The sequence below is a fragment of the Nicotiana tabacum genome, chromosome 4 (genome assembly GCF_000715075.1).
Source record: "Nicotiana tabacum cultivar K326 chromosome 4, ASM71507v2, whole genome shotgun sequence".
NCBI classification, from domain to species: Eukaryota; Viridiplantae; Streptophyta; class Magnoliopsida; order Solanales; family Solanaceae; genus Nicotiana; species Nicotiana tabacum.
The window spans coordinates 25,840,614-25,984,792 of NC_134083.1; the positions used below are offsets into that span (position 1 = coordinate 25,840,614).

At 40.2% G+C, this 144,179-nt stretch overlaps 1 protein-coding gene across 1 annotated transcript; it reads right to left on the reverse strand.

The window, feature by feature from the left end:
- Positions 1-2,956: 2,956 nt before the first annotated feature.
- Positions 2,957-6,866, reverse strand: LOC107792646 (uncharacterized). The gene is made up of 3 exons (XM_016614879.2): positions 6,191-6,866; positions 5,060-5,204; positions 2,957-4,782 (listed from the first exon to the last, which is right to left on the reverse strand). Exons 2-3 carry the CDS (start codon positions 5,196-5,198, stop codon positions 3,353-3,355), a joined length of 1,569 nt encoding a protein of 522 aa, XP_016470365.2. The 5' UTR covers positions 5,199-5,204; positions 6,191-6,866; the 3' UTR covers positions 2,957-3,352.
- Between the last annotated feature and the right edge of the window lie 137,313 nt (positions 6,867-144,179).

Here is a 144,179-nt window from a genome sequence, read left to right on the forward strand (position 1 = left end):
ATTTAATCAAGTTCACCATTCAACCTTCTTGTAGTATGGGTGCCAACAGTTAATATTATACCAATTTTAAAAAATATGTATATAAAATATCTAATTTTGAGGAGAGACTATGGGTTCACGTGCCCCATAATCTCCTCTCTCTATATATCTTCCCTTGCTCCTATGGACTCTTTGGCAACATAACCAGTATTTATATTACCAGTATTTTGGGGAGGATAGTGAATACGCATACCTTACCCCTACCTTATAAAAGTAGAAAGGCTTTTTTCAATAGTACCTATTTAAAATTACGAAGTAAAATTAAAGGCCAAAATGTAAGGCAATTAACTCTTTTGGAATTTCCTAATTGGGTATTGTAATTAATTCTTTCTTTTTCTTCCATGAAGAAATAAATTACATAATTATTTTTTGTTAAATTCTAGCAGAGACAAACAATATTAGGTACTTTCCTTCCCCACCTATGTAAAATTTGGCGAACAGAGCTACATGATATTTGTGCTGATGTAAAATAATAAATATCGGACGAATAATTATAACGTGCATTCAAGCTGATTCGAACATCATAATTTATAATTAAAAAAATAAAAAATTGTCCATCTCGTGATACATCCCTTTTACCTCAAGTCAAAGCAAGAGCTACCTAGCCTTGTCGGTCACAGATGGAGGAGACTTGTTGAGGAGCTTCACTTCCTCGCAAGCAAAAAACAAAGTTAATGTGATATATATAACTTAAGAGTGATTCACTAGTACCAGTAAAGTAAAGCTAATCTTTAGCTTAATTGGTCCACTATATTATGTGAATATGAGATCTGGCTATAGCTAGGTGACACCAGTCCATGATTAATAAAGAATTGGATTATAAGTAAAGTTCATTAATGAGAAGCACGTCAATCCTTTAACAAATATAAAACATATTAACAACTAGCTACTAGTATTTTCTTTGGTGGTTAGGCTTTTGAGATTTCACGCTTGTATCTCTTAGTTTACAGAAGTTAGATAACGTGTTATTTCAGTAGAAATTCTAAAAACACTCAAAAAAGAAAAACTACCTTTATAAATTAAAAGGAAAAAACGGCCCATATAAATTGAAAGAAATAAAGAGCATGACTAAGCGGTTAATGAGGTGAGTAAAACTTATTGAAGTCCATGGTTCAAATTTCAATATATATATATATATATATATATATGTGAGAGATAGCAGATACTCAATAAAATAATCAAGTAACGGCGTAGACTATATATCTGTCTTACATAAGCATATATGTTCGTAGAGAAATGAAAAACGACGGAAAGGGAATGAGAAAATTGCAGAATATTATTTAACTATACGCTGCATATAAACATACGACCTACTTTAAAAAAGAAAAAAACAATTTCCTAATAATAGGTCGCGCTGCTTTAAAAGAGGAAATTTGCACCTTTTTAACTGTGGCCTGCTTTTGCCTCTCTTAGTTTAACAACGGAAAATAAGTACGCAAGTAGAGTAGATACATAAAGATACATATTTTATTTTTTACTTCTTTTCTCTTTTTGTGGTTATAAAAGGGTAATAATCATAAAGGTGCATGTGTTACTTTATACAGATAATAATTGCTCATGTGTTCATAGCAAGTTCTCACCAGCAATGCTTAGGAAATACTCATATATGAAATTAAAAAGAAAATTGAAAATCCCAACTGAAGTTATTACGTGGGACCTTTCCTTACCTGTTCCTTTGGATGGATCATGCAAAACTAAAATTGGTTAGGGTAGAGCACTCTTCCACTACTTCTTTGACTTGATAGATTATTGAAGATTTTTTCTCTTATATATAACCAAGTAAAGAACACCCCCGACTACTTGCTACTTCCCCTTTGGGTGCCAGAATTAAAAATAGTTTCTTTGTACTAGTATAACATATGTTGATGGCTTTTCCTTCATTTCTACCTAGCATGATGGAATTTGTTTAGTAATGAAATATAAAGTTAAATTAACTTAGTACTGTATTAAGAGAATGTCATATACATTACTACTATAACAACGGATCGGAATGTATCGGAAAGTGCAACTTTTCCTTTTTATAAAACAAAATACACTGGACGAAAGCTTGAGATAGCAGAGTCAAAGAGGCCTTGTATTCTAATGCATAACCACTAAAAAGCATACACAGATATCTGCTGCAATTAGCACTGCCCCCGGCTGCATCTAAGGGCTGCTGATGTACATGTTGACACTGAGCGTCATAGCCCACAGTTGCATCCGTGAGTCAGTGAGTGTGTGCGCATCGTCATAACAGGTGTACGTGTCTGCTTACTCATATTATATACTACTCCTATACGCATTATTGAATTTTTTTTAAAAGTATAGATAAGAGTAAATCCACTATCTCATAATAAAAGTATCTACTATATGGTATACCTAAGTGGTCAATGAAATGGGTGTGAACTTTGAATATAAGGGTTTGAAGAGAAAGTTCAAATTCCAAAGGTGACAAAAATAATACTAATAGATGATTTATTTCTACAAGTTTAAGTCTTATTACATGACATGCTCTTTTCTTCTTTTCAATAGAGTATCAGTATTTAATGCCGTCAAGTCAATCAAGTAGTTTATACTTCACTCTCAACACAACCAACTCCTCTAAGTTTAATGATACACTCGAAAGCTTGGTAGGCGCATGCCACAAGGTGTAGAGGTTAAAAACCATCCTTCCATGAAAGAATGCATTTTGATGGTCTTAGTACTCGGCCAGAAGCAAAAACAGCATGTTGGTTAATCAGTCAGAGCTTTAAAAGGCTAAGAGCTTATATCCTTAAAACTTCTGGTACGAGTACCTTCACGAAACAAGATTATCCAGTGAAGCTTTGTACAATGTTGGCTAATTTCTTATTACCCATATCAAAGGTCTTCCTTTGTAGAGCTGAGAAATAGACAAAGGAGAGGACAAGGGAACATAAAAAGAGAGGAAATCCGCGACTGTACAAAACAACTAAATTTACGTATATAAGAATTTTTAAAAGGATCTTCATCCCCCTTTTTTGGAAATATGGCTCAATTGGCCATAGTTTAACTTTACAAATAAATTCTAAGAACCTACTGTCAGTCAAAACAGCTTCCCAGGAAACTGGTGTTAAGCAAATCAAATAATGGCTACTGTACAGTTCCAAAAGCATAGCATCCATCAGCTCCTGTAACACCCTTGTAATGTCATTTCTTGAAGAGAGTAAAAATTATCTTCCACCAGCATTATGAATATACAAGGAAAACCGGAACCTGCAAATGAAGCATCACCAGATTGATTCAACCACACAAAACCTGCCTCTGTCTACAGCATGAATGTAAATGTCAAAACATAGCTTAACCCTTAACCATCTCAACTCTTGTATATCCAGGCTCCATCCCCAAAGACTTCTTCAATCATAGTGCAGGTTGGTAACAAATCAACTTCATTTCTGGCACAACAGCTCAAGTACCCAACATCCCATTCTTTGCCACCACATGGCCCCAACACACGATCATGCTCAATGCCACTGCCCATACCAGTAATATCATTTGCCCAACGTTTACCATTGTTGGTCTGCCCTAGTGATGATTCTGAAGTAACCCCGGCTGCAACAGTGGTACAGGAGCCATCTTGGACTTCTTGCTTAACCACTTTATTTGATAGGCCTTGGTCTTGAGGCTGTAAACTAAGTTTATAACTGCTGTTACTATCAAACAGCTCACCAGGACATGATTCCGGCACATCAGTGAAGACCTTCGTGCTACAAACATTTACAGCCTTATAATCTTCCCAGGTAGCATCACCGACATCCTCATGATGTTTATCGAGCTCCTCATGGATCCCATTGCCACTGAGATCATTATGATATGCTGGGGATTCAACCACAGACTCCTCATCTTCATCCGTCATATTAGCTTCCTGATCAGCATCACCAACAATCTCCAGCCACTCATCATTATCACTGTCTATGTTCAGTGGATCAAATCTGTTCTGCTCAGCACGTTTTCGCAAAATAAAAACATTAAAATAATAGCTAACAAGTTCCTTCCTGCTCCGTGAAGGAAACTCAATAGCAAGATGGTTCCAGAAATTCTTGCCCAGTGATGCAGGATTGGACAATACAACCTCATGAAATAATTCCTCTTCCTCTTCACTCCATTTTTCTGCCACTACCTCTCCCATGTCACAAAAACCCAACCTAACAAATGTCTCCTCGCCAAGGTCTAGCTTTAGTTTTTCCCTTGTTTCCATGATGTGCAGCCGAACACATCTTATGGAACCTATATCTTCACATGGACATTCGCCTCCTCTCTCTACAATATTCTCCCCATGATCTGCACATAGCTCCATTGCAGGCATTGTAATGATACTCGTACCAGCAAGTTTATTTTCATCAGCTTGCGATGAAGGACACAGAGTTTCATGTATGCCCTCCACGTACAGTTTATCCTGATTACCAAATGCAACCCATTCGGGTAATTCTGCTTGAAAATCAGGTCCAATAGGGACCATCTTTTGAGGAGGATCACACAATAGAGAAGAATGCATCTCCCCATGATGAGCAGCGGCCCTGAACGGATTATCAAAATAGTAATATTCAGGAGACATCAATATGTGAAAACGCGCCTCAGGCCTGATGTCTTCCTCACTGGTGCAACTGGTGGGCCAGGAAGAGTTAGAAGCAGAGCCATAAATGCCCATCTCAGTTTCTTTCTCAGAAGAAAAAAGAGCTTCAGCCACATTGTGACTATCAGGTTTGCTGTCAGCATTGGTTCTTGAAGAGTTTTCCTCATCACCACCTACCAAAGATATAGAGATACAGATCAATACATCGGAACCCACACTATAAAGAGTATGGAGCTAAAAGATTCACTTAACATCCAAAATCTGCTCCTAAAAAGAGCAAGCCTGTAAAGAGAGATTTGGAGAAAACTGCTCCAACCTTAAAAAAATACTTGGCAAGTCTTACAGGGTACTGTACTACACCAGTGACTGAAAACATTTTAAAATATGGTACGCAAAGCAGCAAAAGCAGTGCAAAGAATATCTCAAACTAACAAAATAATCTCTTGTTACCTGAAGCATAAGCCTTCACAGCCACTGATTCACGAGAAAGTTCCAAAACTGAAACTATCTGACAGCTAGGTTCATGTCTTGGTTGCTTAGATGAAACCTCATACAACTCCTCTTCACCATACGACCTTTTTTGCACCATAATTAGCTACACAAGGAACTAAAAAATATGAGATATTTAAACGTAAACTGGAAGAAGGTCAAAGATTAGCAGAGAGGGGAAATTCCTTCAAGTTCCATGTGTTTAAAAATATGTAACAATACATATGATTTCATAATCACAAAAGACATCCACAAAATAACTTCAAGAAAATAAAGGGATAATAACTATACTTCAGAGACCACAGAATTGCACTAGAACACCACTAAATTCAACAGAAAACCTGAACAATGAGCATTCCAACCCAGTTCTATACAGCACACAAGGGCATTCTAATTAAATATATAGCTGTATTGTCTAGCTGAAAAGAAGATACTAAAGGTAAACACCACATCAACTCTCAATAAACAGAAAAACCGACATGATGTTGTTAGTCAGAGCATTTGGATATACAGTCACAACTTTGTCAAAAATAAAGAACTGAGCTATGTCAGGCTAAGCCATTCATGATAAAAATAATCCAATCTCATAAGTGACACTGATTAATAGTAATAGTAAGTCGAGCATAGTCAGAGCACCCATCTACTATGAAAGGTTACAAGCACTAAAAGATACTGACCGGAACAGAATAAGAACATCAATTTTTCTTTTAGGACCAGAAATTAGCAGACAAGAAACAGCTTACAGGAAACAGTGACACAAATGTTTGAGCAAGTAGCAAATACAGACAAGACTACACACTGTCACACTGATAACTGATAAGCGCGATAACATATACAACAGCTCATTCTGTTTTCGAGCAAAGAAGGCTGAACAGAATAATACGTAGCTAACTAAGTTTTAAATTAGTGACACGTGGCAGGGGAATAAAACAGTGACGCCCCTTAAATCAGTTTTATCATAGTATGGCCCTAAAGAACGAAAAGCTGGAAAAGAGAGCCATAAGTTTGTCTAATTACATGGAGTAACAAAAATTACTTTTGCACCTTAACGACTGCAAAATAAATAGGGGGAAAGATGGACGGTTCGGGTACCTTGAACGGGAAGCTGGTCTTCGTCAAAACTGAGCTAGCCAATTTTTCAATTTGAGGACAGCAATATAAATACGGGTAAAATTGTAAGTTTCTTTTTTTTTTGGGGGGGGAAAATCGAGAGGTAAAAGTATGAATTGCAATTTTTTATGAAAACCCTAACTCTAGATCCCCAAGTTCAGATACAACTCTTCAATTAAAAATTAAATTAATTAAATCAATCAAAAATTGGTTCAAAGAATTTAAAATTGAACAAGAAATTCCAAATCCGCAGATTATTTATATCGGAAGAAGATCAACCCTATTTTTCTTTAAAAAACCCAGAGAAATCAATGGAGAAAAAACGAAATTAAGATATAATAACAATTAATTTTACAAAAAGAACTCGGAATTGAACAGATCTATAGAAAAAATAGAGGAGATCTGAAACCCTAAAATCGAAATTTGATTTTCAAAACTGCTATAGCCGAAAAAAGTATAGATGGATAGAGAAGAGAACGAATTAGACAAATGAAAGATTGATTTGAAAGTCGAGAAGAAAAATCGAGGTCGATTTGAGGGGAAGAATAGTAAGGATTGGAATTGGGGGGAATTCGTTGACAATAAAAAGCTGGTAGCGAAATCTGTTATTGGCGCGTCCGGAAATAGTAAAGCGGGTGGTCTAAAAATATTTGCGCCAAATAACCGAGCTAGTTTGGTAACAAGAAAAAAATAACCGAGGCTAGTTTGCATAATAATTAATGGCTGCATTCCCCTGTGATTTTGTTGCCTAATCCTTTTTCCAATATTCATTAGCCTAATTTCTTTAGAAATTAATTAGTCACTCGCGTGGTGCTAAGGGTTAAGAAATTACAACTGTAATTTCACTTGTTCGAACTCCAGTGACTTTATGATTATTTCATTATATTTGTGCAGAAAAAGATATACTCTAGTTCAGTGAATAAAATTTTGTTTGGAAAACATATTGTATACGGTTAAAATCGGACCCATCCGATTTTACTATTTGATCGAGACCGGGAGATTGCATCGAAGGACGGCCTCATAACGGAACAGACTAAATCACGAGGACTAGATACCGAGTTCAGAACCGAGGGAAATAGGAACCTCAGATTAGAGTAACCCTGACTTGAGGGAAATAGGAACCTCAGATTATTTGCTATGTGAAATTCATGTGAGCGGCGTATATGTGAGGTGACGAGTACTTATGCGCCGCCAATTTACCTGTTTTTCCTGTTTCTCCCGTTTTTCTTATATTGTCTCTTTCTTATGCCTAATTGCTACATGTTTAGTCTAATGTCGTTAAATTAATCGTTCTTATCATGCTTACGGATCTTCTGGTGATAATTGAGTATTTATTTTGAAGTCGAGATTGATATTGTGGAATCTAATGTTGAAGTAAAGCTTGTACTTGTTATTCTATCTCCATGTTGTTATTTATTCATTGCATTATGGTAAGGGAGAATGTTAATGCACGAAGGGTGATGCCGTGCCATATTGTGAGTGTTAATGCACGAAGGGTGATGCCGTGCCATATTGTGAGTGTTAATGCACGAAGGGTGATGCCGTGCCATATTGTGAGTGTTAATGCACGAAGGGTGATGTCGTGCCATGATATGAGAGTTAATGCATGAAGGGTGATGTCGTGCCGTTTCTATTGATTTTAAGGTGAGGTTGAGAGTAAAAGCACGAAGGGTGATGCCGTGCAATTTGTTTTCCTTTACTGTATTCGTTGTTCCTATTGATTCATAGTACATTGGTTGTTTCAGTCATTATTCTGTTGTAGTTCTTTATCTCGTATTTTCCTCAGCATGTTCCCCCTCCCGATATTACCTGTCTAGCTTTTCATTGCTGTTACTTGTATATACACTGTTAAATTGTACAGGTTGATTTGTAGGTGCCTTGTCTTAGCCTCGTCACTATTTTGTCGAGGTTAGGCTCGACACTTACCAGTACATGGGGTCGGTTATATTGATACTGCACTCTGCACTTTCTGTGTATATTTTGGTACCGGCTCGGATTGATCAAGATTTTAGCTGTTGGACCCACTATCCGGAGACTCAAGGTAGATCTGTCGGCGTTCACAGACCTTGAAGTCCCCGCCTATCTTTTCTGTTTTACTATTTCTTCCATCCAAACAGTTGTATTTCTTTCAGACTATTACTTGTAGTGAATTCTAGAATACCCGTGAATTGTGACTCCAGATCCGGGTGGTAGTAGTTAATAAAATTTTTATATTATTCCGCACTCACTATATTTCATCTTAGCTAATTGTTGTTATTTTCTGAATGGAATAAGGATTGGTTTAATGATTCTCTAACGTTGGCTTGCCTAGCAAGTGAAATGTTAGGCGCCATCACGGTCCCGACGGTAGGAATTCCGGGTCGTGATACATCATTAGCATCTTCCTTAGCAGAAAACAATGGAGACATGGAAGATCCACAAGGGATAGCCCAAGCCTACCATGCCTATTTAGAGGAAGAATAGCACCTTGCCCCTTTACAAAAGGACAAATGACTCTTCTTCAACCGACAAAGACAAAACAACTTTTCAAAAAAGCAAACGACTCTTCGGAAAAGAAAGAGTTACTTGATAATGACAAGCACAAAAGGACAAGAATAGTACATGCTCCTTCAACAAAGTAGAAGACGACCCTTTCTCTCCCCTTTAACTTAACAACTTTTCGAAGTCTATAAAAGGCTTTCAAATTGTAATCAATAGACATCAGAAAATTTTCCAAGATTTTCTTTCTATCCTTTCTCTCCCCTCTCTATAAAATGTTTGCCTATGTTTGAATAAAACTCTTATCTTGTAAGTATTTCTGACTTATGCTTTAAATTCCGCATTTATTTTATAATCTTGATTATCAAATCTATGATCCTTTATAAAGCTCTTATCTTGTAAGTGTTTCTAACTTATGCTTTAAATTCCACGTTTATTTTATAATCTTGATTATAAAACCTATGACCCTTTGAATTGGTACCCTTCATCAGAAGCGTCCGTTTCGACTATCATGAATGCCTCCGGATTAGGAATACCTAGACATGAAAGTTTTTGAACAACTGACTTGACCCTTTTAACGGTGCCTGTTTGTTCTATACTCCATGGAATTGGGGTTTTCCTAAGACGCTTATATAGTGGTTCGCAAATTTTTCTAATGTTAGGGATGAAGTCTGCAACGTAGTTAAGGCTTCCTAAGAACCTTTGTAATTGGGTTTTGTCTGTTATTTCATCGGGGAACTTGGATAAGAACTCAATGTCTCTACAGATTGGTTTGTAGGTTCCTTGGTCTAGGTCGTGTCCTAAGAATCCGATGGTTGTCTGAAACAACTTAATCTTCTTAGCACTTACTACTAAACCACTATGTTTTATAATCTTAAAGAATGTATTTAAGTATTTTAAAATGAGAATCTATGTCCTATGAGAATATTAGAACATCTTCAATATAAACTATCAACATATTACTATATGCGTTGAATATATTATTCATAATGTTTTGAAATTCTGATGGGGCATTCTTTAACCCGAAAGACATAACATTCCACTCATATTGTCCAAAGAGGACATTGAAAGCAGTTTTATATTTATCCTTTTCGCTAATTTGAATTTGCCAGAAACCTGACTTCATGTCAAATTTGTTGTAGATATTAGCTTTGTAAGTTCTTTTTAACAAATCTCTTTTATTAGGTATCGGGTACCTAATCCATTGTAGAACTTTATTTAATGGCTTATAATTAATGACAAGTCTATGAGCTCATCTTTCCTTTTCTGCGCTATTATTAACGTAGAAAGCTGCACAGTTCCAAGGTGATTTTGATGGTCTTATAATCTTCTTTTTAAGGAGATCATTGGTTTCGTTTTTGCAAATTTTCATAAGTTCATGATTCATTTGAATAGGCCTAGCCTTAGTGGGTATGGCCTGTTCTGTGAATTCATTTATATAAGGTAGTTCAACTACATGTCTTTTCCTTTCCCAGAAGGTATTGGGTAATTATGAACAAACTTCAAGTTCCAGTTTTTCTTGAAAATGTTTAATCTTTTCCTTCATTCCGGGGTTTTTTAAAGTTTGTTCAATTTTATGAATTTTTATATCGTTTTTTAAATAATTTTCCTGATTTGAAAGCAGATTTATTTTAAAAATGGTTTTTGATTTGAGGAAGTCACTTTCCTCTTTGCAGATAGAATTAAGATAAGGAAATTTTATTTCTTTTCCTAATATTGTGGTGTAAATTGCATCCAGGTTGTTATGATATGGTTTAATCTGGGTTATAAATGGTATTCCTAGGATAATTTCTTTATTTATATCCCTAGTTATTACAAAATCATTTATAAAACAGATTCTATCATTACAGATGTGTGCTTTTGATAACTTATAATTTATCTTTAATTTTTCTCTTGTGGCGGAATATAATTTTGTAGTACTTGTTTCAAGGTACTTGGTTGGTATTATTCCTTCCATTATGCAGTTTCTATCTGCACTTGAGTTTAGTAGTGCTAATTTATTTAGCGTGATATCTTTTACCTTTAAGATGATGGGAATATAGTAGCTTTGGGCTTTTACTCTTGTAATTTTGGCCACAGCTGTACCACTTCCTGTTTCATATTGATTGATGATTGAGTCGTCATCATTTTTGAAATTATCATCTTCTGTGAAATATTCACCAATTGTTTATTTCTTATTGGCTGCTTGTAGTATTTATTTTGTGAGATTTTCCATTTCTATTTTGTCAAGTCTAAGCTTAACCGATTTTATTTCCTCTTTCAGATATTTTAATTCAATATGTAGATGCTGAATAGTAGAAAATCTACTCATATCCTCTTTCATATTAAAGGGTTCTATGTTATGATGATTTCCTTTTTGATTAATGATGATATTTTTTAGTTCCGTCAAATACTTTCTTTTAATATCTTCATCATCAATGTAATTAATAATATCAAATAAGACTTCTTTGGAGTCATTAGTAATTACTTTAATAGAATTTTGACCGCACACACATATTGTACCAGTGCAGCTACAATTGTCTTCTTTAGAGCTACTGCTGTTGTCTGAGCTGTAAGCCATATTGATTAATTCATTGTCACTGTCAAAATAACTTTCATCTGATGATGATGATGATGTGCTGTTATCATTTTGTTCAAGAATAGCGAACAACTTTTCTTTAGTATTTTCATCAATTTCTAAGGTGTTAACCTTTTTCTTTTTCTTGTTGGTGACTGGGCATTCATTAGCTCTATGCCTTGTCTTTCCACATGACCAACATTTGTCACCGTGTTCTTTTTTGGAATGCCTTTTGAACCTTTTCTTTTTAGGGGTTCCTTCCTTCTTTTCGTTATGTTTATGACGTCTTTTGGATTTTTCAGAAGATTTTTGTTGTTTTGCTCTTTTAGATGGAGCATCTATTGTTTTAAAACCAAAGTCTTGGCAGAAACTTCCTAACTCCGTTTTGGATTGAAGTCTGTCCTTTTTAATAAGACTTTTAAGTTTTAGGTCTGTAGATAAGTCAAGACATGTTACATTAATAAAACTGATTAAATCTTCATATGTAAGATTATCATAAGGGATTTGTCCGTTAAATCTATCTTTGATTTTTGTTCTTACTTTTTTGGTAAATAATCTTTGTAGACCGCTGTTAAATCTTTCTTTCCAGAAAGCACTACTGCAGTCTTCTCTAATCATTACCTTTTCTACGAACATATTTTTATACCACCTAAAATCTGTTAATTTTGGGCAGTTAAGAAGTTCTAAACTCCTGTCTTGGAAAAATTTTGGTTCTCCAATAAAATGTTTAGCAATACAATAGATTAAATTTGCGGAAGCATCTTCTCTAGCTTCTTGATTTGCAACTTGCATTCCTAATTCGGTTTTTACTACAGTTGCGACTGTAGTGGCTCCTAGGATTTGATTTTTATTTTCTTCGGAGAGATAATTGTCCCACCAATTTTTTTAATACACCAGTAAATCCTGAAATTATTAATGTTGCATCATATTTGTCTGATGCATTTTTAATTTTATAAGTGGTAACTGCAATTCCTATTTCATGGAGCTTTTTATAAATTTGGCTTTCTGCCAATCCATCTATGTTCCATTATGTGATTCTAGTTTCATTATTACTGGTGCTAGTTAAATAGATATCTTCTTCGAATTGAACATCTGGGAATGCTGCTCTACCATAGCAATTCTTTTTGTTAGAGTGTCTTGGGTCATTAGTAATTCTATTGATTTCGGAGTCAATAGTTTTGATTGTAGAGATCGTCTTATTTTATTAATTGCTTCGAAAATTTCTCTAGAAGTTTTTATTAAATTTTCTAGTCTTTTCTTTTTATCAGGGAAATCTTTTATTTTTAGAGCAGTATATTCTTTTTCAATAGAACTTAATTTATTTTGTAAATTATGAAGTTCTATGGTTTTATCATTTTTACTAGTGCTAGCTTGGTCGAAAGATGTATCTTTTTTAGAGATTGTTAATTTTGTTTTAAGCTGATCTTCAATTTTTTTCCACAAGCTTATCAGTAAAGTCGAATTTTTCTTTTAATTGAGGAAACTTTTCTTTAGAATATTCTGGAAGTTTTATTATTGGATGTGTTTTAATTTTAGGGGTTGTTATTGTCACGACCCAAAATCTGACTAGTCGTGATGGCACCTAACCCAACCCGCTAGGAAAGCCAATTATCAACTATCCAATTCCAATGAATTTAATAAGGCAATTACAACAACAACAAAAACCCAGTAAAATCCCATTAATGGGGTCTGGGGAGGGTAGTGTGTACGCAGACATTACCCCTACCCCGAAGGAGTAGAGAGGTTGTTTCCGAAAGACCCTCGGCTCAAAAAAATAAAAAGACAAAAGGACAAAAAGGAGACAATATTAGCATCACAACAACAATTATAGGATAAATAGGAACACCATGAAATCCAGAAGAAAGATGCAAAGCAAAGGGAGACAATATTAGTAAATATTAGTATCACCACAACAATCATAAGAAAAATAGGAATACCATGAAATCTAGAAGAAAGATGCAAAGCAAAAGCGATAGCTAGTAAATAGGACATGCACTGAAAAGCGAAATAGTAAGTCACAACATTGCCACTAGCTATCTTAGACAAAACCCTACATGGCTAGTCCCACAATAGTACGAAGTAAGGCACGACTCGACTACCTCCTAACCTACAACCCTAATACTCGACCTCCACATCTTCCTATCAAGTGTCATGTCCTCGAAAATCTGGAGCCTTGCCATATCCTGCCTGATCACCTCTCCCCAGTACTTCTTAGGCCGCCCTCTACCTCTTCTCGTGCCCTCCACAACCAGCTGCTCACACCTCCGTACTGGAGCATCTGAGCTTCTCCTCTGAATATGTCCGAATCATCTAAGCCTCGCTTCCTGCATCTTGTCATCAATGGCAGCCACAGGCACTTTCTCCCGAATATTATCATTCCTAATCTTATCTATCCTAGTGTGCCCACACATCCACCGCAACATCCTCATTTTTGCTACTTTCATCTTCTGGATATGTGAGTTCTTAACGGGTTAACACTCAGCCCCATACATCATGGCCGGTCTAACCACCGCTTTATAGAACTTACCTTTGAGTATCGATGGCACTCTCTTGTCACACAGGACTCCAGATGCTAACTTCCACTTCATCCATCCTACCCTAATACAGTTTGTGACATCCTCGTCGATCTCCCATCTCCCCTGAATAACCGTACCAAGGTACTTGAAGCTGCCTCTACTAGGGATGACCTGCGAATCAAGACTTACATCCACACCCACTTCCCCTGGCTCAGAGCTGAACTTACACTCCAGGCATTCCATCTTCGTCCTGCTCAGCTTGAAACCCTTAGACTCAAGAGCTTGTCTCCAAATATCCAGCCTCTCGTTAACACAGGCTTGCGACTCATCAATCAGAACTATGTCATCGGTGAATAGCATGCACCATGGCACATCCCCTTGAATATGGTGTGTTAACGCGTCTATCACCAGGGCGAATATGAACGGACCGAGCACAGAACCTTGGTGTAACTCCATTACAACCGAAAAATGCTCAGAGTCGCCTCTTACTGTCCTAAAACGAGTCTTAGCCCCATCATACATGTCCTTAATCACCATAATGTAGGGAACCGACACACATTTTGCCTCCAGGCATCTCCAGAGAACTTCTCTAGGAACCTTGTCATACGCTTTCTCTAGGTCAATAAACACCATGTGCAGATCCTTCTTCCTCTCTCTGTACAGTTCCACCAACCTTCTAACATGGTGTATAGCTTCTGTAGTCGAATGACCCGGCATGAACCGGAACTGGTTGTCGGATACAGACACTATCATCCTCACCCTCGCTTCAACCACCCTCTCCCACACTTTCATGGTATAACTCGGTAATTTGTTACCCCTATAATTGTTACAACTCTGGATATCGCCTTTATTCTTATACAATGGAACCACCGTACTCCACCTCCACTCATCCGACATCCTCTTTGCCTTAAAAATAACATTAAACAACTTTGTCAACCAATCCAAACCTGCTCTCCCCACACACTTCCAAAATTCCACCGGAATCTTGTCTGGCCCGATCGCTTTGCCCTTACTCATCTTACGCATAGCTACCACGACCTCCTCAGCCTCGATACGCCTGCAGTATCCAAAGTCACGGTGACTCTCGGAATGCTCTAATTCGCCTAGCACAATATCCTGATCCCCTTCTTTATTTAGAAGTTTATGAAAGTAAGTCTGCCATCTCTTCTTAATCTGGGCATCTTTCATCAGTACTCTACCATCTTCGTCCTTGATGCATCTCACTTAGTCCAAATCCCGAGCCTTCCTCTCTCTCAACTTGGCTAGCCGGAATAACTTCTTCTCCCCACCTTTTTCCCCAATTCCTCGTACATATGACCATAAGCCGCAGTCTTAGCCTCTGTGACCGCCAGTTTAGGCTCCTTCCTAGCTGCCTTATACCTTTCCATGCACACTCGCCTCTCCTCCTCACCTATGCTCCCCACTAACTTCAGGTACGCCGCCTTCTTTGCTTCCACTTTACCTTGGACCACTTCATTCCATCACCGGTCTTCTTTGTGCTCACCAGAGATGCCTGTTGAGACCCTTAACACCTCTCTCGCAGCCTCCCTAATACAGTTTGCGTCGCTGACCACATAGTGCTCGCGTCACCACTGCTCCTCCAAGCTCCCATAGCCGACAACTGCCCCTCTAATGCTTGGGCTTTATCCTTAGTTAAGGCTCCCTACTTGATTCTCGATCTTCCTCGAGTAGACCTTTTCTTACTCTTTAACATAATACCAACGTCCATCACCAAGAGCCTATGCTGCGTCGCGAGTATCTCACCCGAAATCACCTTGCAATCCTTGCACAACCCTCTGTCACACCTCCTGGGGAGGAGATAGTCAATCTGAGTCTTCGCCACCACATTTTGAAAAGTAACCAAATGCCCCTCCCTCTTCCGAAAGCTATAGTTTGCAATCACCAACCCAAAAGCCTTAGCGAAGTCCAACAACGATGTACCTCCTCCGTTCCTCTCCCCAAAATCGAAGCCTCCGTGCATCTCGCTATAACCACCTGCGGTCGACCCAATATGCCTATTGAAATCCCATCGTATGAATAACTTCTCAGCAGGCGGAACCTGGCGCACAATCTCATCTAACCCTTCCCAAAAACGCCGTTTAACATCCTTATATAGGCCCACATGCGGCGTATAGGCGCTAACGACGTTTAGGGTGCACTCTCCAACCACCAACTTAATAATCATCAATCTGTCATTCATTCGTCTAACCTCAACAACAGACTCTCTAAGTTCCCTATCCACCAAGATGCCCACTCTATTCTTACCTTTCTAGACTCCTGAGTACCAAAGTTTATACCCGTCTGCGTCCCTCGCCCTCGACCCTACCCACCTTGTCTCCTAGATATTGACCCTCCTCTTCTGGAGGATCGTCTCCAACTCTATAGATTTACCCGTCAATGTACCTACATTCCACGACCCAATTCTCAACCTACAGATACCCTTGTTACCTTTATCTCTCTTGCCTCCCACCCACCCCCTAAACCCTACCCTACCTCCCGCCCCACCCCCGTTCCCCCCGAGGACATGACCTCACTCGACCATCCCAGACCACAGCCACCTTACTTACGGCAGAGTAAGGGGAATCACTATCACACACAAGGCAACAGACCAAACCAGAAGAAGACAAGTTGCAACAACAGGCACACTAATACGGTGAATAAACTAGTACGAAATAAGATGACAACAATTTAACTCACATACGACAAAGGGAAATTGGAAAAAGGGAGGAATCAACTCTCGCGAGTAGAATAGTAAATTCGAAGTAAGAACTATAGAACCTGAAGTCACCACGAGTGCCGAGAAAGGTGTTGTCCACAACAACTATATTTTGGAAGTTCCCGCCCGCTTCGCCCGAGGCTCGCCGGAAAATTATCTCAGCCGCCACCGCCACCGCCGCTAGGCTAGATCAGTGGGCCAGAAAATAGGGGGACAAGGGGTGGAAGAGACAAGGTATAGGGAAGAGAAAGAAAGGAAAACAAGAAAAGGGAAATATAAAAAAAAGGGCAGATCTGGAAACAAAAAAAAGGGGAGGGGGGAGTAATAGGGAAGAAGAAGAAAGCAGGAGAGAGGGAGAGAGAGGAAAAGAAGACAGGGGTGGGGTGGGTGGTGGTGGGGTGGGGTGGGGTGGGGGTCTTACCTGGTCCGGTGGTCACCGGAGGTCCGGTGAATGGTATCAGAGAGAGACGTTAGAGCTTCTCGTTGAAAAGAATGCTTCTCACTCGCTCATTGGCCACTTTACCATTCTGAAGACTGAGGATTTTTAAAAGAAAATATATGAAACTAATACGTTTCTCCAAGAACTGATAGTACAAATCACGAGCTTCTAAGAATAGAGTTTACAAAGCTGGTATGAAATAAATACATCATCTGTTTGAAAATTACATAAACAGATTTTTATGAATCTAAGGCTACCATGAACAAGAGGCAGCTACAACCGGAACGCAGGTACAACTTCAGATCCAGCTCCCGACGAACACAGCAATATCAGCAGCCAACATCTGCACGCAAGGTGCAGAAGTGTAGTATGAGTACAACCGACCCCATGTACTCAATAAGTGACAAACCTAACCTTAGGTTGAAAGTAGTGACGAGCTTGTACCAAGGTCAAAGTCCAACTCCAATAACCAACAACAGTTCATAACCACATAAAGCAAGTAATGAAAGAAGTAACCCAAGGAATAAATGCTCAGCTAAATCATGATTTTCTAAAATAGTTCTGCCTTTCAAGTGTATCCGTGAAAGTCTCAAGCCATTTACCGAAGTTGCCAAGAATAGGAATAAGTTTGAAAACAATAATGTTTCCCAAAAATCCTTTCAATAATGATAAGATGTTTTATTTCCTTTCCAGATAGCCAGTGGAAAAATGCATCACTATGCCCGTAGGCCAATATGTGTAAAAAGTCATGAATGACGTGATACTGTACAGCGTGAGAAAAATACATCTCTATGTCTGTATGTCATGGGTGCATGTCAATGCAATGTATCTCAGCGATAAAACCATATGCATACTTCTCAGAGTATCAATTCACTCAGTCCTCCCTATCACTCAGTCCTCACAGTCACTCAGTCCTCACAGACACTTCATCCTCCCAATCACTCGGCACTCGACACTCGCACTTAGTAGGTACCTGCACTCATTGGGAGTATGTACAGACTCCGGAGGGGCTCCTTCAGCCCAAGCGCTATAATCTGAACGGACAACTCACGTGCGGCACGGACAACTCACGTGCTATAGTATCAATATTTGGATCTGCACGGACAACTTACGTGCTATAATAAGCCAATCTGGCATGTTGCGGCATGTAACCTGATCCCATAATAATAAAGTATATAAAGCCAATATGGCATGCTGCGACGTGCAACCCGATCCTATAATTATCCTCACAATCAGACCCTCGGCCTCAGTTACTCATCAATCTCTCCAGTCTCTCGGGCTCACAATGTCATGAAACTAGCCCAAAATGATGATATGATGAATCAATAAATAACAATAGAGAATGAGAGATGATATGAAATGAATGAACATGAATGAGTGTAAAATTTCATTTTAAACAAATAATTCAACAACAATATGACCTCAACCCGATCCCATAATAATAAAGTATATAAAGCCAATATGGCATGCTGCGACGTGCAGCCCGATCCCATAATTATCCTCATAATCAGGCCCTCGGCCTCAGTCAGTCATCAATCTCTCCAGTCTCTCGGGCTCACAATGTCATAAAACTAGCCCAAAATGATGATATGATGAATCAATAAATAGCAACAGAGACTAAGAGATGATATGAAATGCATGAACATGACTGAGTATGAAATTTCATTTTAAACAAATAATTCAACAGCAATATGACCTTTGTGGGTCTCAATAATACTGGCACATAGCCTCAGCATGATTTTTAATATGATTCTCAGCTCAATTTCTTTAACACATAAAACTACATAGGAAGTGTCAAGATTATTTGACAACAAAATTTCACGGAACCAATTACGTCATAATTTCTATAGTGCACGCCCACATGCCCGTCACCTAGCATGTGCGTCACCTCCAAACAATTCACATAATATGTATATTCAGGATTCATACCCTCAGCTCCAAGATTAGAAGAGTTACTTACCTCAAGTCGTGTAATTCTTTATTCTGCAATGTCTTTTCCTTGTGAATTGGCCTCCTAACACCTCGAATCTAGCCATAAATAATTTAATTTAGTCAATAAAATTTATTGGAATTAATTCCATAAGAAAATACTAATTTTTCAACAAAATCCGAAATTTAGCTCAAAAATTGCCTGTGGGGCCCACGTCTCGGAACCCGATAAAAGTTACAAAACCTGAAAGCCCATTCACTCACGAGTCTAACCATACTAATTTTACTCAAATCTGATAACAAAATCCCATTCAAAACCTCAAAATTATAGTCCAAGAACTCTTTCTCATTTCCCCCAAATTTCCATCTCAAAACACTAATTAAATGATGAAAACAATGATATATTCCTGTATATTGACCAAATCTGAGTTAAAATCACTTACCCCGATATTTTTCCTTGAGAATCTCTCAAAAATCGCCTCTCCCTAAGCTCCAATTTGTCAAAAATAGAAAAAAATGGGACGAAATCCCCGTTTTGTAACTTATAGTTTCTGCCCAGACCTGGCCTCGATTTTCATAACCTCGATTTTCATGACCTCGATTTTTTATGACCTCGATTTTTTATGACATCGATTTTCATAACCTCGATATTTCTAGTAGCAGAAATTTCCAGCATTTGTTTAAGTCCAAATTTTGATCCGTTAACCATCCGAAACTCACCCGAAACCTCCTGGACACAAACCATATATGAATTTCAATCATAAAACATGCTACGGACCTGCTCGCGCATTCCAAATACTGAAAATAGGTCGTCTTGACCCGATATTGACCATGGTCAAACTCCTAAATTTCTTAACTTTACTAGTCTCTCAACCAATGATCCAAAAATACACCCAAGCCCCTCGGGACCCGTCAAATCATACCAACAAGTGCTAAAACATCATACGAACTTAGTCAAAACTTCAAATCACGTGAAACAATGCTAGAACCACGAATCATACATCAATTCAACCTTAAGGAACTTAATAATTTCCAACTTCTACATTCGATGCCGAAAATCTATCAAATCAATTCCGATTGACCTCAAATTTTGCACACAAGTAATAAATGACATAAGAGAGCTATAAAAAATTTTAGAACTAGATTCCGACCCCGATATCAAAAAGTCAACTCCCCGGTCAAACTTCCAAACTTAAATTTCTATTTTAGCCATTTCAAGCCTAATTTAGCTACGAGCTTCCAAATAATTTTCCGGACATGCTCCTAAGTCCAAAATTACCATACGGAACTATTAGAATCATAAAATCTCTATTCCGAGGTCGTTTACACATAATTCGCCATCTGATCAAATATTTCAACTTAAGCCTTAATTCTTGGAACTAAGTGTTCCAATTCATTCTGAAACCTCCCCGATAAGTTTCATAATTATACTTGAACATATAATAAGCAGTAAATGGGAAAACGGGGTTGTAATACTCAAAATGACCGACCGGGAAACATACGCTCGTCCTCGAACGTACCAAGAGTTGTTTCCAAGCCATCACACCACTATTCCATCTACCACACACATACCCGGGGGACCCGGGGGTGATCCCACGCCACCCTATTCCATGGACCTGACAACACAACACAATTGAAGATCATTATGTTAACCTTAGTCCGTAAATTTAGAACCCAATTTCCAATATCCAGAATTTCTTACAAGACCCAAGTCTCACATCTACACATTGTATAAGTTTGAACAAGCTGTATCAAGCCATAACCATAACCCCGAATATAATCACATAACATACTACACAACTCGCATACTTGCAGCACTATTCCTGATCACCGTAACTACTCAAAACCAACCCAGTACTGATATTAAACCCCATATCAAAGAAAACCTCATTCCAAAACCTTCGTACACTGCTGATAATGAAAGAAACACGCGGAAATCTCATGACCCCTTATCAGATCAACAATTCATGGAGCTCTCTCGCCCCAACTATAACCATAATCACTTCCTAAGCCGACTTTCAATATTATACTCCCGAATATACTGTAATCAAACCTGATAGTACCCATTCTAGGTCCAATGACCTTATATTATTAAACACAACTATTCCACAGACACGCCACATCAATATAACTCCAGCCACCACTGCGCAATCCGTGTACCCAAATATGGGAGATGTCTCAAGGAAGAGAGCCATATTGCAAGTTCAACAAGCACCACCACAACCATAATGTTACAACCAACTCCTCAAATTTTGTGAAGAGGATAACCATAGGTGCATGTGCACAATTGTAGAGGAAGGAAATTAATGAATCAAATAAATTATCATAGAAATCAAATTCACACACATATGCCAGCATATCATACATGAACAGTTAAACAAGTACACTTGTGTATGATAATGAAATAAGATTCTCATGCTCCTGGACTAGTATAAATAACACATCATAGTGTAAGCATGTGCAAAGCCTACTATCACACTTCAAATCGGCAATTTAACGCAGAAATAGTAACTACCCCGTTTATTCAGGGAATTAGCCTCTTTGTGTCACGACCCAAAATCCAACTAGTCGTGATGGCACCTAACCCAACCCGCTAGGTAAGCCAATTACTAACTATCCAATTTCAATGAAATTAATAAGGCAATTAATTAAAAGAAAATATATAAAACTAATACATTTCCCCAAGAACTGATAGTACAAATCATAAGCTTATAAGAATATAGTATACAAAGTTGGTATGAAGTAATACATTATCTATTCTAAAAGTACATAAACAGAGTTTTATTAATCTAAGGCTACCATGAACAAGAGGCAGCTACAACCGGAGCGCAGGTACATCTTCAGATCCAGCTCCCAATGAACACAGCAACATCATCAGCCAACATCTGTACGCAAGGTGCAACAGTGTAATATGAGTACAACCGACCCCATGTACTAAATAAGTAACAAACCTAACCTTAGGTTGAAAGTAGTGACGACTTTGTACCAAGGTCAGAGTCCAACTTCCATAACCAACAATAGTTCATAACAATATGAAACAAGTAATACCAAAAGTAACGCAACAACAGAAATGCTCAACAAAAGCATGATTTCTGAAAATAGTTTTGCCTTTCAAGTACATCAGTGAAAACCCAAATCGTTTACCGGAGTTGCCAAAAATATGAATAAGTTTGAAAATAATAATTTTCCCAAAACCCTTTCAATAATAAATAAAATATTTCATTTTCTTTCCAGATAACCCGTGTAAAACAAATGCATCACTATGCCCATCTGTCAACATGTGTGAGAAATCATGAATGATGTGATACCGTACAAAATAAGGAAAATACATCTCTATGCCTGTATGTCATGTGTGCATGTTAATGCAATGTATCTCAGAGATGAACTCATGTACTCACACTCTCAGAGTACTCAATCGCACTTTCTCACATATTCCACTCATCATGCCCAATCACTCCGTACTGTATATGGCCAATCCGGCCTCGGGAAGATCCATCCCGGAATATACGCATCAACTGATCATTAGTCACTCAGTACCGAGTAGGGCCAATCCAGCCCGTGGAGAAGATCCATCTCCAGGTATATAATCCTTCGGACAAGATCCATGTCCAGGGAAGATCCATCCCTCAATAATATAAACCGCGTTCACTAGGGGTGTGTTGCAAACCCCGGAGGGGCTTCTTCAGCCCAAGCGCTCTATAAAGCCTATAAGGCCTACTACAGGCGGGCAACCCCGATCCACATAATAATAATAATAATATATACATAAAGCCAATATGGCCTGCTGCAGGCGGGCAACCCCGATCCACATAATAATATCCTCACAGTCAGGCTCTCGGGCTCCCTTAGTCATCAATCTCTCATGTCTCTCTCTCATGGGCTCACAATGTCATGAAAATAGCCCAAATATAATGATATGATGTATCAATAAATAACAGAGATTGAGATATGATATGCCATGAAATGAATATGACTGAGTATGAAATTTCAATTAAACAAATAATTCACAGTAATATGACCTCTGTGGGTCTCAATAATACTGGAACATAGCCTCACATGATTTTTAATATGTTTCTCAGCTTAATTTTTTTAACACATAAAACTGCATGGAAAATGCCAAGATTATTTGACTACAAAATTCCACGGAATAATTACGTCACAATTTCTATGGTGCACGCCCACACGCCCGTCACCTAGCATGTGCGTCACCTCCAAACAATTCACATAATACATATATTCAGGGTTCATACCCTCAGATCCAAGATTAGAAGAGTTACTTACCTCGAACAAGACGAATCCGATGCCGAGCAAGCTAAACAATGCTTCAGAACTCCCATTCTGCGCGTATCAACTCCTGAACGGCTCGAATATAGTCACAATTAATTTGATTTAGTCCACACAATTATAGGAATTAATTACATATCAAAATACTAATGTTTTCCCATAAAATCCGAAATTACACTCCAAATATTGCCTGTGGGGCCCACATCTTGATATCCGACGAAACTTACAAAATCCGACAACCCATCTAATTACGAGTTCAACCATACTAATTTCATCCAAATCCGACTCCGAATGGGTGTTCAAATCTCGAAAATTCATTTTATGAAATTGTAGAAAATTCCTCCGTTTTTTCTTGAAAAATCAATAATCTAATGCCGCAAACGAAGATTAATTCAAGAAATATAATCACAAGGGAGTCAAGAACACTTACCCCAAGTTGTATGGAAACATTTCTCTCCAAAATCACCCAAATCGAGCTCCAAAATCCAAAAATGAAGAAAGAAACCAAAACCCATGATTTAAAGCTTCTGCCCAGTGTCTTTCGCATCTGCGGACAAGAGGTCGCATCTGCTACCCTTGCTTCTACGGACGAAGCTCGCATCTGCGAGCGTGGGTGCTTCTGCACACGTTGGGCCACTTCTGTGCACTTCGCTCCTGCGACTTCTCTATCTCTTCTGCGACCATCGCACCTGCGCAAATTCAACTGCAGGTGCGGTCACACCAGAACCAACAACAACTAGCAATAACAACATGAGGAAAAATGATTCGAAGTCAATTCGAAACACGTCCAAACCCCTCGGGACTTCAACCAAATACACTAACAAGTCCTAAAACATCATACGTACTTAGTCGAAACCTCAAATCACATCAAACAATGCTAAAATCACGAATCATACCCGAATTCAAGCCTAATGAACTTTGAAATTTTCAAATTCAATATCTTGTGCCGAAACACATCAAATCAATCCGGAATGACTTCAAATTTTGCACACAAGTCATAAATGACATAACGAAGCTATTTCAATTTCTAGAATTGGATTCTGACCCCGATATAAAAAAGTCAACCCCCTGGTCAAACTTCCCAAAAGTTCAACTTTCGCTATTTCAAATCTAATTCCACTACGGACCTCCAAATAATTTTCCAGACATGTTCTAAGTCCAAAATCACCATACAAAGCTATTGGAATCATCAAAACTCTATTCCGGGGTCGTTTACACATAAGTTGACATCCGGTCAACTATTTCAACTTAAGCTTTCATCTTGGACACTAAGTGTCTCAATTCTTTTCAAAACCTCATCGGACCTCAACCAATTACCCCGTCAAGTCACATAACAGTTGTAAAGTACAAATTGAGATGTAAATGGCAGAACAAGGCTGTAATACTCAAAACGACTGGCCAGGTCGTTAGATTCTCCCCCTCTTAAACATATGTTCGTACTCGAATGTGCCAAGAGTTGTTTCCAAGCCATCAAATTACTATTACATCTTACCAGGCACGTAACCGGGGGTGATCCCATGTAACCCTATTCTATATAGGCCTGACAAGACAATACAACTGAAAATCATTAATTCAACCTTAGCCCATAACCTTGGAATTTAATTTCTTACATTCAGAATTTAGCTTTCAAGACCCGAATCGCATATCTACACACTGTATAAGTCTGAACAAACTGTATCAAGCCATATCCATAACTCCATATAATCACATAACAAATTACACAACTCGCATACTTGCAGCACCATTTCCGATCACAGTAACCACTCCAAAACCAACCAAATACTAGTATTAAACCCATATCGAACCAAACCTCATCCCAAAACCTTTGTACACTATTGATAATAAAAGAAACACGTGAAATTTTATGACCACTTACCAGATCAACAAGTCACGGAGCTCTCTCGCCCCAATCACTTTCTGAGCCGACTTTCAATATTATCCTTCCAAATATACCCTAATCAAACCTGATAGTACCCATTCTAGGTCTAATGACCTTATATTATTAAACAAAACTATCCCACCGACATGCCGCACCAATATAACTCAGAGTCACAAACCGTGCCATCCGTGCGCCAATACACAACCGATCATGCAATACCCAAATACTCATCTCGCTCAAATTCTGCCATAAGGCCCCCAATAGGACCGCGCCGTGTGTACATATAACCAATGAATCACAACTCCTCGTAGCATAGAAGAGTAACTCATAGATCATTTCAAAATACGAAAAAAAGCTCAACATCAACCGAATGGCACATCCATCAACAATAGCAGTATGGAGCTAACCAATCCGACTCGGTGTAGAATACACATCCTAATTGGGCCTACCAATGGACCCTCCAAATCAGTTCTGGTTACCCACAAATAGATAAATAACCCTCCAAAAATCCACAATAACTGAAATCATAATACATACTATCATCTGGCTGGCTTCGGACACTACTTCACAGTCTACAACCATGAAACAATATGCTCCTGAAAACTCCCAGTCTCCAAATCCCTAGATCACACGAATCACCATTTCTGATCCAATCTCCAAGAAACTCTCCACTCACATTATAAGGAACACACCTATGTAGATTACTCCGCAGGGGATGACCCACATGCTTAGCCTCAAATTGGTATCTTGTTATACCCTTTCGAAGTCACAAGTACTATGCAATCACTTAGTCTATCTGAGTCCAAACTCATTAACCAGACATGAGAATTTAATTTGTCCCAAAATTTAACAACATGAAAGATCCTTCAAAACATTCATACTCGAGACTGTACGTCACATCAAAACGGAAATCAAGCACCCAATGGCCTTTCCTTTACATTTCAAGGAAACACTTCTCATCACATTCAAAACGTCTTAACACATCCCGCAGTTACATCATACTCATCATAAAGCCATTCCACCACTCATCGAGCCACAAATTCCACTCGTAGGGACATTACTAGACATATGAGTCCAAATGTACAAGTTACAACTGAAGCTACCGAGCTTAAGCTACGGTCTAACCATGGCCTCAAGTCTTCCAGACTGGCCCATCACCAAAACACAGAATACACATCTCGAACCTCATTCATGGGATCACAAGCCGGCGATGCACAGCTGATACCGAGCGCTCATGCGTGCATACGAATGCGTGGAAGGAATTCAAAGAGTTATGTCTCAAGCTGAATAAATTCCACATGATAAGTAAAGAAAGATGGGAAGTATATATCCTAAATGCACTGTAGCCTCTCGAAGATAGGTATGGACGTCATCATACCAATCCGCAAGACTCTACTAGACACTTGCTCATGACTTGTAGAACCTATGAACCTAGAGCTCTGATACCACCTTGTCACGACCCAAAATCCAACTAGTCATGATGGAACCTAACCCAACCCACTAGGTAAGCCAGTTAACCACTAACCAATTCCAATAACAATCAATAAAGCAATTAAGTAAAGAAATTATCTGAATCTGATACATTCCCCAAGAACTGGTAGTACAAATCATGAGCTTCTAAGAATAGAATTTACAAAGTTGAAATGAAATAAATACTTAGTCTGTTTGAAAAGTATATAAATAGAAGTTTTATGAATCTAAGGATACCATAAATACGTGGCAGCTATAACCAGAGCGCAGGTACATCTTCAGATCCAACTCCCAATGAACACAGCAACATCAGCAGCCAACATCTACACACAGGGTGCAGAAGTGTAGTATGAGTACAACCGACCCCATGAACTCAATAAGTAACAAACCTAACCTTAGGTTGAAAGTAGTGACGAGCTTGTACCTAGGTCAGAGTCCAACTTCCATAACCAACAATAGTTCATAACAATATGAAACAAGTAATACCAGAAGTAACTCAACAGCAGAAATGCTCAACAAAAACATGATTTCTGAAAATAGGTTTGCCTTTCAAGTACATCAATGAAAACCCAAATCGTTTACCGGAGTTGCCAAAAATATGAATAAGTTTGAAAACAATAATTTTCCCAAAATCCTTTCAATAATAAATAAAATGTTTCATTTTCTTTCCAGATAACCTGTGTAAAACAAATGCATCACTATGCCCATCTGTCAACATGTGTGAGAAATCATGAATGATGTGATACCGTACATCGTGAGGAAAATACATCTTTATGCCTATATGTTATGTGTGCATGTCAATGCAATGTATCTCAGAGATGAACTCATGTACTTACACTCTCAGAGTACTCAATCTCACTTCCTCACACATTTCACTCATCATGCCCAATCCCTCGGTACTGTATATGGTTAATTCGGCCCAGGGAAAATCCATCCTGGAATATACGCATCAACTGATCATCAGTCACTCAGTACCGAGTAGGGCCAATCCAGCCCGTGAAGAAGATCCATCTCCAGGTATATAATACTTCGTACAAGATCCATGTTCAGGGAATATCCATCCCTCAATAATATCAATCACGCTCACTGGGGGTATGTGCAGATTCCAGAGGGGCTCCTTCAGCCCAAGCGTTCTATAAATCCTGTAAGGCCTGCTGTAGGCAGGCAACCCCGATCCATAAATAATATCCTCACAGTGAGGCTCTCGGCCTCCCTCCGTCATTAATCTTTCCTGTCTCTCTCATGGGCTCACAATGTCATGAAAATAACCCGAAAAAGATGATATGATGTATCAATAAATAACAGAGATTGAGATATGATATGCAATGAAATGAATATGACTGAGTATGAAATTTCAATTAAACAAATAATTCACAGCAATATGACCTCTGTAGGTCACAATAATACTGGCACATAGCCTCACATGATTTTTAATATGATTCTCAGCTCAATTTCTTTAACACATAAAACTGAATGGAAAATGCCAAGATTATTTAACTACAAAATTCCACGGAACAATTACGTCACAATTTCTATGGTGCACACCCACACGCCCATCACCTAGCATGTGCGTCACCTACAAACAATTCACATAATACGTATATTCAGGGTTTATACCCTCAGCTCCAAGATTAGAAGAGTTACTTACCTCGAACAAGACGAATCCAATGCCGAGCAAGCTAAACAATGCTCCAGAAATTTCATTTTGCACGTATCAACTCTTGAACAACTCGAATCTAGTCACAATTAATTTGATTCAGTCCACACAATTATAGGAATTAATTACATATCAAAATACTAATGTTTTCCCACAAAATCCGAAATTACACTCCAAATATTGCCCATGGGGCCCACGTCTCGAAATCTGGCAAAACTCATAAAATCCGATAACCCATCTAATTATGAGTTCAACCATACTAATTTCATCCAAATCCGACTCCGGATTAGTGTTCAAATCTCAAAAATTCATTTTATGAAATTGTAGAAAATTCCTCCGATTTCTCTTGAAAAATCAATAATCTAATGCCGAAAACGAAGATTAATTCATGAAATATAATCACAAGGGAGTCAAGAAAACTTACCCTAAGTTGTGTGGAAACATTCCTCTCCAAAATCGCCCAAATCGAGCTCCAAAATCCAAAAATGAACAAAGAAACCAAAACCCACGATTTAAAGCTTTTGCCCAGCGTCTTCCGCATCTGCGGACAAGAGGTCGCATCTGCTCCCCTCGCTTCTACGGACGAAGCTCGCATCTGCGAGTGTGGGCACTTCTGCGCGTGTTAGGCCACTTCTACGCACTTCGCTCCTGCGACTTCTCTGTCTCTTATGTGACCATCGCACCTGCGCAAATTCAACCGCAGATGCGGTCACACCAGAACCAGCAACAACTAGCAATAACAACATGAAAAAAAATGATTCGAAGTCCATCCGAAACACGCCCGAGCCCCTCGGGACCTCTACCAAATACACCAACATGTCCTAAAACATCATACAAACTTAGTCGAAACCTCAAATCACATCAAAAAACGCTAAAAGCATGAATCATACCCCAATTCAAGCCTAATGAACTTTGATATTTTCAAATTCTATATCTTGTGCCGAAATATATCAAATCAATCCGGAATAACTTCAAATTTTGTACACAAGTCATAAATGACATAATGAAGCTCTTCCAATTTCCAGAATCGAATTCTGACCCTGATATCAAAAAGTCAACCCCCGGTCAAACTTCCCAAAAATTTGACTTTCGCCATTTCAAGCCTAATTCCACTATGGACCTCCAAATAATTTTTTGGACATGCTCCTAAGTCCAAAATCACCATACAGCGCTATTGGAATCATCAAAACTTTATTCCAGGGTCGTTTACATATAAGTCGACATCCGGTCAACTATTTCAACTTAAGCTTTCATCTTGGAGACTAAGTGTTTCAATTCTTTTCAAAACCTCACCGGACCCGAACCAATTACCCGAGCAAGTCACAAAACTATTGTAAAGTAAATATTGAGCTGTAAATAGGGGAACAGGGTTGTAATACTCAAAACGACCGGCCGGGTCGTTACACTTTGTAACCTCAAGTGTAGCCCAGATAGTTCTCAACAAAGGTAAGAACACGAGAATCATTATAACTTTACGCTTAACAATCAACTCTAGGCATATCATAGCCTAAGCATTCTTTCGAGTATAAACACCTGCCCCAATGCCCGCACATTGGCTCAAACCTCACATATATGCACACTTATAGCGCGTAGCTATCATAAATAATTAACGCAATTAGTGCTTCCACTGAGTTAAAATAAAATACTCACCTCAAATAGGCTGCAACCCAAAATAATATACTTCTGAGAACTCCAGTCTCCAAATTCATCGAACACATGAACCACCGGAACTGATCCCAACTCCAGCACTAAAATGACTAACACATCTTCCATTCACGATAATCCCATGAGGAATAATTTCATAATTCTTGCGTGCCGCATAACAATAATTTCATCCCACTGAATCATTCTATGGACAAAAGTGTTACTATGTTCTTGATTTGCTTCCATGAGCATAGTAACTCCTTTATTACTTTCGATTTTAGCTTTTGGGGCTAAGGTTGTTTTCATTAGTCTATAATACACTCTATATATTACAACTATTTCTCTTGTATTAATTTTGCTATTCATATTTTTTATTTTTATATTAAGATTTAATGTATCCAAAATGTTCTGGTCATTTAAACTGATAACTGTCATTTTTTATGATGAGGGTTTATTTGTGGTGGGTACTCTCGGAGGGGTAACCATTATATGTGAAGGTGGTCTCACGGGTAGGGACGGAAATTCTGTAAGTGCAGAATATCTATTTCCCTGATTCCTATTAGGTGAGGCCCTAAAGGGACCCGTCTGGTTTGGTCTCATTCTTTCCCTGTAGGAATTCTCTGGTTAGAAAGTCGTGTAAAATATTTTCTTCACCTTTAATAATTCAATCTGAAAATCAAAACTAGATAATAATGCTTGCCATCTAGCAAAAATCTGTTTTGAAATGAGGTTTTTAACATCCTTTTGTAAAATCTCTTTAACTGATTTACAATCAACTCTTAACAAGAATTTTGTACTTATTAAATCATCTTGAAGCTTTGTAATACATAGTACTATAGAAAAATTTCCTTTTGACTGTGCTATAATTTTTCTGAGCCGAATTCCAGATTTCGAAAGTGAAACGAACTAATTGTTCTGGGGATTTTGAAGAGACCCCAATTTAAGGATATAGGTTTTATAATCAAGATTATAAAATAAATACGGAATGTAAGCATAAGTCAGAAACACTTACAAGATAAGAGATTTATTCAAACATAGGCAAACATTTTACAGAGAGGGGAGAGATAGGATAAAAAGAAAATCTTGGAAAATTTTCTGATGTCTGACGATTACAATTTGAAAGTCTTTTATAGACTTTGAAAAGTTTGTTGATTTGATCTCAACCTTACAAATGGATGACCTAGATTGACGTCTTCTACTTTGTTAAAGGGGCAAGTACTATTTTTGTCCTTTTGTGCTTGTTATTGTCAAGTAACTCTTTCTTTTCCGAAGAGTCGTTTGTCTTTTTGAAAAGCTCTTTTATCTTTTTCGGAATAGTCATTTGTCCTTTTGTAAAGAGGCAAGATGCTATTCTTCGTCTGCATAGGCATGGTAGGCTTGGGCTATCCCTTATGGGTCTTCCATGTCTCCATTGTTTTCTGCTGAGGAAAATGCTGATGCTGCTTCTAGCATGGCTTGTACTTCCGTTGGGCTTGCTGTATAAATATTTGCCAAGACTTCTAGGAGTCTCTTTTTTAATTCCATTTGGGAACTGGATGATCCCGTTTTTCTTGATGCTCTGGACTTAGACTGGATTGCTTTTACTTCAGGCACCCATCCTTTAATCCTTGGAATTTTAACTAAGTATTTAATTCGGTCAGTCTCTTCAACGACGAATGACCAGCTGATTATGTAGGAAATCCATTTTGCAAAGTAGTATTTGCATAACTTAATGTGATCAGGTAGCATGGAAATTTCATGCTTTTTCTGGAATCTTTCATAGTGTACTTGGAAACTCCTGGGCATTGTTTGCTTAGTTCCTCCAAATTTCTTCCACCAGTCATAAAACCATCTTGGTATGACTGATTTCATCATTTGTTCGATGTATTTTACGAACCAAGTGTGGGTATTTGGGCATAGGTATAAAAAGTTATACCATGCTTCTGTATAATCAAAAAGATTATAGGTTTGAGGCCTATGTTATTTAGATAGAACAATTGGGGTGTGCAAATGATCTATACCCCATTCAAATGGGCTAATAATCTTATTAATGGTGAACCTCGAGTACTTAATACTATTGGGGTCCATATTATCCTTTAACTCATGTTCTATAGATATAGATCCTGTGTCTATCAGGATAAATTCATAATACTTCCTTGTCTTGAGAGGGTCACTGAATTGTACGTAATTTCTGTTGGTATAACAAGGATTAACCATATCTCCTATTTCGAGATTTTTGTATCCTTTATCTAATGCTAAAATCATGATTGGTGCTTTGGGTATGAGTTCAAAATTTTCCTTCTCTTTGAGAGATGGATTTTTTACATTCTCCCTTGGAGGGAGTGTTTGGGTTTACTGCCTGTGCGAAGGACTCTGGGGTCTTCATTTCGTAGTTTGAGCTGGTTAACAGTTTACCTGTCATTGAACTTGTTGAGGCCTTTGATGAAGCCTGTTGAAATGGTCCTTTAACTCTTGGTATTGAACCGATAACTGTCATCTTTGATGATGAGGGTTTATTTGTGGTGGGTACTCTCGGAGGGGCAACCATTATATGTGAAGGTGGTCTCACGGGTAGGGATGGAAATTCTGCGAGTGCAGGATATCTATTTCCTTGATTCCTATTAGGTGAGGCCCTAAAGGGACCCGTCTGGTTTGGTCTCATTCTTTCCCTGTAGGAATTCTCTTCTTAGAAAATCGGGTAAAGAGTTTTCTTCACCTTTAATAAATTTAATTTGAAAATCAAAACTAGATAATAATGCTTGCCATCTGGCAAAAATCTATTTTGAAATGAGGTTTTTAACATCCTTTTGTAAAATCTCTTTAGCTGATTTGCAATCAACTCTTAACAAGAATTCTTTATTTATTAAATCATCTTGAAACTTTGTAATACATAGTACTGTAGACAAAATTTCTTTTTTGACTGTACTATAATTTTTCTGAGTCGAATTCCAGATTCCGGAAGTGAAACGAGCTAATTGTATTGGGGATTTTGAAGGGACTCTTTATTTAAGAATACCACCGTACCCTTCATCAGAAGCGTCGGTTTCGACTATCATGAATGCCTCAGGATTAGGAATACCTAGACATGGAAGTTTTTGAACAATTGACTTGACCTTTTTAACAGTGTCTGTTTGTGTCACGACCTAATTTCACCTATAGGCCGTGATGGCGCCCAACACTATAGCTAGGCAAGCCAACTAGTAATTTAAACCCATATTCAATTTTTTTAAAATTAACCGAGTAATTAAACTCTTCTTAATTTCAGGAACTTAAAACAATATGAAAATATTCTAGCAAATTAAAAATAATCAAGTCAAAAAAAAAATTCTACTAGTGTGTGTGCTAAGACCTGGTGTCACAAGTGTATGAGCATCTAGTAGATTATACAAAAAGAAAATTATAAATACTGTCTGGAATGAAATAGACAGAATAAAAATTCAGGAAGAGAAACTAGTTGCTGCAGAATGGCTCAGAAGGGCAGCTCATCACTAAGCTTATGGATATCGAGGGTGCGCGCCGATAGGTCCAACAATAGCATCTGTCTCAGGTCCTGCACAAAAGTGCAGCAAGTTACGTAAATAACATGTACCCAGTAAGTATCAAGCCGAATCTCGAAGAGGTAGAGACGTGATGGCCAACTTTGACACTCACTAAGGGTCAATAACAATAATGAAAGTAAAACTAGAATATCTAAATCAACATGACTCACAGAGTCAGAAATAATTTTATTTAACCAGCAGAAATAATTAAATTCATTAAAATGCAACAATTTCCAATCTATTAATTACATTCACAAACTGCAATTAAAATAAAAGGTATTGTATAATTATTATTATTATTAGACACGATTTCTGCCGAGGTCGTACGGCCCGATCTAGAGTGTCGTGTACACTACCGAGGGAAGTGCAGCGCGATCCATAGATGCATCTATACTGCTGAGGCGTTCGACCCACTCCACAAGAAAGGATGACATTTTTTTATGTATCTCCGGAAGGAGAGTATATTTATTATAGATTAATTCGAGAGGATGAACAATTTCTTTTAACAAATAAATTAATTTAAGCAGAAAATTAAGTATATAAGATTTCCATCTTTTACTATCTTTCCCTAACAATTCACAATATATATAAATTAATTAATTAAATAAAGGATACAATTTACACACATAGTTCATGCTTTGAATCCTAAACTACCCGGACTTTAGCATAATAGTAGCTACGTTCGGACTCTCGTCACTTCGTGCGTACGTAGCCTCCATAATTAATAACAATTATCAATTTAATCACATATGGGGTAAATTCCCCCTCACAAGATTAGACAAGGGACTTACTTTGTCTCAAAGTCCACTTTCCGATCAAAATGTCGCGCAAAAGTTTCAATTCGGTGCCAAAAAATCTGAAACTATCCAAAAGTTATATAAAATAATTAATACATGTTCAATAATATGAAATTCATCTACTAAATAAATTACCCTATCCAAAATGATAAAATTCCTAAAATTCACCCCGGGCCCACGTGCTTGGATTCCAAAAATGTTCAGATGAAAACGTTACCCATAATCTCAAGAACTCAAATATATAATTTCTATTCAATTCCATAACCATTTTCGTGGTTAAAATCTCATTTTTATACAAATCTAGGTTTTTCATCTAAACCCTTGATTTCTAAGATTTAGAGGTTATAATCTACCCATAATCTATGTATTTAACTCAAGGTGTGTAGAATTAACTTACCTCCAAGTTGTTAGTTGAAATCCCCTCTCAAAAAGCTCTGAAATCGCCTAAACATGGAAGAAAAACGGAAAAATGGACTGAGCTTCGTCCGTATTAAGGTTCTATCCAAGCAGGTTTTTTGCACCTGCGAAGGAGTGACCGCACCTGCGGCTTCACACCTGCGGAGGTTCCTCGCAGGTGTGAGTTTCACTCGCCTGGACCAGCTTCGCATCTGCGCACCCTGCCATGCACCTGCGCGTTCGCAGGTGCGCCCAAAGTTCCGCACCTGCGGTGGCAGACATGCTCCTCCTTTTCGCACCTGCGGCTGGTGGCTCGCACCTGTGGCTTCCCATGCGCAGGTGGGATCATACCAGAAACTGGAAGCTTCACCTCTTCTTCAAAATTCCAAAATTGGTCCGAGCCTCGTCCGGTTAACACTCGGGCCCTCGGGGCCCCGCCAAAATATACCAACAGGTTTGAAATCATAAAACGGACTCGCTCGAACTCTCAGAACGTGTAAAACAACATTAAATCTAAGAATCTTACCCCAAACCAAACTGATTCAACTTAGAAATTTCAAATTCTTCAAACTTACTCCGAACGCGCCAAAATATAATTATACTACTCGGAATGACACAAAATTTTGCGTGCAAGTCGTAAATCACCATACGGAACTATTCCCAAACTCGAAATTTCAAACGAACCTCGATTACTCCAAAACCTATTTGAAACCAAATTTAAAGAACTTTCAACCTTCAAATAGTTGATTTTCACTATTAAGTGCTAAAACGCTTCCGGGTTATCTAAAACCCGATTCGAACATACGCCCAAGTCTGAAATCATCATACAAACCTATTGAAACTGTCAAATCCTGATTCCGGGGTCGTTTTCTAAAAATGTTGACCGAAGTCAAACTTGGCCTTTTAAAGCCAAACTAAAGAACCATTTATTCCGATTTCAACCCGATCATTTCCAAATTTCTGAACCAACCACCCCGCAAGTCATAAATTAATAAGAGCACATACGGGGAGTTTTATTTAGGGAAACGGGGTTCGAAAAGTCAAAATGACCGGTTGGGTCATTACATTCTCCACCTCTTAAACAAACGTTCGTCCTCGAACGGGTTTAGAATTGTACCTGAAGTGCTGAATAAATGTGGATATCTGCTCTGCATGTTTTCCTCGGCCTCCCAAGTTGCTTCCCCGACTGGTTGGCCCCTCCACTGGACTTTTACTGCTGAAATCCTCTTGGACCTCAACTGGCGAACCTGTTTATCAACAATGGCAACTGGCTCTTCTTCATATCCCAAACTCTTATCTAGCTGAATTGTGCTGAAGTCTAACACATGTGACATGTGGGCATGATACTTCTGGAGCATAGATATATGGAAAACCGGATGAACTCCTGATAGATTGGGAGGCAAGGCAAGCTCGTAAGCAACCTCCCCAACTCATCTCAACACCTCGAATGGGCCTATAAACCTTGGGCTCAATTTCCCCCTTTTACCAAATCTCATGATTCCCTTCATCGTGAAACTTTCATGAGAACTTTTTCACCCACCATAAATGATAAATCATGTGCTTTCTGATCTATGTAACTCTTCTGTCTAGACCGCGTTGTACGTAGTCACTCCTGAATCAACTTTACCTTTTCCAAGGCATCCTTCAGCAAATCAGTATCATATAACTTAGCCTCACCGGGCTCAAACCATCTGATGGGCGAACGACATCGCCGACCATACAAAGCCTCAAATGGAGCCATCTCGATGCTGGATTGGTAACTATTGTTATAAGAAAACTCGGCCAAAGGCAAGAAATGATCCCACTGGCTTCCAAAGTCAATCACACATGCCATGAGCATATCCTCCAAAATATGAATTGTCCGCTCTGACTGCCCATCGATATGTGTATGAAAGGCTGTGCTGAGCTCTACACGGGTCCCCAATTCACTCTATACCGCTCTCTAGAAATGTGAAGTAAACTGAGGGCCATTATCTGATATGATAGAAATTGGCACATAGTGCAACCGAACTATCTCTTGAATATAAATCTAGGCCAACCTCTCTGAAGTATACGTAGTCACAACCGGAATAAAGTGTGCCGACTTGGTCAACCTGTAAACAATCACCCAAACTGCATCAAACTTCCGCAAGGTCCGCGGGAACCTGTAACACCACGAAAAATTTCAAAGTGTTTTTAGACCATTAAGAAGGTTGGTGGGTGCTAATTATATTAATTCAGGAATGAACATGACTGATAATTTGAATGATATCAATTGATCATGATAATATATGTATGAGGTGCATTAAGAATGGTTTATGGTCTAAGAAAAGCCCTAAGGCTAAGTCAAGTTGAAAATTATATGATGGGATAAAGTTTCAAGTGAATTCGCACAAGACCTAACTTCAAACAAGAATAACTATCAAGATATGAAGAGTAATATGGTGTATAGCCTATAAAATCAAATCCTTTTGAATCTGGTTTCCAACTCATCAAACCGTTTGTCATTTGGATATGTATACAGAACGTTATGGCAATTTTACTGGACCTGTGTTATATGCGTGCCCAGATGCATGGCCGTGAATATTTGAGAGTTTCTACCTCAGGTGCGTGGCCAGATGCGCGTCCACTTGCTCAAGTACGCAGACGCGCACGTAGGAAACCATTAAATAACCCCAAGGTCAGGTAGAGAGAGGGGTTAAGTCATTTTTAAGGTAAAACTTGATATTTTAGAGAGAAGTAAGAGCATTTTAGAGAGAGAAGGAGTAAACATAACATTCTAATCATCCAATCTTGCACCAATCTTCAAAATCAAGGAAGCTAATCACAAGATCTTCATCAAAGAGGTAAGGTTCCATACCCTAGTTTTTAATTTCGGGATTTGGATTAAAAGTAGGCCATAAGAAGTATGATTCTTGGGTGTGAGAGTATTATGTGTACATGTATGGATTTATTATGGAAATATGAGTATGAATCAAGTATTGGAACTTATGGTATAGTGATTGGAACCCATAAATTCTCAATTTAAATATATAACCATTGTAGAGATTGAAAGGTGATTATTTGATGGAATTTTGTTGGTTGGGTGAGAATGGTTGGTCACACATGTGATGTTAGGATTATAAGTTGTTAAAGAATGATGGTGGGATGAATTATTGGTAAATGATGGTAGTTGGAAGAACTAATTCTATGGTTAAGAAATGTATAAATGTATGCCCACTAGGTGTTTGGTAAATTGTCTAAATGGCCTAAACTATGAAATTGGTTACTAATGTTGATCCCACTGGATGTTGATATTGTAGATTGCAGTTGCTTAGTATAGTAGATCATTGTAGTATCATTAAGGGGTGAATTTAAGTTTCGGATCATTGGCATTAAATTGAGGAGACAAGAAAGCATTCATAGGTGGATACATGTGGAATGGAATTTCCTGAGTATTGATTAGCTTGCTCGATGTTGGGTTCGTCTTATTGAGGTAAGTAACAGTTCTAAATTTGGTCCTGGGGGTATGAAACCCCGGATTATGTGTTATGTGATTAGTTTCAAAGTGACACACATGCTAGGTGACGAGCGTGTGGGCGTGCACCGTAGGAATTGTGACTTGGTCAAATTCCATGGAACTGTGAAGTTGAATAATATGTTGATATTTGTACATTCTCTACGTGTTAGAGAAAATTGAGCTGAGACTCGTATTAAAAATCATGCTTAGACATATGTTATTATTATTGGTACCAATTGGGGTCATTTCTGTGGTTGTATTATATGTTCAAATTGAAATTTTACACTCAGTCATGTTCATTCATTTTATATCATATCTCAGTCTCTGTTGCAATTTATTGATAGATCATATAATCATTTTGGGCCAATTTTCATGATTACTGAGAGCCCGAGAGATTGGAGAGAGTTATGACTGAGTGAGGCCGATGGCCTGATTGTGAGATATTGATACTATAGCAAGCGAGTTGTCTATGCAGCACGTGAGTTATCCGTGCGGATCCAGATATTGATATTATATGGATATTACAGCACGTGAGTTGTCCGTGCAGGATATTATAGCACGTGAGTTGTCCGTGCGGATTATAGTGCTTGGGCTGTAGGAGCCCCTCCGGAGTCTGTACACCCCCAGTGAGCGCGGGTACCCATTGAGTGTGAGTGCTGAGAGCCGAGTGGTTGAGCTGTTGTGACAAGTTGAGCAACTGTTTCCCTAAGATGCTGTACTTGCTTTTCATTTATTGTTGCACTTAGTTGCTATCCGTCATTGTTGTGAAATTCTCTGAAAGTTTTTATAGCCGGATTACATGAACTTGAACTATATAAAACTGATTTGACTTAAACTGCTAGAATTGAAAGTATGTCTACTCTTTGCTGGAATTACTAAAAATGAACTGTAACTGTGTAGCTCGTCACTATCTTTAGTTCCTTATTTATTATTGTTACTTGCTGAGTTAGTTGTACTCATACTACACCCTGCACTTCGTGTGCAGATCCAGGTGTTCCCGGATATTGTAGGTGTTGATTCTTTCGCATAGTTGATTTTTCGGAGATTCAGAGGTAGCTGCCGTGTTTCGCAGACCTTGTCTCTCCTTCCCTATCTCCTTGTTTACTGTATTTGGTCTCAGACTATTATAGACCGTATTTTCCAGACTTGTATTCATATTAGATGCTCATGTACTCAGTGACACCGGGTTTTGGGAGTGTTTATATTTGCACTTGTGAGATTTCTTCCACTGAATTTAATCATTATGTTTTCAAATTTAAAAGATATATGGTTTATTAAGATTGTCGGCTTGCCTTGTATTGAGATAGGCGCCATCACGACGGGTGAGATTTTGGGTAGTGACAAGTTGGTATCAGAGCTCTATGTAACATAGGTCTCACGAGTTATGAGCAGGTTTAATAGAGTCTTGCGGATTGGTACGGAGACTTCTGTACTTATCTTTGAGAGGCTGCCGAACCCTTAGGAAAATTTCAGTTTCTTGTATTCAATCGTGCAGAATTCATTCAGCTTGAAACATAACTCTTTGAATTCCTTCCACGCATTTCGTATGTGCATATGAGCGCTCAGTATCAGCTGTGCATCACCGGCTTGTGATCCTATGAACGAGGTTCAAGATGTGTATTCTGTGTTTTGGTGATTGTCCAGTCTGGAAGACTTGAGGCCAGGTTTAGACCGCAGCTTAGGCTCGGTAGCTTCAGTTGTAACATGTACATTTGGACTCATATGTCCAGTAATGTCCCTACGAGTGGAATTTGTGGCTCTATGAGCAGTGGAATGGCTTTGTGATGAGTATGATGTAACTGTGGGATGTGTTATGACGATTTGAATGTGACGAGAAGTGTTTCCTTGAAATGTAAAGGAAGGCCATTGGGTGCTTTATTTTCGTTTTGATGTGACGTACAATCTTGAGTGTGAATGCTTTGAAATTGTTAAATTTTGGGGTATATTAAATTCTCGTATCTGGTTAATGAGTTTGGACTCAGAAAGATTAAGTGATTTCAGAGTAATCGTGGCTGCGAAAGGGTATAACAAGATGCCAATTTGAGGCTAAGCATGTGGGTTATCTCTTGCAGAGTAATCTATGTAGGTGTGTTCCTTATAATGTTGAGTGGAGAGTTTCTTTTCTACCAGATGGGTGTATGTTTTGAGATTTGAATTTGAATCCGGTTGAAAAAGTTGACTTGACTGTCACGAGAATAAATGCAAACTTAGCGGATGATTGAGGTAATTTATGGTGGGTGTTGCATAAGCTTGAGAAGAATTTTTGTTGAACTGACTGCAGTATTATGGCAGTAATAAAGTATGGGTATTGTGAGTTATTGAGTGTTTTGTTGTATGGCTTTGAGCCAAGTGGGGGAGCCTGCTATTGATAGTTCAATTTCATTGATATATGTTAAATTTTAGTTTTGGTCTAAGGCATACTGGTGGATTAGTTATGACTTGCAGAAGTGGAGATCGAGGATGACTCGGGTAAGGAAATTCCTGGATACGGGTTACATTGCACTTTATGAAACTATGAAAATTATGTAATGATTAAGTTGTTATTTTGAAGGATTTAGTGTGCACGAAGTATGAATTTGATTGGTCGTGTTAAGGCAAGGTTACTTCTTTGAGTGTCTTTCGGCCCGTTTGGGTGGAGCAAATTAGATTTGAGCAGAGTGGATGACTCTCAAGAGGGTTTTAATGGATTCAAAATGTAAATGTGGCAATTGAATTTTTTTTTCTTCAAATTTGTATATCACTAGAATCGATTACTTACATTGGATGGTATCGGGACGTGCAGTAATTCTGTTTGACTATGGATTCTATATTTCAGTATAAGAAAGGAAAGAGGAACAATTTTAAATTCTCATAGGGTATTTTCAGAGTGAGTGTTACAGTTGTGGCATTTATGGAGGTGCTTAAGAGGAATACAATGGCTTATGGGCCTTAGGGCGGTGTGGTTTTATGTTAGGATGTCTTGTAGTGAGCTTTGGTAAGGATAGTAGTGTTCTGACAAGGAGAAATTGCAACTTGAGGAAGAAACTAGGAGAAAATAGGACAAATGGGTAGCATGCTGGATCAATATGGTAATGGTATGCTCGGTTCTTTTTAGGGTAATTATGTTGTGGTGAGACTTTATGGGTATTTTGTGGCAATACTCTCGGATTTGGCAACCTGTGTGGCTTGGTCGAGTTAGAGGAATTCAGTTCTGATAGCTTGATTATGTGCAAATGGATTTCAAAATGTTCTTGATGGTTTCCACAATGGTTGAACTGGATATTTTATACCGGTGTGGGGAATGTGTCGTGTGTTATGATTTCCTCCTGGAAAGAAGCAAGAGAAAGATTTCTAACTAATATGGTATGTAATTTGCTGGTGACTCAAAGTTGATAATGAGATTCTTCTGCTTGTCACATGATGGCATGATAGATGTGGTGTGTTGCGTGGGATTAAGATTTACACGTACAAGGTGGCAGTTCATTCTTGAAGGGAAGGTCACGAATTCTAGACAAAATGGCCAGTGTTATATATTTAGATGAATGTTATAACTGCTCGGTAATCCCTGAGAAGGGTGGGCATTTCAAAAGGCGCATTGTGTTTTGATTTACGGATGTTATTAGTACTGCAGTACCCACCTGGTTGATAGACTATTGATATTCAAATTATTGTTATATGAAACAGAAGAATTTTGGAAGTATTCCTAGTGGGAGGATCGTGCATGAAAGATGTGTTAGTTATTCGAGTGCTGGAGTTGGGATCAGTTACGGTGATTCATGTGTCTTTTGGATTTGGAGACTGGGAGTTCTCAGAAGCATATTATTTCAGGGTTGCGACCTGTTTGAGGCGAGTATTTTATTTAAACTCAGTGGAGGTACTAGTTGCGTTAATTATTTGTGATAGCTATGCGCTATGAGTGCACATATATGTGAGGTTTGATCCCATGTGTGGGTATCGGGGCAAGTAATCCTACTCGAAAAAACTGCTTAGGCTATGATATGCCTAGAGTTGATTGTTAAGATTAAAGTTATAATGTTTCTTGTATTCGTACCTTTGTTGAGAACTATCTGGACTATACTTGAGGTTACAAAGAGGCTAATTCCATAATTAGATTGGGTAGTTACTAATTGTGCGTTAACTTGCCGATTTGAGCTATGATAGCACAACTGCTCACGCCTACACTATAGCATGCTATTTATACCAGTCCAAGCGCATGGGAATCTTGTTTCATTTAGCTTATACATATATACCTGTGTAAATGCTCCCATATGATATGTTTGGACTGGAGGTCTGGGACTATATCGGGCTGATTATGTTATGGCACTTGAGTTGTCCATACTGTTGATGTTAGTGTAAGCTCTAGGAGAGCTAGATACCGTTATTAGATTCATGTGCCTTGGTTCTATTATGTATGATGAGCTTATAGCATTGCAGTTATGGTGGTGCTTGTTGAACTTGCAATACGGTTCTCTACTTTGAGACATCTTCCATTTTGGGTACAAGGTTGCGTAGTTGTGGATTGAGTTGTATTGGTGTGGCATGTCACTGGGATATTTATGTTTAATAATATATGGTCATTGGACCTAGAATGGGTAGTATCAGATTTTATTATGGTATATTGGGAAGATAATATTGAAAGTCATCTTAGAAGGTGATTATGATTTTGGTTGGGGCAAGAAAGCTCCATGACTTGTTGATTTGAGAAGGGGTTATGAGATTCCATGTGTTTCTATCATTATCAGCAATGTGCGAAGGTTTTAGAACGAGGTTTTGTTTGATATGGGGTTCAATACCAATATCGGGTTGGTTTTGAGTAGTTACCGTGATCGAGAATGGTGATGCGAGTATGTGAGTTATGTGCAATTATATCTTGAGTTATGGCTATGGCTTGGTACAGTTTGTTCAGACTTATACAGTGTATAGATGTGAGATTCGGGTCTTGAAAAGAAGTTTTTGGATGTTGGAAATTGGATTCCAAGGTTTATGGGTTAAGGCTAAATTGGTAATTTTCAATATGTGGTGTTATCAGGCCTATATAAGATAAGGTGATGTGGGATCACCTCGGGTATGCATGCGTGATAAGGAAATAGTGATTTGAAGGCTCAAACATGTCAAAGAAGAAGCATTACCCCGTGATCAAATATATATTGGGTAGAAAATTTTATGGTCATTCTTCATACTAGAACATCTTAGATTAATTGTTGAAGGTCGCCAAAGATTTAGTTCGGGTGTTCGACGTAGAGATTTAGAGTTAAATAAAGTGAACGGGTTATTCTCAAGATTTTCTCTATGAATATATTAGGTGAATTGTTAAGAAAGGTAAAGTATGTGTAGTCACAATAGGCCTTATGAAATCTTGAAGGAAATAGGCCAAACTATGAGTAGGATGTTTCCTTATTATTGTCCTCCATGTATTCAGTGTTTCATGTGTCTGTGTTGAAGAAAGTAGTTGGAGACCCGACACTCATTGTTCGAGTTGAGACTATTGAGGTTAATGAGAAATTGACTTATGAAGGGATTCCAGTTTCTAATATTGATCGGCAAGTCCGAAAGTTGAAAAATAAAAAAATTGCCTCCGTGAAAGTGTTATGGCGAAACCAGTAGGTTGAAGATTCCACTTGGGAAGCTGAGGAAGAAATGAAGAAGAACTACCCTCATTTGTTTGAATAGCCATGTATTTATAAAATTGTGTTCTATGAAAATGCTAAGAATTACCTTCTATGAATTATATATCAACTGTATAGTTGATGTTAAAGGTGTTCATTTTTGGTAGTATACTGCTTGTGAGGCCACGATTGACATTGTTTTAAGGTTACGTTGTGTCGTTGGTTCATGTATATGTTGTTAGGACTCGTTTTGGTGATTCTCTGGCAGGTGGTTAGGCCCAATTGCAGAGGACACTCTGCCGAAATGTTGGAAGAATATCTAAGATCTATATGAAGTCAAGAACGATTAAAGATGATGGTTAAGGTAAAAGAAGGATAATACTGTGCCTAATAATGACTTGTAAAACATTCGAGGACGAATGTTCTTAAGTGGGGGAGAATGTAACACCCCGGAAAATTTTGAAGTGTTTTAAGTCCATTAAGAAGATTGGCGGGGTGCTAATTATATTAATTCGGGTATGAATAAGATTGATAATTTGAATGATATTAATTGATCATGATAATATATGTAATAGGTGCATTAAGAATGGTTTATGGTCTAAAAAGAGCCCTAAGGCTAAGTCAAGTTGAAAATTATATGATGGGATGAAGGTTCAAGTGAGTTCGCACAAGACCTAACTTCAAACGAGCATAACTATCGAGATATGAAGATTTATATGGTGTATAACTATCAAATCAACGCCCTTTGAGTCTAGTTTCCAACAAATCAAACTGTTTGTTATTTGGATATGTATTCAGAGAGTTATGGCCATTGTACTGGACGTGTGTCATATACACGCCCAGATGCGCGGCCGCGCATATTTGAGAGTTTCTGCCTCAGGTGCGCGGTCATTTGCCCAGGTGCGCGGCCGTGCACGTAGGAACCCATTAAATAACCCCAAGGCCAGGTAGAAAGAGGGGTTAAGTCATTTTTGAGGTAAAACCTGGTATTTTAGAGAGAAGTAAGAGCATTTAAGAGAGAGAGGGAGTAAACTTAACATTCTGATCATCCAATCTTGCACCAATCTTCAAGAATCAAGGAAGCTAATCACAAGATCTTCATCAAAGAGGTAAGGTTCCATACTCTAGTTTTTAATTTCGGGATTTGGATTAAAAGTAGGCCATAAGAAGTATGATTCTTGGGTGTGAGAGTATTATGTGTACATGTATGGATTTATTATGGAAATATGAGTATGAATCAAGTATTGGAACTTATGGTATAGTTATTGGAAGCCATAAATTCTCAATTTAAATACATAACCATTGTAGAGATTGAAAAGTGATTATTTGATAGAATTTTGTTGGTTGGGTGAGAATGGTTGGTCACAAACATGATGTTAGGATTATAAGTTGTTAAAGAATGATGGTGGGATGAATTGTTGGTAAATGATGGTAGTTGGAAGAACTAATTCTATGGTTAAGAAATGTATAAATGTATGCCCACTAGGTGTTTGGTAAATTGTCTAAATGGCCTCAACTATGGAATTGGTTACTAATGTTGGTCCCATTGGATGTTGATATTGTAGATTGCAGTTGCTTAGTATAGTAGATCGTTGTAGTATCATTAAGGGGTGAATTTTAGTTTCGGATCATTGGCATTGAATTGAGGAGACAAGAAGGCATTCAAAGGTAGATACACGTGGAATGGAATTTCCTGAGTATTGATTAGCTTGCTCGATGCTGGGTTCATCTTGTCGAGGTAAGTAACAGTTTTAAATTTGGTCTTTAGGGTATGAAACCCCGGATTGTGTGTTATGTGATTGGTTTCAAGGTGACGCACATGCTAGGTGACGGGCGTGTGGGTGTGCACCGTAGGAATTGTGACTTGGTCAAATTCCATGGAACTGTGAAGTTGAATAATATGTTGATATTTGTACATTCTCTACGTGTTAGAGAAAATTGAGGTGAGACTCGTATTAAAAATCATGCTTAGACATATGTTATTATTATTATTGATACCAACTGGGGTCATTTCTGTGGTTGAATTATATGTTCAAATTGAAATTTCACACTCAGTCATGTTCATTCATTTTATATCATATCTCAGTCTCTGTTGCAATTTATTGATAGATCATATCATCATTTTAGGCCAATTTTCATGATTACTGAGAGCCCGATAAACCAGAGAGATTTATGACTGAGTGAGGCCGAGGGCCTGATTGTGAGATATTGATACCATAGCACACGAGTTGTCCGTGCAGCACGTGAGTTGTCCGTACAGATCCAGGTATTGATATTATAGCACATGAGTTGTCCGTACAGTACGTGAGTTGTCCGTGCGGATCCAGATATTTATACTATAGCACGTGAGTTGTCCGTGCAGATTATAACGCTTGGGCTGTAGGAGCCCCTTCAGAGTCTGTACACCCCCAGTAAGCACAGGTACATATTGAGTATGAGTGCTAAGGTTTGAGAGCCGAGTGGTTGAGCTGTTGTGATGAGTTGAGCAACTGTTGCCCTGAGAGGCTGTACTTGCTTTTCATTTGTTGTTGCACTTAGTTGCTATCTGTCATTGTTGTGAAATTCTCTGAAAGAATTTATATCCGAATTACATGAACTTGAACTGTATAAAACTGATTTGACTTAAACTGCTGGAATTGAAAGTATATCTACTCTCTGCTGGAATTACTGAAAATGAACTGTAACTGTGTAGCTCGTCACTGTCTTTCGTTCCTTATTTATTTTTTTACTTGCTGAGTTGGTTGTACTCATACTACACCCTGCACTTCGTGTGCAGATCCATGTATTCCCGGACATAGTGGGTGTTGATTCTTTCGCACAGTTGATTTTCTGGAGATTCAGAGGTGGCTGCCATGTTTCGCAGACCTTGTCTCTCATTCCCTATCTCCTTGTTTACTGTATTTGGTCTCAGACTATTATAGACCGTATTTTCCAGACTTGTATTCATATTAGATGCTCATGTACTCAGTGACACCGGGTTTTGGGAGTGTTTATATTTGCACTTGTGAGATTTCTTCCGCTGAATTTAATTATTATGTTTTCAAATTTAAAAGATATGTGGTTTATTGAGATTGTCGGCTTGCCTAGTATTGAGATAGGTGCCATCACGACGGGTGAGATTTTGGGTCGTGACACAACCCAACTACAAAGTCCATAGTAATGCGTTCCCATTTCCACTCCGGTATAGTCATATGCTGAAGTAGGCCACCTGGCCTCTGGTGCTCATATTTAACTTGCTGGCAATTTAGACACTTAGCTACGTACTCAACTATGTCCTTTTTTATTCGTCGCCACCAATAATGCTGCCTCAGGTCACGATACATCTTCGTAGCACCTGGATGAATAGAATACCGAGAACTGTGTGCTTTCTCTAGGATATTTTTCCTTAGTCCATCCACATTAGGAACATATAGACAATCTTGGAGTCGCATAACACCATCCGTGCCAATAGTAACTTTCTTGGCACCACCCCGTTGTACCGTTTCTCGAAGAACCATTAAGTGTGGATCATCACACTGGCGAGCCTTGATCTATTCAAATAGTGAAGACTGAGCTATAACACATGCAAGAACACGGTTGGGTTCTGAAATATCCAGCCGCACAAGTCTGTTGGCCAAGGACTGAATATCCAAAGCTAATGGCCTCTCCTCTGCTGAAATGGAAGCCAAACTACCCATACTCTCCGCCTTTCTACTCAAGGCGTCTGCAACCACATTTGCTTTGCCCGGATGATATAGGATAGTAATATCATAATATTTCAGTAACTCCAGCAATCTGCACTGCCTCAAATTTAGGTCCCTCTGATTGAACAAATGCTGCAAACTACGATGGTCAGTGTAAACCTCACAAGACACCCCATAAAGATAATGCCTCCAAATCTTTAGAGCGTGAACAATCGCAGCTAACTCCAAATCATGTACCGGATAATTTTTCTTGTGGGGCTTTAACTGACGTGAAGCATATGCAATAACTCGCCCTTCTTGCATTAATACACAACCCAAGACAATGTGTGAAGCATCACAATACACTGTATACATCCCCGAGCTGGAAGGCAACACTAACACTGGTGCTGTAGTCAATGCTTTCTTAAGCTTCTAAAAGCTCGCCTCACAATCATCGAACCATCAGAACGGAGCACCCTTCTGGGTTAATTTGGTCAAAGGTGCTGTAATAGATGAAAAACCTTCCATGAACCGACGATAATAACCTGCTAAACCCAGAAAACTCCTGATCTTAGTCGCCGAAGTGGGACGATGCCAATTCTGAACTACCTCAATCTTTTTGAGATCAACTTTAATGCTCTCACCCGATACAATATGCCCCAAGAATTCTACAGACTATAGCCAGAATTCACATTTGGATAACTTAGCATATAGCTTTTGTTCCCGCAACGTCTGAAGCACCACTCTCATATGCTGCTCGTGCTCTTCCTTGTTGCTCGAGTAAATCAAAATATCATCAATGAAGACAATGACAAACGAATCAATATATGGTCTAAATACCCTGCTCATCAAATCCATAAACGCTGCTGGTGTGTTAGTTAAACCGAAGGACATCACCAGAAACTCATAATGACCATATCTAGTCCGAAAAATAGTCTTTGGAACATCTGAATCCCGAATCTTCAACTGATGGTACCCCGACCACAAGTCGATCTTAGAGAACACCCTAGCACCCTGCAACTGGTCAAATAGATCATCAATATGTGGCAACGAGTACTTGTTATTAATAGTGACTTTGTTCAATTGACGATAATCAATGCACATTCGCATCGTTCCATACTTATTCTTCACAAATAATACCGGTGCACCCCAAGGCGATACACTCGGTTTGACGAACCCTTTGGCTAGTAATTTTTCAAGTTGTTCTTTTAATTCTTTCAAATTTTTCGGAGCCATGCGATATGGTGGGATAGATATAGGCTGGGTATCTGAAGCCAAGTCAATACAGAAATTAATATCATGATCAGGTGGCATACCTAGAAGATCTGAGGGAAATACATGGGAGAACTCCCGAACTACAAGCACTGGATTGATAGTCGGAGTCTCTACAGTAGTATCCCGAACATAGGCTAGGTAAGCTAAACAATCCTTCTCAACCATGTGTTGAGCCTTCATAAAAGAAATAACCCGATTAAATGCACTAATAGATGAATTCTTCCACTCTAGCCTAGGCAATGCTGGAATAGCCAAGGTAACAGTCTTGGCATGACAATCTAGAATAGCATGATATGAAGATAACCAGTCCATGCCCAGAATAATTTCAAAGTCGGTCATCTCAAGCAGTAGAAGATCTGCTCTAGTTTCATAACCACAGAATATAATAACACAGGATCTGATATTCGATTCACAACAACAAAATCGCCCACAGGAGTGGGCACATAAATATAAGTACTCAAGGACTCATGAGAAACACCCAGGAAATGAGCAAATAGAGATGACACATATGAATATGTAGATCCTGGATCAAATAATACTGAAGCATCCTTGCCGCAAACAAAAATAATACCTGTAATCACGGCATCTGAGGCCTCTGCATTTGGTCTGGCCGGAAAAGCATAGAACCGAGCTGGAGCGTCAACTAGCTGGCCTCCGCCTGGCTGACCTCCACCTCTAGGACGACCCCTACCGACCTGTCCTCCACCTTTTGGTGGTCAGACGACTGGTGGAGCAACTGGTTCAGTAATCTTAGGTTGCTGACCCTGCTGCACTGGTCTACCCTGAAGCCTGGGGCAAAATCTCCGTATGTGACTGGGATCCCCGCACTCGTAATAACTCTTCGGTACAATGGGCTGCTGACTACGAATCTGGCCCCGGTGACCTGAATACCCACTGGAATAACCCTGAATAGTTGGTGGGCGATAAGAACTCTCTGGGATAGCACTGAAATAAGGTCGTACTGGAGCATCCCGAGGAGGCGGTGGTGCTGGATATGGGGGCCTGCTGGACTGACCTCTACTCCCAGACAGAGCACCTCTAAACTCTCCGGAATATCTAAACCGCTTATCTCTCATAACCTTCTCTCGGCTCCGCTGACGCACACCCTCAATCCTCTGGGCTATCTCCATGACTAGCTCATAAGAAGTACCCATCTCAACCTCTCGAGCCATAGTGGCCTTGTAACGACCCGACCGGTCATTTCGAGAGTTATAGCACAGTTTCCCCCATTTCTATTTCCTTTATGCTCTTAAGCTATATGATGATATACCGGGTTAGTTGGTTCGGGCCCGGAGTGGTTTTGGAGTGGAATGAGACACTTCGTCTTTAAAGTAGAAGCTTAAGTTGGAAAAAGTCAATTGGATGTTGACCTATGTGTAAACGATCTCGGATTTAAATTCTTATGGTTCTGTTAGCTCCGTTAGGTTATTTTGGACTTAGGAGTGCATCCGAAATGTGATTTGGAGGTCCGGAGTGGAATTAGGCTTGAAATCGCAAAAGTTGAAAATTTGGCAATTTTGGTCGACAATGGAAAATTTGATATCGGGGTCGGAATGGAATTTCGGAAGTTGTAGTAGGTTCATAGTGTCATTTTTGACATGTTTTCAAAATTTGAGGTCATTCGGAAGTGGTTTGGTTGGTTTCGGCATCGGTTGTCGAATTTGGAAATTTAGAAGTTCTAAGGTTTTAATTCGAGGGTAATTTGGTGTTTGGTTGTTGTTTTGAGTGATTCGAAGGTTTGACTAAGTTTGTATGTTGATATATGACTTGTTGGTATTATTGGTAGAGGTTTCGAGGGCCTTGGGGTGATTCCGGGTGGTTAACAGATTTGTCGAAGTTGGAAAATGCAGCTGAAGCTGCTGCTTCTGCTATTTCCGCACCTGCGGGAGAAAGAGTCGCAGCTGTGAGGCCGCTGGTGCGCATTGGAAGTCCGCAGGAGCGTGCAATCCTGGGCTAGGTAGGATGCGCAGGTGCGAGTTGGAGGTCGCATCTGCGAGCCCGCAGGTGCAAAACCTAGGGCGCAGATGCGGAAAGGGTGACGCTGGGCAGGCTTCACAGAAGCGGAGGAAACGCGCAGGTGCGCCTTCGCAGGCGCGGGATTTTGGGTCGCAGATATGGAACCTGGGCTCCTAAGTGAGTTTCGCACCTGTGATGGATTTTCCGCAGGTGAGGTGGCGTAGAAGCTTGAAATTTTTCTGCAGGTGCGAAAAACCTGGGCAAAAACCATAAATAGAACCCTTCGTGAATTTGGTTCATTTCCACCATTTTCAAGTTGGTTTTTGGAGCTTTTGGAGTGATTTTGAAGGATGATTCAAGGGCTATCAGTGAGGTAAGTTGCTTGAGCCCTAATACTCGTATGTATGGTGATTTCCCGTTGTTTAATTATGTAATTAGTGAAAATGAGGGGGATATGGCTTGGGATTTTGGAGAGTTTAATTTAAGGAATTGAGGGGCCAAACGATGTCAGATTTTGTTAAATTTCATATGTATGGACTCGTGAGTGGATGAGCTTCCTAGTTTTGCAAATTTTGTTGGATTCTGAGACGTGGGCCCGCGGGCCAGGTTGAGCCAATTTCGGGTTTTGGGCTAATTTGATAGTTTTTCTTGTGGAATTCATTCCATTAGTGTATATTGATGGTATTGTACTGATTATGAATAGATTCAGAGCATTTGGAGGCCGAGTCAAGAGGAAAGAGCATTGAGGGTTAGAGATTTGACCGGTTTGAGGTAAGTAATGATTGTAAATCTAGTTCCGAGGGTATGAAACCCCGGATTTCGTATCATTTTACTATTTTGAAGTGACGCACATGCTAGGTGACGAGCGTGTGGGCGTGCACAGTTGGGGATTGTGACTTGGTCCGTCCCATAGCAACAGTGAAGTTGCATATTTTGTTGAAACTATATGATACTTATATGTTTTAGAAAGAGTTTCTGTAAATTGGGCTGAATGCCATGTTTTGGGCCTTGTGCCAATGCTGTTTGGACCCTTAGGGGCCTTTTCTTACTATCCTCTCACTGTTTTCGATTGAAAATATATACTCAGTCATGGTTATACTTGTTTACTGCATAACTCAGTTTTATGACTCTATTTTGATGCATATAAATGTTGTTTTCGGCCGAATGTCCTGTTTTTACTGAAATGCCCAAGTGGCTCGAGAGATTTATGACTGAGTGAGGCCGAGGGTCTGTTTTGTGAGGATATTTATGGGATCTAGCTGCACGCTTCAGTATGTTCGATATAGGCTGAGGGCCTGAGTAATTTATGCCATGATTTGGCTTGATATAGTGCTTGGGCTGAAGGAGCCCCTCCGAAGTCTGTACACACCCCAGTGAGCACAGATACCTATTGAGTGCGAGTGCCGAGTGCCGAGTGCTAAGTGACTGAGAGGCATGAGTGATTGTGAGGTATGCCCGAGTGGCAAAAGTGATTGTGAGGTATGCCCGTGTGGCAAGAGTGATTGTGAGGTATGCCCGAGAGGCATGGGTGACTGTGAGGTTTGCCCGATGGGCTGTATATGAGTGATGTTTTGCCCGAGGGGCTGTTTATGATTTTATCATTTTTGCTCACCTTTGCATTGAGCCTATGTTTGAAAAACTGTTGAAAAATATCTTTAAATGATTTTTACTAGAACCGGGTTTAAATGAGATGATTTGATTCAAACATTGATTTTTAAAGCATGCTGTACTTTACTGAATTTTTGTGATATGAACTTGATATGCTTTATTGCTCGTCACTACTGCTCAATCTTTATTTATTGTTGTTACTTACTGAGTTGGCGTATTAACGTTACTCCTTGCACCTTGTGTGCAGATCCAGGTGTAGCTGGGCACGGTAGCGGTTATTGATAATTCTGGTTGTAGATTTTCTCGGGGATAGAAAGGTAGCTGCTTGGCGATCGCAACCCCTGCTCTTCTCCCTCTTATCTTTCTTTAGTTGTATTTATCTATTTTCCAGACTACGTAGTAGATGCTCATGACTAGTGACACCCCGATGTCGGGCTTTTTTTTCTACACTTTTGTTTTGATTTGAACTCCTTTACGAAGGTTTTTACGCTAAATAGCATTGAAATTATCTTTGAAATGAAAATATCGGTTTGTTTTGGAAATGAGCTGGCTTGCCTAGTTCCACGATAGGCGCCATCAAGATAGGGGTTAGTTTGGGTCGTGGCAAATTGGTATCAAAGCCTAGGTTACGTAGGTCTCACGAGTCATGAGCGGGTTTAGTAGAGTCTTGCGGATCGGTACGGAGACGTATGTACTTATCTTCGAGTGGCTGCAGAACCTTTAGGAAAATTCCACATTCTTGAATTCTTGTCATGCGAATCTGTTGATTCTAGTAACTAAACATCTGTTGTTTCATTCTCTCATAGATGGTGAGGACTCATACTACCGGACAGGAGGGCCAGCCACTAGTACCACTACCCAAGGCCGCGAGAGGCCGAGGCTGTGGTAGAGGCCGTGGTAGGGGCAGAGGTGCAGCCCGTATAGCAGCTGGGGCAGTACCTGCAGATCCACCAGTTGTCCCAGGTCAGGACCAGGTTCCAGTTGTTGATGCACCAGCTCAGGCATCACCTGTGCCTATTATGATTCCAGGCCTTCAGGAGGCCCTAGCTCAGATTCTGACAGCGTGTACCGACCTTGCTCAGGCAGTCTCTATCTTGACGGCCGCAACCACTTCTCAAGCCAGGGGAGGCACTCAGACTCCCGTCGCTCGTACACCCGAACAGGTTGTTCAGGGACTTCAGACACCAGAGGCACCACTAGGCCAGCCGGTTGCAGCTGCACAGGATTATGTGGTTCCTGTTATGCCTGAAGATGACCAGCGTAGGTTGGAGAGGTATGGGAGACTCCAGCCACCACCTTTCAGTGGCACAGAGAGAGAGGATGCTCAGTGTTTCTTGGACAAGTGTCAGAGGATACTCCGTACTGCTGGTATTCTAAAGACTTGTGGGGTCTCATTCACTACTTTTCAGTTCTCCGGGGCTGCACTCAGATGGTGGGAGACTTATGAGAGGTGTAGGCCTGTTGGCGCAACACCCCTTACTTAGCAGCAGTTCTCCGTGGTCATTTTAGAGAAGTTCGTGCCTCGATCCCGTAGAGAGGAGCTGTGCAGGCAGTTTGAGCGGCTTCGCCAGGGTGATATGTCTGTGACACAGTATGAGATGCGGTTCTCCGAGTTGGCCCATCATGCGATATGGTTGGTTCCCGCGGACATGGAGAGGATCATGAGGTTTATTGATGGTCTCACTTTTCGGCTACAATTGCTTATGAACAGAAAGAGGGTGTCTAGTTCTACCTTTAATGAGGTTGTCGACATTGCTCGGCAGATTGAGATGGTTCGCGGTCAGGAGAGGGTTGAGAGGGAGGCCAAGAGGCCTCGTGGACAGGGTGGATTTAGTGGTACTCCTTCTGGGGGTCAGTTCCATCACGGTAGAGGTCGTCCATTCAGACATGCTCAGACGGCTTGCCTAGTTCACCATGGTGCATCATCTGGACATGGATCTCACAGTTATCAGCATGGTCGTTCATCTCTTGGTGCCCTTCCAACACAGAGTTCTTCTCGTGCTCCATCGGGTTCAGGGCTTCTCTATGCCAGGTTCTTCTACTGGTTATCCCGGTACTCGGGGCTCCCTTCAGTTCCCGCCACCAGCACCAGGGAGTTGTTTTGAGTGTGGGGAGTTTGGGCATATATGGAGGCAGTGTCCTTGTCGTCTTAGAGGTCTATCTCAGCAGAGGAGTCAGCCTTCGACTTCAGCACTAGTTACTTCACTACCCGCCCAGCCAGTTTGGGGTGGAGGTCCGTCAACTAGGGGTCGCCCTAGAGGGAGATACAGATCAGGGGGTAGCCACGCCTGTTTCTATGCCCTCCCTGGTAGACCAGATGCTATTGCTTCAGATGCTGTGATTACAGGTATTGTCTCAGTTTGTCACAAAGATGCCTCAGTATTATTCGACCCTAGTTCTACGTATTCATATGTTTTCTCGTATTTTGCCCATTTTTTGGATATGCCTCGTGAGTCTTTAGTTTCATCTGTTCATGTATCTACTCCTGTGGGCGATACTATTGTTATGGACCGCGTATATCGGTCATGTGTGGTAACTATTGGGGGTCTGGAGACCCAAGTGGACCTTTTGCTGCTCAGTATGGTTGACTTTGATGTGATATTGGGTATGGATTGGTTATCTCCATGTCATGCTATTCTAGATTGTCATGCTAAGAAGGTGACGTTGGCTATGCCGGGATATCCGAGGGTTGAGTGGAGCGGTTCTGTAGATTATGTACCAAGTAGGGTGATTTCATATTTGAAGGCTCATCGTATGGTTGAGAAGGGTTGCCTATTTTATTTGGCTTTTGTGAGGGATGTTAGTGCAGAGACTCCTGTCATTGATTATGTTCCGGTGGTACATGATTTTCCGGATGTGTTTCTTGCAGACCTGCGGGGCATGTCGCCTGACAGAGATATTGACTTCGGTATTGACTTGGTGTCAGGCACTCAACCTATTTCTATTCCACCGTATCATATGGCACCAGCGGAGTTGAAGGAATTGAAAGAACAGCTTCAGGAACTCCTTGATAAGGGGTTTATTCGGCCTAGTGTGTCCCCTTGGGATGCACCGGTTCTATTTGTGAAGAAGAAGGATGATTCCATGAGGATGTGCATTGATTACATGTAGTTGAACAAGGTCACAGTCAAGAACAAGTATCATTTGCCTCGTATTGATGATTTATTTGACCAGCTTCAGGGAGCGAGGGTGTTCTCTAAGATTGATTTGAAGTCCGGTTATCACCAGCTGAAGATTCGGGATTCAAATATTTCTAAGACCTCTTTCAGGACCCGATATGGCCATTATGAGTTCTTAGTGATGTCTTTTGGGCTGACCAATGCCCCAACAACATTCATACATTTGATGAACAGTGTATTCCAGCCCTATTTGGACTCATTCGTTGTTGTATTCATTGATGACATCCTGGTGTACTCTCATAGCCAGGAGGAGCACGCTCAGCATTTGAGGATTGTATTACAGATATTGAGGGAGGAGAAGCTTTATGCAAAGTTCTCCAAATGTGTTTTTTGGCTCAGTTCAGTAGCATTCTTGGGACACGTGGTGTCCAGTGAGGGTATTCAGGTGGATCCAAAGAAGATAAAGGCGGTGCAGAGTTGGCCTAGACCATCCTCAGCCACGGAGATTAGGAGCTTCCTTGGTTTGGCGGGTTATTACCGTCGCTTTATGGAGGGATTTTCATCTATTGCATCGCCCTTGACCAAATTGACCCAAAAAGGTGCTCTATTCAGGTGGTCAGATGAATGTGAGGAGAGCTTTCAGAAGTTCAAGACTGGTTTGACCACAACTCCAGTGTTAGTTATGCCATCAACTTCGGGTTTTTACACCGTGTATTGTTATGCCTCAGGATAGGCATTGGTTGTGTTTTGATGCAGGAGGGTAAGGTGATTGCCTATGCCTCACGCTAGTTGAAGACCCATGAGAAGAATTATCCTGTCCATGATATTGAGTTAGCAGCCATTGTTCACGCCTTGAAGATTTGGCATCATTATTCGTTTGGGGTTCATTGTGAGATCTATACTGATCACCGGAGTCTGCAGTATCTGTTAAAGCAGAAGGATCTTAATTTGCGTCAGTGGAGATGGTTGGAGCTTCTTAAGGACTATGATATCACTATTTTGTACCATCCGGGGAAGGCCAATGTGGTGGCCGATGCTTTGAGTCGCCAGACGGAGAGTTTGGGGAGTTTAGCATATCTTCCGGCAACAGAGAGACCTTTGGCATTGGATGTTCAGGCCTTAGTGGGCCATCTTGTGAGATTGGATATTTCGGAGCCGAGTCAGGTGTTGGCTTGCGTGGTCTCCAGGTCTTCTCTTTTTGACCATATCAGGGAGCGTCAATATGATGACCCCCACTTGCTCGTTCTTCAGGACATGGTTCAGAGAGGTGATGCTAGGGATGTGACTACTGGTGATGACGACGTGTTGAGGATGCAGGGCTGGATATGTGTGCCTAATATAGATGGGCTTCGAGAGTTGATTCTTGAGGAGGCCCACAACTCGCGGTATTCGATCCATCCGGGTGCCGCGAAGATGTACCAGGATTTGAGGCAGCACTATTGGTGGAGGCAGATGAAGAAGGATATAGTTGGGTTTGTGGCTCGGTGTCTCAATTGTCAGCAAGTTAAGTATGAACATCAGAGACCGAGTAGTTTACTTCAGAGATTAGAAATCCCAGAGTGGAAGTGGGAGAGGATCACCATGGACTTCGAAGTTAGGCTCCCACGGACTTCGAGGAAGTTCAATTCTATTTGGGTGATTGTGGATCGGCTGACCAAGTCCGTGCACTTCATTCCAGTTGGTACAACTTACGATTCAGAGCGGTTGGCTGAGATTTACATCCAAGAGATTGTTCGCCTGCATGGTGTCCCAGTTTTCATCATTTCTGATAGGGGCACTCAGTTTACATCGCAGTTTTGGAGGGCAGTTCAGCGAGAGTTAGGTACTCAGGTTGAGTTGAGCACAACTTTTCACCCTCAGACAGACGGGCATTCCGAGCGCACTATTCAGATATTGGAGGACATGTTGCGTGCTTGTGTCATTGACATTGGGGGTTCATGGGACCAGTTTCTGCCACTCATGGAGTTTGCATATAAAAATAGTTATCAGTCGAGTATTCAGATGGCTCCGTACGAGGATTTATATGGGAGGAGGTGTAGATCTCCAGTTGGATGGTTTAAGCCGGGTGAGGCTAGGCTCTTGGGTACAGACTTGGTCCATGATGCATTAGATAAGGTTAAATTTACTCAGGAGCGGCTTCGCATGACGCAGTTTAGGCAGAACAGTTATGCGAATAGGAAGGTCCATGATGTATCTTTCATGGTTAGGGAGAAGGTTTTGCTGAAGGTATCACCCATGAAGGGTGTTATGAGGTTTGGGAAGAGGGGCAAGTTGAGCCCCCGGTTTATTGGGCCTTTTGAGGTGCTTCAGAGGATAAGGGAGGTGGCTTATAATCTTGCCTTGCCACCCAACTTTTCGAGTGTGCACCCAGTGTTTCATGTTTCCATGCTCCGGAAGTATATTGGAGATCCATCCCATGTTTTGGATTTCAACACGGTTCAGTTGGAGGGTGATATGACTTATGATGTGGAGCTGGTGGCTATTTTGGATCGGCAGGTTCGAAGGTTGAGGTCAAAGGATATAGCTTCAGTGAAGGTGCAGTAGAGAGGTCAGCCTATAGAGGAGTCCACCTGGGAGACCGAGCGGGAGATGCGGAGCAGATATCCACGCCTATTCGAGATTCCAGGTATGTTTCTTAATCCGATCGAGGATGAACGGTTATTTAAGAGGGGGAGAATGTAACGACCCGGCCAGTCGTTTCAGGAGTTATAGCCCCATTTCTGTTTCCTTTATGCTCTTAAGCTATATTATGATATACCGGGTAAGTTGGTTCGGGTCCGGAGTGGTTTCGAAGTGGAATGAGACACTTAGTCTCTAAAGTAGAAGCTTAAGTTGGAAAAAGTCAACTGGATATTTACCTATGTGTAAACGATCTCGGATTTGAATTATGATGGTTTCGGTAGCTTTGTTAGGTGATTTTGGACTCAGGAACGTGTCCGGAATGTGATTTGGAGGTCCGGAGTGGAATTAGGCTTGAATTGGCAAAAGTTTAAAATTTGGCGATTTCGGTCGCCATTGGAAAATTTGATATCTGGGTCGGAATGGAATTTTGGAAGTTGGAGTAGGTTCGTAGTGTCATTTGTGACGTGTGTGCAAAATTTGAGGTCATTCGGATGTGGTTTGGTTGGTTTCGGCATCGGTTGCCGAATTTAGAAATTTAGAAGTTCTTAGGCTTGAATCCGAGGGTAATTTGGTGTTTGGATGTTGTTTTGAGTGATTCGAAGGTTCGACTAAGTTTGTATGTTGATATATGACTTGTTGGTATTTTTGGTTGAGGTCCCGAGGGCCTCGGGGTGATTCCGTGTGGTTAACGGATTTGTCGAAGTTGGAAAATGCAGCTGAAGCTGCTGCTTCTGCTATTTCCGAACCTGCGGGAGGAAGAGTCGCAGCTGCGAGGCCGTTGGTGCGCCTGGGAAGTCCGCAGGAGCGGGTAGTGCTGGGCTAGGCAGGATGCGCAGGTGCGAGTTGGAGGTCGCATCTGCGAGCCTGCAGGTGCGAAGCCTAGGGCGCAGATGCGAAAAGGGGGACACTGGGCAGGCTTCGCAGAAGCGGAGGAAACGCGCAGGTGCGGGATTTTGGGCCGCAGATGTGGAACCTGGGCTCCTAAGTGAGTTCTGCACCTGCGATGGATTTTCCGCAGGTGCGGTTGCGCAGAAGCATGAAATTTGTCCGCAGGGGCGAAAAACCTAGGCAGAAACCATAAATAGAACCCTTCGCGAATTTGGTTTATTTCCACCATTTTCAAGTCGGGTTTTGGAGCTTTTGGAGTGATTTTGAAGGGTGATTCAAGGGCTATCAGGGAGGTAAGTTGCTTGAGCCCTAATACTTGTATATATGGTGATTTCCCGTTGTTTAATCATGTAATTTGTGAAAATGAGGGGATTATGGCTTGGGATTTTGGAGAGTTTAATTTAAGGAATTGAGGGGCCCAATGGCGTCAGATTTTGTTAAATTTCATATGTATGGACTCGTGAGTGGATGAGCTTCCTAGTTTTGCAAATTTTGTTGGATTTTGAGACATGGGCTCGGGGGCCGGGTTGAGCCAATTTTGGATTTTGGGCTAATTTGATAGTTTTTCTTGTGGAATTCATTCCATTAGCGTATATTGATGGTATTGTACTGATTGTGAATAGATTCAGAGCATTTGGAGGCCGAGTCGAGAGGCAAGATCATTGCAGGGTAGAGATTTGACCAGTTTGAGGTAAGTAACGATTGTAAATCTAGTCCTGAGGGTATGAAACCCCGGATTTCGTATCATTTTATGATTTTGAAGTGACACACATGCTAAATGACGGGCATGTGGGCGTGCACTGCCGTAGCAACAGTGAAGTTGCATATTTTGTTGAAACTATATGATACTTATTTGTTTTAGAAAGAGTTTCTGTAAATTGGGCTGAATGCCATGTTTTGGGCCTTGTGCCAGTGCTGTTTGGACCCTTATGGGCCTTTTCATACTATCCTCTAACTGTTTTCGATTGAAAATCTATACTCAGTCATGGTTATACTTGTTTACTGCATAACCCAGTTTTATGACTCTATTTTGATGCATATAAATGTTGTTTTGGGCTGAATGCCCTATTTTTACTGAAATGCCCGAGTGGCTTGAGAGGTTTATGACTGAGTGAGGCCGAGGGCATGATTTGTGAGGATATTTATGGGATCGGGCTGCATGCCACAACATGTTCGATATAGGCCGAGGGCCTGAGTGATTTATGCCATGATTTGGCTTGATATAGCGCTTGGGCTGAAGGAGCCACTCCGGAGTCTGTACACACCCCTAGTGAGCGCAGCTACCTATTGAGTGCGAGTGCCGAGTGCCGAGTGCTGAGTGACTGAGAGGCATGAGTGATTGTGAGGTATGCCCGAGTGGCAAGAGTGATTGTGAGGTATGCCCGAGTGGCAGGAGTGATTGTGAGGTATGCCCGATGGGCTGTATATGAGTGATATTTTGCCCGAGGGGCTGTTTATGATTTCATCATTTTTTCTTACCTTTGCATTGAGCCTATGTTTGAAAAACTGTTGAAAAATATCTTTACATGATTTTTACTGGAACCAGGTTTAAACGAGATGATTTGATTCACACACTGATTTTTAAAGCATGCTGTACTTTACTGAATTTTTTGTGATTTGAACTTGATATGCTTTATTGCTTATCACTACTGCTCAGTCTTTATTTATTATTTTTACTTACTGAGTTGGCGTACTCACGTAACTCCCTGTACCTTGTGTGCAGATCCAGGTGTAGCTAGGCACGGTAGAGGTTGTTGATTATTCTAGTTGTAGATTTTCTCGGGGATAGCAAGGTAGCTGCTTGGCGATCGCAGCCCCTGCTCTTCTCCCTCTTATCTTCCTTTAGTTGTATTTAGCTATTTTCCAGACTATGTTAGTCTTGATATTGTCAGACAAATGGTAGTAGATGCTCATGACTAGTGACACCCCGATGTCGGGCTTTTCTTTTCCGCACTTTTGTTTTGAATTGAAACTCCTTTACGAAGGTTTTTATGTTAAATAACATTGAAATTATCTTTGAAATGAAAATATCGGTTTGTTTTGGAAATGAGTCGGCTTGCCTAGTTCCACGATAGGCGCCATCACGACAGGGGTTAGTTTGGGTCGTGACACTCCTAGTCCTAAGCATACTGCCAATGGTCCATCAAATGTCCTTCTGTATAATGTTTCATCTTCAGCCAATGTGAATCGAGCAGCTCTGGTTCGCAATCGATCACTGACATCTGACCCTGCTGGAGCTGCTCAAACTGAAACTGCAACTCTTCCCTCTAGGAGGGTGGAATATACCTGTCCAGGAAAATACAGGTGAACCTGTCCCAAGTCATGGGAGGAGAATCTGCTGGTCTGCCAAGAAGATAAGACTTCCACCATCTACGGGTTCTGCCTTCTAGTTGAAAAGTAGCAAAGTCAACCCCATGAGACTCCAATATCCTCATGTTGTACAGTCTATCCTTGCACCGATCAATGAAATCCTGGGGATCCTCATGTCGCTCACCCCCAAAGACAGGAGTCTAGTCCATCTGTCCAATAGTTTCTGCGGATAAACGACTGCAGTTGGCCTGGGCTCAGGTGTAGCTGCTGCCACTGACTGGGCTCCACCCATGGGTAGTGCACCCTGGGTTTGATATACAACAGTTGCCTGTCCAGGAGCCTGTGCGGTCGGAGTCTGTGCTCTCGCGCCTGCCTGAGATGTGGCTGGGTCTGCCGGAAATAAACCGGCCTTAGTCATAGTGTCCATGAATTGCAGCATACGACCCATGACATCCTGAAATCCCGGTGCAGATGTGAAATCCACCGTAGCTGGCTTTGCCACAGGCACCTCACCCTGTTCCTCAATAGTGGGATTCTCTGCTGGACCCACTAGCGGCATAACTGGAACAATCCTGGGATGTCCTCGTCCCCTACCATGGGTTGGAGCCCTCCCTCGGCCTCTGGCAACTGGGGGAGTAGCTCTTCCCTGGTTTGGAACCTCATTAGAGCGCGTTCTCACCATCTGTGAGAGAATAAGAGAAAGATATTTAGTACTACATCAATTGCATGATGGAAGATAAAGAAAGGTAGTTTCCTAACACCCTATAGCCTCTCGAAGATAAGTACAGACGTCTCCGTACCGATCTGCAAGACTCTATTAGGTTTGCTCATAACTTGTGAGACCTACGTGAACCTAGTGCTCTGATACCATGTTGTCACGACCCAATTTCACCTATAGGTCGTTGTTGTCTGGAATTAAATAGACAGAATAAAAATTCAGGAAGAGGCACTAGTTGCTGCACAATGGCTCAGAAGGGCAGCTCACTACTAAGCCTCTGGATATCGAGGGTGCGCGCCGATAGGTCCAACAATAGCACTTCTCTCAGGTCCTGCACAAAAGTGCAGCAAGTGTAGCATGAGTACGTAAACAACGTGTACCCAATAAGTATCAAGCCTAATCTCGAAGAGGTAGAGACAATATGGCCGACTTTGACACTCACTAAGGGTCAATAATAATAATGAAAGTAAAACTAGAATATCTAAATCAACATGATTCACAGAGTCAACAATAATTTTATTTAACCAGCAGAAATAATTAAATTCCTTCAAATACAACAATTTCCAATCTATTAATTAAATTCACAAACTGCAATTAAAATAAAAGGTATCGTATAATAATACTAATTATTATTAGGCACGATTTCTTCCGAGGTCACACGGCCCGATCCAGAGTGTCGTGTACACTGCCGAGGGACATACGGCGCGATCCATAGATGCATTTATACTGCCGAGGCATTCGGCCTGCTCCACAAGAAAGGAAGACATTTTCTTATGTACCTCCGAAAGGAGAGTATATTTATTATAGATTAATTCGAGAGGATGAATAATTTCTTTTAACAAATAAATTAATTTAAGCAGAAAATTAAGTATATAAGATTTTCATCTTTTGCTATCTTTCCCTAACAATTCACAATATATATCAATTAATTAATTAAATAAAGGATATAATTTACACATATAGTTCATGCTTTGAATCCTAAACTACCCGGACTTTAGCATAGATAGTAGCTACGTACGGACTCTCGTCACCTCGTGCGTACGTAGCTACCACAATTAACAACAATTATCAATTTAATCACCTATGGGGTAAATTTTACCTTACAAGATTAGACAATGGACTTATCTTGTCTCAAAGTCCACTTTCCGATCAAAATGTCGCGTAAAAACTTCAATTCGGTGCCGAAAATTCCGAAACTATCAAAAGTTATATAAAATAATTAATACATGTTCAATAATTCAAAATTCATCTATTAAATAAATTATCCTATCCAAAATGATAAAATTCCTAAAATTTACACCGCGCCCACGTGCCCGGATTCCAAAAATTTTCGGATGAAAACGTTACCTATAATCTCAAGAACTCAAATATATAATTTCTATTCTATTCCATAACCATTTTCGTGGTTAAAATCTCATTTTTATATGAATCTAGGTTTTTCATCTAAACCCTTGATTTCTAAGATTTACCGGTTATAATCTACCCATAATCTATGTATTTAACTCAAGGTGCGATCATACTAGAAGCTGGAAGCTTCAGCTCTTCTTTAAAATTCCAAAATTGGTTCGAGCCTCATCCGGTTAACACTCGGGTCCCCCGGAGCCCCGCCCGAATATACCAACAGGTTTAAAATCATAAAACAGACTCGCTCGAACTCTCGGAATGTGTAAAACAACATCAAACCTAAGAATCATACCCCAAACCAAATTGATTCAACTTAAAAATTTCAAATTCTTCAAACTTACTCTGAGCGCGCCAAAATATACTTATACTACTCGGAATGATACCAAATTTTGCGTGCAAGTCTTAAATCACTATACGGAACTATTCCCAAACTCGGAATTTCAAACGGACCTCGATTACTCCAAAACCTATTCCAAACCAAATTTAAAGAACTTTAAACTTTAAAATAGTTGATTTTCACTATTAAGTGCTAAATCGCTCCCGAGTTATCTAAAACCCGATTTGAACATACGCCCAAGTCCGAAATCATCATATGAACCTATTGGAACCGTCAAATCTTGATTTCGGGGTCGTTTTCTAAAAATATTGACCGAAGTCAAACTTGGCCTTTTAAAGCCAAACTAAGGAACCAATTGTTCCGATTTCAACCCGATTACTTCCAAAATTCTGAACCAACTACCCCCGCAAGTCATAAATTAATAAGAGTATATACGGGGAATTCTATTTAGGGGAACGGGGTTCTAAAAGTCAAAATGACCGATTGGGTCATTACATTTTGTTCTATACTCCATGGAACTGGGTTTTTCCTAAGACACTTATATAGTGGTTCGCAGATTTTCCTAATGTTAGGGATGAAGTCTGCAACGTAGTTAAGTCTTCCTAAGAACCTTTGTAATTGGGTTTTGTCTGTTATTTCATCGGGGAACTTGGATTAGATCTCAGTGGCTCTATAGATTGGTTTGTAGGTTCCTTGGTATAGGTCGTATCCTAAGAATCTGATAGTTGTCTGGAACAACTTAATTTTCTTAGAACTTACTACTAAACCATTATGTTTTACAATCTTAAAGAATGTATTTAAGTGTTTAAAATGAGAATCTATATCCTCTGAGAATATTAGAACATCATCAATATAAACTATCGACATATTACTATACGGGTTGAATATATTATTCATAATATTTTGGAATTCTGATGGGGCATTCTTTAACCCGAAAGGCATAATATTTCACTCATATTGTCCAAAGGGGACATTGAAAGCAGTTTTGTATTTATCTTTTTTGCTAATTTGAATTTGCTAGAAACCCGACTTCATGTCAAATTTGCTATAGATATTAGCTTTGTAAGTTCTTTTTAACAAATCTCTTTTATTAGGTATTGGGTACCTAATCCATTGTAGGACTTTGTTTAATGGTTTATAATTAATAACAAGTCTAGGAGCTCCTCTTTCTTTTTCTGCGCTATTGTTAACGTAGAAAGCTGCACAACTCCATGGTGATTTTGACGGTCTTATAATCTTCTTTTTAAGGAGATCATTAATTAATTTTTTTTGAAACTTTCATAAGTTCATGATTCATTTGAATAGGCCTAGCCTTAGTGGGTATGTCATGTTCTGTAAATTCATTTATTTAAGGAAGTTCAACTACATGCTTTTTCCTTTCTCAGAAGGCATTGGGTAATTCTGAACAAACTTCAAGTTCGAGTTTTTCTTGAAATTTTTTAATCTTTTCCTCCATTCCCGCGGTTTTTAAAGTTTATTCAATTTTGTGAACTTTTATATAATTTTTAAATAATTTACCTGATTTGAAAGCAGGTTTAATTTAAAAATAGTTTTTGATTTAAGGAAGTCACTTTCCTCTTTGGAGATGGAATTTAGATAAGGGGATTTTATTTTCTTTCCTAATATTGTGGTGCAAATTGCATCCAAGTTATAATGATATGATTTAATTTGGGTTATAAATAGTATTCCTAGGATAATTTCTTCTTTTATATCCCTGGTTACCACAAAATCGTTTATAAAGCAGATTCCATCATTACATATGTGGGCTTTTGATAACTTATTATTTATCTTTAATTTTTCTCCTGTGGCGAAATATAATTTTGTAGTACTCTTTTCAAGGTACTTGGTTGGTATTATTCCTTCCATTATGCAATTTCTATCTCCACTTGCTTTGGGCTTTTGCTTTTGTAATTTTGGCCACAGCTGTACCACTAACTGAATCGTCATCATTTTTTGAATTATCAACTTCTATGAAATATTTACCAATTGTTTCTTTCTTATTGGCTACTTGTAATATTTTTTTTGTAAGATTTTGAATTTCTATTTTGTCAAGCCTAAGCTTAACCGCTTTTATTTCATCTTTTACAAATTTTAATTCTATCTGTAGATGTTGAATAGTGGGTTGATCATCTTTGACCGGAAATCTATTCATAAACTCTTTCATATTAAAAGGTTCTATTTTATGATGATTTCCTTTCTGATTAATGATGATATTTTTAATTTTGTTAAATATTTTCTTTTAGTATCTTCATCATCTATATGATTAATGATATCAAATAAGACTTCTTTGGAGTCGTTAGTAAGGACTTTAATTGAATTTGGCCGCACACACATATTACACCAGTGCAACTATAGTTGTCTTCTTTAGAGCTACTGCTACTGTCTAAGCTATATGCCATATTGATTAATTCATCGTCACTGTCAGAATAGCTTTCATCTGATGATGACGACGATGTGCTGTTATCATTTTGTTCAAGAATAACGAATAACTTTTCTTTAGTATTTTCATCAATTTGTAAGGTGTTAACCTTTTTCTTTTTCTTGTTGGTGACTCGACATTCATTAGCTATATGCCATATCTTTCCACATGACCAACATTTATCACCGTGTTCTTTTTTAGAACGCCTTTTGAACCTTCTCTTTTTAGGGGTTCCTTCTTTCTTTTCTTAACGCTTATTCTGTCTTTTGGATTTTTCAGAAGTTTTTTTTATGTTGTTTTGCTCTTTTAGATGGAGCAGAAATTGTTTTAAATCCAAAGTCTTGGCAGAAATTGCCTAACTCTGTTTTGGATTGAAGTATGTCTTTTTTAATAAGACTTTTAAGTTTTAGGTCTGTACATAAGTCAAGGCATGTTACATTAATAAAACTGATTAAATCCCCATATGTAATTCCAATTTTATGAAGGTTTTTTTTTTATAGATTTGACTTTCTGCCAAACTATCTATGTTCTATTCTGTAATTCCATTTCCGTTATGTCTGGCGCTAGTTAAATAGATATCTTCTTCGAATTGAACATCTGGGAATGATGCTCTACCATAGTAATTCTTTTTGTTAGAATGTCTTGGGTCATTAGTAATTCTATTGAGTTCGGAGTCAATAGTTTTGATTGTAGAGATCGTTTTTATTTTATTAATTGCTTCGGAAATTTCTTTAGAAGTTTTTATTAAATTTTCTAATCTTTTCCTTTTATCAGGGAAGTCTTCTTTTGCCTTTAAAGCATTATATTCGTTTTCAATAGAACTTAATTTATTTTGTAAATTATGAAGTTCTATGGTTTTTTTATTTTTATTAGTGCTAGCATGGTTGAAAGATGTATCTTCTTTACATATTGTTAATTTTGTTTTAAGCTGTTCTTCAATTCTTTCCAGAAGCTTATCTGTAAAGTTAAATTTTTCTTTTAATTCAGAAAACTTCTCTTTAGAATATTCTGGAAGTTTTATTATTGGATGTGTTTTCATTTTATGGGTTGTTATGGACCTTGTGGGAACCCCTAGTTTATTGGTATCATTTAGTTGATTTGATACCACATGTAATAGGTTATTTGTGTAATTATTTTGCAAAATAATTTTATTAATATCTTTGTTAGTTGGTCCACTTTCAGTGTGAACGCTTTATCTTTTGAAAGGGGAAGCTGTGATTACTTCACTTTGAACTGGTATTAGAATTTCTTCTAAGGTTGGAGTAGTGGATTCTATTATACCCTTATTTTTGGTATACCATTTATTAACTAACATTTTAAGGGATTCCTTTTGATTTGGAATCGGTCCTGTTATTTCAAACCATTTAAAGAATTCAATATCACATTTGATTCTTTTTAAATATTTAATTCATTTGTCTTTAAAAGATAATCTTTGTTTTAAGGAATACGTATCTATGTACCATTTTCTATTAATAATATTGTTGGGGTGTAACCACTGGGCATCCAGACTTTTCCAATCTATTTCAAAATCATCGGCTCAGATTACTGTTAATTGATCAATTATCTCTGTAGCTGGGCTTCTTGGGGTAGCTACAAAGGGTCTATTTTGATAAATAACTTGTGGAACAGTTTTGTTAAATCTACCCCCTTGAGTTTTGTGTTAATTTCTTCAATTAATTCTACATTACTTTTGTTACTTCCATTATCTTCCGGGGGTTTGGAAGAAGAAGGTCTGGTAAAGGACATTCTTCTACTGGAAAAAGTTTTACTAGCTGAGCCTGATCTTAAAAACTTTAAGTCAATGGCTCCTGTTGGATATTGAATTACTTGTTCGATGAAAGAACTTTCAGGTTCATATTTTGGTTGGGTGATGTCATGACCCAAAATCCACCTTGCAGAGATGGCACCTAACCCTACCCGCTAGGTAAGCCAATTATTAACTATCCAATTCCAATAATAATTATTAAAGCAATTTAAGTAAAGAAAAATCTTAATCTTATTGTTACATCTCGCGTTTTTCGTACGTTAAAATTTCGTCTTTAGTTAATTGACGTAGATTCGGGGATGAGATTTTCTTGAGATTATAAGCATTATGCTATTTCAAACACGTGATGAGTAAATTCGTGAAGGAGAGAAGGAAAGCAAATAGAAGAAAATGAGTTTCGTCAAAGTTTGGCAATTTGGGATAAAATACGGTCCAAGCTATAATACCCTGTATTTATGGACTAGTGCCATACAAGGTACCATATGACCATGATAGAATGGTGTATAAAGTGTATTAAAAATGAGTAGTACTTTAAGTAATTTGAGATAATTCTTAATTATGTGAGTAATTTGTTAATTATCGGGTAACGGAATATTACCTAATTAACTAATGAATTATGGGATAAGATTAAAAAAATTCCACCCCCACGTGACAGCAAGCCACTACTTAAAATATATGACTCTTAGTCATATTGGGTTAATGGATTGTCAAACAAAATGAAGACAGGCTCGTTCAATGCCAACACTTGTGATCCTGCATGCAATCCATTTCCACTGTCAACAATCAGTATTACAAACAAATAGTAGTCAATGTCCATATGAGCCTTCTTTTCCATTTCCACTTCCCTAAGCAAGAAAGATACAACTAAAATGAAGAAACCTTCAAAAGATTGAGGCGTCTAATATCTCACTTTGTTGAAAATACAATAAAACCACTCTAAATGAGATGCACATTTCGTGTGTCGCTACAAACCTTTGATATACATTCAAGAAAATAATTCGGGAAATAGTACGGATCTGAAGCTAACGTGGAAGGGTACGGATCTTCAATCATTCAAACAGAGATTTTATAGTATCTTAAGCAACGTGAGATTTTGCAATTTTAAGGGAGTACGGTATAATCCTTCTCAAGAATATCACACGGATTTTTTTTACTCCAGGTATGTTAAGGATAAGCCCTTCCTTCATTTTGGCATGATCTCGTAATTATATATGTTTGATAACGAGGCATAAAGAAAAATTCATACTCCTGAATTTATGTATATTTTCCTAGTCTCGTAAGTTACAATATTCTTCTTATCGTGACTTCATATTTAATTGAGTATTGTCTTGTTCTAGTCAAGAGAGCAGAGAGCATATATATGCAGTATTACAGTATTTTTCATTACCATCGAGCTATAATCGATGGACAGGCCCCTATTGGGCAACCTCTGATCAGATGGTAAGTTATATACCGAGCATACTGTGTCCGAGCGCCTATGAGCGAGCCCAGTTGGCTGAGATATAAAGCCTAGTATGACCGAGCACCTATGAGCGAGCCTACGGCGACATAGCAGTTATATATATATATCGAGCCTTATAGGGCCGGACAACTATTTTACTTACTATATTGAGAGAGTTGAGTCAATATCAGCAGGTGAGCATATCTTTAGATTATCTTTGACTTCCAGTTACTTTCAGCTATTATTATTATCAGTTCAGTTTCAGCTTTCAGTTATATTATTGCCTTGCATACTCGGTACAATATTTCATACTGACGTCCCTTTCTCTGGGGATGCTCCATTTCATGCGTGCAGGTTCAGATAGACAGACGGTAGACCTCCTTAATAGGTGTTGCCCGAGTTTAGCTTTATCGGTAAGCTCCACGTCCTCCGAAGTTGCCGGGTTTAGAAGTTTTGTGTACATCTTGTGTATATATGTATATAGGCTATGGATAGGTCGGGGCCCTATTCCGATCTCAGTACATCTATCCGTAGAGGCTTGTAGACATTTCCTGTCAGTTAGTGCAGTATGTTGGGCTTGTAGGCCTTGTATGTATAATATGTTGGTTTGTCAGCTGTAGTAGCTATGACGGCCTTATCGGCCCCGCCTTATATTGATGTTTAGCCCGTAGTAGTTTTTGTTCAGTTTTATATTTTGCTTCACAAATTGTCTCGCAATATATGGCCCCATGGCCAAAGAATGACATTATATGTTCAGAGTCCCTTAGTCGCAAGTTGATATGCAAGGATAGATGAGGCACCGGTTGCCGGTCTCGCCCCTCGGGTTCGGGGCGTGACAAAAGTGGTATCAGAGCATTTCTATCATAGAGAGTCTACAAGCCGTGTCTAGTAGGGCCTTGTTTATAGATGTGTTGTGCACCACATTATGTAAGCAGGGGACTACAAGGAATTTAGGAGTTAGTTACCTTTCTTTTAAACCTAAATCGTGCTATAGAACTGAGTTATAGGAAATTTGAGTTAAACTTACGCGTTGGCATTTGCATGCACAAGTGACGGTGACTAGGAAGACTACGGCTAACCAGAGAAGAGATACAACAGTAGGTGAGAGGACTAACAGGGTACCCCCAGTAGATGGGGCCCAATCGGAGGCCTAGGGAGAGACCCCTACTCAGCCATTACCGGCTCCTCCACCACCTGAGGAGATTCCTAGGGAGACCGCACATCCTGTTCCCCTTTCGCTTCCATCCGATCAGTACTTGAGGAGTTCGGTGCATTAGTTGACATAGTTGGTAGCTACCCAGATTGATTGAATGTGATGAGAAGAGTTTGCTTGAGATGTAAAAAGGACTATTGGGTGCTTGATTTCTGTCTTGACGTGACGTATAGTCTCGAGTTATGAGTGTGTTGAAAGATTTTTTTTATGTTGTTTAATTGTGGAACGAAGTAGATTTTCATGTCTTGTTGTGAGTTCAGACTCGGGAAGATTAAGTGATGGCGTAGTAGTTGTGGTTGTGAAAGGTTATAGAAAGTTGTCAGTTTGAAGCTAAGCAGGTGGGTTATCACCTGCGGGGTAATTTACAGATGTGTAATCCTTATGATGTTGTGTGGAGGCTTTCTTTTCTACTAGTGGATTATATTTGTGTGATTTGAGTTTGGATCGGTTGTAAAAAGAAAAATGGGAAGTATATATTCTAAATGCCCTATAGCCTCTCGAAGATAAGTATGGACGTCATCATACCGATCCGCAAGACTCTACTAGACACTTGCTCATGACTTGTAGAACCTATGAACCTAGAGCTCTGATACCACCTTGGCACGACCCAAAATCCCACTAGTCGTGATGGCACCTAACCCAACCCGTTAGGTAAGCCAATTTCCAACTATCCAATTCTAATGAAATTAATTAAAAGAAAATATCTAAAACCGATACATCTCCCCAATAACTGGTAGTACAAATCATGAACTTCTAAGAATAGAGTATACAAAGCGGAAATAAAATAAATACTTAGTCTGTTTGAATAATACATAAACAGAGCATTTATAAATCTAAGGCTACCCTGAACAAGAGGCAGCTACAACAACAACGCAGGTACCTCTTCACATCCCACAACCATCGAGCACAGCAACAACAACAGCCAATATCAGTACAACCGACCCCATGTACTGAGTAAGTAACAAACCTAGTCGTAGGTTGAAAGTAGTGACGAGCTTTCACCAAGGTCGGGTCCAAAACCAATAGTCCATAACAATCGATAATAACATAAAGCAAATAATACCATAAGTAACTCAGGGATAAAATACTCAGCCAAGTAATGATTTCAAAAAAAAAAAATTTAGTTCTTTCTTTCAAATACATCAGTGAAAACCCAAATCGTTTGCCGAAGTTGCCAATAATATGAATAGTTTGAAAACAATAAATTTCTCCAAAAATCTTCTCAATAATAAATAATATGTTTCATTTTCCTTCCGGATAACCCGTAAAAAACAAATACATCACTATGCCCATCTGTCAAAAATGTGTGAGAAATCATGAATGATGTGATGTTGTACAGCATGAGGAAAAATACATCTCTATGCATGTATGTCATGTGTGCATGCCAATGCGATGCAATTCTGTGATAAAATCATAAACAGCCCCTCGGGCAGAACATCACTCATATACAGCTCCTCGGGCAAACCTCACAGCCACTCGTGCCACTCGGGCCTACCTCACAATCACTCTTGCCACTCTGGCATACCTCACAATCACTCATGCCTCCTAGTCACTCAGTACTCGTCACTCGGCACTCGCACTTAGTAGCTACCTGCACTCACTGGGGGTGTGTACTGACTCCGAAGGGGCTCCTTCAGCCGAAGCGCTATAATCTGCACGGACAACTCACGTTCTGCACGGACAACTCACGTGGTATAATAATAAAGTATGATGCAGGCGGGGCCTCACTCAGTCATAAACCTCTCAAGCCACTTGGGCATTTCAGTAAAACAGGGCAATCGGCTCAAAATATTTATATGCATCAAAATAGAGTCATAAAACTGAGTTATGATATGCAATGAAATGAATATTACTGAGTATGAATTTTCAATTTAAAATAAATAATTCACAGCAATATGACCTCTGTGGGTCCCAATAGTACTGGCACATAGCCTCAATCATGATTTTTAATATGCTTTTCAGCTTAATTTCTCTAACTCATAAAACCGCATGGAAAATGCCAAGATTATTTAACTACAAAATTCCACAGAAACAATTATGTCACAATTTCTATAGTGCACGCCCACACGCCCATCACCTAACATGTGCGTCACCTCCCAACAATTCATATAATACATATATTCAGCATTCTACTGTGAATTATTTGTTTTAAATTGAAAATTCATACTCAGTCATATTCATTTTATTACATATCATATCTCAGTCTCTGTTGCTATTTGTTGATTCATCATATCATCATTTTGGGCTAGTTTCATGACATTGTGAGCCCGAGAGACTGGAGAGAATGATGACTACGTGAGGCCGATGGCCTGATTGTGAGGATAATTATGGGATCGGGCTGCACGTCGCAGCATGCCATATTGGCTTTATATACTTTATTATTATGTGGATCGGGGCTGCCCGCCTGCAGCATGCCTAATAGGCTTTATTATAGCACGTGAGTTGTCCGTACGGATACAAATATTGATACTATAGCACGTGAGTTATCTGTGCAGCACATGAGTTGTCCGTGCAACACGTGAGTTGTCCGTGCAGATTATAGCGCTTGGGCTGAAGGAGCCCCTCCGAAGTCTGTACACACCCCCAGTGAGCGCAGGTACCTACTGAGTGCGAGTGCCGAGTGCTGAGTGACTGGGAGGAATGAGTGATTGTGAGGTATGCCCGAGTTGATACTCTAAGAGTATGCATATGATTTTATCACTGAGTTGTATCGCATTGACATGCACATTTGATATACAGGCATAGAGATGCAATTTCATCATGTTGTACAGTATCACGTGATTCATGACTTCTCATACATATTGGCATATGGGCATAGCCATGCATTTTCCACTGGTTATCTAGAAAGAAAATAAAACATCTTATCATTGTTGAAAGGTTTTTCGAGAAACATTACTATTTTCAAACTTACTTATATTTTTGGTAAATAATTTGGATTTTTACTAACACACTGGAAAGGCAGAATTATTTTCAGAAATCATGATTAAGATGAGCATTTTTTCTCTGAGTTACTTCTTTATTACTTGCTTTATATTGTTATGAACTGCTGTTGGTTATTGGTGGTGGACCCGACCTTGGCACAAGCTCGTCACTACTTGCAACCTAAGGTTAGGTTTGTTACTTATTGAGTACATGGGGCCGGTTGTACTCATACTACACTTCTGCACCTTGCGTGCAGATGTTGGTTGTTGATGTTGCTGCGTTCATCGGGAGCTGGATCTGAAGGTGTACCTGCGTTCCGGTTGTATCTGCCTCTTGTTCATGGTAGCCTTAGATACATAAAACTCTGTTTATGTACTTTCAAACAGATGATGTATTTATTTCATACCAGCTTTGTAAACTCTATTCTTAAAAGTTCATGATTTGTACTACCAGATCTTGGGGAATGAATAAGTGTTACGCCCCGAACCCGGGGGGCGAGACCGGCACCCGGTGCCTCATCTATCCTTGCGTATCAACTTGCAACTAAGGGACTCTGAACATATAATGTCATTCTTTGGCCATGGGGCCACATATTGCGAGACGATTTGCGAAGCAAAATATAAAACTGAACGAAAACTACTACTGGCTAAACATCAATATAAGGCTGGGCCGACAAGGCCGTCATAGCTACTACAGCTGACAAACCAACATATTATACATACAAGGCCTACAAGCCCAACATACTGCACTAACTAACAGGAAATGTCTACAAACCTCTACGGATGGATGTACTGAGATCGGAACAGGGCCCCGACCTATCCATAGCCTATATAAAAATATACACAAGATGTACACAAAACTTCTAAACCCGGCAACTCTGGAGGACGTGGAGCTTACCGATAAAGCTGAACTCAGGCAACACCTACTGAGGATGTCTACCCGTCTGTCTATCTGAACCTACACGCATGAAATGCAGCATCCCTAGAGAAAGGGTGTAACGACCTGGTCGATTGTTTTGAGTATTCTAACCTCGGTTCCCTATTTTCTTCTCAAACTATACTTTATAGTTGTTGTGTGACTTGTCGGGGCAATTGGTTCGGGTCCGGTGAGGTTTTGGAATGAATTGGAACACTTAGTTCCAAGGTTTAAAACTTAAGTTGAAATAGTTGACCGGATATTGACTTATGTGTAAACGACCTCAGAATTTAATTCTGATGATTCCAATAGCTCCGTATGGTGATTTTGGACTTAGGAGCGTATCCGGAAAATTATTTGGAGGTCCGCAGTGGAATTAGGCTTGAAATGCCGAAAGTTGAATTTTGGGAAGTTTGACCGGGGGGTTGACTTTTTGATATCGAGGTCGGAATCCTATTCTGGAAATTGGAATAGCTTCTTTATGTCATTTATGACTTGTGTGCAAAATTTGAAGTCATTCCGGATTGATTTGATATATTTCGGCACAAGATATAGAATTTGAAAGTTCAAAGTTCATTAGGCTTGAATTGATGTGTAATTCATGGTTTTAGCATTATTTGAGGTGATTTGAGGGTTTTACTAAGTTTGTATGATGTTTAAGGACTTGTTGGTATATTTGGTTGAGGTCCTGAGGGGCTCGGGTGAGTTTTGGATGGTTAACGGATCATTTTTGGCCTTGGTGAGATTGCTGATATCTGCTGCTACATTTTTCTGATTTTCTCTTTCGCGTTCGCGAGTGGGCCCTCGCATTCGTGCTGAGTGTTTCCTGAGTGTTAGGTTTTTTTCTTCCCGTCCGCGAAGGGGAGTACGCGAACGCGAAGGTATGGTCTGTGTGTGCATTGCGAACGCGTGAGAGGTGTCACGTTCGCGAAGAGGAGTGAGGCTATTGGGGACCCCCGGGTCCTTGTTCTAGGCGTTCGCGAGGTGGCGGTCGCGTTCGTGAAGGTCTGAGCTGGTAAAGCTTTGCGTTCATGAAGCCGTGGTCGCATTCGCGAAGGGTAAGATTTGCAAAGCTTCGCGTTCGTGAAGCCACGGTCGCGTTCGCGAAGGGTTAAATTTGTGGGCAGTCGAGTTGTGCTTCGCGAACGCGAGGGACCTGTCGTGTTCGCGAAGAAAAGAGGTCTGGACAGAGAGTTTAAGTTCTAAAAATGGGACTTTGTCCCATTTTCAGTTTTTGACGGATTTGAGCTCGGGAAGAGGCGATTTTTAGGAGTTTTTCAAGGAAAACAATGGAGCAAGTGATTCTAATTCGATTTTTGTTAAATTACACGAATCTATTATTGTTTTTATCAACAAATTAGTGTTTTGGGTTGAAAATAGTAGAAAATTTTATAGACTTTAATTGAGGATTTGAAGGCCGAGTTGTGGTTGGATTTGAGTAATTTTGGTATGGTTGGACTCGTGGTTAGATGAAGGTTCGGATTTTGTGAGTTTTATCGGATTCTGAACCATGGGCCCTACGGGTGATTTTTGGGGCGTAATTTCGGATTTTTGAAAAGTATTAGTATTTTGATATGGAATTAATTCCTATAATTTTTGTGAGCTGAATCAAATTAATTGTGACTAGATTCGAGCCGTTTGGAAGTTGATACGCGCAGAATGGAATTTCTGGAGTATTGCTTAGCTTGCTCGACATTGGATTTGACTTGTTCGAGGTAAGTAAATCTTCTAATCTTGGAATTGAGGGTATGAACCCTGAATATATGTATTTTGTAAAATGTTGGGAGGTTACGCACATGCTAGGTGACGGGCGTGTGGGCATGCACTATAGAAATTGTGACATAATTGGTTCCGTGAAATTTTGTAGTCAAATAATCTTGGCATTTTCTATGTAGTTTTATGTGTTAAATAAATTGAGCTGAGAATCATATTAAAAATCATGCTGAGGCTATGTGCCAATATTCTCGAGACCACATAGGTCATATCGCTGTTGAATTATTTGTTTAAAATTGAAAATTCATACTCAATCATATTCATTTCATTGCATATCATATCTCAGTCTCTATTGTTATTTATTGATATATCATATCATCATTTTGGGCTATTCTCATGACATTATGAGCCCATGAGAGAGAGACTGGAGAGATTGATGACTGAGGGAGGCCGAGGGCCTGATTGTGAAGATAGTTTTGGGATCGGGCTGCATACCGCAGCAGGCCATGTTGGCTTTATATATATTATACTATTGCACGTGAGTTGGTCGTGCAGCACGTGAGTTGGTCGTGCGGATCCATATATTATACTATTGCACGTGAGTTGGCTGTGCGGATCCATATATTATACTATTGCACATGAGTTGGTCGTGCGGATCCAGATATTATTATAGCACGTGAGTTGTCCGTGCAGCACGTGAGTTGTCCGTGCAACACGTGAGTTGTCCGTGCAACACGTGAGTTGTCCGTGCGTATCCAGATATGATATTATAGCATGTAAGTTGTCTGTGCTTATAACGCTTGGGTTGTAGGAGCCCCTCATGAGTCTATACACACCCCCAGTGAGCGCAGTCGACTATAAATAGGGATCGGGCTGCACGCCGCAGCAGATATTGTATAGCGCTGAGTGATTGAGTGTGTTGAGCATAGTGAGAGAGAGAATACGAGACAGTGAGATTGGGTACTCTGAGAGTGTGAGTACATGAGTACAATCTCTTAGATACATTGCACTGACATGCACACATGACATATATGCATACAGATGTGTTTTCCTCATGCTGTACGGTATCACATTATTCATGATTTCTCTAACATGTTGATAGATGGGCATAGTGATGCATTTGTTTTACACGGGTTATCTGGAAAGAAAATGTAACATATCATTTATTATTGAAAGGATTTTGGAAAAATTATTGCTTTCAATCTTATTCATATTTTTGGAAATTTCGGTAAACTATTTGGATTTTTCACTGATGTACTTGAAAGAAAGAATTATTATTTTTGAAAACATGATTTGGCTGAGCATTTTATCTCTGAGTTACTTCTGATTTTATTTGCTTTATGTTGTTATGGACTATTGTGGACTAGTGGTTTTGGACCCGACCTTGGTAGAAGCTCATCACTACTTTCAACCTAAGGCTAGGTTTGTTACTTACTCAGTACATGGGGTCGGTTGTACTGATACTACACTTCTGCACATTGCGTGCAGATGTTGGCTGTTGTTGTTGATGTGCTTGATGGTTGGGGGATTTGAAGATGTACAGGCATTCCTGTTGTAGCTGCCTCTTGTTCATGGTAGCCTTAGATTTATAAAAGCTCTATTTATGTATTATTCAAACAGACTATGTAATTATTTCATTTCCGCTTTGTATACTTTATTATTAGAAGCTCATGATTTGTACTACTAGTTCTTGGGGGATGTATAAGATTAAGATTTTTATTCACTTAAATTGCTTTAATGATTATTATTGGAATTGGATAATTGAAAGTTGGCTTACCTAGTAGGTTGAGTTAGGTGCCATCACGACTAGTTGGATTTTGGGTCGTGACAAAGAGACGTCAGTACGAAATAACATACCAAGTATGTAAGGCAATAATATAACTGAAAGCTGAAACTGAACTAATAATAATAATAGCTGAAAGTAACTGGGAGTCAAAGATAATCTGAAGATATGCTCACCTGCTAATACTGACTCAACTCTCTCAATATAGTAAGTAAAATAGTTGTCCGACCCTATAAGGCTCGGTATATATATGCAACTGCTTTGTTGTCGTAGGCTCGCTCATAGGCGCTTGGCCATACTAGGCTCTGTATCTCGGCCAACTGGACTCGCTCATAGGCGCTCGGCCACAGTAGGCTCGGTATATAACTTACCTTCTTATCAGAGGTTGCCCAATAGGGGCCTGCCCATCGATTATAGCTCGATGGTAATGAAAATATTGTAATACTGCATATATATGCTCTCTGCTCTCTTGACTAGAACAAGACAATACTCAATTAAATATGAAGTCTCGATAAGGAGAATATTGTTACTTAAGAAACTAGAAAAATATACATAAATTCGGGAGTATGAACTTCTCTTTATACCTCGTTATCAAACATATGTAATTACGAGATCATGCCAAAATGAAGGAAGGTCTTAGCCTTAACATGCCTGGAGTAAGGAAAAATTCGTGTGATATTCTTGAGAAGGATTACACCGTACTCCCTTAAAATTGCAAAATCTAACGTTGCTTAAGATACTATAAAATCTCTGTTTGAATTATTGAAGATCCATACCCTTCTACGTTAGCTTCATATTTCCTTTTACATTAGCTTCAGATCCGTACTATTTCCCGAATGATTTTCTTGAACGCATATCAAAGGTTTGTAGCGACACACGAAATGTGCATCTCATTTAGAGTGGTTTTATTGTATTTTCAACAAAGTGAGATATTATACGCCTCAATCTTTTGAAGGTTTCTTCATTTTAGTTGTATCTTTCTTGCTTAGGGAAGTGGAAATGGGAAAGAAGGCTCATATGGACATTGACTACTATTTGTTTGTAATACTGATTGTTGATAGTGGAAATGGATTGCATGCAGGATCACAAGTGTTGGCATTGAACGAGCTTGTATTCATTTTGTTTGACAATCCATTAACCCAATATGACTAACAGTCATATGTTTTAGTAGTGGCTTGCTGCCACGTGGGGGTGGGGTTAATCTTATTCCATAATTTATTAATTAATTAGGTAATATTCCGTTACCCGATAATTAACTAATTACTCACATAATTAAGAATTATCTCAAATTACTTAAAGTACTACTCATTTTTAATGCACTTTATACATCATTCTATCATGGTCATATGGTACCTTGTATAGCACTAGTCCATAAATATGGGGTATTATAGCTTGGACCGTATTTTATCCCAAATTTTCAAACTTCGACGAAACTTATTTTCTTCTACTTGCTTACCTTCTCTCCTTCACGAATTTACTCATCACGTGTTTGAAATAGCATAATGATTATAATCTCAAGAAAATCTCATTCCTGAGTCTATGTCAATTAACTGAAGACGAAATTTTAACGTACGAAAAATGCGAGATGTAACATCCTTCCCCCGTAGAAACATTCGTCCTCGAATATTTACTCTTAGATACTTTTGGAAAGTTTTGCCAGAGTCTCCTCTGTACACTAGACTAAAACCAACATGCACGCAGCCAGAAAACATACTATACATGCCACACATGGCCAATGTCTATAAATAACAACACTTGGCCTCACACAGCTGTCTATTATAAATTCTGAAAGTCAAAAATAAGAGCTTACCTGATGACCTACTGGCCTGAATAGAGATGTGCTGAGGTATCCCACCTCAAGCCATATCTTCAGTTTGAAATATGTGGGGGTATTTAGACTTCATTTCTTCCTCCGCTTCCCACGTCATCTCTTCCACATTCTTGCTTCTCCATAAAACCTTCACTGAGGCTACCTCCTTACTCCGTAGCTTGCGGGTTTGTTTGTCTAGGATGGCAACCGAAATTTCCCCGTAAGACAAGTCCTCCGTAATCTGTACATCATCCGTGGGCACCACCCGGGTAGGATCACCAATGCACTTCCATAACATAGATACATGAAAAATCAGATGGACAGACTCCAATTCTGACGGCAATTCTAACTCATAAGCTACTTGGCCCACTCTCTGAATGATTCTATAAGGCCCAATATACCGTGGGCTAAGTTTGCCTTTCTTGTCAAACCTCATCATGCCCTTCATAGGCGACTCCTTTAAGAATACCCAGTCATTAACCCCGAACTCTAAGTCTCGTCGCCGCACATCAGAATATAACTTCTGACGACTCTGGGCTGTCAACAGTCGCTCCCGGATAAGCTTTACTTTCTTTATGGCCTGCTAAACCAAGTCTGGCCCATGTAACCCGGATTCTCCAACATCAAACCACCCTATAGGAGATCTGCACTTACGCCCATACAAAGCCTCGTATGGAGCCATCTGGATACTGGAGTGGTAACTGTTATTATATGCAAACTCGATAAGAGGTAAATGTTTATCCCAACTTCTTTTAAAATCCAACACACATGCTCGTAACATATCTTCGAGCGTCTGAATTGTGCGCTTGGCTTGTCCATCAGTCTATGGATGAAAAGTTGTGATGAGATTCACCTAAGTCCCTAGACCTCTCTGAAATGACCTCCAAAAATGTGCTGTAAACTAGGCCTCACGGCCAGATATAATAGATGTTGGTACTCCGTGTAGCCGCACTATCTCCTTAATATATAACCTTGCATAGTCTTCTGCCGTATATGTAGATCTGAACGGTATGAAATAAGCTGATTTTGTGAGACTATCGACTATCACCCATATGGGATCGAACTTACGATGAGAACGAGGTAAACCTATGACAAAGTCCATGTTTATCGCCTCCCATTTCCACGTCGAGTTCTCTATAGTCTGCATTAGCCCTCCGGGCTTCTGGTGTTCTACCTTCACCTGCTGGCAACTAGGACACTGAGCGACAAACTCAGCAATGTTCTTCTTCATATCGTTCTACCAGTACACATCCTTAATGTCACGGTACATATTCGTCAACCCCGGATGAATGGAGTACCACGAATAATGTACCTCTAACATAATCCTGTCTCATAGCCCTGCCATATCTGGAACACACAAACGATCTATGTATCTAAGAACCCCATCTCCCTTGAGCTCTAACTGTCATGACCCAAAATTTCCCACCGACGGGACCGTGATGGCGCCTAACATTTCACTTGCCAGGCAAGCCAACGTTAGAAAATCATTAAACCAATTCCTTATTTCCATTCAGTAAATAACAATAATTAACTAAAATGAAATATAATAAGTACAGAATATCATAAAACTTTATTAATTACTACCACCCGGATCTGGATTCATAATTCACGAGCATTCTAGAATTTACTACAAGTAATAGTCTGAAAGAAATACAACTGTCTGAATGAAAGAAAACAGTAGGATATAAAAAGATAGACGGGGACTTCAAGGTCTGTGAACGCCGACAGATCTACCTTGAATCTCCGGACAACGGACCAATAGCAAATCTTGATCAACCTGAGCCGGTATCAAAATCTGCACAGAAAGTGCAGAGTGCAGCATCAGTACAACCGACCCCAAGTACTGGTAAGTGTCGAGTATATGCAAATAACAGGAATGAAGAACTAAACAGGAAATGTCGGGAGGGGAGATATACTGAGGGGAATACAAGATAAAAAACTACAACAAAATGATCACCGGAGCAGTCAATATACCATGAATCAACAGGAATAGTGAATACAGTAAAGAAAAATGCAAGGCATCACCCTTCGTGCTTTTACTCTCAATCTCACCATAAAATTAATAGAAACGGCACGACATCACCCTTCGTGCTTTTATACTCATATCATGGCACGACATCACCCTTCGTGCATTAACACTCACAATATGGCACGGCATCACCCTTCGTGCATTAACACTCACAATATGGCTCGGCATCACCCTTCGTGCATTAATACTCACAATATGGCACGGCATCACCCTTCATGCATTAACACTCACAATATGGCACGGCATCACCCTTCGTGCATTAATAGTCACAATATGGCACGGCATCACCCTTCGTGCATTAACACTCTCCCTTACCATAATACAATGCATAAATAACTACATGGAGATAGAATAACAAGTACAAACCTTACTTCAACATTTGGTTCCATAATATCAATCTCAACTTGAAATAAAAACTCAATTATCACCAGAAAATTTCCGTAAACATGATAAGAACGATAATTTGAACAACACTAGTATAACACGTAGCAATTTGGCATAGGAATGAGACAATATCAGAAAAACAGAGAAACATGGAAAAATAGGTAAAATGGCGGCGCATAGGTACTCGTCACCTCACATATACTCCCCTCACATGAATTTCACTTAGAAAAATAATCTAAGGTTGCTAATTCCCTCAAGTCAGGGTTAGACACAACACTTACCTCGCTCCGAATGCCACTTAATTATCAATCACAATTTTTCCTTTGGAATTCACCTCCAAACCACTCGTATCTATTCAAAAATGACTCAATAATATTAAATATTGCTAAAGGAATCAATTATATTGCATAAATCAAATTTCCAAGATTTTTCTCCAAAAAGTTAAAAAACGACCCCGGGCCCGCTTTGTCAAAACCCGAGGTTTGAACCAAAATCCTTTTACCCATTCACCTCCGAGCCCGAATATATAATTAGTTTTGGAATCCGACCTCAAATTGAGGTCTAAATCCCCAAATTACCGAAATCCCTATTTTCTACCCTAATCCCAAATTCTACCATGAAAACTCTAGATTTTAGGTTGAAAATTCAAGAAATGTAATGGGTAATTGAAAGAAGATGGTTTAGAATCACTTACCAATAATTTGGGAAAGGAATGACTTTTGAAAAATCGCCCCTCACCATTTGGTTTTTGAGAAAAATTAGTTTTTTGGCAAAAATCCCGTTTTGGGTTGTGTTAAGTGCTGGGCAACAATGTTCATCGCGTTCGCGAGAGCACTGTCGCGTTCGCGAAGGGTAGTGGCTGCCAAGCCTTCGCGTTCGCGAGACCCAGCTCGCATTCGCGATGATCATTCCCTATGGCCTTCGCGTTCGCGAGGAATGGCTCGCGTTCGCGCTGAAGGAACGACCAACCCCCCCCCCCCAGGTCCCCACATGCTTCGCGTTCGCGTTCATCCGGTCGCGTTCACTAAGGGTAAATCCCCCATCACTTCACGTTCGTGACCAGGCCTTTGCGTTCGCGAAGAAGAAGTCTCAGCCTCATCAGATTACTCTTCACGTTCGCGAGAGGACCTTCGCGAACACGAAGAAGGATATGACAGACACCAGAATCTGCAGAAACTAGATTTTTCCCAAGTCCAAAACATCCCGTGGCTTATCCGAAACTCACCCGAGCCTCGGGGCTCCAAACCAAATATGCACACAAGTCCAAAAACATCATACGAACTTGCTCGCGTGATCAAATCGCCAAAATAACACCTAGAACTCTAAATTTAGCACCAAATCAAATGAAATTCTCAAGAACACTTTAAAACTTCTAATTTCTCAACTGGACATCCGAATCACGTCAAATCAACTCCATGTCTCACCAAATTTCACAGACATGTCTTAAATCTCATAATGAACCTATACCGGGCTCCGAAACCAAATTACGGACCCGATACTAACAATGCCACATATCAATCAATTCTTAAAAACAAATAATTTCCAAACTTTTAATTTTCACCAAAAATTCATAACTCAAACTAGAGACCTCCAAATTTGATTCCGGGCATATGCCCAGGTCCCATAATTCGATACGGACCTACCGGGATTGTCAAAGCACGGATCTGGGCCTTTTTACCAAAAATATTGACTGAAGTCAACTAAAATCAACTTTTAAGGCAAAAATACTTATTTTCATTAGTTTTCAACATAAAAGCTTTCCGGAAACCTGCCTGGACTGTGCACGCAAATCGAGGAGGGTAAAATGAGATTTTTAAGGCTTAAAAGAGCAGATTTGAGTTCTAAAACATAAGATGACCTTTTGGGTCATCACATTTTCCACCTCTAAAACAACCGTTCATCCTCGAACGGACATAGAAAAATACCTAGGCTAGTGAAAGGGTGGGGATATCTACTCTGCATATCGGACTCGGACTCCCAAGTAGCTGCCTCAATAGGCTGACCTCTCCACTGCACTCGATCTGAAGGGCAACTCTTTGACCTCAACTGACGAACATGCCGGTCTAGAATGGCCACCGGCTCCTCCTCATGAGTCAAATCCTTATCCAACTGGACAGAGCTAAAATCTAACACGTGGGACGGGTCACCATGATATTTCCGGAGCATAGACACATGGAATACCGGATGAACTGAGGATAACCCTGGAGGAAATGCAAGTCGATAAGCTACCTCCCCCACTCTCTCGAGGATCTCAAATGGCCCGATAAACCTAGGGCTCAACTTGCCCTTCTTCCCAAATCTCATAACACCCTTCATGGGCGATACCCGAAGCAATATTCTTTCTCCAACCATGAATGCAATATCACAAACTTTACGGTCAGCATAACTCTTTTTCCTGGACCGAGCTGTACGAAGTCGATCCTATATAATCTTGACCTTGAGCAAGGCCTCCTGAACTAAATCTGTACCCAATAACCGAGCCTCCCCTGGCTCGAACCACCCAACTGGCGACCTATACTATCTACCATACAATGCCTCATAGGGAGCCATCTGAATACTCGACTGGTAGCTGTTATTGTAGGCAAACTCCGCTAACAGCAAAAACTGATCCCAAGAACCTCCAAAGTCAATAACACAAGCGCGAAGCATATCCTCCAAGATCTGAATAGTATGCTTGGACTGCCTGTCCGTCTGAAGATGAAATGTTATGCTCAACTTAACCTGCGTACCCAACTCACGCTGAACTGCCCTCCAAAAGTGCGAGGTAAACTACGTACCTCGATCAGAAATGATAGACACGGGCACACCGTGAAGACGGACGATCTCATGAATATAAATCTCTGCCAACCGCTCCGAGGAATAGGTAACTTCCACAGGAATAAAATGCACTGACTTAGTCAGCCTGTCCACAATGACCCAAACTACATCAAACTTCCTCTGAGTCCGTGGGAGTCCAACAACAAAGTCCATAATGATACGCTCCCACTTCCACTCAAGAATATCTAACCTCTGGAGTAAACCACCAGGTCTCTGATGCTCACACTTTACCTACTGGAAATTTAGGCACCGAGCTACTTAGGCAACTATGTCCTTCTTCATTCGCCTCCACCAATAATGCTACCTCAAGTCCTGATACATCTTGGCAGCGCCCAGATGAATAAAATACCGGGAACTGTGGGACTCCTCAAGGATCAACTCACGAAGTCCATCCACATTAGGCACACAAATACGACCCTGCATCCTCAAAACTCCGTCATCTCCAATAGTAACCTGCTTGGCACCACCGTGCCGCACTGTGTCTCTAAGGACAAGTAAATGCGGATTGTCATCCTGCCAATCTCTGATATGCTCAAACAAGGAAGACCGAGCGACTGTACAAGCTAGAACACGGCTGGGCTCAGAAACATCTAACCTCATGACCTGGTTGGCCAAGGCCTGAACATCCAATGCAAGCGGTCTCTCACCAACTGGAATATATGCAAGGCTACCCATACTGACTGACTTTCTACTCAAAGCATCAACCACCACATTGGCCTTCCCAGGATGATACAATATGGTGATATCATAGTCTTTCAATAGCTCCAGCCACCTCCTCTGCCTCAAATTAAGTTCCTTCTGCTTGAACAAATACTGCAAACCCCGATGATCAGTGAATACCTCACATGGCATGCCATAAAGATAGTGCCTCCAAATCTTTAGCATGTGAACAATGGCTGCCAGCTCTAGATCATGAACAAGGTAATAATTCTCGTGAACCTTCAGCTGCCGTGAAGCATATACAATAACCTTGCCACCCTGCATCAATACCGTACCCAGACTAATACGAGATGCGTCACAATATACTGTATAAGATCCTGAACCTGTGGGTAACACCAATACCGGTGCCGTAGTCAAAGCTGTCTTGAGCTTCTGAAAGCTCGCTTCACACTCGTCTGACCACCTGAACGGGGCACCCTTTTGGGTCAAATTGGTCAATGGGGCTGTTATGGATGAAAACCCCTCCACAAATCGATGGTAATAGCCCGTCAAACCCAGGAAACTACAAATCTCTGTAGCTGATGTGGGTCTAGGCCAATTCTGGACTGCCTCAATCTTCTTAGGATCCACCTGAATACCTTCTGCTGATACAATGTGACCCAAGAAAGCAATTGAATTCAATCAAAACAAGCATTTTGAGAACATAGCATATAACTGGCTGTCTTTCAGAGTCTGAAGAATGATCCGAAGGTGTTGCTCATGCTCCTCTCGGTTGTGGGAGTAGATCAAGATATCATCAATAAACACAACCACAAAGGAATCCAGGTAGGGTTTAAACACCCGGTTCATCAAATCCATGAATGCTGCTGGGGTATTTGTCAGCCCAAATGACATCACTAGAAACTCATAATGCCCATACCGAGTCCGAAAAGCTGTCTTAGGAACATCGGATGCCCTAATCCTCAACTGATGGTAGCCAGATCTCAAATTAATCTTTGAAAACACCTTGGCACCCTGAAGCTGATCAAATAAATCATCAATCCTCGGCAATGGATATTTGTTCTTGATGGTGACTTTGTTCAATTGCGATAATCTATACACATCCTCATCGATCCATCTTTCTTCTTCACAAACAACACAGGTGCACCCCAGGGTGAGACACTAGGTCTGATGAAGCCCTTATCAAGCAAATCTTGCAACTGCTCCTTCAATTCTTTCAACTCTGGCAGGGCCATGCGATATGGCGGAATGGAAATAGGCTGAGTGCCCGAAGCCAAATCAATGCAGAAATCAATATCCCTATCGGGTGGCATCCCCGGCAGGTCTGTAGGAAACACCTCTGGAAACTCACGAACAACCGGCACCGAATCTATAGAAGGAACCCCCGCACTAGAATCGCGGACATAAGCCAAATAAGCTAGACACCCCTTCTCGACCATATGCCGAGCCTTCACATAAGAGATAACCCTGTTGGCAGAATGGCCAAGATTCCCTCTCCACTCTAATCGAGGCAACCCCTGTAAGGCTAAGGTCATCGTCTTGGCATGACAATATAATATAGCATGATAAGGTGACAGCCAATCCATACCCAGTATGACATCAAAATCAACCATGTCGAGAAGTAGAAGATCTACACGAGTCTCAAGACTCCCAATGGTGACCACACACGAACAATAAATATAATCTACGACAATAGCATCTCCCACTGGTGTGGACACATACACAGGAGCACTCAAAGAATCATGGGGCACAACTAAATAGGAAGAAAAATAGGATGACACATAGGAGTTAGTAGATCCTGGATCAAATAGAACTGAAGCATCTCTACTGCAAACTGAAATAGTACCTGTGACAACAGCGTCAAATGACTCAGCCTCAGGCCTAGCTGGGAAAGCATAACACCGGGGCTGGGCCCCACCAACCTGAACTACGTCCCTGGGATGACCTCTAGCTGGCTGGTCTCCACCTTTAACGGCCTGACCTCCACCTCTAACTGTCTGGCCCTACCTCTGGCTGCCTGACCCCTGCCTCTGGCTGGCTGAGCAGGTGGTGTAGCAACTGGTGCCGGAACCATGGCACGAGAACTCTGATGCTGTGAGCTGCCCGTTGCCCGAGGGAAAAATCTAGCAATGTGCCTTGGATCACCACAAGTATAACATAACCTCAGTTGATGTGACTGCTGACCCTGAAACTGACCCTGTCGACCTGAATAACCACCCTGATAACTCTGGAGTGGAGGTGCACTAATAGGAGCTGGTGGTGCACTGTAGGCTAGCTGGTTGGAATAATGCATCTGAGGGCCACGACCACCTGAGGCACCATGGGATGCCTGGAGCGCTGAATGAAACGGCCTGGGAGGATGGACTCTACCAAAAGTACTCCTGCCTTTAGATGAGGCACCACTGAACTCACCGGAATGACGAGGCCTCTTGTCAGACCCCTGACCTCCCTGAGTAAGAACCATGTCGACTCGTCTGGCGATATTAGCAGCTGCCAGAAAATCTCACTCCCAATCTCCTTAGCCATCTGCAATCTGATAGGCTGAGCAAGTCCATCAATAAACCTCCTCACCCTCTCTCTCTCTCGGTGGGAAGCAGAAGAATAGCATGATGGGCCAAATCCACAAAATGGGTCTCATACTGAGTAACCGTCATACTGCCCTGCTGAAGACGCTCAAACTGACGGCGACGCTCCTCTCTCAATGTGATAGGCAGAAACTTCTCTATGAAGAGATGAGAGAACTAGTCCCAAGTAAGAGCAGGCGACCCAGCTAGTCTGGTCAACAAGTAATCTCTCCACCATTTCTTGGCGGACTAGTCATCTAAAATGCAGCAAAATCGACCCCATTGATCTCCACTATACCCATGTTCCGTAAACCTGTCCAATCTCCATAAAGCCTCAGAAGACATAGCTGGCCCATCTCTGACCTGTGCCGCAATAACCGGCTGAACTAATCCGATTGGCTGAGCTGCTACAGCCTGATACTGGGGAGCTATCTGCTCTGGAGCGGGAGTGGTAGGAGTCTGGGCTCCTCCTCCAGCCTGAGAGACTGCTGGTGCCATGGGAAATGTGTCAGTCTGGGCCACACTCTCCATAAGGCCCACCAAACGGACCAAAGAGTCCTGAAGTACTGGGGTAGCAATGAACCCCTCCGAAACCTGAGCTGGTCCGACAGGAATAGTCTGGGCTGGAACCTCCTCGTCAATCTCTATCTAAGGCTCTACTGCTGGGGCTACTTCTCGGGCCCTAGGCTGAGCCTTGCCCTTGCCTCGGCCTCTGGCACGGCCTCGGCCTTGACCTCTGCCCCGCGTAGGAGCTATCACTGGAGGCTCTGGCTGCTGCTCAGCTGAGGAAATGGTACGTGTTCTCGCCATCTACGAGAGAATAAGAGTAGAAGAGTTCAATCAGTGTTGAGAAAGCAAAATCGCACGACAAAGAAGAATAGAAGTGAAACTTGTTCCTAAACTTCACAGCCTCTGGAAAACAAGCACAGACGTCTCTGTACCGATCCTCCAGACTCTACTAAGCTTGCTCGTGAATCGTGAGACCTATGTAACCTAGTGCTCTGATACCAACTATCACGACCCAAAATTTCCCACCGACGGGACCGTGATGGCGCCTAACATTTCACTTGCCAGGCAAGCCAATGTTAGAAAATCATTAAACCAATTCCTTATTTCCATTCAGTAAATAACAATAATTAACTAAAATGAAATATAATAAGTGCGGAATATCATAAAACTGTATTAATTACTACCACCCGGATCTGGAGTCACAATTCAAGAGCATTCTAGAATTTACTACAAGTAATAGTCTGAAAGAAATACGACTATCTAAATGAAAGAAAACAGTAGGACATAAAAAGACAGACGGGGACTTCAAGGTCTGTGAATGCCGACAGATCTACCTTGAATCTCCGGACAATGGACCAATAGCAAATCTTGATCAACCTGAGCCGGTATCAAAATCTGCACAGAAAGTGCAGAGTGCAGCATCAGTACAACCGACCCCAAGTACTGGTAAGTGTCGAGTATACGCAAATAACAGGAATGAAGAACTAAACAGGAAATGTCGGGAGGGGAGACATACTGAGGGGAATACAAGATAAAGAACTACAACAGAATGATCACCGGAGCAGTCAATATACCATGAATCAACAGGAATAGTGAATATAGTAAAGAAAAATGCACGACATCACCCTTCGTGCTTTTACTCTCAATCTCACCATAAAATTAATATAAATGGCACGACATCACCCTTCGTGCTTTTATACTCATATCATGGCACGACATCACCCTTCGTGCATTAACACTCACAATATGGCACGGCATCACCCTTCGTGCATTAACACTCACAATATGGCTCGGCATCACCCTTCGTGCATTAATACTCACAATATGGCACGGCATCACCCTTCGTGCATTAACACTCACAATATGGCACGGCATCACCCTTCGTGCATTAATACTCACAATATGGCACGGCATCACCCTTCATGCATTAACACTCTCCCTTACCATAATGCAATGCATAAATAACTACAAGGAGATAGAATAACAAGTACAAACCTTACTTCAACATTTGGTTCCATAATATCAATCTCAACTTGAAATAAAAACTCAATGATCACCAGAAAATTTCCGTAAACATGATAAGAACGATAATTTGAACAACACTAGTATAACATGTAGCAATTTGGCATAGGAATGAGACAATATCAGAAAAATAGAGAAACATGGAAAACAGGTAAATTGGCAGAGCATAGGTACTCGTCACCTCACATATACGCCGCTCACATGAATTTCACTTAGAAAATAATCTAAGGTTCCTAATTCCCTCAAGTCAGGGTTAGACACAACACTTACCTCGCTCTGAATGCCACTTAATTCTCAATCACAACTTTTTCTTTGGAATTCACCTCCAAACCACTCGTATCTATTCAAAAATGACTCAATAATATCAAATATTGCTAAAGGAATCAATTAAATTGCATAAATCAAATTTTCCAAATTTTCCTCCAAAAAGTCAAAAAATCGACCCCGGGCCCGCTTGGTCAAAACCCGAGGTTCGGACCAAAATCCTTTTACCCATTCACCCCCGAGCCCGAATATGTAATTAGTTTTGGAATCCGACCTCAAATTGAGGTCTAAGTCCCCAAATTCCCGAAATCCCTATTTTCTACCCTAACCCCTAATTCTACCATGAAAACTCTAGATTTTAGGTTGAAAATTCAAGAAATGTAATGGGTAATTGAAAGAAGATGGTTTAGAATCACTTACCAACAATTTGGGGAAGGAATGACTCTTGAAAAATCGCCCCTCACCGTTTGGTTTTTGAGAAAAATTAGTTTTTTGGCAAAAATCCTGTTTTGGGTTCTGTTAAGTGCTGGGCGACAGTGTTCATCGCGTTCGCGAGATCATTGTCGCGTTCGCGAAGGGTAGTGGCTGCCAAGCCTTCGCGTTCGTGAGACCCAGCTCGTGTTCACGATGATCACTCCCCTATGGCCTTCACGTTCGCGAGGAATGGCTCGCGTTCACGCTGAAGGAACGACCAACCCCCCCAAGTCCCCACATGCTTCGCGTTCGCGTTGATCCGGTCGCGTTCGCGAAGGGTAAATCCCCCATCAATTTGCGTTCGTGACCAGGCCTTCACATTCACGAAGAAGAAGTCTCAGCCTCATCAGATTACTCTTTGCGTGCGCGTTGATCCGGTCGCGTTCGCGAAGGGTAAATCCCCCATCAATTCGTGTTCGTGACCAGGCCTTCACGTTCGCGAAGAAGAAGTCTCAGCCTCATCAGATTACTCTTCGTGTTCGCAAGAGGACCTTCGCGAACGCGAAGAAGGATATGACAAACACCAGAATCTGCAGAAACTAGATTTTTCCCAAGTCCAAAACATCCTGTGGCATATCTGAAACTCACCCGAGCCTTAGGGCTCCAAACCAAACATGCACATAAGTCCAAAAATATCATACGAACTTGCTCGCGCGATCAAATCGCCAAAATAACACCTAGAACTCTAAATTTAGCACCAAATCAAATGAAATTCTCAAGAACACTTTAAAACTTCTAATTTCTCAACTGGACGTCCGAATCACGTCAAATCAACTCCATTTGTCACCAAATTTCACAATCATGTCTTAAATATCATAATGAACCTGTACCGGGCTCCGAAACCAAAATACGGACTCGATACTAACAATGCCAAATATCAATCAATTCTTAAAAACAAATAATTTTCAAACTTTTAATTTTTACCAAAAATTCATAACTCAAGCTAGGGACCTCCAAATTCGATTCCGGGCATACGCCCAGGTCCCATAATTCAATACGGACCTATCGGGACCGTCAAAGCATGGATCCGGGCCCGTTTACCAAAAATGTTGAGCGAAGTCAACTAAAATCAACTTTTAAGGTAAAAATTCTTATTTTCATTAGTTTTCAACATAAAAGCTTTCAGAAAACCTACCCGGACTGCACACGCAAATCGAGGAGGGTAAAAATGAGATTTTTAAGGCTTAAGAGAGCAGATTCGAGTTCTAAAACATAAGATAACCTTTTGGATCATCACACTAACAACGGCTTCTTCTGTTGCGGAATTCGCTCTCTCAACTCGACCAACTCTAGGTCCTCGTACTGCCTTTCCTTTACTTCAGCAATGAGAGATGATTTTGCAGTATTTTGGAGTACAACTCCACCATTGCAAGAGTCTACTACCCGAACCCCCAAACAAGTCAATTGATGAATCTCTCTAGTTAATTGTCTTTTCTCGGCCTCTACATGTGCTAAGCTACCCATAGATCGGCGAATTAAGGCATATGCTACATCATTAGCTTTCCCTGGAAGGTAGAGAATGTTAACATCATAATCATTCAATAACTCAAGCCATCGCCTCTGTCGCAAATTCAACTCTTTTTGCTTGAGGATATATTGCAGGCTTTTATGATCTGTGAATACATCAACATGAACACCATATAAATAATGCCGCCATATCTTAAGTGCATGGACAATCACAGCTAACTCGAGGTCGTAGGTCGGATAATTTTGCTCGTGCTTCCTTAACTGCCTTGAAGAATACGCAATTACTTTCCCATGTTGAATCAGGACACCTCCTAACCTGACACCTGAGACATCACAATACATGGCATAATAATCTGGACCCTCTGGAAGTTCTAGCACTGGCGCTGAGGCCAACCTGTTCTTACACTCCTGGAAACTCTGCTCGCAAGCCTCTGCCCTCTGAAACTTAGTTTCCTTTTGTGTCAACTTCGTTAATGGTGTCGAAAGGGAAGAAAAACCCTCTACGAACCTCTGGTAGTATCCTACTAAGCTTAGAAAGCTACGAACCTCTGTCGGAGTAGTAGGTCTAGGCCATGATTTCACAGCCTCAATCTTTTGAGTGTCTACCTTTATACCTCCATCGGATACAATGTGCCCCAAGAATGCTACAGACCTCAACTAGAACTCACATTTAGAAAACATAGCATATAATTTACTATCACAGAGGGTTTGGAGTACCGCTCATAGGTGGTCCTCATGCTCATCCTCTAAACGTGAATAAACCCAAATATCATCAATAAATACTATCACGAACATATTTAAAAATAGCCGGAATAGGCTATTCATCAAGTCCATAAATATGGTAGGTGTGTTCGTCAACCCGAAGGACATGAAAAGGAACTCGAAGTGGCCATATCAGGTCCTGAAGGCTGTCTTGGGAATATCTTTCTCCCGAACTCTGACCTGGTAGTACCCCGACCTCAAATCTATCTTTGAAAAGCATCTAGCTCCCTGCAACTGATCAAACAAGTCATCTATCCTTCGAAGTGGATACTTATTCTTAATAGTTACCTTGTTCAGCTACCTATAATCGATACACATCCTCAACGAGCCGTCTTTCTTCCGTACAAACAATACCGGTGCACCCCAAGGTGAGGTACTGGTCCCGATGAAACCTTTCTCCAGCAAATCTTTTAACTGCTCCTTCAACTCCTTCAATTCGGCAGGTGCCATTCTATACGGAGGGATGGATATTGGTTGAGTTCCCGGAAGCAAATCGATGCCAAAATCAATCTCTCGCTCTGGAGGAATACCTGGAAGTGCATTTGGGAATACATCTGCCTACTCTTTGACTACTAGAATAGACTGAAGTGTAGGTATATTAGCATTTGTATCTCTAACTCGCACAATATGATAAATGCACCCTTTGGAAATCATCTTCCTCGCCTTCAGATAAGAAATAAACCTACCTTTGGGTGTCGTTGTATTACCTACCCATTCAAGGACTGGCTCACCCGGAAAATGAAATCTAGCTATCTTTGCTCGACAATCAACTGTGGCATAGCAAGCTGCCAACCAGTCCATGCCCATGATAGCATCAAAATCCAACATCTCTAGCTCAACTAGGTCGGTTGAGGTCTAACGATCACAAACTGACACCGTACAACCTCGGTAAACCCGTCTAGCAATAATCGATTCTCTGACCGGTGTAGATACCGCAAAAGGATCACTTAGTATTTTAGGCACTATACCAAACTTCCACGCGACAAATGGGGTAATACACGATAAAGTAGATCCTGGATCTATCAAGGCATAAGCATTGTGAGAGCAAATTGTCAACATACCTGTCACAACGTCTAGTGAAGACTCCTGGTCTTGTCGACCCGCTAAAGCATAGCTACGATTCTGGTTACCACTTGAACTGGAACTTCTACCTATTCCTTGACCTCTACCATTTGAGGACTGAGACCCACACCCTGAAGGATGCATAGACATAAATGATCCTGTTGTTGAATATGCTGGTTGTGCCATACCCCCAGAATCTCTATTTGGGCAATCTCGCATCATATGCCCCGGACGTCCACATGTATAACAAGCATCGAAACCGGCTCGGCATTGGCCCAAGTGTCCTCTACCATAGATATCACACTACGACGGAAATAGCCATGTCTGCCCTAAACCTCGTTATCACTGCAAAACCGATGCCCAAGAGCTTTCACCTAGTCCTGAATGAGTATAACGGTCATACCTGTAACCCTGTAGCTTAGGTGGCGGAGGCCTGGGTGGCCGATCAAAGTATTGGGGCCTATAACTGCCCTGAGACTGCTCCTGAGACCTGGCAAATCTCATCCTCTTACGTTGCCCTTGCTCATCCCTCTCTGTACCCTGCTGCCGATGCCTACCCCTTTCTATATTCTAGGCGAATGCTTGAATCCGAGAGATATCCATACTATCCTGCAATGCAGCGGTGGCACATGCCTCGGTTAACTCTGGGGCTAACCCGGCTATAAACCTGTGAATCTTGTCCCGCATAATAGCAACTATGGATGGTGCATATCTGGCCAATGAGTCAAAACGGTCCCAATAATACTGGCACATAGTCTCAACATGATTTTTAATATAATTCTCAGCTCAATTTTTTTAACACATAAAACTGCATGGAAAATTCCAAGATTATTTGACTACAGAATTCCACTGATCAATTACGTCACAATTTCTATGGTGATCGCCCACACGCCCGTCACCTAGCATGTGTGTCACCTCCAAACGATTCACATAATACATATATTCAGGGTTCATACTCTCAACTCCAAGATTAGAAGAGTTACTTACCTCAACCTTCAAGCTCCGAAAATACTACAATGCTCCAATTGATTAAAATGTCCAAATATCACCCACAATTCAATAAATATCCATTTAGGCTTCATAATTCGGCAACAAGCCTTCAACCATCCCCAATTATCCAATAGGGTCATCCATTAGCCTATTCAATTCCATTCTTATCATTTAATACTCATTTGGGGTCATTAATAATACTTTGTTAATTACCCAACATCATTAAGTCACTATTCATTGTCTTTTCCAACAAAACCTTATGTTCAAGAACACCCATTTCAAGAACTAGTGTTATATCTTGTCAAAATGGTGATTCCCTATTCAATCGTTCATCAATTAAGTTATCAAGTCTATTGGAATCACTAGAAACTCAAAACAATTCCTTTTATATCAATTCATCACTATTCATCTTCTTCTTTGCCCAAAATATCATTTTCAAGACCCTCCCTTAGGGTTCATACAATATCCTAGTACAACTTCAAAATAAAACTCATACACACACACACACACACACACACACACACACACACATATATATATATATATATATATATATATATATATATATATATATATATATATATATATATATATATATATATAAGTGAAAGAATTATCTTTTGGTGGAGGAATTTCATTTTTTTCTCTTTTTGGTGTTCTTGAAGATTCAACCCATTTTCTATGGATTTGATCCATAATAATGTTAGTATTATCACTAAATGATGTTATATAATCATCCTTGTACCAAAACAACTTACGTTGAAGTGTATCCATGGTAGAAGAGCTCCTCCTTCTCTCTAGAAATCCATTCCAAGAAGAAGAACTAACTCATTCTCTCTCTAAACCCACATTTTTCAGCTCCTTAAAATGATCCTTGAAGCTGCGTAGCCTCCTACGTAGGCTACGCACAAATGCTACGCAGGATGGACTTCCATTTCCCTTCAGTTTGAAGTTGCTGGATTTGCCTACGTAATGGTGCGTAGGCTACGCAAGACTCGCGTAGCTGATAGGTTTGAAGAATTCGAAATGACAAAAGGTTTGAAGAATTCGAAACTAGACACATAGACCTTTCTTTTGATAAGTTATAAACCATATAAAGCTTCATATATTGAGAGTTATGCTCGTTTGAAGTTAGGTCTTGTGCGAACTCACTTGAAACTTTATCCCATCATACAATTTTCAACTTGACTTAGCCTTAGGGATCTTCTTAGGCCATAAACCATTATTAATGCACCTCATACATATATAATCATGATCAATTGAACTTGTAAGAATAAAGTTTACAAAGTTGGTATGAAATAAATACATCATCTGTTTGAAAAGAACATAAACAGAGTTTTATGAATCTAAGGCTACCATTAACAAGAGGCAGCTACAACCGGAACGCAGGTACACCTTCAGATCCAGCTCCCGACGAACACAGCATCATCAACAGCCAACATCTACATGCAAGGTGCAGAAGTGTAGCATGAGTACAACCGACCCCATGTACTCAATAAGTAATAACCTAACCTTAGGTTGAAATTAGTGACGAACTTGTATCAAAGTCGGGTCCACCACCAATAACCAATAACAGTTCATAACAACATAAAGCAAGTAACAAAGAAGTAACTCAGAGATAAAATTCTCATCTTAATCATGATTTCTGAAAACAATTTTGCCTTTCCAGTGTGTCAGTAATAATACAAATTGTTTACCAAAAATATAAGTAAGTTTGAAAACTATAATTTTTCCCGAAAATCCTTTCAACAATGATAAGCTGTTTTATTTTCTTTCCAGATAACCAGTGAAAAATGCATCACTATGCCCATATGCCAATATGTGTGAGAAGTCATGAATGACGTGATATCGTACAACATGAGGAAAATGCATCTCTATGCCTGTATATCAAATGTGCATGTCAATGCGATGCAAATCAGTGATAAAATCATATGCATACTCTCAGAGTATCATTTCACTCAGTCCTCCTAGTCACTCAGCCCTCCTAATCGCTCGACACTCGGCACTCGCACTCAGTAGGTACCTGTCACGACTCAAAATCTCACCCGTCGTGATGGCGCCTATCTCAATACTAGTCAAGCCGACAATCTCAAAAAACCACATATCTTTTAAATTTGATAACATAATGATTAAATTTAGTGGAGGAAATCTCACAAGTACAAATATAAACACTCCCAAAACCCGGTGTCACTGAGTATATGAGCATCTAATATGAATACAAGTCTGGAAAATACAGTCTATAATAGTCTGAGACCAAATACAATAAACAAGGAGATATGGAAGGAGAGACAAGGTCTGCAAAACACGATAGCTACCTCTGAATCTACGAAAAATCAACTGTGCAAAAGAATCAACACCCACTATGTCCGGGAACACCTGGATCTGCACACGAAGTGCAGGGTGTAGTATGAGTACAACCAACTCAGCAAGTAATGAAAATAAATAAGGAACTGAAGATAGTGACGAGCTACACAGTTACAGTTCATTTCAGTAATTCCAGCAGAGAGTAGACATATTTTCAATTCCAGCAGTTTAAGTCAAATCCATTTTATATAGTTTAAGTTCATGTAATCCGGATATAAAATCTTTCAGAGAATTTCACAACAATGACAGATTGCAACTAAGTGCAATAACAAATGAAAAGCAAGTACTTCCTCTCAGGGCAACAGTTACTCAACTCGTCACAATAGCACAACCACTCGGCTCTCATCCCTCAGCACTCACACTCAATGGGTAACCGCGCTCACTGGGGTGTACAAACTCTGGAGCGGCTCCTACAGCACAAGCACTATTATCCGCACGGATAACTCACGTGCTGCACGGATAACTCGCGTGCTATAATATCCTGCAAGGACAACTCACGTCCTGCACGGACAACTCACGTGCTATAGTATCCATACCTCACTGACAGGTCCTCGACCTCACTCAGTCATCAACCTCTCTAGTCTCTCGGGCTCTCAAAAATTAAAAATATCAACCCAAACAAAGATAACATAGTGTATCAACAATTATCAAGAAAGACTGAGGTTTGATACACAAGTAAAATCATGATTGAGTACAAGACAACAATTAGCAAATAATTCAACAAGTACGCGACCTCTGCGCGTCCCAACAGTACTATTACATAGCCTAAGCATGATTTCTAACATGATTTGCAGTCAAATGTTTTCAACACATAGAGAGCATATAGCTAACAACAAGTTATTCAACTTTACAGTTTCCACGGGAAGGAACAAGTCACAATCCCCTCGGTGCACGCCCACACGCTTGTCACCTTGCATGTGCGTCACCTCCAAAATAATAACATGACCTAAAAATCTGGGGTTTCATACTTTCAGGACCAGATTTAAAATTGTTACTTACCTCAACAAGATGAACCCAACGTCGAGCCAGCTAATCAATACTCAGGAAATTCCATTCCACGTGTATCCACCTCTCAATGCCTTCTTGCCTCCTCAATTCAATGCAAACGATCCGAAACTGAAATTCACCCCTTAATGATACTACAACGATATACTATACTAAGCGACTACAATCTACAATATCAACATCCAATGGGACCAACATGAGTAACCAATTCCATAGTTTAGGCCATTTAGATAATTTACCAAACACATAGTGGGCACACATTTATACATTTCTTAACCATAGAATTAGTTCTTCCAACTATCATCATTTACCAACAATTCATCCCACCATCATTATTTAACAACTTATAATCCTAACATCACATGTGTGACCAACCATTCTCACCCAACCAACAAAATTCCATCAAATAATCACCTTTCAATCTTTACAATGGTTATGTATTTAAATTGTGAATTTATGGCTTCCAATCATTATACCTTAAGTTCCAATACTTGCTTAATTCATACTCATATTTCTATAATAAATCCATACATGTACACATAATACTCTCACACCCAAAAAACATACTTCTTATGGCCTACTATTAATCAAAATCCCGAAATTAAAAACTAGGGTATGGAACCTTACCTCTTTGATGAAGATCTTGTGATTAGCTTCCTTGATTCTTGAAGATTGGTGCAAGGTTGGATGATTAGAATGTTAGGTTTACTCATTCTCTCTCTAAACTGCTCTTACATCTCTCTAAAATATCAGGTTTTTGCCTTAAAAATGACTTAACCCCTCTCTCTATGTGGTCTTGGGGAATTTTTAATGGGTTCCTAAGTGCGCGGCCGCGCACCTGGGCAAGTGGCCGCGCACTTGAGGTAGAAACTCTCAAATATGCGCGGGCGCGCATCTGGGCGCGCATATGATACATGTCCAGTAAAATGGCCATAACCTTCGGTATACATATCCAAATGTCAAATGGTTTGATGCGTTGGAAACTAGACTCAAAGGGATGTGATTTGATATGTTATAAACCATATAAATCTTCATCTATTGTGAGTTATTCATGTTTGAATTTAGGTCTTGTGTGAACTCACTTGAAACTTGATCCCATCATATAATTTTCAACTTGACTTAGCCTTGGGGCTCTTCTTAGACCATAAACCATTATTAATGCACCTCCTACATATATTATCATGATCAATTGATATCATTCAAATTATCAGTCTTGTTCACACCCGAATTAATATAATTAGCACCCGCTAATCTTCTTAATGGTCTTAAAATACTTTGAAATTTTTCGGGGTGTTACATTCTCCCCCACTTAAGAACATTCGTCCTCGAATGTTATACAAGTAATTATTAGGCACAATATTATCCTCCTTTCACCTTAATCATCATCTTTAATCGTTCTTGACTTCATATAGATCTTAGATATTCTTCCAACATTTCAACTTCCTTAAGGCCCCAAAATTTGGCTAACTCCCAAATTTTTCAGAAATTTCGGCAGAGTGTTCTCTGCAATTGGGCCTAACCACCTGTCAGAGAATCACCAAAATCAGTCCCAACAACGTATACATGAACCAACGACGCAACGTAACATTAAAGCAATGTCAATTGTGGCCTCACGAGCAGTATACTACCAAAAAGGAACACTTTTAACATAAGCTATATAGTTGATACATAATTCATAGAAGGTAACTCTTAGCATTTTCGTAGAATACAACTTTATAAATACATGGATATTCAAAAAAATGAAGGTACTTCTTCTTCATTTCTTCCCCGGCTTCCCAAGTGGCCTCTTCAACCTGCTGGTTTCGCCATAACACTTTCACGGAGGCAATTTCTTTATTTCTCAACTTTCGGACTTGCCGATCAATATTAGAAACTGGAATCTCTTCATAAGTCAATTTCTCATTAACCTCAATAGTCTCAACCGGAACAATGAGTGTCGGGTTTCCAACTACTTTCTTCAACACAGACATATGAAACACCGAATACATGGAGGACAATAATAAGGAAACATCCTACTCATAGTTTGGCATATTTCCTTCAAGATTTCATAAGGCCTAATGTGACTACACATACTTTACCTTTCTTAACAATTCACCCAATATATTCATAGAGAAAATCTTGAGAATAACCCGTTCACTTTCTTCAACTCTAAATCTCTACTCCGAACACCCGAACTAAACCTTTGGTGACCTCCAACAATTACTCTAAGATGTTCTAGTATGAAAAATGACCATAACATTTTCTATCCAATATATATTTGATCATGGGGTGATACTTCTTCTTTGACATATTTGAGCCTTCAAATCACTATTTCCTTATCACGCATGCATACCCGAGGTGATCCCACGTCACCCTATCCCATATAGGCCTGATGACACCACATAATTGAAAATTACCAATTTAGCCTTAGCCCATAAACTTTGGAATCCAATTTCCAACATCCAAAAGCTTCTTTTCAAGACCTGAATCTCACATCTATACACTGTATAAGTCTGAAAAAACTGTATCAAGCCATAGCCATAACTTCAGATATAATCGCATAACATACTACACAACTCACATACTCGCAGCACCATTCTCGATCACAGTAACTACTCAAAACCAACCCGGTATTGGTATTGAACCCCATATCAAACAAAACCTTGTTCTAAAACCTTCGCACACTGCTGATAATGAAAGAAACACGTGGAATATCATAACCCCTTATCAAATCAAAAAGTCATAGAGCTTTCTTGCCCCAACTAGAATCATAATCACCTTTTAAGACGACTTTCAATATTACCTTCCCAATATACCGTAATAAAATCTGATAGTACCCATTCTAGGTCCAATGACCATATATTATTAAACATAACTATCCCACTGACATGCTACACCAATACAACTCAAGCCACAACTGCGCAACCTTGTACCCAAAATGGAAGATGTCTCAAAGTAGAGAGCTATTTTGCAAGTTCAACAAGCTCCACCATAACTGCAATGCTATAAGCTCATCATACATAGTAGAACCAAGGCACACAAATCTAATAACGGTAGCTAGATCTCATAGAGCTCACATTAACATCAACATCACGGACAATTCACCTGCCATAACATAATCAGCCCGATATAGTCATAGGCCTCCAGTCCAAACATATCATATGGGAGAATTTAAATAGGTATATATGTATAAGCTAAATGAAATAAGATTCTCATGCTCTTGGACTGGTATAAATAACATGCTATAGTGTAGGCGTGAGCAATTGTGCTATCACAACTCAAATCGGCAAGTTAACGCACAATTAGTAACTACCCAATCTAATTAGGGAATTAGCCTCTTTGTAACCTCAAGTATAGTTCAGATAGGTCTCAATAAAGGTACGAATACGAGAAATATTATAACTTTAATCTTAACAATCAACTCTAGGCATATCATAGCCTGAGCATTTTTTCTTCGAGTAGGAATACTTGCCATAATACCCGTACATGGGCTCAAACCTCACATATATGCACACTCATAGCGCATAGCTATCACAAATAATTAACGCAACTAGTGCCTTCACTGAGTTTAAATAAAATACTCACCTCAAATAGGTCGCAACCCTGAAACAATATGCTTATGAGAACTCCCAGTCTCCAAATTCACAAGACACATGAAATCACCGTAACTGATCCCAACTCCAGCACTCGAATGACTAACACATCTTTCATGCACGATCCTCCCACTAGGAATACTTCCAAAATTCTTCCGTGCCACATAGCAATAATTTGGAATATCAACAGTCTATCAACCAGGTGGGTACTACAGTACCAATGACATCCGTAAATCAAAACACAATGCACCTTTTGAAATGCTCACCCTTCTCAGGGATTACCGAGCAGTTATAACATTCATCTAAATATATAACACTGACCATTTTGTCTAGAATTCATGACCTTCCCTTCAAGAATGAACTGCCACCTTGTACATGTAAATCTTAATCCTGCACAACACACCACATCTATCATGCCATCATGTGAAAAGCACAAGAATCTCATTATCAATGTTGAGTCACCAGCAAGTTACATACCCTATTAGTCAGAAACCTTTATCTTGCTTCTTTCCAAGAGGAAATCATAATACACGACACGTTCCCCGCACCGGTAGAAAATATCCGGTTCAACTATGGTAGAAACCATCTAGAATATTTTGAAATCCATTTGCACATAACCAAGCTATCAGATGAATTCCTCTAACTCGACCAAGCCACACAGGTTGCCAAATCCGAGAGTATTGCCACAAAATACCCGTAAAGTCTCACCACATCATAATTATCCTAAAAGAACCGAGCATACCATTACCATATTGATCTAGCATGCTACCCATTTGTCCTATTTTCTTCGAGTTTCTTCCTTAAGTTGCCATTTCTCCTTATCAGAACACTACTATCCTTACCCAAAGCTCACTACAAGACATCCTAACATAAAACCATACCGTCCTAAGGCCCATAAGCCACTGTATTCTTCTTAAGCACCTACATAAATGCCACAACTGTAACACTCACTCTAAAAATACCTTATGCGAATTTAAAATTGTTCATCTTTCCTTTCTTATACTGAAATATAGAATCCATAGTCAAACAGAATTACTGCACATCCCGATACCATCCAATGTAAGTAATCGATTCTAGTGATATACAAATTCGAAGAAAAAAAAATTCAATTGCCACATATACTTTTTGAATCCATTAGAATCCACTCTGCTCAAATCTAATTTACTCCACCCAAACGGGCAGAAAGACACGTGCTCCTTTAGCACAATCAACACTCAAAGAAGTAACCTTGCATTAACATGACCAATCAAATTCATACTTCGTGCGCACTACATCCTTCAAAATAACAACTTAATCATTCCATAATTTTCATAGTTTCATAAAGTGCAATGTAACCCGTATCCAGGAATTTCCTTACCCGAGTCATCCTTGATTTCCACTTCTGCAAGTCATAACTAATCCACCAGTATGCCTCAGACCAAAACTAAAATTTAATATATATCCATCAAATTGAACTATCAATAGCAGGCTCCCCCACTTGGCTCAAATCCATACGACAAAACACTTAATAACTCACAATACCCATACTTTATTACTGCCATAATACTGCAGTCAGTTCAACGAAATTTTTTCTCAAGCTTATGCAACACCCACCATAAAATACCTCAATCATCCGCTAAGTTCGCATTTATTCTCATGACAGTCAAGTCAAATTTCTCAACCGAATATAAATTCAAATCTCAACATATACGCTCAGCTGGTAGAAATGAAACTCTCCACTCAACATTATAAGGAACAAACCTACATAGATTACTCTGCAGGAGATAACCCACATGCTTAGCCTCAAATTGGCATCTTGTTATACCCTTTCGCAACCACAATTACTACACAATCATTTACTCTTTCTGAGTCCAAACTCATTAACAAGACATGAGAATTTAATTTGTCCCACAATTTAACAGCGTGAAAGATCCTTCAATACACTCACATCTCAAGACTATACGTCAAATCGAGACATAAATCAAATACCCAATAGTCCTTTTTACATGTCAAGCAAACATTTTTTTGTCACTTTCAAACCATCTAAACACCTCCCGCAATCACAATATAATCATCATATGGTCATCCAGCCATTCATCGAGCCACAAATTTCACTCATAGGGACACTACCGAACATATGAGTCCAAGTGTACAAGTTCACACAATTGAAACTACCTTACCTAAGCTGCGGTCTAATCCTGGCCTCAAGTCCTCCAGACTGGCCCATCACCAAAATACCGAATATACCTTTCGAACCTCAATCACAGAATCACAATCCGACGATGCACAGCTGATATCGAGCACTCACATGCTCACGCGAATGCGTGGAAGGAATTCAAAGAGTCATGTTTCAAGCTGAATCAATTCTACATGATAGAATATAAGAAAGTGAAATTTTCCTAAGGGTTCGGTAACCTCTCGAAGATAAGTACAAATGTCTCCGTACCGATCCGCAAGACTCTAATAAACCTGCTCATGACTCGTAAGACCTATGTTACATAGAGCTCTGATACCAACTTGTCACGACCCAAAATCTCACCCGTTGTGACGACACCTATCTCAATACTAGGCAAGCCGATAATCTTAATAAACCACATATCTTTTAAATTTGAAAACAAAATGATTAAATTCAGCGGAGGAAATCTCACAAGTACAAATATAAACTCTCCCAAAACCCGGTGTTACTGAGTACATGAGCATCTAATATGAATACAAGTCTGGAAAATACGGTCTATAATAGTCTTAGACCAAATACAATAAACAAGGATATAGGGAAAGAGAGACAAGGTCTGCAAAACATGACAACTACCTCTGAATCTCCGAAAAATCAACTATGCGAAAGAATCAACACCCGCTATGTCCGGGAACACCTGGATCTGCTCACGAAGTACAGGGTGTAGTATGAGTACAACTAACTCAGCAAGTAACAATAATAAATAAGGAACTGAAGATACTGACGAGCTACACAGTTACAGTTCATTTTCAGTAATTCCAGTTACTCAGTCCTCCCAGTCACTCAGTCCTCCTAATCGCTCGACACTCGACACTCGCACTCAGTAGGTACCTGTCACGACCCAAAATATCACCCGTCGTGATGGCACCTATCTCAATACTAGGCAAGCCGACAATCTCAAAAAACCACATATCTTTTAAATTTGAAAACATAATGATTACATTCAGCGGAGGAAATCTCACAAGTACATATATAAACATTCCCAAAACCCGGTGTCACTAAGTACATGAGCATCTAATATGAATACAAGTCTAGAAAATACAGTCTATAATAGTCTGAGACCAAATACAGTAAACAAGGAGATAGGGAAGGAGAGACAAGGTCTGCAAAACACGACAGCTACCTCTAAATCTACAAAAAATCAACTGTGCGAAAGAATCAACACCCACTATGTCCGGGAACACCTGGATCTGCACAGGAAGTGCAGGGTGTAGTATCAGTACAACCAACTCAGCAAGTAACGATAATAAATAAGAAACTGAATATAGTGACGAGCAATATAGTTACAGTTCATTTTCAGTAATTCTAGCAGAGAGTAGACATACTTTCAATTCCAGCAGTTTAAGTCAAATCAGTTTTATACAGTTCAAGTTCATGTAATTCGGATATAAAATCTTTCAGAGAATTTCACAACAATGACAGATAGCAACTAAGTGCAACAACAAATGAAAAGCAAGTACAGCCTCTCAGGGCAAAAGTTACTCAACTCAGCTCTCAACCCTCAGCACTCACACTCAATGGGTACCCGCGCTCACTGGGGGTGTACAGACTCCAGAGGGGCTCCTACAACCCAAGCGCTATAATCCGCACGGACAACTCACGTGCTATAATATCCTGCATGGACAACTCACGTGCCATAATATACTTACCTCACCGAATCAATACCTCACCGACATGCCCTCGACCTCACTTAGTCATCGACCTCTCTAGTCTCTCGGGCTCTCGAAAATCACAAAGATCAGCCCAAACAAAGATAACATAGTGTATCAACAATTATCAAGAAAGACTGAGGTTTGATACACAAGTAAAATCATGAATGAGTACAAGACAACAGTTAGCAAATAATTCAACAAGTACGCGACCTCTGCAGGTCCCAACAGTACTATCACATAGCCTAAGCATGATTTCTAACATGATTTGTAGTCAAATGTTTTCAACACATAGAGAGCATATAGCTAACAACAAGTTATTCAACTTTACAGTTTCCACGGGAAGGAACAAGTCACAATCCCCTCGGTGCACGCCCACACGCCCGTCACCTTGCATGTTCCTCACCTCAAAAATAATCATATGACCAAAACATCCGAGGTTTCATACCCTCAGAACCAGATTTAAAACTGTTACTTACCTCAACAAGATGAACCCAACGGCGAGCCAGCTAATCAATACTCAGGAAATTCCATTCCACGTGTATCCACCGCTGAATGCCTTCTTGTCTCCTCAATTCAATGCTATAATCCGAAACTGAAATTCACCCCTTAATGATACTACAACGATCTACTATACTAAGCGACTGCAATCTACAATATCAACATCCAATGGGACCAACATTAGTAACCAATTCCATAGTTTAGGCCATTTAGACAATTTACCAAACACCTAGTAGGCATACATTTATACATTTCTTAACCATAGAATTAGTTCTTCCAACTACCATCATTTACCAACAATTCATCCCACCATCATTCTTTAACAACTTATAATCCTAACATCACATGTGTGACCAACCATTCTCACCCAACCAACAAAATTCCATCAAATAATCACCTTTCAATCTCTACAATGGTTATGTATTTAAATTGAGAATTTATGGCTTCCAATCACTATACCATAAGTTCCAATACTTGCTTAATTCATACTCATATTTCCATAATAAATCCATACATGTACACATAATACTCTCACACCCAAGAATCATACTTCTTATGGCCTACTTTTAATCCAAATCCCAAAATTAAAAACTAAGGTATGGAACCTTACCTCTTTGATGAAGATCTTGTGATTAGCTTCCTTGATTCTTGAAGATTGGTGCAAGATTAGATGATTAGAATGTTAGGTTTACTCATTCTCTCTCTAAAATGCTCTTACATCTCTCTAAAATATCACGTTTTTACCTAAAAAAATGACTTAACCCCTCTCTCTACGCGGCCTTGGGGTTATTTAATCGGTTCCTACATGCGCGGCCGCGCACCTGGGCAAGTGGTCATGCATCTGGCCGCACACCTGAGGTAGAAACTCTCAAATATGCGTGGGCGCGCATTTGGGCGTGCATATGACATAGGTCCAGTAAAATGGCCATAACTTTCGGTATACAAATCCAAATGATGAACGGTTTAATGCGTTGGAAACTAGACTCACAAGGATTTGATTTGATAGGTTATACACCATATAATGATTTATATCCTGAGAGTTATGCTCGTTTTAAGTTAGGTCTTGTGCGAACTCACTTGAAACTTTATCCCATCATATAATTTTTAACTTGACTTAGCCTTAGCGCTCTTCTTAGACCATAAACCATTCTTAATGCACCTCATACATATATTATCATGACAAATTGATATCATTCAAATTATCAGTCTTATTCATACCCGAATTAATATAATTAGCACCCGCTAATCTTCTTAATGGTCTTAAAACACTTCGAAATTTTCTGGGGTGTTATAGTACCTGCGGTCACTGGGGGTGTGTATAGACTCCGGAGGGGCTCCTTTAGCCCAAGAGCTATACTCTGCATGGACAACTCACGTGCTACACGGACAACTCACGTGCTATAGTGTCAATATCTATATCCGCACTGACAACTCACGTGCTATATTAAAGCCTATAAGGCCTGCTGCAGGCGGGCAACCCTGATCCACATAATAATAAAGTATATAAAGCCAATATGTCCTGCTGCGGCATGCAGCCCGATCCCATATTATCCTCACAATCAGGCCCCCGGCCTCACTCAGTTATCAATCTCTCTAGTCTCTCGGGCTCACAATGTCATGAAACTAGCCCAAAATGATGATATGATGAATCACTAAATAGCAACAGAGACTAAGAGATGATATGAAATGAATGAACATGACTGAGTGTGAAATTTCATTTTAAGCAAATAATTCAACAGCAATATGACCTTTGTGGGTCTCATTAATACTAGCACATAGCCTCAGCATGATTTTTAATATGATTCTCAGCTCAATTTCTTTAACACATAAAACTGCATGAAAAATGCCAAGATTATTTGACTACAGAATTCTACGGAACAATTATGTCACAATTTCTATGGTGCATGCCCACACGCCCGTCACCTAGCATGTGCGTCACCTCCAAACAATTCACATAATACGTATATTGAGGGTTCATACCCTTAGCTCCAATATTAGAAAAGTTACTTACCTCGACCTTCAAGCTCCAAAAATACTACAATGCTCCAATTGATTAAAATGTCCAAATATTACCCACAATTCAATACCTACCATTAGATATCCCAACTACATCAAAATAAATACGAGAAGATTCATAAATATCCATTTAGGCTTCATAATTTGGCAACAAGCCTTCAACCATCCCAAATTATCCAATATGCTCATCCATTAGCCTATTCAATTCCATTCTGATCATTTAATACTCATTTGGAGTCATTAATAATACTATGTTAATTACCCAACATCATTAATTCACTATTCATTGTCTTCTCCAACAAAACCCTATGTTCAAGAACACCCATTTCAAGAATTAGTGTTCTATCTTGTCAAAATGGTGATTTCCTATTCAATTCGTTCATCAATTAAGTTATCAAGTCTATTGGAATCATTAAAAACTTAAAATAATTCCTTTTATATCAATTCATCACTATTCATCTTCTTCTTTGCCCAAAATATCATTTTCAAGATCCTCCCATAGGGTTCATACAATATCCCATTACAACTTCAAATAAAACTCATAAACATGCTACCCATACTCCAATATGACATATATATGAAGTTCAAGTGAAGGGATTACCTCTGGGTGAAAGAATCTAACTTTTTTTTTTGTGTGTTCTTGAAGATTCAACCCATTTCCTATGGATTTGATCCGTAATAATGTTAGTATTATCAGTAAATGATGTTATATAATCATCCTTGTACCAAAATAACTTACCTTGAAGTGTATCCATGGTGGAAGAGCTTCCCCTTCTCTCTAGAAATCCATTCCAAGATGAAGAACTAACTCATTCTCTCTCTAAACCCACGTTTTTCAGCTCCTTAAAATGACCCTTGAAGCTGCGTAGTCTCCTGCGCAGGCTATGCACAAAGGCTACACAGGGTGGACTTCCATTTCCCTTCAATTGGAAGTTGATGGATTTGCCTATGCAATGGTGCGTAGGCTATGCTACTATGTTGCGTAGGCTACGCAAGACTCGCGTAGCTGTTCTGTCACCCTTTATTAATAAAGATCATAACTTCTTGTAGGAATCTCCAAATGGAAAACGGGTTGAAGCAATAGAAACTAGACATATAGACCTTTCTTTTGATAGGTCATACACCATATAAAGCTTCATATCTTGAGAGTTATGCTCATTTGAAGTTAGGTGTAATGACCCGGCCGGTAGTTTTGAGCGTATTAGCCCCTATCCCCTATTTACTGCATTCCCCGTATCTATTTCTGCTTATGTGACTTGCAGGGAGGTCTTATTTTAGGTTTTGGAGTGTTTTGGGATACTTAGTCCCTAAAACGGAAGCTTAAGTCTTAGGATTTTTACCGTAGTTGGAAAGGTATGAAGGCGACTCCGGAATGGAGTTCCGTTGGTTCTGTTAGCTCCGTTGGGTGATTTTGGACTTAGGAGCGTGTCCGAACTGTGAATTTGAGGTCTGTAGCTGATTTAGGATTGAAATGTCGAAAGTCAAATTTTCAAAAGTTTGACCGGGGGTTGAATTTTTGATATCGGAGTCAGATTCTGATTTCGGAAGTTGGAGTAGGTCCGTAATATTGAATATGACTTGTGTGCAAAATATGAGGTCAATCGGGTATGGTTTGGTATGATTAGGCATCGTTAGTAGAATTCGAAAGTTTAGAAGTTCTATAGGCTTGACTCCGGGTGTAATCGGTGTTTTGGTGTTGTTTTGAGTGATTCGAAGGTTCGACTAAGTTCGTATTGGGTTATATGACTTGTTGGCATGTTTGGTTGAGGTCCCGGGGGCCTCAAGTAGATTTCGGGTGGTTACCAGACTTGATTTTTTGAGTTGATGAAGTAGCTGAAGAGTTGCTGCTACTGGTATAACCGCACCTGCGAAGTGGGCACCGCAGGTGCGAGCACGCAGAAGCGTGGCATGAATCGCAGATGAGGGCAAGGCCATGAAGGGCAGGGGTCGCAGGTGTGAAGAATTTCCAGCACCTGCGGTAGTACATATGCGGACAAGTGGACGCAGGTGCGGGGGCAGCTAGGATAGAGTGACTCCGCAGAAGCGAGGCCAGGCCCGCAGATGCGTGTTCGCAGGTGCGGAACCTAGAGCGCAGGTGCGGGCCCTGGAGGTGCAAGTGACTTCCGCAGAAGCGGCATTTTCACAGTAGATGCGGCGTCGCAGGTGCGACCATAGTTCCGCAGGTGCGAAAAGTCTGGGCAGAAGGTTTAAAAGCAAGGATTCACGATATTAGTCTTATTACAACATTTTGGACTCGGACTTAGGCGATTTTGGAGAAGATTTTCGAGGTGATTATTGAGGTAAGCTTCTTTTACTCATTTTGGATCATAAAACTTGTTTCCCCACTGATTTTCCAAACTAATTAGTGAAATTTTGAATGAAATTTGGGGGTTTAGGGCTTGAGAGTTAGAGAGTGGATTTTCGAGATTTGGATTACCAAATGGTGTCAGATTTTATTAAATTTGGTATAGTTAGACTCATGAGTGAATGGGCTTTCGGGTTTTGTGACTTTTGTTGGATTTCAAGGCGTGGGCCCGGGGGCCGGGTTGAGCCTATTTCGGATTTTGGCTTTTAAGTTTGTGTTTTTCTTGTGACATTGATTCCTTTAGCCTATATTAATTATACTGTACTACTTGTGGCTAGATTCGGGGCATCTGGAGACTGATTCGAGGGGAAAAGGCATTTCGGAGTAGTATTTGCTCGGTTTGAGGTAAGTAACGCTTTCAAACTTGGTTCAAAGGGTTCAAAACCCCGAACTATGTGCTATACGATTGGTATTGAGGTGAAGCACATGCCAAGTGATGGGAGTGCGAGCGTGCACCATTATATTTGTGGCCCGGTTGATTCCATGGCACTGTATAATGACTCTATTTTGTTGATATCCATGTTTTCATCTTGTGATAAAGTAATTGAGCTGTCAATCATGCTAGATATCATGTTTAGGCTTTATGCCGGTACTGTTGGGACCCCTAGTGGTCATTTTTTGCTGTCATATCACTGATTTCATTGATATTATGTACTCAGTCATGTTCATGCGTTTCATATCATATCTCCGTCTCAGTTGTTATTTATTGATACATCATATCATTGTTTCGGGCTAGTTTTCATGATATTGTGAGCCCGTGAGTTAGACTGGAGAGATTGATGACTGAGTGAGGCTGAGAGTCTGATTATGAGTGACAGTTGTGGGATCAGGCTGCACGCCGCAGTGGTTATACTGATTATATGATAGCGCTTGGGCTATAGGAGCACCTCCAGAGTCTGTACACACCCCCAGTGAGCGCAATTGATATTATTGAGGGAAGGATCTTCCCTGGACATGCATCTTGTCCGAAGTACTTGATACCTGGTGTCACGACCCAAAATCCCACATCAGGCGTCGTGATGGCACCTAGTCTCTAAGACTAGGTAAGCTGATTTCTATTACATTTTGAAGCCATTTTTTTTGAATTAAATAAGTAACCAAAACTAACAGCAGAATAAATATGAATATACAACTTCCCAAGACTTGTAGTACTGAGTCACGAACTCTAACTGAATACATAGAATGATCATGAGGACCGAATATACAATATTGTTTGATTATAAATTAACAGTACAATGAAATGAAAAGACTCCAAGGGACTGCGACGGCCAAGCAGCTCTACCTTGAATCCTTATGATCGCGCTTTAACTCTGCTCAAGTCCGATATCTCCAATACCTGGCTCTGCACAAAAATGTGCAGAAGTGTAGTATGAGTACGCCACGGTCGGTACCTAGTAAGTATCAATACTAACCTCAATGGAGTAGAGACGAGGTACAGTCAAGACACTCACTAGTCTAATAACCTGTGCAATATAGTATACAAAATAATAGAAAACAAATAACGATAAGGGCAACATAAAACAATCAATGATATGCAAAGGAAGACAATGAAATCACCATTTAATATCGCTCAACAATTAATAAATATAATTATACCCAGTTAAATCAAGTTCTTCAATTAAATATCTTTCACATATAATTCTTTCGTCGAATAAATATCTTTCAAATATAATTCTTTCATATAATTCTTCTTGAATAAAAATCCTATCAAATAAATAATTTGAATATAATTCTTTCGATGAAAGAGTCACCATGTGACACCTCATTTAAAAATCATAAAAATACGGGTCTCAACCCATTTTCATATTTTTCGTAAACACGGGTTTCAACCCATTTTTTCATATTTCCACGGCACCTCGTGCATTAAATCATCATATTTTCCCGGCACCTCGTGCCCTCATTTCATATCACGACTGCACGGACAATTCACGTGCCAAATATCATTATCATTTCATCACAGCACCTCATGCCTACATTTCATATCACAACTGCACAAACAATTCACGTGCCAAATATCTTCATTATTTACTCACGGCACCTCGTGTCCACAATTCATTTTATAATCTGCCTGGCAATAGCCACAGACTCTCAATTTCAACATAAATCTGATTGTTATTAATTTACCAACAACAAGATAAATTACACAAGGTATAAAAATAAACACAAGAAAATCACTATATTACATGAAAATCATCAACGCCAAGACCCCACATCATCACATATCGTCCCTGACAATAGCCACCCTTATCGCTCCTATAGCCACCCTTATCGCTCCGCCTAGACAATACCAATAGCCACTCTTATCGCTCCTATAGCCACCCTTATCGCTCCACCTATACAATATTCCAACAAACATAACAGTGAAATGCCACCCTTATAACCACATAATATCATCGGTGAAATGCTACCCTTATCTCCCTAAAATAACAATTTACACGAAAAATTATCACAACAACATAATAAAATCAATTCATATCACAATTTACCCAATGGCCACAATCAAATTCCAAAGATATAAAAAAATCAATTAATTTCACAACAAATAGCCCAAGGCTCCACAGAATGTATATAACACCCAAAAACAATCAATAGAGATAGAAATTACTCAGAACAAAGCAAAACCTTCATTAATGCGAATTTAGATAATTATAATAACACTTATTCTTAAGCTCGCTTAAATTAATTATTTGCATAAGAAAATTCATATTGGAATTAATTTCCAAGAAATATTAAACCAACAACACTCATGAAATTTCATAAATATTTCAAGTAACAGTTACATAAAATTATCATATAAAAACAAATTCAACAATAAGGATTTAGGCATGGAACACACATGATTTAATAATTTTTCATAATTTCCCAATTTACTACACAATAATGCCTAAGACTTTAATTCAATGAATTTTGCACGTATAAGCCCGAGTACGTACTCGTCACCTCGTGTACACGGCGTTTCACATTTCACAAATGACACATAAGACTCAATGCATAAGGGGTAATTCCCCACTCGAGGTTAAGCAAGACACTTACCTCTTTGAAGTTATTTCGTTATTCCAAAATCGCCTTCTTGCTTGAATTGACCTCAGGGCAGCTCAAATCTATCCAAATTAATTGTATAACTTCATTAAAATTCATCGGAAACAATTCCGGATAATAATACGTCGACTTAAAATTTTATTCCAAAAAGTCAACAAAAGTCAACACGGGGCTCGCCCCTTGGAACCCGACATAATTTTCATGAAATACGAACACCCATTCCGATACGAGTTCAACCATACCAATTTTATTGAATTCCAATAACAACTCGACCTCCAAATCTTAAATTTTCGTTTTTGGAAGATTTTGTAAAACTCTTGATTTCTTCCATTTAAATTCGAATTAAACGACGAATATAATCATAGATTTATGAAATATAATCACTTTAGGATATAAAACACAAACCCAAGTCAAAGTCTTGAAGAACTCCTCCAAAATCGCCCAAAAACCGAGCTCCAGAATCTAAATCAAAAAATGGCGAAATGACCATTTTTGGTCCTTAACATTCTGCCCAGTTTCGCACCTGCGGACTGATTTTTCGTACCTGCGTGCTCTCTTTTGCGAGAGAATGTACGCTTCTGCGAGGTCACTGCCCAGCCACAAAGCTCGCATATGCGGAGCCATTTCCGCTTTTGCGTTGATCGGTGATCCACCCGAGGCCCCCGGGACCTCAACCAATTATAACAACATGTCCCAAAATACAATACAAACTTAGTCGAGGCTTCAAACCACATCCAACAATGCCGGAATTACGAATCACGCATCGAATCGAATTATATCTTTTCAAATCTTTCAACTTCTATATTTTTGGGCCGAAACGTATCAAATCAATCCGGAATGACTTCAAATTTTGCACGCAGGTCATAATTGACGTAAGGGAGCTATTCCCATTTCCAGAATCGAAATCCGACCTCGTTATCAAAAATTCATCCATCGGTAGGATTTTTCCAAACTCTTCTATTTTCCAACTTTCGCCAAAATGTGTCGAATTGTCCTACGGACTTCCAAATCCAAATCCGAACACACGCCTAAGTCTGAAATCATCATACGAAACTATTGCCATCATCGAAATTTCTTTCCGGGGTCGTTTGCTCAAAAGTCAACTCCTCGGTCAACTCTTTTCATTTAAGCTTCAAAATGAGAATTTTTCTTTAAATTAAATTTTGAATCTTCCGAAAATCAAACTCGACCACACATGCGGGTCATAATACATATTGTGAAGCTTCTCGAGACCTTAAGTCACTGGACGGGGCGTAATTTCTTAAAACGACAAGTCGGGTCGTTACATTCTCCACCTCATAAACAAACGTTCGTCCTCGAACGTTCTAAGAATTATTCTGAGGTTACCAAATTGATGATTTTACTTTTACACATATACTCACGGTTGATTCCACGCTACCGCATTTGAGATAAGCGTGGCAACATCATCTCATTTGAGTTTATTTTTTTTATCCATATTTGTAAGCTTTAAGATCAAATTTCTTACACTCCAAACATTTCAAAAGGTCTAATTCTTTTTCATAACAACACACGGTATTAGTCTCAACTGGCTATAGCAACTCGTGCCTAAACACACATAAATTTTCTTAATAGTGTTGAAGTACTTCAAAAAATTTTCTGGGGCGTTACATTCTTCCCCTGCTTAGGATCATTCGCCCTCAAACACATAACATATTTATCTCTTCCTTAGAAAATTCTCAATCCTTCAAATTTTACTAACTCCCACATTTTTCAGAAATTTCGGCAGAGTCTCCCCTGTAATTGGGCCTATCTACCTGCCAGAGTAACACCAAAACAACTCATAACAACACATCCACAACCCAACACAATACCACAAGGTATATATCAATAACACCAATCTCAGCAATACAAGCACTGCATTATCATAATGATATCAGGACATGAAGCACATCATATGTATGCTCATCACCACATCTCTGGTCTTAAAAGCTGTTCATAATTAATTCCGGCATCATCAATCAATCTCATATTAACCACCACCTCATTTCGAATTTTCACAACACTTACAATAGAATATGAGGCATGAAGACCTCATGATTGCTTACTCAGATTAATGAGTCGCATTTAACGCCACCTGGGCACTCATTTCATAGGTTAAAACTCAATGTTTACAGCACCAAAATGGTTGAATATGCACAGAAAAATATACAAGAATTATCAAATAAGCCTAACAGGCATGACTCCCTATTAATACTATTGTACAATTAAATTTCACAAAGAAAAAATTTTAAATTCATAAATATTTTACCACAAGGACCTCGTCCTTACATAACTTCCATCGCGGCTTGCAGCCTGGTTTAAATATTTCACATCATGTAAAAATGCGAGGATCTCATCCTCAACTCCGAATCACAAGTATGTTGCACATTGTGCCAACTGAAATTTTCAATTTCCTTTCTTTCTTATTTTCAATATATTTCATAAACAATTTTCACAACATATAATGAACCCTCCTACCGGTAGGGCATAAAATTCATAAAAATTGGAATCAATTATTCCGAAACACATTAAACCCACTGTAATGAATAATAAAAATTACTTTTGGGCCCTCAATGGTGTACAAAAATAAAATGACAAATGCTGGTTCACATCTTTAAATCTCCCAACAGGGATAAACATATAAGTGGAACACAATTTTACGAAGCTCACCCATAAGTGGAGCATAATAGGAGGACTCACCTCAATATTCAGAACCGAATCAAATTAAGGAAAATATCCTTTTATAATAGAATCAGGATCGTACTTGTAACAACACCATCTAGTGCTTTGTCCTCAGCCAAATCATAGTGATTAAATCAACAGGTCGGTCCTCCACCTCTTAAGCGCCCACTACCTGCCTGTCCTCTACCTCTAACTGACAGTGCAAGTGGAGTATCAACTGGAATAAAGCTTGTGGCTGGAGTGTTCAGATGAAATTCAGCCCTCCCAAGTCTGGGACAATCTCTCATGATATGCCTAGTATCACCACACTCATAACAACCCCTCTGAGGTCGCGACTGCTTGTACTGAGTCTGTGCCGGATAACTGGAATAACCACTGTAAGAATCTCATGTCGGTGGTGCATTGTAAACTGGAGGACTCCGAGTAATCTGATGTGCGGACTGAGCTAACCGACTGCTCGAGCCTCCGCTATAATGGGTTCTAGCTGAAGAGTAAAACCCACTAAATCCTCCAGACCTTCGAAACCTTTTGGCCTCCTTATACTCCCTTTCCTCGCCTAAAACACCCCCAATCTTCCTTGCAATCTCCACTACCTGTTGAAATGGAGCATCAGTTTGCAACTCTCGAGCCATGCATATTTTAATATCATAATCGAGCCCCTCAATGAATCTGTGGCCCCGTTCTATGATTGTAGGAACTAAGATAGGTGCATAACGGGCTAACTCACTGAACCTGATAGCATATTCTGACACTGTCATAGTGCCCTGATGCAACCGTTCAAACTCTGTGCGCCACGCATCTTTGAGAGTCTGGGGAACAAACTCTTTCAAGAATATTTCCGAAAATTGAGCCTAAGTTAGTGGCGTGGCATCGACTGGTCTACCTTCTTCATATATTTTCCACCACCGATACGCTGCGCCTGACAGTTGAAATGTAGTAAAGGAAACTTCGCTAACTTCCACAATACCCATGGTGCGGAGAATACGTTGACAATTTTCCAGAAATACTTGGGCATCCTCTGTAGCTGTGCCCCTGAAAGTTGGTGGATCATATTTCTTAAACCTTTCAAGTCTCTTTTGTTCTTTTTCTGATGCCTCAGGCCTGACCTCAGGCCGAACCGGAATAACAGGTTGTACTGGTACTACACCCGAAACCTGTCCAACGTGAACCTGCTGCTCTGGAGTTGTGGTAAGAGTCTGGGCTACTCCCCCAATATGCGGAATGTTTGGTGCAACAGAGATCAATCCTGCCCGAGTTAATGTACCAAACATACTCAGGAACTGTGCTAAAGTCTCCTGAAGTCCGGGAGTAACAACAGGTGCTTCTGGTACCTGTCCCCAAACTGAAGCTACTAGTGGCTCCTCAACTGTTGTTCTGACAGGTGCTCTAGTCGCAGCACGTGCCCTTCCTCGACCTCCACCTCGGCCTCTACCTCGGCCTCGGCCTCTTGCAGCCCTAGCAGTATGTGCGGATGCCTGCTCAGCTAACCCAGTAGCACGTGTCCTCACCATCTATGAGAGAATGGAGATACAAAGGTTTAAATTCAAAATTCAACAAATTCTGCACGACAGGAATGAAAGAAATGGAAATTTCCTAACAGTTCTGTAGCCTCTCGAATATAAGTACAGACGTCTCCATACCGATCCGCAAGACTCTACTAGACTCGTTCGTTACTCGTAGAACCTATGAACCTAGAGCTCTGATACCAACTTGTCATGACCCAAAATCCTACCTCAGGAGTCGTGATGACACCTAGTCTCTAAGACTAGGTAAGCCGATTTCTATTACATTTTGAAGCCATTTTATTTGAATTAAATAAGTAACCAAAACTAACAGCGGAATAAATATGAATATACAACTTCCCAAGACTGGTAGTACTCAGTCACGAACTCTAACTGAATACATGGAATGATCATGAGGACCAAATATACAATATTGTTTGATTACAAATTAACAGTACAATGAAATGAAAAGACTCCAAGGGACTGCGACGGCCAGGCAGCTCTACCTTGAATCCTTATGATCACGCTTTAACTCTGCTCAAGTCCGATATCTCCAATACCTGGCTCTGCACAAAAATGTGCAGAAGTGTAGTATGAGTACGCCACGGTCGGTACCCAGTAAGTATCAAGACTAACCTCAATGGAGTAGAGACGAGGTACAGTTAAGACACTCACTAGTCTAATAACCTGTGCAATATAGTATACAAAATAATAGGAAATATATAACGATAAGGGAAACATAAAACAATCAATGATATGCAAAGTAAGACAATGAAATCACCATTTAATATCGCTCAATAATTAATAAATATAATTACACCCAGTTAAATCAAGTTCTTCAATTAAATATCTTTCACATATAATTCTTATGAATAAAACTCTTTTCAAATATATTTTCGTCGAATAAATATCTTTCTAATATAATTCTTTCATATAATTCTTCTTGAATAAAAATCCTTTCAAATAAATAATTTGAATATAATTCTTTCGATTAAAGAGTCACCATGTGACACCCCATTTAAAAATCATAAAAATACGGGTCTCAGCCCATTTTCATATTTTTCGTAAACACGGGTCTCAGCCTATTTTTCATATTTTCATGGCACCTCGTGCCCATAATTAAATCATCATATTTTTCCGGCACCTCGTGCCCTCATTTCATATCACAACTGCACGGACAATTCACGTGCCAAATATCATTATCATTTCATCACAGCACCTCGTGCCCATATTTCATATCACAACTGCACGGACAATTCACGTGCCAAATATCTTCATAATTTACTCACGGCACCTCGTGCCCACAATTCATTTTATAATCCGCCTGGCAATAGCCACAGACTCTCAATTTCAACATAAATCTAATTGTTATCAATTTACCAACAACAAGATAAATTACACAAGGTTTAAAAATAAACATAAGAAAATCACAACATCACATGAAAATCATCAACGCCACAACCCCACATCATCACATATAGTCCCTGGCAATAGCCACCCTTATCGCTCCTATAGCCACCCTTATTGCTCCGCCCAGACAATACCAATAGCCACTCTTATCGCTCCTATAGTCACCCTTATCGCTCCGCCCATACAATATTCCAACAAACACAACAGTGAAATGACACCCTTATAACCACATAATATCATCGGTGAAATGCTACCCTTATCTCCCTAAAATAACAATTTACACGGGAAATTATCAAAGCAACATAATAAAATCAATTCATATCACAATTTGCCCAATGGCCACAACCAAATTCCAAAGATATAACAAAATCAATTAATTTCACAACAAATAACCCAAGGCTCCACACAATGTATATAACACCTAAAAACAATCAATAGAGATAGAAATTACTCAGAATAAAGCAAAACCTTCATTAATGCGAATTTAGATAATTATAATAACACTTATTCTTAAGCTCGCTTAAATTAATTATTTGCATAAGAAAATTCATATTGGAATTAATTTCCAAGAAATATTAAACCAACAACACTCACGAAATTTCATAAATATTTCAAGTAACAATCACATAAAATTATCATATAAAAACAAATTCAACAATAAGGATTTAGGCATGGGACACACATGATTTAATAATTTTTCATAATTTCCCAATTTACTACACAATAATGCCTAAGGCTTTAATTCAATGAATTTTGCACGTATAAGCCCGAGTACGTACTCGTCACCTCGCGTACACGGCTTTTCACATTTCATAAATGACACATAAGACTCAATGCGTAAGGGGTAATTCCCCCACTCGAGGTTAAGCAAGACACTTACCTCTTTGAAGTTATGCCGATATTCCAAAATCGCCTTCTTGCATGAATTGACCTCCGGACAGCTCAAATCTATCCAAATTAATTGTATAACTTCATTAAAATTCATTGAAAACAATTCCGGATAATAATACGTCAACTTAAACGTTTATTCCAAAAAGTCAACAAAAGTCAACGCGGGGCTCGGCCCTCGGAACCCGACATAATTTTCATGAAATCCGAACACCCATTCCAATACGAGTTCAACCATACCAATTTTATTGAATTCCAATAACAACTCGACCTCCAAATCTTAAATTTACTTTTTTGGAAGATTTTGTAAAAATATTGATTTCTTCCATTTAAATTCGAATTAAACGATGAATATAATCATAGATTCATGAATGTAATCACTTTAGTATATAGAACACTTACCCAAGTTAAAGTCTTGAAGAACTTTTCCAAAATCGCCCAAAAACCGAGCTCCAAAATCTAAATCGAAAAATGGCAAAATGACCATTTTTGCTCCTTAACATTCTGCCCAGTTTCTCACCTGCGTACTGATTTTTTGCACCTGCGTGCTTGCTTTTGTGAGAGAATGCACGCTTCTGAGAGGTCACTGCCCAGCCACAAATCTCGCACCTGCGGAGCCATTTCCGCTTTTGCGCTGATCACAGGTGCGCAGAATTTTCGCTCGCTTCTGCGAGGTCATACCTGCGCCCAAATTTCCGCAGGTGCGAATCCAACAGCTGCTGCCATTTTCCCGCAGCTTTTTCCAAGTCTGAATTGCTCCGTTAACCTTCCAAAATCCACCCGAGGCCCCCGAGACCTCAACCAATTATACCAACATGTCCCAAAATACAATACGAACTTAGTCGAGGCTTCAAACCACATCAAACAACGCGGGAATTACGAATCGCGCATCGAATCGAATTATATCTTTTCAAATCTTACAACTTCTATATTTTATCGCCGAAACGTATCAAATCAATTCAGAATGACTTTAAATTTTGCACACAAGTTATCATTGATGTAAGGGAGCTATTCCCATTTCCAAAATTGAAATCCGACCTCGTTATCAAAAATTCATCCGTCGGTAGGATTTTTCCAAAATCTTCTATTTTCCAACTTTCGCCAAAATGTGTCGAATTGTCCTACGGACTTCCAAATTCGAACACACGCCTAAGTTTGAAATCATTATACGAAGCTATTGCCATCATCAAAATTCTATTCCGGGTCGTTTGCTCAAAAGTCAACTCCCCGGTCAACTCTTTCCATTTAAGCTTCAAAATGAGAATTGTTCTTGAAATTATATTCCGAATCTTCCGAAAACCAAACTCGACCACACACGCGAGTCATAATACATATTGTGAAGCTTCTCAAGACCTTAAATCACTGGACAGGGCGTAATTTCTTAAAACGACAAGTCGGGTCGTTACACCTGGAGATGGATCTTCTCCACAGGGCTGGATAGGCCTTCCTCGGTACTAGGTGACTTATAGTCAGTGATGTATATGTTCCGGGATGGGTCTTCCCTGGGCCGTATGGGCCATATATAGTACTGAGTGGTTGAGCATTCGAGAGTGTGAGCACATGAGGCTGACAGCATGGTGCATCACATACAACATGTACATTAACATGTAGAGATAGCAGAGTTATATTATTTACACTGTTCGGATCTGCTTCACTTTACTGTTTTGATTTGCCTATTTAATTTGAAAGCATGCCTACGTTTTTGATCAGTTATTTCTATTTTATCTGTACCAGTTGAGTTTGTCACTACCTTTCAGTCCAAAGTTTGGACTTGTTACTTACTGAGTTAGATGTACTCATGTTACTCCCTGTACCTCGTGTGCAGATCCAGGCGGTTTTGGTCACAACGGTGGTTTCTGATTGCGGCTTCAGAGTTCGGAAACTACCAAGGTTGTTGCACGGCGTTCGCAGGCCGTGACTCTCCTTCTTTATCACTAGTTGTATTTTCAGTTTATTTCTCTAGACACTGTAGTGGACTCTATTCTGATATAAACGCTAATGTACTCTGTGACACCCCGATTTTGGGATGGATTGTGTCGCATTTTTGGATATTTTTATTTTCAAAAAGGCTTTCCTAAATTATTAAATTGCTTCAGTCTTTATATTCAAAGATTTTTCTGTGTTGGGATGTTGAGTTGTGGCTTGCCTAGTTCCACGATAAGCACCATCATGACGGTTAGATTTTGGGTCGTGACAAGTTGGTATCAGATCCTAGGTTACATAGGTCTCATGAGTCACGAGCAAGTTTAGTAGAATCTTGCGGATCGGTACGGAGATGTCTGCACTTATCTTTGAGAGGCTGACGAACCATTAGGAAACTTCACGTTCTTGAATATAGTCCTGCAAATCTTTTGATTCTGGTAACTAAATTTTTGTTGTTCTAATTCTCTCACAGATGGTGAGGACGCGTACAACGGGGCAGGATGGACAACCACCAGTACCACCAGTCAGGGCCGCGAGAGGCTGAGGTCGCGGTAGGGGCAGAGGTGAAGCTCGCACCGTAGCTAGGGAAGCACCTGCAGATCCACCCGTTGCTCCAGTTCAGGAGTAGGCTCCAGTTGTGGATGAGCCTATGGGACCAGCTCAAGCACCACCTATGCCCATTGTGATTCCAGGCCTTTAGGAGGCCTTAGCTCAGATTCTAACTATGTGCACCAATCTTGATTATGTTCCGGCTGCACCAACCACTTCTCAGGCCGGGGGAGGAACTCATACTCCTTCCGCTCGCACACCAGAGTAGGTGGTACATGGATTCCAGACACCGGGGGCACCACCAGCCTAGTCGGTTGTAGCTGCTCAGGACTATGTGGTTCCTGCTATGCTCGAGGATGAGCAGCGTAGATTGGAGAGTTTGGGAGCCTCCAACCTCCATCTTTCAGTGGTGCAGGGGGAGAGGATGCACAGGGCTTCTTGGACAAGTGTCAGAGGATACTCCATACAGCCGTTATTCTAGAAACCAACAGGGTCTCGTTCACTACTTTTCAGTTCTCTGGGGATGCCTTCAGTTGGTGGGAGGATTACGAGAGGCGTAGGCCGGTCGGCACAACACCCCTTACCTGGCAGCAGCTCTTTGTTCTCTTTCTGGAGAAGTTCGTGCCTCAGTCCCACAGAGAGGAGCTGCGCAGGCAGTTCGAGCAGCTTCATTAGGGTGATATGTCCGTGACGCCGTATAATATGAGATTTTCAGAGTTGGCCCGTCATGCTATCTGGTTGGTTCCCACAGACAGGGAAAGGATCAGGAGGTTCATAGATGGCCTCACTTTTCAGCTGCGATTGCTTATGACTAGAGAGAGAGAGTGTCTGGTGCTACATTTGATGAGGTTGTCGATATTGCTCGTCAGATTGAGATGGTTCGCAGCCAGGAGCGGGTTGAGAGGGAGTGGCTGGTGCTACATTTAATGAGGTTGTCGATATTGCTTCTGGGGGTCAGTTCCACCACGGTAGGGGTCGTCCTTTTAGACATGCTCAGACGACTCGCCCGGTTCGCCGTGGTGCATCATCTGGACATGGTGCACACAGCTATCAGTATGGCCAGTCTTTATTCAGTGTACTACCAGCTTAGAGTTCGTCTCATGCACCATCAGCTCAGGGTTCATTTGTGTCAGGACCATCTAGCAATTATTTTGGTGGTGGGGGTTCCCTTTAGTCCCCACCGCCATTTGTAGAGAGAGGTTTCTTTGATTGTAGAGATTTGGGTCATATCAAGAGGCATTATCCCCGCCTTTCGGGAGGTTCATCTCAGTAGAGGAGTCAGCCTTAGACTTCAGCACCAATTACTTCCCCACCCGCCCAGCCAGATCGGGGTGGAGCTCAGTCAGCTAGGGGTCGCCCTAGAGGGGGAGGCCGATTTGGTGGCGGTTAGGCCCGTTTCTACGCACTCCCTGCCAGACCAGATACCATTGCTTCGGATGTTGTGATTACAGGTGGCATACTTGTTGATTGGTTATGACTTGCAGAGGTTGATATCGGGGATGACTTGAGTAAGAAAAGTTCTTGAATGCGGGTTATATCACACTTTATGAAAAACCATGAAATGATTAAATCGTTATTTTGAAGGATGTAGTGTGCACGGAGTGTGAATTTGATCAGTGGTGTTAAGGCAGCGTTACCCCTTCGAGTGTTGTTGTGCTAATTAGGCACGTGTCTTTCAGCCCGTTTGGGCGGTGTAATTTAGAATCTAAAATTACATTTAATGGTGCCGGGATTTGCGGTAATTCTGTATGATTATGGATTCTGCATTTTAGTATAAGAAAGGTAAGAAGAATAATTTTAAATTCGCATACGGTATTTACAGAGTGAGTGTTATAGTTGAGGTATTTATGGAGGTACTTAAGAAGAGTACAATGGCTTACGAGCCTTATGATGGTGTGGTGTTATGTTAGGGTGTCTTGTAGTGAGCTTTGGGTAAGGATCATGGAGTTCTGACAAGTAGAAGTATCAAATTGAGATAATTCAGAAGAAACTCGAAGTAAATAGGACAACTAGGTAGTAGACTAGACCAGTATGGTGATGGCATGATAGATGTGGTGTGTTGTGCAGGATTAAGATTTACATGTACTAGGTGACAATTCATTCTTGAAGGCAAGTTCACGAATTCTGTACAGAATGGTCAGTGTTGTATATTTAGATGAATGTTATATTTGCTCGATAATCTCTGAGAGGGGTGCGCGGTTGAAAGGGGCATTGTGATTTGATTTATGGATGTTCATTGGTATTGCGGTACTCTCCTGGTTGATCGACTGCTGATATTCAATTTTGCTATGTGGCACGGAAGAATTTTAGGAGTATTCCTCGTTGGAAGATCATGTATGAGAGATGTGTTAGACATTCTGGTGGTAGAGTTGGGATCAGATATGGTATTCGTGTGTTATATGGATTTGGAGACTGGGAGTTCTCAAGAGCAAGTTGTTTCCATAGTTGTGGACTGTGAATCATGGACGAAGCTAGCTAGATGATAGTATGGGTTATGATTCAATTATTGTAGGCTTTCGGAGGGTTATTTATCCATGTGTGGGTGCCCGGAGTTGATTTGGCGGTCCATTGGTAGGCCCAATTACGATGTGTATTCTACACCGAGTCGGATTGGTTGGCTCCATACTGCTATCGTTGAGGGAGGTGCCATTCGGTTGTTGTTGAGCTTATTCGTGTTTTGATATGTTCCGTCACTTACTCTTCTATGCTACGAGGGGTTGTGATTCGCTGGGTGTATGCACCCATGGTGCAGTTTTATTGGGGGCCTTATAGCAGAAATTGCACGAGATGGGTATTTGGGTGATGCATGAGTGGTTGCGCATTGGTTACGTTCTTTCGAGTTTGTATGGCATTGTGTCATTTTCTTCTCCAGGGTTATGGTAATGCACTTCGAGTACTTGATGTCGGATTGTGCGTGGTTATATATATTGAGCATGGTGGCTGAGGTATTTCATATGGATCAGTGTTTGGATGGGGTCGCGCATTGCGGTAGAGTTATGTTGAGATATGATCCTTGTGTTAGAGTCGTGTGTTATGGTTCTATGGTGTGTGATGGGTTTTTTAGCATTGCGTTGGGGTGGTACCTGTCGAGCTTACAAGACGATTCTCTTGTTTGAGTCATTTTCGTGATTGAAGTATTTGGCTAACAATATAAGTACTCATTATATAGGAGTTTTGAGCTACATGAAATACATACAAGTTTCCTAACTCTTGAGATTCTTTCATTGATTGTTTTCTAACACTTGAGATTCTTTCTTTGATTGTTTCCCAACACTTGAGATTCTTAATTATGAAACAATGATTAACATAGAGTACAGTTGACTAATATAATTATTAAGAATATTCTATATTATCCTTAATGATTCTCTTCAACACGCTCCGAAAGTCAAAATAGAAAAACAACTGAAGTTTGTATATTTAGATAGTATTGGTGTGGCATGTCAGTAGAGTAGCTGGTATTTGATAAAATGAAGTCGTCGAATATAGGATGGGTGCTATTAGATTTGATTGTGGCATATTTGGAAGGATAATATCGAAAGCCGGCTTAGGAATTTGCTATGGCTCTTGTCGAAGGAGAGGGAGCTCCACGACTGTTAGATCTGATGAATGGATACGAGTCTCTGTGTGTTTCTTTCATCATCGGTAGTATACGAAGGTTTTAGAATGGAGTCTTGTTTTATATGAGGTTTATTACCGGCATGGGGTAGTTTCGAGAAGCTATGGTGATCAGAAATCATTACTTCGAGCATTTGAGCTATGTGGTATTTGAAGTTTTGGGTATTTGCGTTATGGTTACGGCTTTTGGTACAACTTGTTCAGATTTATACAGTCTGTAGGTTGCGAGATTCTGACCTTATAAGAAATTCTGGATGTTAGAAATTAGATTCTAAGGCTTGTGGGCTAGGTAGAATTAAGAAATTTCAGTTATGTGGTTTTATCAGACCTATATGGGATAGGGTGACGTGGGATCACCCCCGGGTACGTGTGTGGTAAGATGGAATAGTGATTTGGTGGCTTGGAAATAACTCTTGGCACGTTCGAGGACGAACGTATGTTTAAGTGGGGGAGGATGTAACGACCCGGTCGGTCGTTTTCAGCGTATTAGCCCCAAACCCCTATTTACTGCATTCCCCGTATTTGTTTCTGCTTATGTGATTTACCGGGAGGTCTTGTTTTAGGTTACAGAGTGTTTTCTGACACTTAGTCCGTAAAACGGAAGCTTAACTCTTAGAATTTTGACCATAGACAGAATGGTATGAAGACAACTCTAGAATGGAGTACCGTCAGTTTCGTTAGCTCCGTTGGGTGATTTTGGACTTGGGAGCATGTCCGGACTGTAAATTTGAGGTCTGTAGCTGATTTAGGCTTGAAATAGCGAAAGTCAAATTTTTGGAAGTTTGACCGAGGGGTTGACTTTTTGATATCGGGGTCGGATTCTGATTTCGGAAGTCGGAGTTGGTCCGTAATGTTCAATATGATTTGTGTGCAAAATATGAGGTCAATCGGGCGTGGTTTGGTATGATTCGACATCGTTTGTAGAATTCGAAAGTTTAGAAGTTCTATAGGCTTAAATTCGAGTGTAATCGGTGTTGTTTTGAGTGATTCGAAGGTTCGACTAAGTTCGTATTGGGTTATATGACTTGTTGGCATGTTTTGTTGAGGTCCCGGGGGCCTCAGGTATATTTCGGGTGGTTAAAGGACATGATTTTTTTGAGTTGATGAAGTAGCTGAAGAGTTGCTGCTACTGGTATAACCGCACCTGCGGAATGGGCACCGCAGGTGTGAGCACACAGAAGCATGGCATGAATCGCAGATGAGGGCAAGGCCATGAAGGGCAGGGGTCGCAGGTGTGAAGAATTTCCAGCACCTGCGGTAGTACATATGCGGACAAGTGGACGCAGGTGCGGGGGCAGCTAGGATAGAGTGACTCCGCAGAAGCGAGGCCAGGCCCGCAGATGCGTGTTCGCAGGTGCGGAACCTGGAGTGCAGGTGCGGGACCTGGAGGTGCAAGTGAATTCCGCAGAAGCGACATTTTCACCGCAGATGCGGCGTCGCAGTTGCGACAATAGGTCCGCATGTGCGAAAAGTCTGGGCAGAAGGTTTAAAAGTAAGGGTTCTTTATTTTAGTCTTTTTTCAACATTTTGGACTCGGACTTAGGCGATTTTGGAGAAGATTTTTGAGGTGATTATTGAGGTAAGCTTATTGTACTCGTTTTGGATCATAAAACATGTTTCCCCACTGATTTCCCCACCTAATTAGTGAAAATTTGAATGAAATTTGGGGGTTTAGGGCTTGAGAATTGGAGAGTGGATTTTGGGAATTTGGATGAGCAAATAGTGTCAGATTTTGATAAATTTGGTACGGTTAGACTCGTGAGTGAATGGGCTTTCAGGTTTTGTAACTTTTATCAGATTTTGAGGCATGGGTCCAGGGGCCGGGATGAGCCTATTTCGGATTTTGTCTTTTAATTTTGTGTTTTTCTTGTGGAATTGATTCCTTTAGCCTATATTAATTATACTGTACTACTTGTGGCTAGATTCGGGGCATTTCGTGATTCGAGGGGCAAAGGCATTTCAGAGTAGGATTTGCTCAGTTTGAGGTAAGTAACGCTTTCAAACTTGGTTCTGAAGGTTCGAAACCCCGAACTATGTGCAATATGATTGGTATTAAGGTGACGCACATGCCAAGTGACGGGCGCGCGAGCGTGCACCTTGAGAATTGTGGACTGGTTGATTCCATGGTACTGTATAGTGATTCTATTTTTTTTGATATCCGTGTTTTCATCTTATGATAAAGTAATCGAGCTGTCAATCATGCTAGATATCATGTTTAGGCTTTATGACGGTACTGTTGGGACCCCTAGTGGTCGTTTCTTGTTGTCATCTCATTGATTTTATTGATATTATGTACTCAGTCATGTTCATGCATTTCATAGCATATCTCCGTCTCAGTTGTTATTTATTGATACATCATATCATTATTTCGGGCTAGTTTTCATGATATTGTGAGCCCGTGAGTGAGATTGGAGAGATTGACGACTGAGTGAGGCTGAGAGCCTAATTATGAGTGACAGTTGTGGAATCGGGCTGTATACTGCATCAGTTATATTGATTATATGATAGCTCTTGAGCTGTAGGAGCCCCTCCGGAGATGGATCTTCTCCATAGGGCTGGATTCGTCTTCCTCAGTACCGGGTGACTTATAGTCAGTGATGTATATGTTCCGGGATGGATCTTCCCTGGGCCGTTGTAACGACCCGACCGGTCGTTTCGAGAGTTATAACCCCATTCCCCCATTTCCTTCTTCTTTTTATGTTCTTCAACTATATTATGTTATACCGGGTTAGTTGGTTCGGGTTCGGAGTGAATTGAGACACATAGTCTCTTATTTGATAGCTTAAGTTGGAAAAGTTGATCGGAAGTTGACTTATGTGTAAACGACCTCGGATTTGAATTTTGATGGTTCCGTTAGCTCCGTTAGGTGATTTCGGACTTAGGAGCACATCCAGAATATGATTTGGAGGTCCGTGGTAGAATTAGGCTTGAATTGGCGAAAGTTAGAATTTTGGCGATTTTGGCGGGCAGTGGAAATTTTGATATCGGGGTCGGAATGGATTTCCGGAAGTTGGGGTAGCTTCGTGGTGTCATTTCTAACTTGTGTTAAAAAATTGAGATCATTCGGACGTGGTTTGGTAGGTTTCGGCGTTGTTTGTGGAATTCGAAAATTTCTAAGTTCATTAGACTTGAATTCGTGTGTAATTCGGGTTTTTGGTGTTGTTGAAGGTGATTTGAAGGGTCGACTAAGTTAGTATGATGTTATGGGACACGTTGGTGTGTTTGGTTGAGGTCCCGAGGGCCTCGGGTGAGTTTCGGGTGGTTAACGGATCATTTTTTGCCTTGGTGAGATAGTTGATCTGCTGTTGTATTTTGGTTCTAGTTTCCTCTTACGCGTTCGCGAAAGGGGCCTCGCATTCGCGAAGAGTGTTTCTGAGATGGTGAATTTTTGTTCTATGCGTTCGCAAAGGTGAGGACGCGAACGCGAAGGGTAGGGCACTGTGTGCATCGCGAACGCGTGCGTGGCGTCGCGTTCGCGAAGAGGAGTAAGGCTGTTGGGGACCCCAGGTCCTTGGTCTACGCGTTCGCGAGGTGAGGGTCGTGTTCGCGAAGGTTTGAGCTGGTAAGGCATCGTGTTCATGAAGCAGTTGTCGCGTTCGCGAAGAGTAAAACAGAGAGGCAGTCTGAGTTGGTCTACGCGAACGCGAGAGGACGGTTGCTTTCGCAAAGAAGAAATCTGGACAAGCAATGTTAAATTCAAAAATCGAGGGTTTGAGCTCATTTTTCATATTTTGAGCTAGAGATCACGGATTTGGGTGATTCTTGAAGGGATTTTCGCGGAGTTGATTGGGGTATGTGTTTCTCACTTGGTTTTGGTTAAATTCCATGATTATATCTTGATTTTTATCATCTAAATTGTGATTTGGGGTGAAAAATTGGGGAAAAAGTGAAAGAGTTCTTGAGATGGAATTTTGAGGTTTTGAAGGGGATTTTGTTGTCGGATTTTGGTAAATTTGGTATGACTAGACTCGTGAGTGAATGGGCTTTCGGTTTTTTTTTATTTTTGTTGGATTCCGATACGTGGGCCTTGAGGGGGGGGGGGTTGAATCGATTTCGGATATTTGGCTATAATTTGGTATGTTTCTTGTGGAATTGGTTCCTTTAGCCTATATGGATCATATCGTATTGCTTGTGGCTAGATTCGGGATGTTTGGAGGTCGATTTGAGAGGCAAGGGCATCGCGGAGTAGGACTTTTTCTTGGTTTGAGGTAAGTAACATTTCCAAACTTGGTTCTGAGGGTTCGAGACCCCAAATTATATGCTATGTGATTGGCATTGAGGTAACGCACATGCCAAGTAACGGGCGTGCGGGCGTGCACCGTGAGACTTGTGACCTAGGTAATTCCATGGCACCCTTTAGTGACTCTATCCTGTTGAAATCCATGTTTTTATTATGTGATAAAATAGTTGAGATGTAAATCATGCTAGATATCATGTTTAGGCTTTCTACCAGTATTGTTTGGGCCCTTAGCGGTCGTTTCTTGCTGTCATCTCACTAGTGCCATTTACTATTTCATACTCAGTCATGATCATGCATTTTATATCATATCTCAATCTCAATTATTTATTGCTTCATCGTATCATTGTTCAGGGTTGTTTTTATGACATTGTGAGCTCGAAGCGAGACTGGAGAGGTTGATGACTAAGTGAGGCTGAGTGCCTAGTTATGAGTGACAGTTATGGGATCGGGTTGTATGCCACAGTGGTTATATTGATGATTATGATAGCGCTTGGGCTGTAGGAGCCCCTTCGGAGTCTGTAACACACCCCAGTGAGCACGAATGATATTATTGAGGGATGGATTTCCCTGGACATGGATTTGTCCTAAGTACTTGATACCTGAAGATGGATTTCTCCACAGGGTTGGATTGCCTTTTTTCCTCGGTACTGGTGACTTATAGTCAGTGTTGTATATGTTCCTGGATGGATTTCCCTAGACCGGATGGCCATAAACAGTACCTAGTGGTTGAATACTTGAGAGTGAAGCGCATTGTACGTTTCATACTGTCTGTGCATAAGCATGTAGAGATAGCTGAGTTGTATACCTTACACTGTTCAAATCTGTACTTACTTTACTGTTTGAGCTGTATATTTGACTTGAAAGCATGCCTATGTTTCTGCACATTTATTTTTGTTATACCTGTTGAGGTTGAGTTCATCATTACCTTTCAGTTCAAAGTTTGGACTTGTTACTTACTGAGTTGGTGTACTCACATTACTCCTTGCACCTCGTGTGCAGATCCAGGCAATACCGGTCGTAGCAGCGGTTGCTGATTGAGGATCCTAGAGTTTTGGGGGCTATCAAGGTAGTTGCACTGCGTTCACGGGCCTTGACTCTCCTTCTTTATCTTTGTCGTACTTTCAGTTTATATCTCTAGACACTGTAGTACATTGTATTGCTGATCTAGGCACTCATGTACTCAGTGACACCCTGGTTTTAGGTTGGATTGTATCACTTTGGGAGTTTCGTATGTTTTAAACAGGTTTTTTCTTTAATGTTAAATGCTTCCGTTAATGTTTTCAAACTTAGTGTTGTTGGTGTTGGGTATTTGAGTTGAGGCTGGCCTAGTTCCATGATAGGCGCCATCACGACGGTTGATTTTGGGTCGTGATAAGTTGGTATCAGAGCCTAGGTTACATAGGTCTCACGAGTCATGAGCGGGTTTAGTATAGTCTTGCGGATCGATACGAAGATGTCTGTACTTATCTTCGAGAGGTTGTAGTACCCTTAGGAAACTCCACATTCTTAAATTCTTGTCATGCGAATCTGTTGATTCTAGTAACTAAACATCTATTATTTCATTCTCTCACAGATGGTGAGGACTCAAACTACCGGGCAGGATGGACAGCCACCAGTACAACCAGCCAGGGCCGCGAGAGGCCGAGGGCACGGTAGGGGCAGAGGTGCATCCCGCACAGCAGCTGGGGCAGTACCTGTAGATCAACCAGTTGCCCCAGATCAGGACCAGATTCCAGTTATTGATGCACCAGCTCAGGAACCACCTGTGCCTATTGTGATTCAAGGCCTTCAGGAGGCCTTAGAATAGATTCTGACCGCGTGGACCAGTCTTGCTCATGTGGTCTCTGTTCCGGCCGCAACGGCCACTTCACAGTTCGGGGGAGGTGCCCAGACCGCTGCCCGCACACCAGAGCAGGTGTTACAGGGATTCCAGACACCAGGGGCACCACCAGTCTAGCCGGTTGTAGCTGCTCAAGACTATATGGTTCCTGCTATGCCTGAGGATGAGCAGCGTAGATTGGAGAGGTTTGGGAGACTCCAGCCTCTATCTTTCAGTGGTGCAGACGGAGAGGATGCACAAGGTTTCTTGGACATGTGTCAGAAGATACTCCGTATAGCAGTTATTCTGGAGACCAGTGGGCTCTCGTTCACTACCTTTTAGTTCTCTGGGGCTACATTCAGTTGGTGGGAGGCTTACGAGAGGCGTAGGCCGATCGGTGCAGCGCTTCTTACCTGGAAACAGTTCTCCGTTATCTTTCTGGAGAAGTTCATGCCTCAGTCCCGTAGAGAGAAGTTGCGCAGACAGTTTGAGCAGCTTCGTCAGGGTGATATGTCTGTGACGCACTATGAGATGCGATTCTCGGAGTTGGCCCGTCATGCTATCTGGTTGGTTCCCATAGACAGGGAGGATCAGGAGGTTTATAGATGGCCTCACTTATCAACTGCGATTGCTTATAACCAAAGAGAGAGTGTCTAGTCCTACTTTTGATGAGGTTGTCGACATTGCTTGTCAGATTGAGATGGTTCGCAGTCAGGAGAGGGTTGAGAGAGATGCCAAGAGGCCTCGTGGACAGTGTGGATTTAGTGGTACTCTTTCTGGGGGTCAGTTCCAGCAAGGTAGAGGTCATCCTTTCAGGCTTATTCAGACGGCTCGCCCAGTGCACTGAGGTGCATCATCTGGTCATGGGCCTCATAGTTATCAGCAGGGCTAGACATCATTCGGTGTGCTACCAGCTTAGAGTTCGTCACATGCACCATCAGCTCATGGTTTATCTGTATCAGGACCTTCTAGTGGTTATTCTACTGCTCGGGGTTCCCTTCAGTCCCTAGTGTCCGGTAGAGGTTGCTTTGAGTGTGGGGATTTGGGTCATATCAAGAGGTATTGTCCCCGCCTGACGGGAGGTTCATCTCAGTAGAGGAGTCAACCTTCGACTTCAGTACCAGTTCCTCCACCACTCACTCAGCTAGCCCGGGGTGGAACCCAGCCAGTTAGGGGTCGCCCGAGAGGGGGAGGTAGATCAGGGGGTGGCCAGGCCCGTTTCTATGCCCTCCCTGCCAGACCAGATGCCATTGCTTCAGATGTTGTGATTACAAGTATTGTTTTGGTTTGCCACCATGATGCCTCGGTATTATTTGACCCTGGGTCTACTTATTCATATGTTTCCTCGTATTTCATTCATTTTCTAGATATTCCTCATGAGTCTTTAGTTTCTTCTGTTCATGTATCTACTCCTGTGGGTGATACTATTATTGTGGACCGCGTATATCGGTCATGTGTGGTGACTATTGGGGGTCTGGAGACTAGAGTGGATTTTTTGCTGCTCCGCATGGTCGATTTTGATGTGATATTGGGTATGGATTGGTTGTCTCCATGTTATGTTGTTCTAGATTGTCACGCTAAAACTGTGACGTTGGCCATGCTGGGGTTGCCGAGGGTTGAGTGGAGCTGTTCTATAGACTATGTACCAGTAGAGTAATTTCATACTTCAAGGCTCAGCGGATGGTTGAGAAGGGTTGTCTATCCTATTTGGCTTTTGTGAGGGATGTTAGTGCAGAGACTCCTACCATTGATTCTGTTCTGGTGGTGCGTGATTTTTCGGATGTGTTTCCTACAGACCTGCCGGGCATGCTGCCTGATAGGGATATTGACTTCGGTATTGATTTGGTGCCGGGCACTCAACCCATTTCTATTCCACCGTATAGTATGGCACGGGCGAAGTTAAAGGAGTTGAAGGAACAACTTCAGGAACTCCTTGTTAAGGGGTTTATTTGACTTAGAGTGTCACCTTGGGGTGCACCAGTTCTATTTGTGAAGAAGAAGGATGGTACTGTGAGAATGTGCATTGATTACAGACAGTTGAACAAGGTCACAATCAAGAACAAGTATCCTTTGCCACATATTAATGATCTATTTGACCAGATTCAGGGAGCGAGGGTGTTCTCCAAGATCGATTTGAGGTCTGGGTAACACCAACTGAAGATTCGGATATTCTTAAGACAGCTTTCACGACCCGATATGGCCATTATGAGTTCTTAGTGATGTCTTTTGGGCTGACCAATGCCCTAGCAGCGTTCATGCATTTGATGAACAGTGTATTCCAGCACTATTTGGACTCATTCATTATTGTATTCATTGATGACATACTGGTGTACTCTCGTAGCCAGGAGGAGCATGCTCATCATCTGAGGATTGTATTACAAAGATTGAGGGAGGAGAAGCATTATGCAAAGTTCTCCAAGTGTGAGTTTTGGCTCGGTTCAGTAGAATTTTTGGGGCACGTGGTATCTAGTGAGGGTATTTAGGTAGATTCGAAGAAGATAGAGGCAGTGCAGAGTTGGCCCAGACCATCCTCAACCACGGAGATTAGGAGCTTCCTTGGTTTGGAGGGCTCTTACCGTCGCTTTGTGGAGGGATTTTCATCTATTGCATCACCCCTGACCAAATTGACCCAAAAGGGTGCTCCATTCAGGTGGTAGGATGAGTGTGAGGAGAGCTTCCAGAAGCTCAAGACTGCTTTGACCACAACTCCAGTTCTAGTTCTGCCGTCAGCTTCAGGTTCTTACACAGTGTATTGTGATGCTTCGAGGATATGTATTGGATGTGTTCTGATGTGGGAGAGTAGGGTGATTTCCTATGCCTCACGCCAGTTGAAGACTCACGAGAAGAACTATCCTGTCCACGACCTTGAGTTAGAAGCTATTGTGCATGCCTTAAAGATTTAGCGGCACTATTTGTACGAGGTTCATTGTGAGATCTATACTGATCACCGAAGTTTGCAGCACCTGTTCAAGCAGAAGGATCTTAATTTGCGCTAGCAGAGATGGTTGGAGCTTCTCAAGGACTATGATGTCACTATTTTGTACCATCCGGGGAAGGCCAATGTGGTGGCCGATGCTTTGAGTTGCCGGGCGGAGAGTTTAGGGAGTTTAGCATATCTTCCAGCAACAGAGAGACCTTTGGCATTAGATGTTCAGGCCTTAGCTGGCCAGCTTGTCAGATTAGATATTTCAGAGCCGAGTCGGGTATTGGCTTGTGTGGTCTCCAGGTCTTCTCTTTATGTCCATATCAGGGAGCGTCAATATGATGACCCCCACCTGCTCGTTCTTCAGGACAGGGTTCAGTGAGGTGATGCTAGAGATGTGACTATTGGTGATGATGGCGTGTTGAGGATGTAGGGCCGGATATGTGTACCCAATGTGGATGGGCTTCGGGAGTTGATTCTTGAGGAGGCCCACAACTCGTGGTATTCCATCCATTCAGCTGCCACGAAGATGTACCAGGATTTGAGATAACACTATTGGTGGAGGCAGATGAAGAAGGATATAGTTGGGTTTGTGGCTCGGTGTCTCAATTGTCAGTAGGTTAAGTATGAATATCAGAGACCGGGTAGGTTGCTTTAGAGGTTAGAGATCCCATAGTGGAAGTGGGAGCGAATCACCATGGACTTCGTAGTTGGGCTCCCACGGACTTCGAGGAAGTTCGATGCTATTTGGGTTATTATGGATCGGCTGACCAAGTCCGCGCACTTCATTCCAGTGAGTACTACTTACTCTTCAGAGCGGTTGGCTGAGATTTACATCCGAGAGATTGTTCGCCTGCATGGTGTCCTAGTTTCCATCATTTCAGATAGGGGCACTCAGTTTACATCGCAGTTTTGGAGGGCCGTACAATGAGAGTTAGGTACTCAGGTTGAGTTGAGCACAACTTTTCACCCTTAGACGGACGGACAGTCCGAGCGCACTTTTTAGATATTGGAGGACATGTTACGCACTTACGTCATCAATTTTGGGGTTGATGGGATCAGTTTATGCTTCTTGCAGAGTTTGCATATAACAACAGGTATCAGACGAGCATAGATGGCTCCGTACGAGGCTTTATTTAGGAGGAAGTGTAGATCTCTAGTGGGATGGTTGGAGCCGGGTGAGGCTAGGCTCTTGGGTACAGACTTGGTCCAGGATGCACTATACAAGGTGAAATTGATTCAGGAACAGCTTCGCACGACGCAGTCTAGACAGAAGTGCTATGCGGAGAGAAAGGTTCGTGATGTGTCCTTCATGGTCGGAGAGAAGGTTTTGCTGAAGGTATCACCCATGAAGGGTGTTATGAGGTTTGGGAAGAGGGGCAAGTTGAGCCCCCGGTTCGTTGGGCCTTTTGAGGTGCTTTAGAGGATATGGGAGGTGTCTTATAAGCTTGCCTTGCTACCCGGCTTGTCGAGTGTGCATCCAGTGTTTCAATTTCTATGCTCCGGAAGTATATTGGCGATCCGTCCCATGTTTTGGACTACAACACGATTCAGTTGGATAGTGATACGACTTATGATGTGGAGCCGGCGGTAATTTTAGAGCGCCAGGTTCGAAAGTTGAGGTCAAAGGATATAGCTTCAGTGAAGGTGCAGTGGAGGGGTTAGCCTGTGGAGGAGGCCACCTGAGAGACCGAGCGGGAGATGTGGAGCAGATATCCACACCCATTTGAGACTCCAGGTATGTTTCTAGACCCGTTCGAGGACGAACGTTTATTTAAGAGGGGGAGGAATTAACGACCCGGCCGGTCGTTTCGAGAGTTATAGCCCCATTCCCCCATTTCCTACTTCTTTTTGTGTTCTTCAGCTATATTATATTATACCGGGTTAGTTGGTTCGGGTTTAGAGTGAATTGAGACACATAGTTTCTCAATTGAAAGCTTAAGTTGAAAAAGTTGACTTATGTGTAAACGATCTCAGATTTGAATTTTGATGATTTTGTTAGTTCCGTTAGGTGATTTTGGACTTAGGAGCGCGTCTGGAATATAATTTGGAGGTCTGTGGTAGAATTAGGCTTGCATTGGCGAATGTTAGAATTTTGGCTGGCAGTGGAAATTTTAATATCGGGTCGGATTGGATTTCCGGAAGTTGGGGTAGGTTCGTGGTATCATTTCTGACTTGTGTGCAAAATTTGAGGTCATTCGGACGTGGTTTGGTAGGCTTCGGCATCATTTGTGGAATTCGGAAATTTCTAAGTTCATTAAGCTTGAATCCGTGTGTAATTTGTATTTTTGGTGTTGTTGAAGGTGATTTGAAGGTTAGACTAAGTTCGTATGATGTTATGGGACGCGTTGATATGTTTGGTTGAGGTCCCGAGGGCCTCAGATGAGTTTCGAGTGGTTAACGGATCATTTTTGGCCTTGGTGAGATAGCTGATCTGCTGTTGTATTTTGGTTCTAGTTTCCTCTTACGGGCTCGTGAGAGGGGCCTCGCATTCGCGAAGAGTATTTCTGAGATGGTTAATTTTTGCTCTATGCATTCGCGAAGGCGAGGACGCGAAGGGTAGGGCAGTGTGTGCATCGCGAACGCGTGAGTGGCGTCGCGTTCGCGAAGAGGAGTAAGGCTGTTGGGGACCCCAGGTCCTTGGTCTACATATTCGCAAGGTGAGGGTCATGTTCGCGAAGGTCTGAGTTGGTAAGGCATCACATTCGCGAAGCAGTTGTCGCGTTCACGAAGAGTAAAGCGGAGAGGCAGTCTGAGTTGGTCTACGCGAATGCGAGAGGACGGTCGCCTTCGCGAAGAAGAAATCTGGGCAGGCAGTGTTAAATTCAAAAATCGAGGGTTTGAGCTTATTTTTCATATTTTGAGCTAGAGATCATTGATTAGGGCGATGCTTGAAGGGATTTTCGCAGAGTTGATTTGGGTAAGTGTTTCTCACTTGGTTTTGGTGATTTGGGGTGAAAATTGGGGAAAAAGTGGGAGAGTTCTTGAGATGGAATTTTGAGGTTTTTAAGGGGACTTTCTTGTTGGATTTTCGTAAATTTGGTATGACTAGACTCGTGAGTGAATGGGCTTTCGAGTTTTGTAATTTTTGTTAGATTCCGAGATGTGGGCCCGGTTTTGAGTCGATTTCGGATTTTTGGCTATAATTTGATATTTTTCTTGTGGAATTCGTTCCTTTACCCTATATTGATCGTATCGTATTGCTTGTGGCTAGATTCGGGACGTTTGGAGGCCGATTTGCGAGGCAAGGGCATCGCGGAGTAGGATTTTCGCTTGGTTTGAGGTAAGTAACATTTCCAAACTTGATTCTGAGGGTTCGAGACCCCAAATTATATTCTATGTGATTGGCATTGAGGTAATGCACATGCCAGTAACGGGCGTACGGGCGTGCACCGTGAGAATTGTGACCTGGGTGATTCCATGGCACCATTTAGTGACTCTATCCTGTTGAAATCCATGTTTTCATCATATGATAAAGTAGTTGAGCTGTAAATCATGCTATATATCATGTTTAGGCTTTGTGCCAGTATTGTTTGGACCCTTAGCGGTCGTTTCTTGATGTCATCTCACTAGTGTCATTTACTATTTCATACTCAGTCATGATTATGCATTTTTATATCATATCTCAGTCTCAGTTAGTTATTGATTTATCATATCATTGTCCCGAGTAGTTTTCATGATATTGTGAGCCCGTGGTGAGACTGGAGAGGTTGATGACTGAGTGAGGCTGAGTGCCTAGTTATGTGTGACAGTTATGGGATCGGGCTACACGCCGCAGTGGTTATATTGATGATTATTAGCGCTTGGGCTGTAGGAGCCCCTCCGAAGTCTGTAACACACCCCAGTGAGCGCGAATGATATTATTGAGGGATGGATTTCCCTGGACATGGATTTGTCTAAAGTACTTGATACCTAGGGATGGATTTCTCCACAGGGTTGGATTGCCCTTTTTCCTCAGTACTAGTGACTTATAGTCAGTGTTGTATATGTTCCGGGATGGATTTCCCTTGGCCGGATGGCCATATGCAGTACCGAGTGGTTGAATACTTGAGAGTGGAGCACATGGTGTGTTTCATACAGTCTGTGCATTGGCATGTAGAGATAGCTGAGTTGTATACCTTACACTGTTCAGATCTGTACTTCCTTTACTGTTTGAGCTGTATATTTGACTTGAAAGCATGCCTACGTTTCTGCATATTTATTTTTGTTATACATGTTGAGGTTGAGTTCGTCACTACATTTCAGTCCAAAGTTTGGACTTGTTACTTACTGAGTTGGTGTACTCACGTTACTCCCTGCACCTCCTGTGCAGATCCAGACGATACTGGTCGTAGCAGCGGTTGCTGGTTGAGTATCCTAGAGTTTTGGAGGCTATCTAGGTAGCTGCACTGCATTCACAGGCCTTGACTCTCCTTCTTTATCTTTGTCGTACTTTCAGTTTATATCTCTAGACACTGTAGTAGACTGTATTTCTGATCTAGACGCTCATGTACTCAGTGACACCCTGGTTTTGGACTGGATTGTATCACTTTAGGATTTTCGTATATTTTAAACAATTTTTTTTCTTTAATGTTAAATGCTTCCGTTAATGTTTTCAAACTTATTGTTGTTGGTGTTGGGTTGTTGAGTTGAGGCTGGATTAGTTCCACGATAGGCGCCATCACGATGGTTAATTTTGGGTCGTGACAAGTCGGTATCAGACTGTATTTCTATCTATTTTTCTTAATTGTTTTAAAAGCAACGAAAAATAGATAGAATTTTTTTTTGTGCTGATTACAATATTCAGGTTTACAAAAACCTCATATTTACTAAACCAAGAAAGCAAACCTTGTTAGAAATAACAGAAGAAATAAAACATTACACACAAGCTTTAATTGGTTATAAAAACCAAAGAACTTATATTAATTTTAATTTAAAAGCAATGAAAATTTGCAACAATAGGTGCACAGCTCAGTTTTAAAATAAATAATTCAGATAAGAATAAAATTATTAATGACATAAACCAATCTCTGGCAATAAGAAATATTGCCAAAATAGAAAATGATTTGCAAAACTGGAGTATTCCAAGAGAATCCTATAGTACAATATACTATACTGGTAAGTTTGATTTTATAAAAAAATTATAACATCAAAACCTGTGAATCAACCGTTGCCATCAATAACTCGATAGAAATAATCAAGTTATTAGCAGCACAAGATATTCAACAATATAGAAAGAAATTTAATTTCCTTCATATTGGATTAGTACAAGTGGCAGTCAAACCTTTATATCGATTAGGTTTAGACACCCCTCTCTGTCTCCTATTAAGTGATGACAGACTACTAAACTTCGATGATTCATTATTAGGAGTTCTACAAAGTAACCTAGCCCAAGGCCCGATATACTTTAATTGTTATCCAAACTTTTCGGTTGACATAAATGACCAGAATATTTTGGATACGTTAACTCTTAATATAAAAACAAAAAATATGAATAGAAAAGTTAATACAAGAGAAATAGCTGTAATATATAGAGTGTATTACAGACTAATGAAAACAACCTTAGCCCCAAAAGCTAAAATAGAAAGTAATAAAGGAGTTACTATGCTCATGGAAGCAAATCAAGAACATAGTAACACTTTCGTCCCTAGAATGATTCGGTGGGATGAAATTTTGACAAAAGATGAATGGCGCTTTGATGCCATCATCCAACCAAAATATGAACCTGAAAGTTCTTTTATCGAACAAGTCATTCAATATCCAACAGGAGCCATTGACTTAAAGTTTTTAAGATCAAGCTTAGCTAGTGAAGCTTCTTCAAGTAGAAAAATATCCTTTACCAGACCTTCTTCTTCCAAACCCCTGGAAGATAATGGAAGTAACAAAAGTAATAAAGAATTAATTGAAGAAATTAACACAAAACCCAAGGGGGTAGATTTTAACAAAAATGTTCCCCAAGTTATTTATCAAAATAGACCTTTTGTAGCTACCCCAAGAAGCCCATCTGCAGAGACAATTGATCAATTAATAGTAATCTGAGCAGATGAATTTGAAATAGATTGGAAAAGTCTGGATGTCCAGTGGTAACACCCCAACAATATTATTAATAGAAAATGGTACGTAGATACATATTCCTTAAAACAAAGATTATCTTTTAAAGATAAATGGATTAAAGATTTAAAAAGAATCAAATATGATATTGAATTCTTTAAATGGTTTGAAATAACAGGACAGATTCCAAATCAAAAGGAATCCCTTCCAGTGTTAGTTAATAAATGGTATACCAAAAACAAGAGTATAATAGAATCCACTACTCCACCCTTAGAAGAAATTCTAATACCAGTTCAAAGTGAAGTAATCACAGCTTCCCCTTTCAAAAGAGAAAGTGTTCACACTGAAAGGGGACCAACTAACAAAGATATTAATAAAATTATTATGCAAAATAATTACACAAATAATATATTACATGTGGTATCAAATCAACTAAAAGATACTAATAAACTAGGGGTTACCACAAGGTCTATAAGAACCCCTAAAATTAAAACACATCCAATAATAAAACTTCCAGAATATTCTAAAGAGAAGTTTCCTGAATTAAAAGAAAAATTCAACTTTACAGATAAGCTTCTGGAAAAAATTGAAGAACAACTTAAAATAAAATTAACAATATCTAAAGAAGATACATCTTTCAACCAAGCTAGCACTAATAAAATTAATAAAACCATAGAACTTCATAATTTACAAAATAAATGAAGTTCCATTGAAAACGAATATAATGCTTTAAAGGCAAAATAAGACTTCCTTGATAAAAGGAAAAGACTAGAAAATTTAATAAAAACTTCTAAAGAAATTTCCGAAGAAGTAATAACGATCTCTACAATCAAAATTATTGACTCCGAACTCAATAGAATTACTAATGACCCAAGACATTCTAACAAAAAGAATTACTATGGTAGAGCATCATTCCCAGATGTTCAATTCGAAGAAGATATCTATTTAACTAGCCAATCATAATGGAACTGGAATTACAGAATGGTACATAGATAGTTTGGCAGAAAGTCAAATCTATAAAAAAACCTTCATGAAATTGAAATTGCAGTTACTACTTATAAAATAAAAAATGCATCGGACAAATATGCTGCAACATTAATAATTTCAGGATTTACTGGAAGGTTAAAAAATTGGTGGGACAATTATCTTTCCGAAGAAAATAAAGGACAAATCCTAGGAGCCGCTACAATAGCAACTGTAGTAAAAATCGAAGGTAATATGCAAGTTGCAGAACAAGAAGCTAGAGAAGATGCTTCTGCAACTTTAATCTACTATATTGCTAAACACTTTATTGGAAAACTAAAACTTTTCCAAGATAGGAGTTTTGAACTTCTTAACAATCTTAATTGCCCAAAATTAACAAATTTTAGGCGGTATAAAGATATGTTCATAGAAAAGGTAATGATTAGAGAAGACTGTGGTAGTGCTTTCTCGAAAGAAATATTTATCAGCAGACTACCAAGATTATTTGCCGAAAAAATAAGAACAAAAATCAAAGATAGATTTAACGGTCAAATCTCTTACGACAATCTTACATATGGGATTTAATCAGTTTTATTAATGTAACAGGCCTTGACTTATGTACAGACCTAAAACTTAAAAGTCTTATTAAAAAGACAGACTTCAATCCAAAACAGAGTTAGGTAGTTTTTGCCAAGACTTTGGATTTCATCTAAAAGAGCAAAACAACATAAAAAAAACTTCTGAAAAATCCAAAAGCCTCCATAAGTGTAAAGTAAAGAAAGAAGGAACCCCTAAAAAGAGAAGGTTCAAAAGGCATTCTAAAAAAGAACACGGTGATAAATGTTGGTCATGTTGAAAGACAGGGCATAGAGCTAATGAATGCCCGGTCACCAAAAAGAAAAAGGTTAACAACTTAGAAATTGATGAAAATACTAAAGAAAAGCTATTCGCTATTCTTGAACAAAATGATAACAGCACATCATCGTCATCATCAGATGAAAGCTATTCTGATGGTGATGATGAATTAATCAATATGGCATATAGCTCAGACAGTAGCAGTAGCTCTAAAGAAGACAACTGTAGTTGCACTGGTGCAATATGTGTGTTCGGTCAAAATTCTATTAAAGCCCTTACTAAAGACTCCAAAGAAGTCTTATTTGATATCATTAATCACAGAGATGATGAAGATATTAAAACAAAATATTTAACAGAATTAAAAAATATCATCATTAATCAGAAAGGAAATCATCATAAAATAGAACCTTTTAATATGAAAGAGGTTATGAATAGATTTTCGGTCAAAGATGATAAACCCACTATTCAACATCTATAGATAGAATTAAAATCTGTAAAAGATAAAACAAAAGCGGTTAAGCTTAGGCTTGACAAAATAGAAATGGAAAATCTTACAAAAGAAATATTACAAGCAGCCAATAAGAAAGAAACAATTGGTGAATATTTCACAGAAGTTGATAATTCAAAAGATTATGACGATTCAGTTAGTGGTACAGCTGTGGCCAAAGTTACAAAATTAAAAACCCAAAGCTACCATATTCCCATTACCTTAAAGATAAAAGATATCACGCTAAATAAATTAGCTCTACTAGACTCAGGTGCAGATAGAAATTGCATAATGGAAGGAATAATACCAACCAAGTACCTTGAAAAGAGTACTACAAAATTATATTTCGTCACAGGAGAAAAATTAAATGTAACGATACGGCCAGTCGTTTTGAGTGTATTAGCCCCGATCCCCTATTTACTATTTTTTCTGTATCTGTTTTTGCTTAAGCGACTTGCCAGGAGGTCTTGTTTTTGGTTTCGGAGTGTTTAGGGATACTTAGACCCTAAAACAAAAGCTTAAGTCTCAGGATTTTGACCATAGTCAGAAGTGTGTGAAAATTACTACGGAATGGAGGTCTGTCGGTTCCGTTAGCTCTGTTGGGTGATTTTGGACTTAAGGGAGTGTCCGGACTG

Excerpts from the sequence above, each read along its gene's own strand:
- LOC107792646 (XM_016614879.2), bottom strand. The coding sequence starts at position 5,198 with ATGGTGCAAAAAAGGTCGTATGGTGAAGAGGAGTTGTATGAGGTTTCA. Across the intron at positions 4,783-5,059 it reads TGTGAAGGCTTATGCTTCAG|GTGGTGATGAGGAAAACTCT; the intron begins GTAACAAGAGAT and ends TATCTTTGGTAG.